General features: G+C 29.4%; 2 protein-coding genes and 2 long non-coding RNA genes across 22 annotated transcripts in view; 3 read left to right on the top strand and 1 right to left on the bottom strand.

The window, feature by feature from the left end:
* The first annotated feature begins 862 nt into the window (after nucleotides 1-862).
* On the top strand, nucleotides 863-47,012 carry LOC147816766 (uncharacterized). Of its 13 annotated transcripts, none has more exons than XM_087151029.1 (14): nucleotides 863-1,150; nucleotides 2,474-2,589; nucleotides 4,429-4,528; nucleotides 6,965-7,130; nucleotides 9,740-9,796; nucleotides 14,060-14,185; nucleotides 18,624-18,715; nucleotides 23,036-23,131; nucleotides 25,842-25,897; nucleotides 32,295-32,407; nucleotides 36,256-36,313; nucleotides 38,740-38,798; nucleotides 41,352-41,446; nucleotides 42,569-44,894. In XM_087151029.1, exons 10-14 carry the CDS (start codon nucleotides 32,303-32,305, stop codon nucleotides 42,603-42,605), a joined length of 354 nt encoding a protein of 117 aa, XP_087007155.1. In that variant the 5' UTR covers nucleotides 863-1,150; nucleotides 2,474-2,589; nucleotides 4,429-4,528; nucleotides 6,965-7,130; nucleotides 9,740-9,796; nucleotides 14,060-14,185; nucleotides 18,624-18,715; nucleotides 23,036-23,131; nucleotides 25,842-25,897; nucleotides 32,295-32,302; the 3' UTR covers nucleotides 42,606-44,894. The 13 variants fall into 13 exon arrangements, with proteins under 13 accessions (XP_087007155.1, XP_087007141.1, XP_087007110.1 ...); XM_087151015.1 differs by having other exon boundaries at nucleotides 866-1,150; nucleotides 32,295-32,398; nucleotides 36,184-36,313; XM_087150984.1 differs by having other exon boundaries at nucleotides 869-1,150; nucleotides 7,003-7,130; nucleotides 36,184-36,313.
* A 24,392-nt stretch (nucleotides 47,013-71,404) lies between these two features.
* LOC147816764 (transformation/transcription domain-associated protein-like) lies at nucleotides 71,405-111,348 on the bottom strand. 7 transcript variants are annotated; one of them, XM_087150947.1, is made up of 9 exons: nucleotides 110,919-111,343; nucleotides 107,917-108,081; nucleotides 105,591-105,640; nucleotides 101,024-101,120; nucleotides 98,746-98,882; nucleotides 96,190-96,394; nucleotides 92,994-93,129; nucleotides 86,809-86,933; nucleotides 71,405-71,569 (listed from the first exon to the last, which is right to left on the bottom strand). In XM_087150947.1, exons 2-4 carry the CDS (start codon nucleotides 108,020-108,022, stop codon nucleotides 101,085-101,087), a joined length of 192 nt encoding a protein of 63 aa, XP_087007073.1. In that variant the 5' UTR covers nucleotides 108,023-108,081; nucleotides 110,919-111,343; the 3' UTR covers nucleotides 71,405-71,569; nucleotides 86,809-86,933; nucleotides 92,994-93,129; nucleotides 96,190-96,394; nucleotides 98,746-98,882; nucleotides 101,024-101,084. The 7 variants fall into 7 exon arrangements, with proteins under 7 accessions (XP_087007073.1, XP_087007079.1, XP_087007086.1 ...); XM_087150953.1 differs by lacking the exon at nucleotides 98,746-98,882 and having other exon boundaries at nucleotides 110,919-111,348; XM_087150956.1 differs by lacking the exons at nucleotides 71,405-71,569; nucleotides 86,809-86,933; nucleotides 92,994-93,129 and adding an exon at nucleotides 94,815-95,648.
* On the top strand, nucleotides 102,192-104,792 carry LOC147816765 (uncharacterized). The gene is made up of 3 exons (XR_015429050.1): nucleotides 102,192-102,599; nucleotides 103,760-103,963; nucleotides 104,658-104,792. It is a non-coding gene; the product is annotated as an uncharacterized LOC147816765 (long non-coding RNA).
* A 5,701-nt stretch (nucleotides 111,349-117,049) lies between the features above and the next one.
* LOC147816763 (uncharacterized) overlaps nucleotides 117,050-122,474 on the top strand; it is a 10,948-nt gene continuing 5,523 nt past the window's right edge. The window contains exons 1-2 of the long non-coding RNA XR_015428576.1: nucleotides 117,050-117,296; nucleotides 120,169-120,291. This is a non-coding gene — a long non-coding RNA (uncharacterized LOC147816763). The remainder of the gene's footprint in view (nucleotides 117,297-120,168; nucleotides 120,292-122,474) is intronic.

Genomic DNA, 122,474 nt, shown 5'->3' with positions numbered 1-122,474 from the left:
GATTGGTTAACAAATTCAAGGCTTAGGCGAAGCGCTGTTATTGGAATCTGTCTTTATTTCCAGGCAGATATATTAATTTTATTTTTGTAAATACAGTAGAATATCACATCCGTTATTTTAAATAAAGTGTTTTTATTTACAATTTTATGTATTTACAATTAGTATTTCTCAGTTACTGCTGCCATAATGAAACAATGCATGAAATCTTAAATTAAAAAGCACTCTTTTTATTGCTTAATCATTATAGTATTGACCATTTTATTTCAGTAACAAATTGACTTTTTGTTATTGGATGAAGTTAGTTCTTTAGCTTAACTTTTCAAATCTACTATTTGAAATGCGTGTTGTTTCTTGTGTTTTATTTATTTTCCTATATACTACTATGATCAGCGGTGGTCTAAATTGAGTTTTAAAACTGTTTACATTTTCAAATATAATAAAATGTATTAATGTTTTAATTTTCCGGTGATTTTACAACACTCAAATTAAAAGAATACTTTTTTTATAGTTTAGCTACATAGAATTAACTAATCTTTAAAAAGATAGTTTAACATTTCACACCAATATCTACTATTACAACAACAAAAGCTTTAAAAATTCAAAAATTCTAAGATTATAATAGGTATCAAAACAGGGGCAATTAATTAAATAATATGCCGACAACCTGTAATGTTTCTCGAAAGTGCAAGAGGAAATAGTAAACATTATTCATTGTTAATAAATCTACAATATTTAATTTAAAGAGTAACTATTTTACTTTATTCAATGCAGACTAACTAATTTACAAGCTTTGAGAGATAATTTATTTTATTAAAACTGTAATGTTTTGCTTATTTCTGCCCATTTTGTGAATGAGTTAAAATTTTTTTAATGTCAAAATAACGTGAGTTAGATTAAAGCGAATAATTGTCTTCTACCATTTTCACTTATAAACAACTTGGGTTTTGGTGGAGGGTCTCTTGTTTTAAAATATTGTGGTATATAATAAATACACAATTCGTGATACTTTCATAACAAATAAATAACTAAACTGATCTGTTTTGTGTAATTATTATACATGTTAGTTTTGACGAGTTTGAAATGATAATGTTTAATCAATTAAGGACGTATGCTGTTCATGAACAAATACTTGCTGGCGGAAAGAATAAACGTATGCTTTCCAAGATGATTGATAATAAAAAAAAAAGTTGATACTCTTTTCTAATTCTTTTTATGCAAGTTTCGAACTCTCGAGCTTTCCCCACCCCCTTTTTATTTATAGAATATTTATATTTGCATCAAATTAGCTTTTACTTTTGTTAACTACAATATATATATCTATTTTTAAACAAAATTTTTACAATTAATAATGTTGTTTTATGTCTTGATTTTTTACAATATGAAAAACAATAATGTAATCGCTCATATTTAGTCATGTTAGCTGAAAATATCAGGGGTCTGTCTAGGTTTTTCTGAGAGGTACCTATTTTGTGAAAATTTAGACATAATTTGTGAAAAATTTAAAATTATATTAAAAAATCAGCACAAAAATATGAATTTATCGTTTCTTACGGGATACAAAAATAAAATTTTAAGAAAAAGTATTTTGTGAAACTTTTTTGATATTTTCTGGAACAGTGCTGATTTAACGACTGCCAGAGCATTCAGCATCATAAGTGTTCATGTATAAATGCAATGTATTACTCAATAATAGTTGATTTCCCAGGTGAAGAGTCTCTATAACACTTACCAAGTCACTGTTTTGCTTCAACAGCAATTTTCTACATCAAAGCAATGCTTAATCTGTACATGAAATTCTTTTTTAGCCATTGTTTCAAAAATTACAAAACTAGTGTCACTAAAATTAATTGCAATCTCTAAACTAATTATCAGAATGTCATTTTTTTATCCGTGATTATTGAAGATTAAATTAATAGTATTTGCTAATGTTACTTGGCTGTTGAATTTATTTTGAATAACTCTGAGCAATGCAAAAAGAAAGAAAAAAGATATTTTGGGTTCTAAGCTGCAACCTATTCTGCTTATATATAAATCCAACCTTGTGTGTTATTCATTTTTTTTTTTTTTGGGAGGGGGGTTTAGTTCAGATCAAATTTTGAAGGGGATTTTTCAAAGGGTGTAAAGACAAACAAGTAATTAAAATCATCAACTATTTTTGAGATAAAACTTAAGGCAGTTGGTAACACATTCCAATCTAAATGAAAAAATAAGCTGTTTTTATAATTTCAATCTCTCCTTTGCTCTTTCTGATATCAGCTATGTAGTGGGTGAGAGTTCGAAACTGTTTTTTTTTTCCTCCCTTGAAAATTAATTTGTGACTTTTTATGAGATGTTATTACTATTTCTTTTTTTTTTCAAATGCGAATGATTTCTCAATTATGTGCCAATGATTCCTTAATTATGTATTAAAAGTGATTTTAACACCTTCTATGTATGTTTCCAAAATGGTAATATCAATGCATTTATTTTTCAGGTTAAAGTATCTCCGTGTTATCAAACATTGAATGTACACTGGTAGTTACCATCTACTAGTTATGAGAAACACAAAGAAATAGCTATTGCCCTGAATTCTATATCTCCACGACTGAGGTATCACATATTGTCATGCAGAAAAATATTTGTTGAATCTTTTGGACTGAGCTTTGTAACGAATTTTTGTTGACGTTGTCTACCGCGTTCTTAAAGTTAATTATAGTTCGGCCTTTTAAATTGTGACTTTGTTCATTTTTCTTGGCAAAAGAATTCGAAAAACACTATTAGCTACCAGCTGATGATAGTCAAAATTTTGTATATAACCCTTTCAAGGGCCCGTGAGTGAAAGACTTATTTACACAATATTGATACTAAAGCTGCTTAGTGTTGGTGTAGTTTTAATAATCGGAAAATATGTCAATATAATACTCGATACCTATATTAGTATATTTGGGATTTATTACATAACCTTTTAACATTTGAGTTGTGTGCGAAATACATTTATCAATAGCAGCAAACTAAACCCGGAATTTTAAAAACAAATAAAATTCTTATGAGACCTTGATAAGGACTTTGGAGCATGACTATTTCTCTATCTGATCTTTGATTTACTGTTTAAAATATTTATAAGTAGTGATGAAAAAAAGATTTCCTTCAATTCCAATTTATTAAAATATTAATATACTATTTAGCTGATAAATTATTTTTTTATTTCATCTAATACATATTATTAACAGTGAATAAGCATCATTGTTGTCAATAATAGTACGGCAATTTTTTATAGTTTATCGAAGCAAATCAATACCTTTACTTCATTAATTTTGTCTTTCAGTACATGGTTTATTTCTTTTATTTCACTATGCATATATTACCTAAAGTAATTAACAATCATTGGCGTCAATAATAGCATGTCAATTTTTCATGTTTCTCCTAAACGAATTAACGAATTGCCTTTAAATACTTATATTTTTTTCATATATTTTTTAAAATACTTATATTTTTTTATTTATATTCTTATCTAAGTATTTTTTTTTCATTTCAATTAGTGTTGATTTTAAATTATTTACTTTTACAGAAACACGTTTTGAAAGAATTGGTATAAACAAAATAAGCACACGATCAGAGATAACTTTAGGAATACTAATATGGTGACGTTGTCTATTCATGCTCTCACGTTAATGCTGAAGGTATCTGATAGAACAAATAAAAATAATTAAATGTTAAAGTAGTATAATAAATTTCCTTTTCTTATTAATCAAATAATGTTATAAGCTAATAAATATCGCTGATGTTATCTTTAAAATATTCGGTTAATTAAATTGTCTAAAGTTAATTATAAAATAGTGGATAACGCCTGACCAATTGGAAAATTTCCTTTCGTTTTTCACTCATTGATGTTGACATTTTCGCTCAATGGGCTTTCTTTGTGCTTCAAATTTTTTGCATGCCATATTGCTGTTTGGATGATTTGGCAGTACACACATAACGGATTAAATATTAATAAAATATAGTTTTCTGATTATATTTTTTGTTTCTCTTGTAACTCCTGTCATCTTTTATTTTCAAAGTTTCAATTTTCTAATTTACATAAATTTGTATTTTAATTTATGGGGAAAATATGTAAAAATTTACCATATTTTTGTGTTCTTTTTTTAATATAATTCTTATTTTCACAAATTATGTCTAAATTTTCACGAAGTAAGTACTTCTCATACAAACCTAGACAGACCCCTGATATTTTAGTTCACCTACAAGGAAACACTTTATGCTATTTGGCGAAACAATTTACTGTCCAGGGAAATTTTGATAAGAATTCTCCTGTTACTGCCCGAAAACTGATTTGTTTGAAAAGATAAATATCTTAAATACCATTTAGATTGTTTTATTGTTAATGTATTATTTTTTAAATAACAAGAAGAAAAAACAGCTATATTTAATAGAAATATTTTTTTATAGATGCCACGTCTTACTACTTGCTCGTGATTTATCTCCCCACCTTGAAGACTCTGTAACTATGAGCAGTCGACTTGATCCAACTAATTCAACTTGGATGAAGGTTTATTTTAAATATTCTTTTTAATCACAATTTGTTATATGTTGCTTTATTTTATAACCGTCGTTGAACAGCCGACCCAATTTCTTGGGTTTACTACTACTCATGTTCAACTCCGTAGCCTTGAAATTTTGAACCCAGAAAACCTCCTGGATCAAGTATTGGGAGAAACTTTGCCATTGTGGAGGACTTTTTACGGAACTAACCCACATTTGCGTTACATTTAGAGGAAAATCCCGAAAACCTCCCACGCTTAGCTTGATAACAAGGGGATACCACTGAGAATATTTTACATCAGCACTGTGGTTACTGAGAGGCGAATACAGAATTTGTATTGATCAGCCATTGCTGGAATTCTAATCTACTTCACCTCATTGGCAGGCAAACGCTCTATTTCCGGAGTCACCCTGGCTCAATTTCTTATACGGTGATAAATTCTTTTTTTCTTCTACTTATAATTTTTTGAAGGTCAATACGAATTCCGCATCCGGCTTACACTGACCACAGTGCTGACTTGAAATATCCTCAGTGGTAGACGGATCATGCATTAAGAGTCTCCTTGCTATCAGGCTAACTGTGGGAGGTTTTAGTAGTTTTCTTCTCCATGTAACGCAAATACTGGTTAGTTCCATCAAAATGTCCTCCACAGAGGCAAATGTCTCCCAATACTTGATCCAGGAGTTCACTTCTCTTCTGCATTGGGTTCAAAATTACAAGGCTATGAAATTGAACATTAGTGGTACTGAACCCAAAATTTGGGTCAGCTGTTCAATGACAGTTATAAAATAAAAAGTAGTAATATGCACTCTCAACCAACATCTTTACTTTTGTCCAACGGGAAACTATTTTCCCACTCATGATTTTACTGCAATCCGCTGATAACTTCAGAATAAACCAAAAAGGAGAAATCAATTAAAGGCTCTATTTGCATAAATATGTCTAACTGTAAGTGTGTTATGCATCCTTCATTTGGTCATTTTTTGTCTAATTTATTTGTAATTATAAACATTAAATTTATATATTTAATTGTTTTTAAGTATAGAATCAGTAGTTTATGTATTTCTTTTGCAGTAAGTAAAATTTAAAATATATAACCCACCTACTCACTAAAAAAAAGTACAACGATCTTAATACACAGATCTCTCGGCTTCTCACAAAACAGCAATGAATTCGTTCATCGAATTCTATCACTGATATAATTCTGGCGAGGGAGTACTGTAGTGCGTCTACTACTACAAAAATACAATTCCAATTTACTAGTATATACGACAAATTAACTTGATTCTATGTTGGGGTACCTTTTCATAGATGAAAGTTGACATGGTCGATAATTTCTTTCTCCACAGTCTTTTTAATTATCAATAAGATATTAATTCTCTATTTCTGTTCAGTTTTATGAATTAACATAATAAAAAACATTTCAAATTCAAGCAGTAGTGATTATATTCCAGGTTTTTCGTATTATCTATCCAGGTCTAAAACCTAAGAGCAGGGCATGTGATTTTTTCGCGGAATTCTGCATATATCAAGACCATTGATTCATGGACTTCCGCAAATAAAATTTTTAATCTGCCGAAATTTCCACCGCAATCCAAAATTTAAATTTTTAAACCTTCGCAAAATCACGTTAACATAACATTTTCAGATGCATAATTTTCTTGCAATTTAAATGTTTTTTTATTTGTTAGTCGGATTTTTATTGTTTTTAATACTTGAAACTGTACTGGATTCCACTAATACGGTGATTCATATTAACGCAATTTTAATATCAGACATCGATTTTCATATTTTTCTAATTTAAAAGTTACTTACTGTTCATCATATTTACTAGATTTAAAAATCATATATCGCAATTCATATTCATGTAATTTAAAAATCCAATATCTCGATTCGTATTCGCATGAGTTTATTATCCATTGTCTTAATTCATATTCAAAGAATCTAAAAATTATGCATCATGATTCGTATTGACGTGGTTTTTAAACTCAATATCGCGATTTGTATTTTCGCATTCTTAAAATCCAATATCGTGATTCTTATGTGATATTCTTTATTGGTAGGTAATTTAATTATAAATTTTGTTCAAAAAATTATTTTAAATATGAATATTATATAAATTAATATCTTGTTATGGAGTTTTTGTACACAAAATTTTCAGGTTTTTTCATTTAGTGTCACAATCTCTTCTGTTAATTTAATGTCAGTCGTAAAAGGAAAGTATTACAGACCATTTATAGTTATTACTGTAATAAGGTTTTTGTATTTTGATGACAGTAAAAATCTCTGAAATTCTCTATATGTAAAATATTTAGTATATTTTGCAACAGTTATCATGAAATTTATATTATTTCATGAGGTCTACTGGATTTTTTCCTGTCCATGTATTTTGTTAAAGGTATCTGATGTATATGAAGTTATTGCATATTATGTATATTTCAGGAAAGGCTCTTCTTTCCAGTGCTTTTCTTTTGCCCCAGTGGGAAGGCTTCATGACCCTTCTTTGCCTGAGAATTCATCTTTATCCTACACTCTGCACATTGATATGTCAAGCCTCATGAATGTCTTTCTGAGCCAGTTTTGTCTCTTAGTAGGCTTGCTGAATGTTGTAAGTCTAGTTCATTTTGTTTATTATTTTTTAAAAGTCTGAATAGGTATTAACAATTTTTAAAAAAACCTAATCTTAAGAAAGTTACCAATCTAAGGAAAGCAGACAGTTTCAAGAGAGGGTGTGCCAAAAAAATTTGAAATTGCCTAAAAAAAGTTGCATAAATCTGAAATGCATAGCTACCAACTCAATTGGATTTTGCCAGTTTCTACTGGTATAGTAAAATTTTTCTAGTTTTTGTACATTTTAGAAAATTACCTGAAATTAGGTAAGTTTTCTAAAAAAATCCCTAATAAAATAGACTTTTTGCACACATTATTGCTTGCTGGAATATTTAAATACATAATAAAGCGAGCCATTTATAAAAATCAGTTTAAATTTTTTTTTTGTTTATAAAATTTTGAGTTTATTATTATTCAGAACCCCCTTTCCAAATTAATTTAAAAATCTTACTTTCCAAATTAATTTATTTGTATTTTTACAAAACAAAATAAAAAAAATTAACATTCCTTTAAGAAGATTGAGAAATTTAAATTCATGAAGGAAGTCAGAAATTCAAAATTCCATAGTCTAAAGGGGAACGTTTCCATAATATCAAATTAAAATAATTTTAATTTTTCATCAAATGTCAAACAACTGGGGAAAGACTCTCCTATTTTCATTAATTCCTTCCTTCACTGTGAGTTAACAAGAATTGCATATTTCGAGTCACATATAACTAATATTTATGCTAGCCATTATGAATAATAGATAATTTATCACTATGGTCACACTTTCATGTGCGAATGTACACTCATAAATCAGTGATGGTATTTCAAAGGACGGAAACATATTTTTGATGTACTTAATTTCTTAGAGGAAATAAAAGAGCATTAAACACTTAACAAAGTCACAAGTATTTAACAGTTTCATATTTCTTAAATTAAATATTCATTGTCGAGAAAGGCATAAAAAATTGAAAATCAAATGAACAAATTCAAAAAAAAAAAAAATAATAATAATAAATGTTTTAGAATAACAAACTGGCTCATGTAAATATGAATAAATATTTCTAAATAGTTCTTCATGTTAAATATTAGCCAATTTTTTTATTCTTAACCATTTTGTACATAATGTTTAAATTCATTTCTCCAGCAAAGTGCAGCTCCTTAGAGTAAGGAAGTAACTCCGTGACGACTCAGCGACATTGTCACAGAATGATACCGAGTTCTTGCAGATAGATTTTTTCTTTGGGAAGTAATAATTTGAATAGTAACCCACCCTATTTGTGTAGGGTTTACGTCAAGCAGAAAATGTACAATAAATAGAAATAAAAGTTACAGAAGTACCCAAAGGGGCAAACAGACAGTCAAGAGACCATAGTAATAAAATCAAACACAATAAAATCACAATGTAATAAAGTCGAACACAAAAAAGTTAAAATTACTGAGAAGTTAAACACCATCGTAATGGGAAAATGCAGGTAAAACCGATATAAAAAAATTGTAAGCAGTTGACAGTGATAAAAAAAACCCATGAAAGCATGAAATCAAGCCCCAGTAGAAAAGATGAATGACAAATAATGAGTAACATAAAATCATTAAAGAAAAAACATTAAAAATGGAATAAAGTAAAGCATTAAGTTAAAAGCCGATGAACTGCCTGAGACACCCAAGAAGTAGGGAGCGCAGGTTCCGGGTCTTATTACCTGTCTCCGAGTACATCTTCAAGTGTTTGTTTAATAATAGAGATGATAATTTTTCTGCAGGCCAAATTGGCAAAACATTGGTGTTGATTAAAATTGGTAAAGTTATTGTCACGAAGTGTCTGGAAATGGGAACAACTAAAATTTAAATGATCGATTCTCTGTTGTTCCGCACAGTAATTGCATTGAATGTTTTTATTAAAAAGTCTATTTTGATGTTCTCGGAACACTCCATGGCCCGTTAAAAATTGATTAAAATAAAAATTTGCCTGCCGTCTGTTTAGTTTTGGATCCTTGAAGAATTTAAAAGTTTGCCTGCCCTTCCCAGAACTCTGCCACTCCCACTTTCAGCGACTCATATTGTGTGATTTGACCACGGTTTTAATTTGGGCATTGGAACTGGGGACTTCAATTGAGATGTTGCAGTCACTCGTGGCTTCTTTTGCTGCCCGATCCGCCTCCTGGTTGCCTTGAATTCCCACATTGGCTTTGACCCAATTGCAATCAATGCTGTCATGCCAAATAAGTTTTATCTCTTCCACAAGTTTTGAAATAGGCTTTGGATTGTTTAGTGCTTGCAACGAGGACAGCGAATCGGAGTCGATGGTTTCCCTGGGATAATCCATGTCAGAAAGTCATGAAATTGCCTTTTTAATTGCCACGAGCTCTGCAACATAAACGCTAGAGTTATTGGTAAGTCTGATGAAGGCCACCTCAATAGTCTCACCATCCAGTTTCGCAATCATGTGAGAGCCAGTTCTATATTCCTTATGGTTAGTATTGGGGTTGGCGACCTCCATAAAAAAGAATATTACGGAAAAAGGAATATAAGGAATATTACGATAAAGGATAAAAAGGAATATTACGATAAAGGCATGTATATGTTTATATATATTTATAAATAGAAAACATTTTCTCTTTTCAGGGTGATCTTAAGAATGAATCCTTTTTATAACTGACTGGACCAATTATTCCTGAATGGGTAAGATTATACAATCCTGTGATTCTTCTAATTCGCAGGATTCTGTGAATCTGGAAACCGTTGATTCATGGATTTTAAGGAATGAATAATTTATATTCCAGCAAAACTTTCTCAGAGTTCTCCTTATCTAGAATTTAAATTTTGTCACATATGCAAAGTCTCGTTAATGAGATATTTATTCCCCCCTTACCAGTACCTTCTTTTTTTTCTATAATTCATGCACAATGACTTTTACGCAGCTTTGTAAAATAATTTAGTTTTCTTCCTGTATAATGATATTCTGTACAAAGATGCTTAAATGCCTGATATTTAGAGAGTTATTTATGGTTTTAAATCTACTGCCAAACAAAATTAGATAAACTATTTAATGGTCTGTCCGGGGTAAACTTACTACCGATCAGCTGTACCTTCACAAATTCATGCAAAGCCCATTCTCTTTGCAATCTATGGAAAAGAGGAGCTTTTTTGTTAGCTGCCTTCTACGAAAAGTAGCATATGTTTGATCAGATAGTGCAATGTAGTAACCCTAACAGGTCATTTACGCCATATCAAAATGAGCTTTTTTAGCGGAGTTGTTTATAATGAAGCAATGAGGCTCTCCCTATAAACTTTACAGGAAATCGAAATTCAAACATTATTTTAAATACTATTGTAAATTTATTCTAACAGACCTTTATTTTTCATGAATATTTTTTTTAATTCTTTTTTCTGTATGACCCAGTTGAACATGTTCTCATAATTAAAATAACTTTTAGTACTAGTTCTGTTAAATGCATGTTTTAATAAAATCAAGTTGAAATTTAACTATGGACAACAATTTTTATGGATTTTGAAATTCGGATACAATTTTTTGCTCAAAATTTTACAATAGCAAAATTATTTTTGAATATATGGGGGAATATATATAGAAATTTACCAGTCATAAATGAGTTTTATTTGTAGTGACAATTTTTGAAACTATTTTCTTATGTTACCATATTTTTGTGTTGATTTGTTAATATAATTTTTAATTTTCACAAATTATGTCTAAATTTCCACAAAATAGGTACTTCTTAAAAAAATCTAGACAGACCCCTGCTATTGTGCCAAAAAATGTATTAGAAACTGTTTGCAAAGAAGTAATTAAATTTGTTGTTGTGCTGATGTTGACTGAATTGTTTTTCTCTAACAATCTATTATTTTTGTGAAAAAAATTTTTATTCTTGTATTGTATAATCTTTTTTCGGGTATTATGTGACTAAAATTCAATTACAGTCAGACCTCTATTTAACGAAGTCGCTAAATCCTGAAAAAAAGTTCGTTATATGGAAAATTCGTTAAATAGAAAATCATCTTTTGGAATACTTACACAATGTAGAATAGATTTTAAATTCATGGATACTAGAAATAATTAAAATTGCAATTGATACACCTTTATCTTGTAAATTATGATCTATTATTTAATTTATAAATCTTACCCATGAAAGAAATCTGCAATGAAAGTAAGAATAGAACAAAACATTATCCAGTGTTATACTATCATGCTACATATATTTTCCCCTGAATAAAAATGATAAATTTTTATATATTAAAATTATTGCTGCATTTATTATAAATGTAATTTTAAACATTTTCACATGCATTCTTAATTTTAATTGCTATTGACAAAGTCTGTTAATTTTGTCTGAGTTTTTTGTTTGATAAAGTGTTTTTTCTCATAATAGGTCTCGCATTTTTGTAATGCACCAAAAATTCCTTCAGGCGTATTCTCCTCAAACTGCAATCCACGTCGAATTGTTTCAAATAATTTTAACATTTCATCATATGAAGGTTTGCTAATTCCTTCATCATTTCCATCTTCTTTGTCTTCCTCTCAATTTATAGCTGTATTGTTTTTATTTTTCACACAGTCCAAAATATCTGATTCAGTTAATGTTTCGGTGGTTTCAACTTCAGAATCAATAGAAAGAAAATCATTTATCCGTACATCATCATTAATTTCGTGGTTCTCTCTTAGCTGTACCGAAATTTTTTTAAGTTCCTCTGAAGGAATATCATCCTCGTCCTCACTTTCCAAATTCTCATCGTTGACAAAGAATCCAGCTTTAGCAAAACTGTTACGAATTGTACGATCTGTAACATCATAGTTCCATGCTTTGGCAATTTCTGTTATGCTTTCTCGCAATTTAATCTTTGGCATTGATTGCTTATTTTCAAGTGCTTTTCGTACAATTCTTTTGTGGTTGTGCAGTTTAAAGTTTTGAATCACCCCTTAATCCATTGGTTGTAGCTTCTGGAGGCAAGTAAAAAACTGTAATGTTTTTCAGTTTTTTGTTGATTTCCTTCGGATGGGCAGGGCAATTGTCGAAAATTAGAGCAATCATAAGTTTGTCCAACTTTTGAATCCATTTTTCACAAATGTCGGCCGTCATCCGTGATTTTTTGTTGAATTCATAATCAACCTCCAAAGATTTTGTGCCCTTAAAACATCTTGGAGTTTTGCTCTTTCCTATAATTAAGGGTTTTAATTTTTGATTGCCTGTCATATTTACCCCTAGCATGATAGTTATTCTTGTTTTGCTGTGTTTTCCTCCAAAGCATTTTTTATTTTTAAATGTTAGGGTCTTTTGAGGCAAACATTGAAGAAATAAAGCCGTCTCATCAGCATTAAAAATGTTTTCTGGCTTATAATCTTTTAAAATTTTATTAAGAGTCTCTGCAATCCAACTTTCACAGTCCTTATCATTGACATCATTACTTTCACCAGACATAACTTTTCCTACAATTCCTTGTTTTCGTTTAAACTTGTCAAGCCATCCACTACTTTCTCGAAATTCATCGTGTCCCAATGCCTTTGCAAATTGCGTTGCTTTCTCGGTTATCAATGGTCCAGAGATCGGCACGTTTTTATCTCGCATTGCGTGTATCCACTTCAAAACTGCCTCATTCACATCTTCATAGAAACATGTTGTCAAACGATTTGAACAAGGATTTGGTAAATCATAGTTTTCAATCTTATCACGATTTCTTATTATCGTTGATAAACTGCTTGAACGAATACCAAATTTTGATGCAATATCTTTTTTTTTTCCACACCCCTATCCACTTCTTGAAGAATTAAATTTTTTTCTTTAATGGTCAGGCACTTCTGCTTCGACATTTTGCAGTCGCAAGTAAAGCAACAAGCAGCACTCTGATCAGCAATCTCAAAACAGGAGGCAATTTCGAGAACGGAGCTCTACTGAGTGAACAACGAGAATGTTGAAAGTTTTTCTAGAAAGAAAGTGAACAGTGGGGGTGGGGATAATAGGACATGTCAATAAGGTACCAGGGACCACACACTTTGATGACCCATTCCCTTTATCTTCTCTGCTCATTTCCTATTCAAGAAATTTGACCCTTTCCCCCTTTTTCTAGAGGCGTTGCATTTCCTGTATGAAATGCAAACAAAAAGGAAAAGGATTTTTACTGCTTTCTCTAAAAGTTATGGGGATGCGAAAATCAGTTCAAGGTCATTTCCCCCATAAAATGCGTTAACAAGTTAATAATTTTCTCAAATATTTTGGGAAATGGGGCAAGTAGATCTCAAAACAAATTTCGTTAAATAGAAAATTCACTTCATTATTTAGAAGTTATTTAACGAAGAAATTTCCGAAATGTTCTTGGTTCCACAGAGAAATTCGTAAAATGAAAGTTCGTTAAATAGAAGTCCGACTGTCGTTGTATGAGTCCTTTAAGAGGGCACCACACAGCGGGGGGGAAATTTTATCGCACATTTACTTTCTCATTCATTACTAATTTAAAAAAGAAAAATTTAATTCATGCAAATCTTAAGTAAGTTATGAAGTTTCAGCTGCCGAAAGAAATACTTCAAAATATTAAAATGCGAACAAATTATTATAAGAGAACTTAACTAATTGCTTAATCCTAAGTTATCTTCTCACAATTTGTTTACATTTGTATCTTTTAAAATTTTCCTTTCAGTATTTAGAACTTCATGGCTTACTCAAGGTTTGTCTGAACTCACTTTTTTTACACTTTAAATTTTAAATTAGTAATGAGTGAGAAAGAAAATTTCTCCTTCATTACTAAACAGCATCCTCTTAACTAAAATAAAAAAAATGGGCCTTTAAAATAATAACATATTATTTTTAATAGGAATTTACAGTATTAAATTATTGATTTCGAAGGTGCTTTTATGAATAAATCTTGTACTTAATTGTAGTATTGTTTTGTTTTAAAAAAATAAATGTGTTTGCATATTAATAATAATTTCTTTTTAAGGAGGATTTTTTGTTGTGCAAAAATGTTCAAGAACAGATATCTACATCAATGTCCTCACTTTCATCCTTAAGTCATTTGTTACAAAAAATAAGAAATATTGTCATTCATGATGATATTGGTCAAAAGGTGAGAGGAACATTAGATATTCCTATGTAAAGAGTTTTTATTAATTATAAAAGATTCTTAAATATCCAAAAAGAGGTATACCTTGTGCTTGCCAGAAAACAACATGAATGAAGCAGAAATAAAGTAAAGAAATGAACATACTATAGTTTTGGCTCTCTTAACAAGAACCGCATGTATATTATTTTATCCTTGGTGACTTTATGTTTGAATTTAGATCACTGTGGATAAAATAATAGACATACTATAGTTTCGTTTCCTGGTAAGAGAACCAAGACTATAATATGTCCATTTCTATACTTTATTTGTGCTTTATTAACGTTGTTTTTTGGTTTATATTTAATTTGGCCGAATAAAGAAAATATTTCTTTTATCTGCACTGTTTAACTTTAACTACCTGTGGGCATACGTTCATGGGTTGGAGATGACTGTAACGTCGGTCACAGATCTCGTCGCCATGGTCGTGGAAGCGGCAGCACTTTATTTTCTCACACTGTCCCATTTTCATTGGAAATATGATCAATTAACGCATCAAATCAGACCAATCTATGCTTTTAGTTAATCTCCAGTTTTCCAGTAGTTGAGCCTGTTATTTTTCAACTTCTTGTTTAATAAATACTGCAAAATGTTCAAAAGTTTGTTATTGGCCTATGTCGCAGAATTTTGATGTTTAATGGCTGAGACTTGAGAGATTTTGCGAGGTGTGCTCGAAGGTGTAGATGAAAACAATAACTGGAGATTTAACATTGAACTGTGCAAGATTTATAAACAACCTGATATTATTAAATGCATAAAAATGAATGTGATTCGAATGAGCAGTGACAATACATTTAAAAAGATATTGCATTTTAGACCCACTAGAGCAAGAAAGCAGCGAAGGCCGCTGGGCTGATTCGGTGGAGTCAGTTCTTGCAATTAATGAAAAGAGTTGGAGATCAAAGATAAATTGGAAGTCGCTATGGAGAAATCTTTAGAGGAAAGCATTCGCCCACAATGAGCTGTCTTTCCAACTGTGATTATGTTTTTTCTAAAGTTACTCTAATGTAAGATTCTTCTAGAAGTAAAGACATGTGTTGTTGGCTCAGACACGTGTCTCAGTTATGTATAGCTAATAGTATGTTCTGTTAACTTTATCATCTAAATCAGTTGTTCATATTCATCAAATAAATATTTATTTCTGCAAAAACATTTTGTTTCCTTATTTCAACTACTACTTCACTTACTATGCAATTTTGTTGACTGATGAAAAAAAGTCGTATCCAACAAAACTTTTGAATGGCTCCGTGAATCCAAACGTAAACGTTTTGAAGTTAGCATATATTAAAGGAATTTTCAACATATTCTGTAATTTAACCAATTTCTTTAAGCCGTGATGGCCCAGGAGATAGAGCGTTTGCCTTCCTATGAGGTGAACCGGGTTCGAATTCCACATCTGGCCTGCAGCGGCCACAGTGCTGACGTGAAATATCCTCAGTGGTAGATGGATCATGGATTACAGTCCCATCGCCATCAGTCTAACCGTGGAAGTTTTTCGTGTTTTTCCTCTCCATGTAACACAAATGCGGGTTAGTTCCATCAAAAAAGTCCTTTTATGAAAGCAAAAATACTCCCAATACTTGATCCAGGAGTTCTCTTCTCTTCTGGATTGGGTTCAAATTTGCAAAGCTACGTAGTTGAACATTAGAAGTTGTAAGCCCAAAAATTTGTTCAGCGACAGTTATATTATAAAATAAAAGTGATGTTATAATCTCCACAACTGCCAACTTTCACTCGTTCCAGAAATGGATTATCCAAGTGGTAGTAAAACAATTACTGGAAAACAAACTTACTCAAAAATATTTTTTTATTTTTACCAGAATGAAATTTGCTATTGTAAAGATCATTATGCTTTGATATATTTGTTGTAATTATTTATATGCAGTGGTGGTAAAACTCATTTATAATTACAGTAGAGAACCAATTATCCTGGATGCTCGGGACCATCGCTATCCCGGATGTCTGAATTTCCCGGTTTTCTGGATCGACCAAAAAGTGTCGTTAATCGATGTTTTATCGAACGAAAATTACAAGGAAAAAGTGTAATGCATAAAATAAGAGAAAAAAAAAAGGTACTCCTAACTTTAAAAAGAAAAAAAAAATGGTAGAAAAATAACATTTAAAAGAATAAAAAAATTTGCAAGTTTAGACAAGAAAAACAAGATTAAAAAATACAAAATTCTCGTATTTATTTTTTAAAAATAATTACAATTCCTAAATTAACTAATATAAGCAAAACAAATGGTTAAATAACGCAATATATTTCATACCTAATTATGCGGGGGAAACGATAAAATAAAAGGAAAACTTATTAATCTAAATAAAAACACTTTAAAATTATCGAACCGAAACGATAGTTAAAAAAGGCACTAGCATAAACATTGAAACCCGGAACAGGGCAAAATCAACGGAATTTTAAAAAAAACAACCTAATGATAAAATTTATGAATAAAAAGGATTAATTTATTGAGTGCGAAATTTATCGTGAAAAGAAGAAAAAAAATCAAGCGTAGTGGAATCAGAAAAACAAAACTGCAATCTACTTCATAAAATAATCCTATGTTTAAATTAATAAACAATTCTCCTTTTATTTATTTATTTTTTGTTGATAAAAACACGATATTTAATTACAGCAGATGTGATTCCACACCAATAAAAACTTGCAAATGATACTGCACTTGAATTTATTCAGAAGAAAAAGATTTTATTTTTATTAATCGATGTCAAATAGATAAATATATTTTTCTCTTTCATCTTCTGTTCACTGATATGCATTTTCCCCATCCCCCTCGTAAATTAAACAGAAAACGAAATCAGCATGCCACACCCTTGAGCTTGATTGGCGGCCTAAAAGAGAAAATAAAACATTCCTGCCTTCAAGGTCACGGAGGAAATGACGTTTCTCTGGGTAAACGGGGAAAAAAATTCTCCCCTTCCTTACATTTTCCTCTACTCAACTTCAAGGATGAGTTCATTTTCGCTTTTTTTCATAATCATTCTAGTTTAAAATGGCGGGAAAACCGATCAAAATTTTTCCCGGTTATCTGGATACCGGATAAATGGTTCTCTACTGTATTATTTTAAATCAAAAAGTTTAATGGAATAACATGCATTTCGCTGCCTCTTTAAATATGAAAATAAAATCTCCCGGGAAAATCGGAAAGAGTTGACAGCTATGTATCTCTTTCAAAGTCATTCCTTTTTCCTACTCTATGCTTATCGCTAGTGATCGCAGCTTGAATTTTCAGGCACAAGTTCCTGTGTTAAACACGCTCATCATGATATGACAAATCAGCTCGTTAAGTTTGACATTAACCTTTTACCCTGTGGCAGAATTTTTTCGTTCTTTCTGCGACAAACTTCCCTAGCACTATTATTTTGCTTTCAGATACTTTTATCTATAACAATTACTAATTTAAAGTAACAGAAACATTGTGTTTGCAGAAGAAAGTATAGAATAAAAATGTATAAAAAATTTTTATTGTAAAAGTAATATTTTTCAATTTTAATACTATATGGGATATTCTCGCATTTTGTCGGAGGAAAAATGCACTAATTATTTCCTCTTTCAAATTTTGTCAATATTCAGGGGTCTGTCAAGGCCAAATTTACTACCATTTAGTGGTACTTTCACAAATTCAACTTTACGGAAAATGGTATTTTTACAAAATACTTTTTCTTAAGATTTTATTTTTGAATCCCGTAAGAAGCAATAAATCCATATTTTTGTGTTGATTTTTTAATTTTTTACAAATTATATCTACATTTTCACGAAATAGGTACTTCTCTGAAAAACCTATGCAGACACCTGATATTACACAAGTTAAAATTCATAAAATCCGTGCATTATCTCCCAAAAGTAAAGATCACAAGTCACGCTAATAGGACTCTTAAAAAAAAGACAAACTCAATTAAGTGTATGTAAAATATGGAGTTCTTTAAAGAAAAAAAAATGAAAGAAAGAACATCATTTCTTGCCCAAACTATCTTATAAACTTTCGCAATTTCTGAATTTCTTATTTTATATTATGAATTTGAAATTCTAGCTGAAGCCAGTAATTACTGATTTTTTTTAATATCTCAAATGAGAATAGAAAAATCATGATTATTTCTTTCCTCTCTGATGCGCAAAAGGAAATTTTTGAAAAAAATTCTATAGAAAAAAAATTTGAGAAAGGAAAACCGAAATTTTTCCTTTCCCAAATTAAAAATTTTTCTGCAAAAACTCAGAAACGTTCTGTGACAATGTTGCCGCAATTCTGCCATGGGGACCTTTTGAAATACTCTGTTTCAAAAAATCTGGAATCTATATATGCAAAACATCATAACATTTGCTTTAAATAAAAATATGTTTCTTTATATAAAGAACGATAATTCTACTAATGCAATTTTTATTCTGTTTTAGGTACAGTTTGCCCTCTCATCTACCAAAGAAAGTCTTTCATAGTTACTTAAAAGAAGGTTACAAAGCAGCTCAAGTTGCTTTTGTTGATTCAGGTATTCAGTTTAAATTTGAATGCGCAGAAAAAAGATCTTCAGTTAAACATTGTTTTTGTTGTGGCATTAGAAAAGGAATTGGTATCTTGCTTCCTTTCATTTAAGAGTGTTTTTCAAGGTGTTGTCCAAAGGGAGAAAAAACCCTTAGCTTAAGAGCCTTGAACTTAAAGCAATGTTATATAATTTCAAACTGAATCATTTTGTCTTGAAAAATGAACAAATCACTTAAATATTTAAAAGAAAAATATTAAACTTTTTCAAAATTTGCTAAATTGACGAGATTTTACCTCTTAGATCAATAAATAAATCAATTAATAATTCTCAATTTTCCAAAGTATTTATAACCGCAGACAATCAAAGAAGAGGGATTTTGATCAATCTGTAAAAATCAATGATTTGACAGGGAATTTAATTAAATACCCCAGGAATCACAGTAAATGTATTAACTTAAAATACCTAAAGGTCAATTTTTTTAAATATTTTCTGCATCTTAATTTGGTCCAATTTTTCTCATTAAATAGGTACCTAATATTTTTTATTTTATTTGTAATTTTTTTTTCTTTTTTGCTTTATTGAGACATTTATGTATAAATTTATGTAAGAAATTTTTTAGTGCTTTAAAAGACTATTTTTTAGAAAAATATTGTTTGTTTATTAGAAAATATTTCAATATCTGAATCAAAACTTTTGTCTTTGGTACTAAAAAATCCATTTTTCATTGTAGAACCATCTTAGATCCATTTTTCATTCCCACAGCGATTAAAAGTTACCCTTATTGCTACCTTTGTTAGAAATAGTGGTTGCATAGAATAAAATATACACAGCTCTATTTAATGAAGTCTCTAAATCCTGATAATAAGCTCGTTATATGGAAATTTGTTAAATAGAAAATCACCTTTTGAAATACTTCAACACAAAACAGGTTTTAAATTTATAGGCATTAGACATAATTAAAATAGAAATTGATGCACCTTTATCTTGTAAAGTAGTATCTACTTTTTATTTTATGAATCTTAACTATAAAAGAAATCAACAAGGAAAGCAAGAATAGAGCAAGACATTATCCTGCGTTACACTATCATGCTACATACATTTTCAACTAAAATAAGCTAAATTTCTGCATAAAATTATAGCTGCATTTAATATGAAAGTAATTTTAAACATGCTTTACCACATGCATTCTTAAGCTTAATTGCTACTGATAAAATCTGTTAATTTTTTCTGAGTTTTCCGTTTGAAATGCAAACAAAAAGGGATAGGGATTTTACTGCTTTCTCTAAGAGTTAAGTGGCTTCAAATTATCAATATCCCTCATAAAATGGGTTAACAGGTTTGAAATGCTCTGAAACATTTTGAGAAATAGGGAAAGTGGATCTCAAAGAAAATTTCGTTAAATAAAAAATTCCCTTCCCTATTTGGAAGTTATTTTATGAAGAAATTTCCAAAATGTTCTTAGTCCCTCGAAAAAAATTCGCAAAATGGAAGTTTGTTAAATAGAAGTCCTACTGTATATTGTCTTTTATATCTCTGTTCTGCTACCTACCTGAATCTTTTCACTTAATATAGGTGCTTTATTTATATATTCTCAATATAAGTTTTTTAAAAAGAAATTTTGTTTTTCTCAACTTTTGTAGCAAATCAAAATGTTTTGCAATATTATATTTTCTGTATGTAATTAAAACAGTGCTGAAAAATCAGTAAAATTTATGTCATCCATTACGAAAATCAGGGAAATCGGATAAAATCTGTCTGGGAAGTTTCTTCTGAGTCTTTTTTACTTCATTAATTCGAATAACTTTTCAAATATTAAGAAATTAGATCATAAGCGCCTTTTAATTTTATAAAATTGTGGCTTTTCTTCATACATTTTGTGCCTCTTTTCATGTTAGATGTTAATAAATCTTAACAGTCATGAATAACAGTTGCACCCTCAAGACAGTTTTTAATAAAAATGTCATTTAATTTGCAGAGAAACTTTATTTCATGTGATGTCAGGGCTTTCAATAAATAGCCTTGAAGTTAACTTTTATTAAATTTGTTGGCGTCAGGGTTTCTTATAAATCCACTATGAGGGAACATGATGTTGTTGCTATTGGTTTTATGTTTTTATAATATGGTTGAATGTGCTTTTAATGAGCACAAAGAGGCTACAATAATTGCTCATTAAAAGTTCTCGTGAAAAAAGTGTTCGTGACAAAATCATAAGAATTCATTTGAACTTTTCTAAATTACAAATACAGTCGGATCTCTATTTAACGAGTCGCTAAATCCTGATAAAAAAGTCCTTTTTTCTTGATATAACAAAATTAGGATATAATTGTGAAGAATAAAGATGTTTCTATTCTAGTTAAAGTAAAATTAAATTTGCAGAATTAAATCAGAAATTTATCTAAACCAATATGGAAGGAAAGAAGTGTGACAACATGCCTTAAAACTTGAGAAAGCATTCCTTTCGGACTATCTCTTTCTCAAAATAGAATTGTCATTGCTTGGTGTTTTTTGCATTTGAAACCAAGCAGTTTATGTCAAGTCCTGAACTATGAGAATTTGAAGACTGCTAATTTACTAAAAAACTATAAAATAAAAAGTATAAAATAAAATGTTTTGAAAAGTATAGGATTCATCCAAAAATTATAAGTTCATCAGTGTAAGGGACTTCATCAGTTATTTTCAATTAAGCTTTATTTATATTTTCTTTTTAAAAACATTTTATATATTCATTATTATAAGTGAATAATGAATATATAAAATGTTGACACCCCCCACCCTTACTTGATGAACTATTCTGATGGCTTATTCTCTCTACACTTTTCATAACGCATGTTTTTCTGAATTGAGTGTAATGGTCAATGAAAAAAGTGACCACACATTTAAGACAACCTAAAACTTCTTTTCCCAGTATTGAGAGAGTTTTGCCACGCCATATTTCATTTCTAAAAACTTGTCTCTTTTCTTTGATTGATTTTTCCATGCTTTGAATATAAAATTTGCAATCTTCTTAACAGTTAAAAACAAAACCTTTTAAAAGTATTAATTTTGTATTGTGGAAATAGAAGTCTAAATGGTAATTTAAAGCTTTTTAAAAGGGAACTTTTTTAACAGGTTTCAATTCGTGCGTATATATAGGGTTCAAAATGAGTGGTGACCGTTATAAAATAAACAGTCAGTGTTTTTAAACTAGCAATCAATGTTAAGGGATGTTTCGCTGTTATGGTATTATTTCAGTTGTTGCTTATCCTCATAGATCTGACATTAGTCAGGTCAACTCCAAAAAGTAGTTTACAGCCAGAAAGTCGATGACAAAAAGGGGATCGTAAATTAAGTCCACCCTGGACTGTCCGACACAATCAAGTATATGTTTTGGTGATGCTGGTTGGATAGAGCATTTTTTACAAGTCTGATACATTTTTGAGCCGCGTTCGAATGTTGGACATTTTAGGTGACCAGTTGAGAATCTGGCCAAGGCAGCCTGGGTGCTTCGATTGCTTATTTATTGATTATTTCAGTTCTTTTAGTTATTAGTCCATTGGATCAGTGACTAAATCTTCTTAATTTCTACTTCTATATACATTTATACAATAATGTCCTAATATTAACATGAATTTGTTGTTCACTTTTTTGATTCAATCAAGAAAATATTTTCTATATGTATTTTTGTGATTAATCAAGGACGTCAATATTTTCACTAAATATCACAGATTTTGTTATTTTGCAAATAATATGCTTTTTAACTTCTTTTTTCTCTTTCTCATTTCTTCAGATAAACATAGATTTCTTGAATACAAGTAAATTTAATTTTTTTCTTTGTTTTCTTAAATTTTTTTCTTCTTTGTCAGATATCATTTACAATATTGAGTCAGCACTTATTTTCAGTTTGTTATGTCATTTACCTTTGGTACAGTAAAGCCAATTTAGGTTCCCTTGTTGGCAAACTCTACAGTCAATTAAATGTTCCTTTTTTTTCACATTTTTAAAAAATTTTTGAATGTATTTTTTAAAATTTAAAATATTACAGTATTTTTTTTTAAAAAAATCAACTAACTGCTGACAGCCCCTTTACTTTCATGCACGGAATGAAGTTTTTCTTATTTGTTACTTAATGGACATAATCTGCCAATGAGTTAAAGGATTAGTAGTATAGTAGCTTATCAGTTTAAGAATGAAATCATATTTAACATCTTGTTTAATATGAAACTGCTTAGTGTCATTTGCATATGTATGATTCAGTAGTTTATTCTAGCAAGAAGAAATTTATTATAGTTTTTCGTTATATAATTGTTATGAATGTATTTAATAATATATTTTATTATTACATCATAGAATCAGAGATGGATCACCTGGAAAGAAGCTGGAGATACATTTAGCTGAATTATGTGCAACAGAACTATGCTGTGGTTAGTGAAATAATACCAAACAGCAAGTATATTTTATTAACTTTTTATTTTTCTCCCTTTTTTAGGTTTTGTAGAATTTCTAATGCATTTTATATTATGAATGAGAATACATTGTTTGACTTTACTCAATTATTTCCTTGTTTGATGGTTTTTTTATTTTATTTCGATTGTGTATTTATTTCAGTTATTCTTTATTTTGGGAATTATTTATGGTCTCATTTAAATATGAAAGTTATAATTTTTTTTTTAATAAAACAGTCTTTAATAACACAGTAAAACAGTTTTACCTTTTATTCCCTTTATAGTGGGAGAAATATGGCTCATACAAATTCATTCGTAGTCTTGGAATTGAATTGTTGGTAGTATGAGATACAACATTTTGTGTTGTATTGTACTTTTAATATTAATTAAGGACTATCTTACGTGTTAGTAGGCATGCACAGTATCCTAGTAAATGTACAGTGCGCGAAATAAAAAACGGACCACCCTGAATAATTTTTATCTAATGACCAGATTTTCATGTTGTGGGACTCATTCTTAATCGTTCGAGGAGGTGAATTCATAAGTGCAAACGATATATTAAGTTACGAAATCATATGCGAAAAAGTACTTTCTCTAAATAAAAAATATATTATTTTGTTTAACTGATTCGGATTTCTGGCTCCCCTAAATATAGGGGGTAGCCACAATCTGGGAAATATGGTCCCAATAGTTATATCAAAAAAGTGGTAAAGTTTGAACCCTGTGTTAATTTTACTTTCTACGTATTTTGCTATATATTGAACTTTTTAAGCTAATTGAAAATTTTTTGCATACAATTATAAAATTCATTTATCCAAAGATAATTCCATGCAAAAGATAACTTTTAATAAAGATTTATTAATTCATTTAATAATGGTCGAAAAAATCTTGAATTGTAAGATTTACAATTTTTTGAATCATTTTAAAGACTGTACATTTATATGGTAGATTACAAAATTTGATCAAAATTGATTTAATAGCTCATGAGAAAGTGAATTAAAAAAAAGCCAGATGTTTAAAATTCTGTTTTCGTGAACTATTCTACCAATTTTGCTGAAATTTTGTAATGTAAAATTACATTCTATAAGTTGATGTAAATAATATCTTACAATATCTTATGCATATCTTACAATTCAAAATTTTTTCAACTAATATTAAATAAAATAAGAATTTTTTTTGAAATATTGATTAAAAGTTATTTTCTGCATGGAATTATCTTTGGATAAACACTATAATTGTGTGCAAAGTTTTTTTCAATTTGCTTTGGAATTTCTCAAGATAGGTGAAATAAACAAAAAGTAAAATTCAAATTTAGGGGTCCAAATTTTGGACCACTCTCTTCACCAAACTATGGGGATCGTGTTTTCTAGATTGCAGCTATTCCCTGTATTTTAAGGATCAGAAATCAAAAAGATATGTTTATTTAGAGAAAGTACATTTCTGTGTCTGATTTCATAACTTAAGATATGGTCTGTACTAATTAGTTAGCATATTTGATGTCACTTCCTCGAACCATTAAGATTGTGTCCTAGAATGCTAGAAACCAGTTTCAGTGGTTCCCAACTTATTAATTTCCTTTTTTTCCAGATAAATCTCATAGATGTTTGATAAAATCTTGCTTTTGTAAAGTGTTACTGTATAGAATCACTTGTAAACAAAACAAAGAACAAAAAAAAAACTGATTACATTAGAAGATGCTAATTTCTTTAGCATTTTTAACAACATTTATCTGTATAAATTATTGTTGAAATGCGATTTTACGCTTAAACATTATTACAGAATAATCACAAAGAGCAATTCTTGAATAAGCATAAAGCTATACTTGTATAAAAGCACTACAAATTTTATGACAATGGCATAAAATTAGATCCTGAAAATGGCAATTAGATTTAACTACATTTCAATTGGAATCAGGTGTAATACTTTTTCTAGTATACAAAATATAAAATAAAATATCTCTAGTGGTATATGCAGAGCATGTCCTGAAGTAGGTTAACCATTCTCACAATGATTAACATTAAGTTTTAATTTCAAATTTTTTTCAACAGATGGTGCTATGGAGAGCCAATGTCAAATGCTTGAAAATGCCGAGTTTAAAAATTTTAAATCTTTAAAAGAACCATAATTGTTTGATTAATATTAAACTTTTTCTTCTCATAAGTTTTTTAACTTTAAAACTTTTTTTGAATACCATCAGTCAAATACACATAGTGCATATAATATGTGTCTTACTGTGTTAACAGTACACTTGTTTTGCCATTTTTTCTAAAAGGTTTTCAATGATGGTGAGTTTGTCCTAATATTTGACTTGGCATTTCTTTTGTGTACTAGCTTCGATTATACCTAATAATTTTTTATAGTAAAACATTAAGGGCCACACACACTTTGTAGATTTGATTATCTTTTTCAGTAGTGACAAAATAAATTGATAATGAATTCTATTCTGAACTTGTTGAACTAAAAAAAAATGCTTTTTTTGGAGAAATATGAATCACATGCTGTTAATCTAGTAGAAATGTGTTGTTAATCTGGTAGAATCTAGTCATATAAATTTTGAGAACCTAGGATCTAATTCTCCATTTAAAAGTTCGGTGGTTTTATTTTTAATTTTTTTTTTCATGAAAAACGAATTTATTTTAATCAAATCAATTTATAATGTATAATTTATAATAAAATGAATATGTTTTGTCAAATTAATTTTTTACTTTAAGGTATAAGAAGAGTAAAAGCAATGAAAGAAACTTCACTTAAAGGAAGGAAAGAAGAGGCAAGTAACACATTTGTTTCCAGGGTGGCCACCCACCCGGAAAACCTGGATTTATCAGGGAATTTTTTTATACGGGAAAAAACCTGAAAAAGTCAGGAAAATTAGGATAAAAATCTAGAAAAATCAGGGAAATTTTAAAGAATAGCTTGAATTTTTTTTAAATTTAAATTATTTTACCATTCTCTATGTCCACTTTATTTAGACGGAAATTTATTGCAAAGGAGTTGAAATATCATCATCTTAGGAATGCTTTTACGCCCGGTGGCTGAGCGGTAGCGCTTCGCGCTGTCGTGCCACAGGTCCCTGGTTCGATCCTCGGGCCGGGCAAGGTTGACTCAGCCTTTCATCCCTTCAGTGGGTCGATAAATGAGTACCAAGCATGCTTGGGAACTAAACACTGGGGGTTCCGCGTTCGGCTGACCACCTAACTGGAACATCTGCTCCTGCACCCCAGAGCCCAAGGTCAGGAAAACTGAGATGGGCACAGTAGGCCTTGGCCCTCTATGGGCTGTCGCGCCACTGAGTTTAGTTTAGTTTAGGAATGCTTTTGCTTGCATTAAAATTTTCTCCATTATTACACTGCTAAACTAGAATACCATATGAAACTCTCCCATGGTTGCTAAATGAATGGAGAAACCCGTGACCTCATTGGAGATTATGGATCTAAGCAGTTTTTTTTTAAATTATTATTAGTCTACATAAAAATAATGAAACTTTTTGGCAAGTTTTCCCATATTTTTTTTATTTTTTATAAAGAAATAATTTAGGGACAGTTATTTTTTATTCCTGGATTTTTTAAAATTATTAAATTTAAGTAAATATTGCTCAAATATGAGTTCTATTTACATTGTTGTTAACATATGTTGCAGTGTTAAAATGAGTGATTTTTCAACTAACTTTTACAAAATGGAAAATTTTATAAAACACATTGATCCATCCATTCCAGCAGGTGATAGAAGATTATTTTTAATTGAAACTATTGAATTGATACTATTTAACTGAAACATAATGTTTATAGTATTAAGATTAAAATTATTTTAGTCATTATAATGGTTGTCATTAACTTTAATTTATATCCAACTAAAAATTTGCATGACACTGACATAGAAAAAAAAGTTATGTATCATATTTCACAAAATAAGAACTGCATAGAATTTTTTATTCAAATGTCAGCTTCAAAATTCATTCAAGTTTACATCTAAATTACAAACAAATTCACAGAGTTAAGATAATTTGTAAATGAGTAATCATTTTTTGCTTTCGTGTGATTTACATCTGACACCAACAATTTAATTAATTTAATTTGAACTTATTATACTCAGTTTTTAAAATAACAAATTGTTTTTTGATAGGATATGATGTACTAAATATTTGATTTAAAAATTTGATGATTACAGACTTAACTCATGTTTTATAACATAATTTTCCTAAGAAATTTATGTTTATTTTTAACTCCGGACACCATGGAATTGCCCAGTTGTAAAAACAAAAAAGAATTAAGTAATCAAAACTAAGAAACCATGTAGTTAGATTGGAATACTTTAAATATTCTAATTTCAAGTAAAGAAAAAATAATAATAAAGCTTAAAAAAAATTGTCTAGTTTTTTGCTGAGAAATTTGACAATTTTGCATTTGCGAATACCTTAAAATAATAGTGCTAATTCAAAACAAACTATATTATTTAAACATTTTACCTTGGATATTAATTTAAAGAAAATTATATCAATGAATTTTATAAAGGGCACTGTTTGGATAAAATACAGTATTAAACAGCCTTATATTGTAATGTAAATAAATATAAAAATTTATTGATGCATAATCACTTGGAATTATTTTCTTTTGCTTAGTGAAAAACAGTTCTTATTCAAGAGTTTTTTGGGTCACTTTGTATTTGCTATTTGGTACACTTGTGCAAAAACTATATAATGCTTTAAAACATTTTTTATTCATTGAAAGCAATGTATTCTACAAGCTAAACATATTATTTTCTTCACCTCTATTCAAGATGGTAGATTAAAAAAAATAATATTTTAAATAAAATGCTAAAAATTGTGCAAAAACTATATAATGCTTTAAAACATTTTTTATTCATTGAAAGCAATGTATTCTACAAGCTAAACATATTATTTTCTCCACCTCTATTCAAGATGGTAGATTAAAAAAATAATATTTTAAATAAAATGCTTCATAATATTGACACTTTTCTTGTACCAACCTACACTTTCTGAGGGGAGGAAACATACACACACACACGCTGATCTGGAAATGTTAAGATTTGCTGGAATACCTGAGTTGCCACCCTGAAACGTGAAAAATCCTAAACTTCTGACAAACTTTTTTCATATTGCCTGGATTTTATTGAAATATTAAAATAAAATTTGTTAAATAAATTGTTACAGTTTTAAAAAATTGTTCTTAAATTTTGTGGTTATAACTTTTTGTTAGAAGATTCTATTATTTTTGTAGTTTCTCATCTCATAAACTAATTTAAACTTAAGTTATAATTTTTAATATTAAGTTAAGTAAAGACTATACTTAATATATTAAAATTATTTTAGAGTTTAAAAAAATTATATAAGCTTTTTAATAGACCTTCTATTGATTTGAAGCTAGTTTTTATCATTTTCTTATATGAAGCACATTTTAAAACATATAAAGTTTTTAAATTATGGCCCAACTTCTTTTTATAATACTTGGATTCTAGTGGCCCACATGTAGAAAAAAAAAAAGACTCAGTGAAAATTCTTGGAACCCCTTAAAACTACTATTTTACTATTGTGTTGGCTGGAAAATAATTTCGGTGTTTTAGAGTTAAATAAACTCTTTCTATATAAAAAGTAAAATTAGAATAAAATCTTTCATACTTTTTGATTTTCACCATCTTGTTATATTTAATATTTTCATGGTCCAGAGCTCATATAACTTCAGGTCCTTATCAGCAAAACTTCTTTTTTTTTTAACTAGAAATGTCATTACTACACAGAATGGTAATTTTATCAGAATTTTATGTGATTTAAAGTAATTTTTATTACTCAATTTTTAAAAAATTTTGATCTAGATATGATAAATGATATTAATATTAAATCACCTTATATCATCAGAATATCATTTATTTTGAAAAATTCAATAATAACAATGACCTCAAACGACACTTTGTTGTGTTTTTTTTTTATGATGAGGACCAGAAGTTCTGTGAGCTTTGGGATCAGGAAATTTCTACAAAGATGGTAAAAGGTCAAACAGAATCGAAGATATTTGACTAATTAAAGACTACTACTATTTGACTATTTTTTCTATAGAAAAAAATCATTAAGCCTGTAATTTATTATAATTTTTAATTGATCATATTTGTTATAATTTTTAATTTATTGTATTTAATATTATACTTTTTAATTTATTGTATTTAATGTTATGATTTTTAATTTATTGTATTTATTATTTATTCTAAAAATATATTGATATTTTTAATTGATTTGAGGAGTGCATGTTTTTTTTTTCATTCTTTTAAGTGTATTAATTGCAGAAATTTTTTATTCGAAATTTTAAATTTTTGTCATTTTTTGCTCTGAAACAAGTAACATAACATTTTTTGTATAAATTTTATGTTGGTTAATTTTAATGGTACTATAGTTCTTAACAAAACAAATATTAAAATTTTCTATTTTAAAATTTTATACCACTTTTACAAGTGTTCTCTTATTGTCATTAGAAATTACTGAATTTAGCTGTTTTCAGTAGAGAAAAATTTCCATTCAAATTTTTTCTTAATTTTTAAAAGAATGTTTTAATAAGACTTCAGCAAAAGTTGGGAACCGTTCTTGAATTATGTAATGCATTTCTCTCCACTCACACTGCTTTACTCCGCACTTTTTTTACATCATTAGAAACATTTTAGCATCTGTATAAAGACATATATTAAAATATTTTTATTGTATAAGCTTAATGTAGTGTAATGTAATGTAGTGTAATATCCATGAAATTTGGAAAAAAATTAAAACAAATTCATAAACAATTCAATCAAACAATTTGGTGTTCTTAAAGTGGTGACAGTTATTTGACCATGATTTGTTTACTTAAATTTTAATATCTGTCACATTTTTTTTTTCAAAAAAGTTTTAAAAAAGTCTTCAGCAAGTTTCTGAAATAGATATGTGCAATACTGATTTTTTCTTATGAACTTAAAAGTACATTTGGAATAGCTTTTAGTATTTCTAAATATAAAGTATAAACCTTTATAAATATTATTTTCTTGTTTAAATATATAGTATATAAAGTTTTACTGTTTTGATAGTTTTACTGTTTGCTACATTTTGAAGAATTGTTTTTTGTGATGTTTTTTTTTCTTTTGTAATCTTTTATTACAAATATCTCGTTTTAAAAAATTAATGTTTTTTTAAACTGGTTTTAATATTTCTCTGGTTACATTTATGGTTATAATTCATTTTTAAAGTTTTTCTCTTCTTCTACAAATCTTAATTCTTCAAAGAGGAATATGAATAATAATAATTTTACAGGTTTGTCTACATTAGATTTTCTTTTCTTTTTTTTCTTTTTCAAGAAAGTTTTAGATTTTGTAGAAAATATGAAACTTCCGGTTTTTTTATTTGGCATCTTAGAAGATGTTTTTTCTCAATATTATGGAAAATGTTTCCTGACTTACTCTCTCTTAAGTTAGTTTAAACTGTCTTCTATCAGATTTGAAAAGAAAATGTGTGAATGTTTTTGAAACTATTTGTACTAAAACAGCTTCTAAATTGCTAAAAAGTGCTTGCTTTAAATTTTATCTTACCCTGTACCAAATTCAGTGCACTTTGAAAATTGTTAATAGAAGCAAGGTGAGAAATTGTGCAAATAGTATAGAGTCAATAAAAGTTGTTTACAGTTAAAAATGAAACAAATTGAATGTTTGCTGGAAAATCTTATTGGCCTGTTGCAGAATTTTCAGAAATTTTTTTTCCGAAAATTTCAGAATTTTCAGAAAATTTTTTTGTTTAGAAATTCTTTTCTCCATATTTGCAGACTTCTTGTGGTATAAAATGTTTCTATTTCGTTTAATTTTTTTATCAATCAAGAAGTTGACAAGATGCACAATAAATAGTATTTGTTTCAATAACAGGTTGATATTTTTTCTCTTAAAATTTTATAATATAATCAAAAACACTTTAAAGATTCAGAAAAAGAAATGCAGAATGATTATAATCCAGTATTTTCACTATCTGAAACCAAAACATGCCATACTTTTTTCTTCACAATTTAATTTGGTGAGCAGTTAATGATTGACTGCCAAAAAATTAAATTCAACTTTCGGAAATTAATGTAACGTTTCAAAATTAAATTGTGCAATGTATAACAGTTTTATATTTGATTAACTTTATTTATTTATAATGCTTTAATATAAATTTAATTGATATATTATAATAAATTTATAATGCACTTCGCTTATAGAACCTTATAAAAAGCTTGAACTTGCTTTGCTTTAATGTTTCTGATAAGAATTTGAATCAGTTTAATTATTGATGCAATGTTAGGGATCCAATTTTAAGTAAGTTGACTCAATGAATGCACATAAAATTAATAAAAAGTGCATTTAAAAAGTTTCGTGAATGGAAGGGTAAATTAAAACATTTTTGATAACGCTGAAGACAAAATCAGTTTGTCGCAAAACTCTTTGCACAAACTGAGACGGTGAAGGCTCTTTTTGCAATGAATTGATGTTACTGTCCTTAAATGAGTACTCAAAAACCTTTTTTACATGAAATCAAAAGACGATGTAACTTGTCTGCAGGGAGTCCTCAAAGGCCTTTTCTATGTTAAATGTTATTTGTCTTCAACAAGTGCGGGATAAAATGAGAAAGTATTATTCATTTGCTGAAACCTCTGCGATTGATCTACTAGCTCTGTCCCTTATTGTTACTTAATTCTAGAATCTTTCAATGTTTATAAGTGATCAACAGCATATGTCACATACCTGGAATCATCCCATCTCTTTATGGTCTCCCCTAATATGAGTTGTCATCAGTATGGTTTCCTTTCCTTCTCTGAAATGTTTAAAGGTTAAACGAATTGAATATGGATTCTAGGTCTACATGTAATGCATTTCTTAGACATTCACTTAGAGTAGTAGATATGTTTCTCTGCTCGAACAAAACTTCTTCTTACTCTCCTTTCTATCAACCATCTCAATGTGTATGCATAGAACTGTATTTTTTACTCCTGTTACTTTTGAAATATTCATAAATGTCGTTCACAAAATTTTTAGATTGATCTTGTTATTTAGTGAAAAAACTTTTTTCAGTATAATTTTTGATGGTAGAAATATTCATTAGGTATGATTAGGATAGCTGTTAAAATTGCTTGCATCAGCAAAAGAAAATAAATGTTAAATAAATTTTACAGGCTTTTGCATGGTTAAACACGCGAAGATCTTCTGGTCATTGTTAGCTGTTGATATGGGCACACTTTTAGTTGAACAGCCTGCAGATACATGGGATTGTTTTCCGGTAAAGATGGTAATGAATTATATTTTTAACCATGTTTTTATTTATACACCACAAGTTGAAATTCAATAGTTCTTAAAATTGAAAGAATGCCTCTGTTCAACATCGAAATTTGTTATTGGAGAATATTTAAAATAATAACAAGATTTAATGCAATATTTACACTAATCACAAAGAAAAAACTTACTACAAAATAAAAGTAATATTATTTACAATTATTATAAAGTGGAAAAAAATCTAAAAAATGGCTTAAAGCATGAATAACCCACCCACCCACTGCTTGTATCTTCAACATCCTAATCTTGCTTATTAGTATATTATGTGCATTTTTCACTTAAGCACTGCTTTTCTTCAGAAAACTTATGCGGAGGGAGGTTCCATCAACAACTTACATTTGCTCCCCCAGTTGTCCGTTATGTGGATCTAATGAAATAATGATGTGAAAAACAGGGTGGCCACCCACCTGGAATTATCAGGGAATTTTTTTATACTGGAAAAATCAGGGAAATTTGGATAAAAACTTGGAAAAATCAGGGAATTTTAAAGAAAGGCTGGAATTTTTTTTAATTTCACTAATTTAAATTATTTACTAATTTTCTTAATTTAAATTATTTCATCCATTATACCCACTTTTTTTAGACTGAAATGTATCTCCAAACAGTGAAAATATCATCAACTTAGCAATACTTTGCTTGCATCAACATTTGCTCCATTACAGCTCTGTTAAACTAGAATGCCGCATAAAATTCTCCCACAGTTGCTAAACGAATGTGAAAACCTTTGACCGCTATGGACTGTGCAATTTAGGAAAAATGTGGTGGAGGTGGAAGAAGGGATTAGGATATTAACTTCTGTTTTTAAATTCTGTCCTTGGGCTGAATCCATTTATGGCTTAAGTTTGTTCCAATGCTTTCATGGTAATTTTTTTCCATTTTGACAAAATGTTTTTGTATTTTTAACTTTATAAAATTCTCCGAAAATTGGTTGGTTATAATTTAATACTAATAATAGATTTTATATTGCGCTCTTTTTCTGAAAGCTTTTATATTCCCATTAAAAGAAATCTGTGAATTATTTTTTCTCAGTAAACCAACCAATCACACATTTTTTTTTACAATCTCTAACAGCAATGTTTATTGACAAATTGTTGCATTAATGCTAATTTTTTCTATTTCATTTTAACCTTTTATAACATATTTTAATTTTAAAAAAAGGTTTTTTTTTTAAGAACTAACTACATACTAATATTTAATTTTACTCTTTTGTTGGTCAATATATGATTTTTGATTCAAAATTTGTACCAAAACATTAAAAAATGAATAAAAAATCTTTCCAAATTATCAAAATAAATTATTTTTTTCAAGATATGTTAAAAAAATAACATTTTGAATAAAATATTTTATAATATAGACACTTTTCTTGTACCCACATCCTACAATTTATAAGAATAAAGAAACTAAAACCTGGAAATTTTAAGATTTTTATCTGGAAAAATCAGGGAAATTTGAAATCTGATTTGAGTGGCCACCCTGGGAGGTATCGGTATAGTTGATACATTGCATATACTTTGTCTTACTCTGATTAATTGAGAGGTGCATTTTTTTGGCCTCTCTTTCAAGGTCCAGGAATGCCTGCTTTAGGTCTTTAGGGGTTCTTGCTATGATATCAATATCATCAGCATGGGCCATAATTTGAACAGATTTTGAGAAAGTAGTTCCTCTAGTGTTAATTCCTGAATCTCTTACTACTTTCTCAGGAGCAAGATTGAAAAGAAGGCATGCTAATGCGTTGCCCTGTCTTATGCCATTTTTTATTTCAACAGGTTCAGATAAGTTTTCCTGTATTTTGACTCTCAATTTGGTGTCATTTAATGTAAGGGATATTAGTTTCATAAGTTTTTCAGGAATGTTAAACTGTCTCAGAGCGTCGATAAGCAGTTCTCTATTAATGCTATCATACGCTGTTTTGAAATTATTTTTATCTTGTTTACTGTGAAAAAATAAATTAACAAAATGTTAAAAAAAAAAATCAAATTATTGATTTAATGTTTGTGCCATTATTATGGAAAGATGCATTTTGGAGTCAGTGAGCTATGAATTCATGAAAATTCTGGTAAACAACGCTAGATTGTGTTAATTGGTCAAAAAAATAAGTTTAGTCTTGAAATTTCTTTAGAGTGGTTCCCATGATTATACTGGAACACTAACGTCTTTTATGTATAAAAATTATATTGAATTATTCAGTAATATTTATAAATATATATTGCAGTTTAAAAATATTATTATGATAGAAATTAAGTGTTATTGGTTGTTGCAATTGAAGTAGATTTTGTTGATTTTAAAATGAAACAAAATTAAAAGTAATGATACTTAGTCTTCATAATTCAGGATTTTATAAGTGAATGATGCTTCTAATTACAATTATCAATGAAATATGTTGAAAATAGAATATTATTGCAAGTGTAGGATATTAATCAGAATAAAAAATTAATGTTTCATAAAATGTTAATGTAAAGCTCAAATTGCCAAATTAAAGAATATTTTATCTATGTAATATTTTAAGTTAAATAATAAATTTTAGAAATGGTTCTGAGTGTGTGGCTGTAAGGGCTAAGCTCCACAGGACATCTCTGACCATTGAAAGATCCAAAATGCATACCTGCCAAGTCTCCTGAATTTTACGACTATATATTCTCAAATTCTTGTATTTTATGACCATATATTTTCAAATTTCTCCGTATTTGTTGAAGAAATTTAAAAAAAACAATTGGCAATAAAATATCGGATGATGGCAAAAATACTCTTATTCCTTAACAGATACTTTAACAGATGGTGCTATTGCCAGTAATGCAGTACGTTGAGTGTTGATAGTTTAATTATAAATAATGGTTTCAAAAAAGTCTTCTTTAGATTAAGATTTATATACATATTTTTTACTTCGCCAAATTTAGGTGCTTATATTATTTCTAATTTTGAATTTCTCTTTTTAACTTACATGATTATGTATGATGTATCAAAACTTCACTCGTAGGCTAAAAAATGTTGCTAGTAAAATCTCCGTTATTTTATTTCTCCAATGTTGGCAGGTATGAATGCAAGTAGGTATGAGAATTTTCACCAAGAAATGATAAAGAATTCATGCATTGGTTATTAATTGTTTTAAATTATTGACAAGGCTCATTTCTTAGCCTTACACATTCAAGTATGTTATCAGAAAAGAAAGTGGGAATAATAAGACAAAACATTTCAGCAACCATGTAATGGTTTTGAATTCTATGTCAACGTGTTTAGCAAGTGTTTTTAAAATTGTATTGATTCTGCAAGGTTGTGGAATAAAAAGATGATTAATTTATATTAATGATTTTTATTTATTGAGAAAAGAAATAAATAATTTAGTTTTTTAGCGATTGATGATATATTATGCATATTTTTTTTTGCATGACAGTTATTTATTTATATATATTTATTTAATAAACATTGATAAACAAACAAAAGCAGTAAATTTTAAAAGCATTGTGTTGTTATATTATACCATTAATGATGTTGGTGATTTAAATCGTGCAACCGTAAATATTTCTATGCAATTCGCTTTAACCAGTACATATTAATGTATTTTTGTAATTTATAAGTTTAGAACTGTAAAGAAGTATGGAAGAATGATAAATATTATCAAAAATTTTTGTTTCTTTCATTATTATTACTTCCTTATGAATTCAATATTTATATGTAAATATATTGTAAAAATATACATATATTTGATGATTAAAACGGAAAAAAAAAAATTTGTAGCTAAGAACGCACATTCTAGTGCCTACTCTTTGTCATGCTTTGTTAACTTATCAGGAAAACATTGCTTTAAAGAAAAGACTCAGCCAATGGGAAAGCAAACAGAAACTTGAATCAGTATCTAAATCTAAAGGTTAGTTGCTGCTATTTTTTTATTCTTTTGTTTTTAGAACTTCTATTATTCATTACAATTTTTTTAAAAATTATTATATGTTTTTGTTTTTCTTTCAGAAACTATTTGCCATAAAAAACTTTCTTTATAGAAAATTTTAAATGCGTACATACGTTGAAAACCTATCTTTCAAAATATTTTTGTCATTTTGAAAATAAACCTGAAATGGACATTTCTCCTGTTGTTTTATAGAACAGTGTTTCTCCACTCAATTAACTCAAATGACCAGTTAAATATTTGAGTGTTTTATGGCAGATCGGTTAGGACTATTGGCATAATTTTTACGTTAACAAAATTGTGGCACTCAAAAATTCTTTGATCAGTTTGTTTCTGATCATTCTCTACAATGAAAAAGATTTCAAGCCTAAACTTATATAAATATAAATTAGATTTTGTATAGTATAAACAAGAGATCCAAATATTTGTCAGTAGACTGAGCTAAATTGTTATTTTATGCTAAAACATACATTTGTTGACAAATATTTTATTGACCATGCACAACAATGATCATAATCATTCAAAATCAATATAAATAATCACACAATTCTTATTTGTATAATTATTTTTAAATAATATCTATTTGGATTTTGTTTCTATATAAAGCATACAGGTTTTACGAAGAAAAAAAAAATCCCAAGTCTTTTTTTCTTTTTCTTCCAAAGACACTGATTCTAACCATTATGTTTAAGGCAGTGACTCAGTATTTCACAATCATTCAAACTCAATATAAATAATTACTCAATTCTTATTTGTGTAATTATTTTTAAATAGCATCTATTTGGATTTTCTTTTTTTACTGTTTTTTTATTACATTTAAACACAACAAAATGAGTGTTCACAAAAATGAATTAAAATTATAAGAGAAAGTAAAAAAAAGTTGAATTTACTTGCACCCAGCTAACCAAAAAGTACAGATAAAGGAATTAATATATTTACTAAAAAAGCAAAATTAATGGATTATTGGTACTAATTCATTTAGAAGGAAAGTAAAAAATTGCCTTATAATTTTTGCTTCCAATAATGGTCACTTAATTTTGGTAATACTTACTAATTAAAATTTTTAAAAAATAAACTGAGTACTCTATAAACCAAAATTAATGAAAAATGGTACTAATTTGTTAAGGAGAAACATATTGAGGCTAATGTTGCTTAATTAATTTTTGTAATAGGTACCACTCCTGTTGTATTCATTGGCGTAGTTTGAATAGGTACCAAAGATACTAATATAGATACAATGTACAGGGTGGTTAAAATTAAACGCACAGTACTCAGAGGCTCATAGCTCCGGTTCTACTGGACAGATCCAAATGAAATTTAAAATATACGTTATGTAGAACATGCGCTCGAGGTTTTTGCAATAAAAAAAAGTTTACATTTCCGACAAAAGTTTCAAAGTTCGACAAAATTTTCAGCAAAAATTTCAACTTTTTTTTATTGCAAAAACCTCGAGTGCTACATAACATATATTTTAAATTTCATTAGGATCCGGTCAGTAGAACCGGAGCTATGAGCCTCTGAGTACTGTGTGTTTAATTTTAACCACCCTGTATTATATTAGTGCTTTTGGTGCCTATTAAAACTGCATCAATTCAGGGTGGGTTAAATCTAGGTAGCGTGGAAAGTTTTTTACGGTCCCGCAAAATAAATAAGTTCCATAGAATATTGGTTTATTGTGGTAAATTTTAACTTTCATGAGTTGACTTCAAGCAACAGCATCATGCCAAGTGATGAATAGAGTTAATCTTTAATTTGATGGGATGAACTATTAGGAATTAGTTTTGCTTAATCTAATAACATAAAGCCACCTGAAATGGCAAAATATAATAATTAATCAAAAATATTGGAATTAATTTAGGTACATTAATTGTGTTGGTATATATATTTTAGTTTTGTGCATGATTTTGTAGTGTTGTTCAGTACTAATTTATTGGTTATTATTCTTTTTTTCACCACATATGAAAGACAAACATTCGGCTAGTATTAAATAAATAAAACATAAAAATAAAATGAAATTATTTATACAAAAATTATTCTTACAATAATTTTTAGTGGATAATAATGGATTATTTCTCCAAATTACTACAAAATTATAATTGTACCAACTATTTCAAAACTAAAATTGCTGTTTCAAGTAAATCCAAATTCAATTAAAATTAGCTGTTACAAATTACTCCAAAATACCAAATCATGTAGTTATTTGTTTTCTTATCTCACAATAATAAATGATTAATTATTTTTACAAAGATTTTAAAAAAAGTGTTTTTTTTTTTCTATTATCTAACTTATTATTTTTCTATTTATTTTAAAATTTATATCTTGAAAGCATGTATTTAAAAGAACACAAATAAATTCATTCATAGATGTAACATATTTTCCTTATTTTCCAGATATTTTACTGGATTATAAAATGAACTTAAATGCCTTTAATCTAATGAATAATACAAATGTTAGTAAGTATATGATTTTATGCCTGCAAACTGTACTTGTCTATTTTTTTTAAATATTTTTAAATTTTTCCATTTAGTGTTTTTACTCTTTTTAGAATTATCTAGTTATATATAGTTCACTTTGTTTTTAATAATTTCACATTTATTTTGAGTATTCCATCTTTTAATTTTTGATGAAGTTTTATAAAAGCGGTATGTTTAGATATTGGTCCTGTAAAGTACCCTTTTTCATTTTGGTTCCTTTTCTATCCTTTGTTTTTAACATTTGGTCCCTGAAGACCCTGTTTTTTTTTAATAAATTTGTATCAAATGACTAGCTGATGCTGGTGCTCATTTTCTATTTCGTTTCTCTTCTTTCTTTTTTTTTTTGTCAAACATAGAATGAGGGATTTGTTCAACTTTTTTTCCATTGACATTGGCGTTGATTGAGGGAATTTTCGCTAAACTAGTTTCTAGTGCAATTTGGTATTAATCTAATACAAAATTGTACAAAAATACATTCTAACTTTTTCTCTTTGGTGGTAAAATTTTGCATGATTAAATCATAGTAGCATTATCAAATTCTAACTCACCCTATAAAAATATGTTTACAATGAGTTGCGGTGGCCCAAATGTTAATTCATTATAGTTTTATAAAGATGACCAGTCTTCTAGCTGTATGAAAGATGTTGTTGATTGACATTGGTTTGTACAGTTCACAAAAAGTTTATAGTAATAAAACTAAATTTTAATTAGTAATATAACTTAATTTTTATGTGCCTTTTTATGTTTATTTTTGCAAAAAATTTGAATCGTTTTAATACAAAAGCATGATTTTCAGCCTTAATTATCAATTTTTTGAAGATCTTAATTAGTTGCAAGTCTGTGTTCATTCATTACTTTTATTATCTGATATCACTGATGGTGTGTAGCATTTTTAAAAAGTGCTTAAAGGTGTTTATTTTCGATTTTCATTTTTTAATACCTCTTGAGAGTTCTTTTTTCTTTGGGTGTTTTTAAAAAGTGCCTAATTTTCCCTTTTCGAAAATGAGATTTTTTTTCTTTACCATGTCGATTTTCAGCACAAATTATGCAAAAGCGTGCTTTTCACATTGTTCTATGCAACGTTTTCACAATTCATTCAATCAAATCTATTTCGGCTCACCGTCGGTCCCTAGCTTATGAAAGGGCCAATCATTTTACATGTTTGATGAAATACTTGCGAGTCTGCATGTGTGTCTACTGAACTGGGTTCGGTGAGATTGCACTCTCATATACTACTGAGCTGCATTTTGCAAGATATTCTCAATTCCAGGCTTCATTTTCCATCCTCTGATATCGGTCCGAAAAATCTCTTGATCATTTTATAATGGCTAATATAAGTTCTTTGTCAGAAACTAGTTATTTTATCATGATCATGCAAAGTCTTTGAAAATTATTTTGCATTTTGTTAGTGTATATAGTACTTAAAAATATATTTTAAGTGCTTGAAAGTACTTAAAAGGTGCTTATTTTTTGCTGATAGATTTGGCTACGCACCCTGTCACTATATACATAACTGCCGATTTTTATGCAGTTTCTATGAAATTTTAAATGCATTTAAATTTGTAGGAAAGTTTATGCTTTTTATTACTTTCTTGGATTTTTAAATTTTATTTAAAATGATTTGGACCACCACTACATATTAAAGGATTAATATTTATAAAAGTGGATGAAAATTAATGCAAGGTTATTTTTGAACTCTGAGCCAAATAAAACAGATATTTCTGCTTTTAGTACTAATAAAATTTTTATTTTACTACAACTGGAGAAAATCATCCTCAAGTTGGCAGGGACTATGTACATACTTTTCTTATAAAAAAAGCAGCTTTTAAATAAACTTGTCATTTCTTTTCTAAAAAAGTTCCTCTTATTTAAAAAAAAAATAAATTGAGCCGTGATGGCTCAGAGGATAGAGCTTTCGCTTTCCAATGAAGTGAACCGGGTTCAAATCCCAGCAATGGCTCGTCAATACAAATACCGCACCCGGCTTGCACAGTGCTGATGTAAAATATCCTCAGTGGTAGATGGATCATGGGTGAGAGTTTCCTTGCCGTCAGACTAACCGTGAAAGGGTTTTGCGGTTTGCCACTCCATATAACGCAAATACGAGTTAGTTCCATAAAAAAAGTCCTTCACAAAGGCAAAATTTCTCCCAATACTTGATTCAGAGTTTCCTTGTCTTCAGGATCAGGTCCGAAATTGCAAGGCTACGGAGTGAATCATTAGTAGTTGTAAACCGAAAAATTTGGGTCCGCTGTTCACCGACAGTTATATATATATACAAAGAAAAAATATTTTTGGTTCCTAAGTCACTTTTTTAAAGTTCCAAGCTACTAAAAACTCTGTAAAAGCTACCATTTAAAAAAGAAACAACTTTTTTATTACCTATTAACTAAATTAACATTTTAATTTTACCTTTCAAAATTGTTACTGCTTGCAAGTATATATCTATTGAGCTGTATATGTATTGTGTCTCCTTTATTACTTTTTAAACTTAATAAATAAACTAATTTTTAGTTAATCTGTTTCAGGTTTCTGATGCTGATATTGTTGATTCATTTTTGAATGTTCAAAGAGACATGCAAGACTGTTCCGTCAAAAGAAAAAACGTTAATGGAACTTCAGAGTAAGTTATTATTATTATTGTTTTAGCTGAATGTAATTTAAAATAATAAATAATCTAATAAAAAAATAATATCTGTTTATAACATTTAAATATAAAGGAATTGAGGAAGTTTAAAAAAAAATGTGTTTGATCATATTCAAACAGACTTTTATAATTTTTTTATTTTGTAACCTTCTCTTCCAATTTTAATCTTGACGTTTGAAGACAGATTTGGACTATCAGTCTCTCTCTCTCTCTCTCTTTTTCATTTTTGAACAAAATTTGGTTTTTGACATCAATAACTGGTTTTTGATATGACACATCAAAAACCTGTTTAAAGTGTCAAAAACAGTCCAAAATTGTTGTAATATGACAAAAGTCTGGGACAAATTTATTTTTTGCCATTTGGAACATTTTATTTGCACAATCATACACAATACTTGCATTATATACAAAAAGGGTAGTCACCCACCTGGAATTTATTAGGAATGAGTTTATTAGGAAAGCAAAAAGTTTAGTTTTATGTTCTGCATTGTACACGTACAAATTTCTAGTTCGGCAATTGCACTGTAAGGTCTATCAGATAACCAAAATTTTAAACTTGATAATTTTAAACAAACAAGGTATCATGTTCAAAGTAAAAAATTGAAGATTTGGAAGTAATGACTATTAACTTTTATATATCAGTTTCAATAAATTATAAGCTGTTAAATGAAAGGCTATATCATTTAAAATTTTTAACCTCTATTAATGAATCTCTCACAAGTGCAGTTTTTTTTTAAAAAATCACACTAATAACAGAAAATACAATCAATAATTATTATAGTAAACTGTAACAAGACAGGTTATTTTGCACAAACGTGTTGAAACATATTGCATTTTGATTTACAAAAAAAAAATTAAAAATCTCAATACATTTTAGATTTTTTACATCTGACAAAAAAAGGAATAATTAAATTATTTTTTTCTGTTTAAAGCAAGATTCTAAGTCTCATTTGTATAATCTGCTTTGCTTTGGAAGATAATAATTGTTCTTATTGTAAATTAATAATTAATTATTTTTTGTGTTACATTTGTTTGTTTTTTTATTAATTTTCTTTTATTTTGCTTTTTCTTCTCTGAAACTCTGCTGCATTTTGCAAGATATTCTCAATTTCGGGCATCATTTTCCTCCCTCTGATATCAAACGGAAAAACCTCTTCATCGTTTTATAATGGCTAATATAATCAAGAAAATAGTTCTTTGTCAGAAACTGGTTATTTTATCATGATCATGTAAAATCTTTGAAAATTATTTTGCACTTTGTTAATGTGTAGCGCTTAAAAATATTTTTGAGTGCTTAAAAAGTGCTTATTTTTTGTTGAAAAACTTGGTTATGCACCCTGGATGTGTATAAAGGTACTTTCAAAGTACCTTTATACACATCCAGTTATTTTAAATTTTTTGATGTATTTTTAAATGTTTTACAGAATGACCAAAAGACATATTATATAAGATACAAAATACTGTGTATTTTCTATGGGTTTTAGTTTCAATTACAAAATTATGCAATATAAAGAAGAACTGTAAAAAGCACCAAATTTTCATGTTTTTAAAATGTGCTTTTAGTAACTGTTTTATATTTTTATTATTTTCTTCATTAATTGTTTTATTTGTTTTGTAATAAAACTTAAAACATTATTTTAAATTTTTTATGCTTGGTTGATCTTCTTACAGTTAAGTATATTGAAGTGTATTCTATTGTTTGAAGAAAAAAACTGTTGTTTATGGTATTGTACCATTTAAAATTTCGAATTAACTATTACTGCTGAAGTTATTGCACAAATCTATCCCCATATCTTAGAAAAAGCATCTTGAATAAAAATAATCGCTACATTATGATGAGGGTGACTACGCTATGATGAATTATTTTATAGAAATTAGGCAATTAAGATTTTAGCTAAGTTTTTTTTTTTAATAATTGTCATTGAACAGCCGACCAGATTTTTTGGTTTACGACTACTAATGTTCCACGCCATAGCCTTATAATTTTGAACCTAATCTGGAAGACAAGGGAACTCCTGTATCAAATAGTGTGATAAATTTGCCTTTGTGGAGCAATTTTTGATGGAACTAACCCACATTTGGGTTACATGGCGAGCAAAATCTCCCAAGGTTAGCCTGATGGCAAGAGGACTCTAACCTCTGATCCGTCTACCATTGAGGATATTTTACGTCAGTACTGTGGTCGGTGCAAGGGGAATGCGGAATTCGTATCGACCAGTTGGGATTCAAACCTGGTTCAGCTCATGAGACTGCGAATGCTCCATCACCTGAGCCATCTCGGCTCTTAGGTTAATATTGTAGTGGATTTATGTCTTTTGCTTATTTTAATATTACAGAAAAATCTTATAAAACTTCATTTGCTTAAAAAAACTATGCTGATGGTAATAAAAATCTAAGTGTTTTGAGTGCTTAAAAACAGGTGCTCATTCTCAAGACTCCATGTCGTGAGTGAGGAATATATTCATGCCTCATTCACATCTGGCGAGTCTTGAGAATGGGCGCATATTTTGAAGCTTCAAAACATGTTGACTCAGAATAATTTTTTTTTTTTTGCAAATGAAATTTTATATCATCAATATGTCAAATGGAAATCTTGCCATTTTAAAGTTTTAAGATATTTTTTGCATAATCATCTATAATTTACTCAGTTAAATCATCTTGATAATCCATCCTGCTTTATCCATATTTTAAATATCTCCAATACGTGATTTAAAATCATCGCTTGGTTTTTAAAATCTTTGTAATTGTATTCATTTATAATAAAAATAGCATTGGTATTTATTCATCGTTTTGATTTATAATTCAAATAGTATTGGTATTCATTCATCGCTCTCCTAGATCAAATTGCCCCCATAGATAGCACCCAGGGGTGGTGGTCGGTAAAACTACATTTTCTTTGTAGTTAACTTCAGTAGCTAACTCTGTAGTTCTACTTTATTACAATTGTTGTTAACGATAACTACTTTTTTTTAAAAATGTAGCAACTACAAACTACTTTAGAAATGCGTTCACTACTCTGCTACTTTTAGAAGACAAACTTAACTGGAGAACTTAATTTTCACCGATAGTCGAAATAGTGTTGAATAAAAAATTGGCTAGGTTAAATATAAGGAGATATTAAAAAGTTTTAATTCATGTTTACATGAAATAGTTTTTTTAATTTTAAAACACTTTTTATGAATTTGTTCTTTTAACTTTCAAAATCTATGCTTTTCTGGTCAGTGATTTAGGAAATAATCAAATATTTGTGATTTAAGTGATCAATGCTTTTTTACATCTTCAAAGAAATAAAGTGCAAACTTGCTGGGGGAAAAAAACAAAAAACACTGTTAAAGTACGAAAAACAAAAAAGCTAACCACGACGAATGACTTTTGATCTAATGATCGGATCTTCACGTTCTAGGACTTAATCTTAATGATTTGAGGGGGTGACCGAAAATAGGCTAATTAATTAATGCAGACGATATTTTAATTTATGAAATCAGATCCAAAAGCGTACTTTATAGTTCCTGTGAAATCGAATTCTAAGAAAGTCAGATATTTGGGGTTTGATTTCTGAGGAACGATTCGACCGATTTTGCCTAGTATCAGTTCCTGGCCAAATTATTTAATGCACTAAAAATTCTATATAAATTATCAACTTACTTTAACGACTGAAACCAGTTTGCACTTGTTTACGTCCATGTATTAATTGGTTAACATTGTAATGCAATACTTTAAAAATAATTACAAATAGGAAGTATATAAAAAATCTCTAGAATAGCACTCATTACATGTATGTTTAAATATAAAAGTATCGCATATACACTCGTGCAAAACACTAGTTATTAAAAAACTACAGTGTCTCGAATGATTTGGTCGAATTAATAATAATGTACTAATATAATACCTGATATAATAAATATTTATATAATCTATCGTCAAATTTACATTATATATCGTTTAATTTAAACGTAAACAAGTGCAAACCGCGTAAAAGCAATAAAGCTGTATAGTATCACCTAATAATTAAGATTTTACATAGAAACTTATAGTGCGTGTAATAATTTGGCCAGGGGCCGTAGATCTTATTAATGCTCAGCCACAGAGGTATTCTCATTGCGTACGTTTACCCGAAATATAGTAAAGGATAGTTTAGATGAATGCAGTAAACAATTTTTATTCCGTGAACATTTAACGAAAACATTTTACAACACTTTTATTCATAGCTTTCTTTTATTTACGTCGCACTAGAGCTGCACAATGGGCTATTGGCGACGGTCCGAGAAACATCCCCGAGGATGATCCGAAGACATGCCATCACAATTTTGATCCTCTACAGAGGGGATGGCTCTTCCTTTTTGGTAGCCCGACGACCTGTGCGCGAAGTCGAGCACATTACTTTAGAACAGTTTAACGAGGACCGATGATCAAAGTGGTCACCCACCCGCTTACTGACCGCAGCCAGTGATGCTTGACTTCGGTGCTCTACTGGGAACTGTGTCCTAATGATCGGGATCATTAATTAAATAAAAATGACCTATCAGTATTGATTATTGACTCATTAGGTTGGAGGAAAAAGTGGCTGCTAAGTTATTAGTCTACCAGCCAAGGCCGTAGCCGGGATTTTTTTTCATGGTAAGAAGCAAGGACGGTTTCAGACCTACAAAGTAGGGGGAAAACATTGTAACAAATATTGTTTATTCTGTTGTTTGCAAAAGTTAAACTAGTAATTAAAAAATATTACATAATAATTATTTTTCAATTAATATTACATAATAATTATAATCAATTTGTAAACAAAGTTTACAAAGACATGCAACGGAGATTTGAAGAAAATTTTTCGATTACTTTTTTAGGACAAACCGGAATATCCCGAAATATGCTTAATAAAGTTAGTTAATAAAAGGTTTGATTCGACAGTTTTTGTTTTTCTTTTTACTGAGAGGCTCAAAGAAGGACTAAAAAGTTTGAATCCCAGAATTTTGGGGGGGGGGGATTTGTCCCGACGGTCCCCCTCTGGCTACGGGCTTGCTACCAGCCACTGGCTACTAATTTAAATTTTCAAGTCTATTTTGAAGTCAACAATCATTGTCAGATTAACTTTGGATAACTCAGTCTTTGCCTTCAACTAAATTTACTCAATGGTTTTGATACATTAGACAAGTAAATGGTCTAAAAAATATCTAAAATCAAATTTCTATGCAGTTATTGGGTAACATTCTTGTCACCTATAGCCTTTGGAAGTTGTAATAGTTTTCTCTCCTACACTAAATGTTGCAATTTTTTTTCAGAAAAATTTTATTTAAAGGATTTTTAACTACCAAAAACTTTACCTAAGTGTATTTTTATTATTATATGTAAATCGTGAAATACAGTTTCTTTTTCATTTCAGGCTTGCAATCAAGCTTCATCTTCCATGAATCTTAAGAAAACGAAAAATAAGAAGAGATTTGAATTTTGAAATAAAATGTTTTGCTTCAACATTTGTAATTAAAATATTTATTTATCACTTTTACTTTGATGATGATTCCTATTAAATATTTATTTTGTTTATTGTGAATTTCTGGTTTTCATTGTATATTCTTTAAAAGTTACCATTCCCTTGTCGACGTTGCCATTCTTTCCAAGTAATAGCTAGGAGGCGGAACCCTTGTGAAATCCTAGAAACAAGGAGTGATTGATGTCTTGTTTGTATAAAAAGAACAATTCCTTTTTATTATTCAATAATATTAGATACCTTTTTATAGATTTTTTGTTTCTTGTGCTTATGACTGTGCCCTTGCTTGGTATTTGAGTTAACAGTTACTTGTTGTCAAGGCAAAAAAGAAATTTTATTATTTTTTTTAAATAATATATATGCACATTAGTGTTCAATAGATTGGTGATAATAAATGAGGAACTGTTGTTTATATTTTAATTCTATATGTATGAACATTTATTTCATGATTTTGTAGATTGAATATAAAGATTTCTGAAAAACACTTTATATTTTAACTGTCTAAAAAACAGATGTCGAAGTATATTTTGGGGGTATCCTTTTAATATCTAAATTTAATTTATTATAAGCACTAATTTTTAAATATTTTTTTAATAACTATTATATTCTGAAGTGGCTGATTTTTTTTTAATGTAATTTATATACCAAGCAATATGAAGTATTATAAAAAAATACAGTGAATGAAATAAAATAATTTTTAATAATATTTGTAAACAGTAGAGTTCATTAAAAAAAAATATGTCCATTTCTTTAAAAAAAAATAATAGAAAAAAAGGGAAAATATTTAAAGAAAAAAAAGGAAATAATAGGTCTCAAACGTGAATCAATATTCGATTGTCTACTCATTAAGTGTGTTTTAATACAAGTGAAGTTTATGCCTGCATTAAAAATATATTTCGCTTAAATTAACCCTTTGACGGTCAGAGAAATGAGCAATTTTCGTTTCATTAATTCGCGCCGTATTACGTGCAAACAGTAGTCGAAAGTGGCATCTGTTTTCCACCTCCATTCTTCCGAAAATGTCACCCTTCTGTAGCGATGCCAACTGCTCCGTCTTCTGGAATTGTAATAATAAAGTGGTAGCAAATTATGTAGTAAGTTTCGTTGGAGAAGGACAGTTACGCCTACTTTTTAATAGTAGAGCGTTGTTTTGACGTTGCATTTTATATGTTACTTATAGTTTTTGATATTTAGTGGTGAGAAAATTACTTAAAAGGAAAAATACTAAAGTGAAAGTAACTTGACTTTCGCTATCACTAGGAAATACTATTTTACAAAGCGGAACAAGTTGGCATCTCTGGATGCGGTAGATAGCTCGTCTCACGCGTTTTAAAAATTTCTTAAAGTATTCGTAGCACATAAATAACAGTTTTTGCGTACTTTTCGTTTTTAACATAGTCAATGCAGAATAATAATGGCGAACGAGCTCAGCTCGTCAGCGCGCATTGGGGAAAAATTTCACTACGCGAGTAGTGCTCGTTACTAACCATTACGGTCAAAATCTTGCTCCCGAGCGGAACTCGTCTGCGCGCATTATGAGGCACGATTCGATTGCGAGCTGAACTCGTTCATAACCGTCAAAGGGTTAAAGAGCATGGTTGAAAACCTTGGAGAGGTTAAACATTTGCAAATACTGCTGCTCCCGGAGTAAAATATGTTTGCTTTAAATTATTTTGAGTTATTTTCTTAAAATTTAAGTATGAAAATTAAAGCAAAATTTCATTATAATTCTCGTGAAAACAAATAATGTGTATTACCATCAAAGTTCATATTTTAAATGGCGTAATCTTCTTGTTCAGTGGTAAATATCTCTTTTCAATTTATCCTTATTAATCTTTTTTTTTTCAACAAGAATTATAATGTAATCTTGTTTATATTATTAAGATTAAACTTTATAAAAACTTTAAATATTGGTTACAAAATAAAAGAAATTCAGTAAAACACATTAAAAATTAAATTTCTAAGTTACAAATAAGTTTTCTCAAGTAATTCAAAAACAAAAAAACAGGCAATTGTTTTTTGTTTTTAATATTTGAATTTTGTAAAAGAAAATTACATTAAAAAATAATAAATATATATTGAATAAAGCAAACAAAATAGTTATCCACCTTTTTTGATCAGAAACCTAGAAATATAAGTAAAATTTAGCAGGCGATCATTGTGTCGTGACTTAAAAAGAGTAAAGTTTTATTATTTTACAAGTAAATTAATTAAACTTTATATGGCAGCTAATTTTAACCCTATTCGAGGTTTTCAACCATTATCTTTACTTTAAGCTTAATTTCGTTTAAATGCACATTTTACAGCTGTGTAATGGACAAAAACACTCCGTAATCTAATGACCGGTTTTTCGTGTCATACGATTTATGGTTCAAGGGGGTCACTTCCAAGGATGGACTGAACTACTGGGACCTGCAATGTATTTGGAAACCTTCACGCGCTGAGATCCTTTCGGCTGATTTTAGTTATAAAGAGGGAGAACAAGGATATTCTGTTGGAAATATGATCGATAATCGTCTCAAATCAGCCGAATTTATGCTCGTTGTTTATCTTTGGCTAAGTCACGGGATAAGTTCCAAAAAGCTCGATGTCGGGCGTTTATAGGCAGTGGTAACAAACCACCCTCATGAGAATACCCTTACGAAAATTTAAGGTTAATTTGAGGTATTTTTGAGGTATTAAGGTTGATTTGAGGTATATTTAAGGTTGCACAGAAAACAGCAATAAAAATTATACCTCGTAAAGGTTGTAATTAAGGTGTACGAGGCTGTTTTATGTATACTTCAGCTTATTTTGAGGTTGTTTAAAATCAACTAGGCCGATGAGGTGATTTTCAAGGTATACCAGGTTGATTTTCTGACACTTGTAACAAAAGAGGTATTTTTGAGGTATATGAAGTCATTTTATTTATACCTAAGCTTATTTTGAGGTTGTTTTAAATTCACTTCATATCAACCAGACTGATGAGGTAGTTTTTAAGGTATACCAGGCTGTTTTTTTTTTACACTTGTAGAAAAAGAGGTACTTATAAGGTATAAAAAAATTTACCTTATTTCAACCAGCGAGAGTGAGGTATTAACGTCGCCAATAGCCCATTGTGCAGCTCTAGTGCGACGTAAATGAACAACAGGAAATATTATATTCAACTTATTTTAAAAGTTATTTTTAATCCTTCTCTCTTAGACATTTTCTTCACATAAAAATTACTCACAATTTTAAAATAAATGCTTCTTATCAGCTTGTAATTTGTTCTATTCGATTGAGTGTAAAAAAAGAATAAAAATTGGTACATAGCATTAAATTTTTAATTTTAAATTGTTGATTCTTGATTAAATTGATTACAAAATATTAAAATAACTATTTTTTAAGAAACTTTGATGTGATTGACAATAACGTCCTTTTCAGAATCAGCGTCAAAAATTTAAAAAAAGCTATTAGTTTCATGAAGTCTGACAAAAAGTTTAAAAATATAGACTTGGTTTATAGAGTTTAAAGATTTGTAAAAAAACAAAGAAAGAAAATCTAATTATCAAACTTACAAGTTAATATTACCAGATGTATAGAAAAATAAAAAGTGTTAAAATTGCAAAATAAGATTGCAATTATGTATTTGAATTTCTGTAAATGTTGTTAATGGTAGTACTGTCTTCAGTGTATTTTATTTTGTGGCTGTGATACCTGTCATGCTTTTTAGCTACGAGGATTGTATTGAAATGGCAGAAGAGTAATACTATTTATCTGAAAAAGAAAATTAATTTCATCCAGTTAATTTAAATCATTAAAAAAAACTATTTCGAATATTTCAATATTTCAAAACCTGCCACTATTATTGTATATATATCTTTCTTACTGATTCGTATTTTTTTTTTCTTTTAGGTTCCAATAATTACAAGTTTCAACATGTAGACGGAAACAGTATTTAAAATAATTTTGTTGGTTTGTAAAAAAAATGAAATTTTAGTTTTAAATAAAAGTAATTTGAATTTCAGCTGACTAGTTATTTAAATTTGTAGTTTTATGGCTTTATAAATTCAAGCACCTTAGACTACTATCTTCTAAAAATACGAGTATGAGTTCCCATAAATAATTTTTACTAACTGTAGAATTTGGACAAGTGTTATTTTAAGATGATTTAATTCAAACTATTAAAATTATAGAAGAATTAGGATTTTGAAACCTTCTTTTATAGCTTAACAAACGAATCAATTACTGCCGAAGGTTTAATATTAAAAAGTTCAGGTTGATAAATGATTTCTACTAGTAAAAAAATTTAATGATATACATTATTCTTCATATAATATATATAATATCTTTATATATATAATATATTTATATATATTATATTTTTTATACAGTGAGTCTAAAAATTAATAAACTAGGTGGTCCGTATAACACCTCACCGTCGTAAGTGCTAAAAAAAATTTAGGTTGAGCTATATAAGCCTGAAGTGCAAAATGTCGCATCTTTGATTGATAAATTAATACTTCTAAAAATACAAAAATATAAACTTGAGGTTACGAAATAATAGCTTAAGGTAGAACATGGAGCACATGACGTTAATAAAAAATAACCTTTCCAAGTCTTGAAAATACACTTCAGGTTGATTTATAACAACCTGAAGTGTAAGATGGCACACCTTAGGTTGAAAAATATATACCTCTACAAGCATAAAATTATATACCTAAGGTTGAAAAATAATTACCTGAGGTAGAACAAAATACACCTGAGGTTGATTTATAACAACCAGAAGTGTAAAACGACACATCACACGTTGATAAATATATATCTCTACAAGCATAAAATTATATACCTGAGGTGGAAAAATAATTACCTGAGGTAGAACAAAATACATTTGAGGTTGATTTATAATAACCTGAAGTGCAAAATGATACACTAGATTTTGAAAAATATATGCCTCTACAAGCATAAAATTAGATACCTGAGGTTGAAAAATAATTTGAAGTCGAACAAAATACACCTGAGGTTGATTTATAATAACCTGAAGTGTAAAATGACGCACCTTAGGTTGTTGAATAAATACTTCCACAAGTGTAAAAAATATACTTCAGGCTGATAAGTAATAGCCTATGGTTGAAAATGAAGCACTTTAAAGTAGTAAATATCGACCTCTCCACAGATGAAAAATTAAACACCTCAGGTTGAAACATATATACCTCTGGAGGTATATTTAAGGTATATTTGAGGTTGATTTCGAGGTATTCATTTGCACCCTTTTCAACCTTAACGACGTATTTAAATAACAACCTCCTTTATACCTTTAAAATATACCTCGTTTATACCTCATTTATACCTCGATTTTTTCATAAGGGTATGTTTTCCTTACGGGAGACCAGGCCTCGAAAAACCACCTGTCCGCCCGTCCTCGGCGGTCAAAATTTCCCAGTGGACAACAAATATCTCGAATCCGACGTCCGCGCGGACGGCGATTTTCCCGTTAATATTCGTGATACATTTTCAATTTTTGTTATCTTACAAGAGTCTAGCGCCTCACTTCTAAAATGACCCTCTAATCTAGAAATACAGCAACATGCTGCGCTTGGTGGAATTGATGTTTTCTCTGTCTGGGAGCACTGCAGTGGTTGAAAGAGGCTTTTCAGCAATGAGCTTACAAAAAAAACACAAGATGTTAAAATATAACATAAAATAAAATAAATAAATAAGTAAAAATTATTCGAAATTTTTCCGTTTATTAGCTATTATTCGCTATTTCCCAACAAAAAAAAAAAACATTTTTAAATACAGAACACTTTATTCACGTTAAAATATCGAAAAATATATTAAAACAAAAATTAAAAAAGATTGAAAGTCGACCCCCACTGGGTTTTGAACCCAGGGTATCCGGGACTACAAATCTACTTTGCCACACAGCTTTACCAACTACGCCACGATTCACGTGCCTGGCCAGCGAATATTTAGCTTAAGACCCCTCCTCCCGGTTAGTCAACAAAACTTATTTTGGCCCATTGTATTCCCACTAATAGATCTATAAGGAATTCCTTTATGTACAATTGTACGTTACATTAAAGTCTAATTTCGAGTCGAATTTAGAATTTACACGTTAATATTATAGGGAGTTACGGGGTGTAATGTGTGCGTGCCTCCTGATACGATTTTTGTCAAATCTTCAAAAAATTTTCTTTCTTTCTTTATTTTTTTTTTATTTTAAATTATATTATTTTTTTATGTGTTTTCGATATTCTGGAGGTTCCTGCAAGAAGGAAAAAAAAATTTATTGGGAAAATGGGAAAAAAACTGGAAAAATCCAGGAAAATCAGTTTATTTGCTCTTTTTCGACTTCTATTGTAACATTTTGGATATTCTAGCAAGCATGGGGTGTTTTCTGTGTGTGAAGTCCAGTAAAGAAAGCGTAATGGAATAATAATAAAAAAGAAGAAGAAAAAAATAAAATGGCTCGAGAAAGGTTCAAATTTCAAGACCCCCTAGCTCCCTTTATCAAGGTATAATTTTCAAACTCGAACCCTAAGTAGGGATCTATGGTCCAAACAAGGCTGCTGAAGATAATTTTTATAGGCCAATTAGGGGGGTCATAGTGGGCCCCTAAAGGTATATTGCGAAGATAAGAGGAGAGAGCTTTTGAAGCGAAACTGTGGTAGGCTTCACGTATCACCGTGAACTGGAAGACAGGCTACCAGACAAGCAAGTTCGCAGCAGGAGGAGGGGTCCTGGTTTCGAATCTCAGGGACGGTCAAATTTTCAAGAAATTTTCTTTTCTTTTTTTTGTTTATTTTAAATTATATTATTTTTTTATGTGTTTTTCGATATTCTAGAGATTCCTGCATGTAGGGAAAAAAATTTTATTGGGAAAAAGGGAAAAAACTGGAAAAATACAGCAAAATCATTTTATTTGCTCTTTTTCGACTTTATTGTAACATTTTGGATATTCTAGCATGCATTGGGTGTTTTTTGCGTGTGAAGTCCAGCAAAGAAAGCGTAATGGAATAATAATAAAAAAAAAAAAGGAATGAAAAAATAAAATGGCTCGAGAAAGTTTCAAGTGCCCCTAGCTCCTTTTAATATCAAGGTATAATTTTCAAACTCGAACCCTAAGTAGGGGTCTATGGTCTAAACAAGGCTGCTGAAGATAATTTTTATAGGCCAATTAGGGGGGTCTCAAGGGGCCCCTAAAGGTATTTAACGAAGATGGGAGGAGAGAGCTTTTGAAGCGAAACTGTGGTAGGCTTCACGTATCACCGTGGACAGGAAGGTAGGCCACCAGGCAAGCAAGTTTGCTGCACGAGGGAGGGGTACTGGGTTCGAATCCCAGGGACGGAAAAATTTTCAAAAAATTTCCTTTTTTTTTGTTTATTTTAAACTATATTATTTTTTTCTTATGTTTCTCGATATTCTGGAGGTTCCTGCATGCAGGAAAAAAAAATTTTTCTTGGGAAAAATGGGAAAAAACTGGAAAAATCCTGGAAAATCAGTTTATTTTCTCTTTTTCGACTTCTATTGTAATATTTTGCATATTCTACCATGCATGGGGTGTTTCCTGTGTGTGAAGTCCAGCAAAGAAAGCGTAATGGAATAATAAAAAAAAAAAAGTAAGAAATAAAATGGCTTGAGAAAGGTTCAAGTTTCAAGTGCCCCTAGCTCCTTTTAATATCAAGGTATAATTTTCAAACTCGAACCCTAAGTAGGGATCTAGGGTTCAAACAAGGCTGCTGAAGATAATTTTTATAGGCTAATTTGGGGGGTCACAAGGGGCCCCAAAGCGAATATTACGAAGATGAGAGGAGAGAGCTTTTGAAGCAAAACTGTGGTAGGCTTCACGTATCACCGTGGACTGGAAGGTAGGCCACCAGACAAGCAAGTTTGCTGCACGAGGGAGGGGTCCTGGGTTCAAATCCCAAGGATGGTAAAATTTTCAAAAAATTTTCCTTTCTTTTTTTTTGTTGTTTATTTTAATTTATATTGTTTTTTATGTGTTCTTCGATATTCTGGAGGTTCCTGCATGTAGGAAAAAAAATTTTTTATGGGGAAAATGGGAAAAAACTGGAAAAATCCAGGAAAATCAGTTTATTTGCTCTTTTTCAACTTCTATTGTAACATTTTGGATATTCTAGCATGCATGGGGTGTTTTCTATGTGCGAAGTCCAGCAAAGAAAGCGTAATGGAATAATAAAAAAAAGGAATAAAAAAATAAAATGGCTCGAGAAAGGTTCAAATTTCAAGACCCCCTAGCTCACTTTAATATCAAGGTATAATTTTCAAACTCGAACCCTAAGTAGGGGTCTATGGTCCAAACAAGGCTGCTGAAGATAATTTTTATAGGCCAATTAGGGGGGTCTCAAGGGGCCCCTAAAGGTATCTTACGAAGATGAGAGGAGAGAGCTTTTGAAGCGAAACTGTGGTAGGCTTCATGTATCACCGTGGACTGGAAGGCAGGTCACCAAACAAGCAAGTTTTCAGGAGGAGGGAGAGGTCCTGGGTTTGAATCCCAGGGACTTTCAAATTATCAAAAAAATTTCTTTTTTTATTTTTTTTGTTTATTTCGAATCACATTATTTTTTTTATGTGTTTTTCGACATTCTGGAGGTTCCTGCATGCTTGAGAAAAAAAATTTTTTATTGGGAGAAAGGGAAAAAACTGCAAAAATACAGCAAAATCATTTTATTTGCTCTTTTTCGACTTTATTGTAACATTTTGGATATTCTAGCATGCATGGGGTGTTTTCTGCGTGTGAAGTCCAGCAAAGAAAGCGTAATGGAATAATAATAAAAAAAAAAGAATGAAAAAATAAAATATCTCGAGAAAGTTTCAAGTGCCCCTAGCTCCTTTTAATATCAAGGTATAATTTTCAAACTCGAACCCTAAGTAGGGGTCTATGGTCCAAACAAGGCTGCTGAAGATAATTTTTATAGGCCAATTAGGGGGGTCTCAAGAGGCCCCAAAAGGTATTTTACGAAGATGGGAGGAGAGAGCTTTGAAGCGAAACTGTGGTAGGCTTCACGTATCACCGTGGACTGGAAGGTAGGCCACCAGGCAAGCAAGTTTGCTGCACGAGGGAGGGGTACTGGGTTCGAATCCCAGGGACGGAAAAATTTTCAAAAAATTTCCTTTTTTTTTGTTTATTTTAAATTATATTATTTTTTTCTTATGTTTTTCGATATTCTAGAGGTTCCTGCACGCAGGAAAAAAAATTTTTCTTGGGAAAATTGGGAAAAAACTAGAAAAATCCTGGAAAATCAGTTTATTTTCTCTTTTTCGACTTCTATTGTAATATTTTGCATATTCTAGCATGCATGGGGTGTTTTCTGTGTATGAAGTCCAGCAAAGAAAGCGTAAAGGAATAATAAGAAAAAAAGAATAAAAAAATAAAATGGCTCGAGAAAGGTTCAAATTTCAAGACCCCCTAGCTCCCCTTAATATCAAGGTATAATTTTCAAACTCGAACCCTAAGTAGGGGTCTATGGCCCAAACAAGGCAGCTGAAGATAATTTTTATAGGCCATTTAGGGGGGTCACAGTGGGCCTCTAAAGGTATATTGCGAAGATGAGAGAAGAGAGCTTTTGAAGCGAAACTGTGGTAGGCTTCACGTATCACCGTGGAATGGAAGGGAGGCCACCAGACTGGCAAGTTCGCTGCAGGAGGGAGTTTTTCAGGTTCGAGTCCCAGGGACGGTCAAATTTTTAAAAAATTTCCTTTTTTTTGTTGTTCATTTTAAATTATATTATTTTTTTTATGTGTTTTTCGATATTCTGGTGGTTCCTTTATGTAGGAGAAAAAAAAATTTTATTGGGAAAATGGAAAAAAACTGGAAAAATCCAGGAAAATCAGTTTATTTGCTTTTTTTCAACTTCTATTGTAACATTTTGGATATTCTAGCATGCATGGGGTGTTTTCTATGTGCGAAGTCCAGCAAAGAAAGCGTAATGGAATAATAAAAAAAAAGAATAAAAAAATAAAATGGCTCGAGAAAGGTTCAAATTTCAAGACCCCCTAGCTCACTTTAATATCAAGGTATAATTTTCCAACTCGAACCCTAAGTAGGGGTCTATGGTCCAAACAAGACTGCTAAAGATAATATTTATAGGCCAATTTGGGGGGTCACAGTGGGCCCCTAAATGTATATTGCGAAGATGAGAGGAGAGAGCTTTTGAAGCGAAACTGTGGTAGGCTTCACGTATCACCGTGGACAGAAAGGTAGGCCACCAGACAAGCAAGTTCGCTGCAAGAGGAGGGGTCCTGGGTTCGATCCCCAGGGACGGCAAAAGTTTCAAAAAGTTTTCTTTTTTTTTGTTGTTTATTTTGAATTATATTGTTTTTTATGTGTTTTTCGATATTCTGGAGGTTCCTGCATGTAGGAAAAAAAAATGTTTTATGTGGAAAATGGGAAAAAACTGGAAAAATCCAGGAAAATCAGTTTATTTGCTCTTTTTCGACTTCTATTGTAACATATTGGATATTCTAGCATGCATGGGGTGTTTTCTGTGTGTGAAATTCATCAAAGAAAGCGTAATGGAATAATAAAAAAAAAAAGAATAAAAAAATAAAATGGCTTGAGAAAGGTTCAAATTTCAAGACCCCCAAGCTCCCTTTAACATCAAGGTATAATTTTCAATCTCGAACCCTAACTACGGGTCTATGGTCCAAACAAGGCTGTTGAAGATAATTTTTATAGGCCAGTTAGGGGGGTCACAGTGGGCCCCTAAAGGTATATTGCGAAGATGAGAGGAGAGAGCTTTTGAAGCGAAACTGTGGTAGGCTTCACGTATCACCGTGGACAGGAAGGTAAGCCACCAGGCAGGTAAGTTTGCTTCAAGAGGGAGGGTTCCTGGGTTGGGATCCCAGGGACGGTAAAATTTTCAAAATTATTATTATTTTTCTTTTTTTGTTTATTTGAAATTATATTGTTTTTTTTTATGTGTTTTCGATATTCTGGAGGTTTCTGCATGTAGGAAAAAAAATTTTTTATGTGGAAAATGGGAAAAAACTGGAAAAATCCAGGAAAATCAGTTTATTTGCACTTTTTCGACTTCTATTGTAACATTTTAGATATTCTAACATGCATGGGGTGTTTTCTGTGTGTGAAGTCCAGAAAAGAAAGCGTAATGGAATAATAAAAAAAAAAAGAATAAAAAAATAAAATGGCTCGAGAAAGGTTCAAATTTCAAGACCCCCTAGCTCCCTTTAATATCAAGTTATAATTTTCAAACTCGAACCCTAAGTAGGGGTCTATGGTCCAATCAAGGCTGCTGAAGATAATTTTTATAGACAAATTAGGGGGGTTGCAGTGGGCCCCTAAAGTTATAATGTGAAGATGAGAGCAGAGAGCTTTTGAAACGAAACTGTGGTAGGCTTCACGTATCACCGTGGACTGGAAGGTAGGCAACCAGACAAGCAAGTTCGCTGCTGGAGGGAGGGGTCCTGGGTTCGAATCCCAGGGACGGTCAAGTTTTCAAAAAAGTTTCTTTTTTGTTTTGTTTTTAGCTTATTTTAAATTATAATATTTTTTTAATGTGTTTTTCGATATTCAGGAGGTTTCTGCATGTCGGAGAAAAAATTTTTTTTATTGGGAAAATGGAAAAAACTGGAAAAATCCAGGAAAATCAGTTTATTTGCTCTTTTTCGAGTTCTATTGTAACATTTTGGATATTCTAGCATGTATGGGCAGTTTTCTATGAGTGAAGTCCAGCGAAGAAAGCGTAATGGAATAATAAAAAAAAAAGAATAAAAAAATAAAATGGCTCGAGAAAGGTTCAAATTTCAAGAACCCCTAGCTCCCTTTAATATCAAGTTATAATTTTCAAACTCGTACCCTAAGTAGGGGTCTAGGGTCCAAACAAGGCTGCTGAAGATAATTTTTATAGGCCATTTAGGGGGGTCGCAGTGGGCCCCTAAAGGTATATTGCGAAAATGAGAGAAGAGAGCTTTTGAAGCGAAACTGTGGTAGGCTTCTCGTATCACCGTGGAATGGAAGGTAGGCCACCAGACAAGCAAGTTCGCTGCAGGAGGGAGGGGTACAGGTTCGAATCCCGGGGACGGTCAAATTTTCAAAAAATTTCCTTTTTTTTTGTTTATTTTAAATTATATTTTTTTTTCTTATGTTTTTCGATATTCTGGAGGTTCCTGCATGTAGGAAAAAAAAATTTTTATTGGGAAAAAACTGGAAAAATCCAGGAAAATCAGTTTATTTATTCTTTTTCAACTTCTATTGTAACATTTTGGATATTCTAGCATGCATGGGGTGTTTTCTATGTGCGAAGTCCAGCAAAGAAAGCGTAATGGAATAATAAAAAAAAAGAATAAAAAAATAAAATGGCTCGAGAAAGGTTCAAATTTCAAGACCCCCTAGCTCACTTTAATATCAAGGTATAATTTTCAAACTCGAACCCTAAGTAGGGGTCTATGGTCCAAACAAGACTGCTAAAGATAATATTTATAGGCCAATTTGGAGGGTCACAGTGGGCCCCTAAATGTATATTGCGAAGATGAGAGGAGAGAGCTTTTGAAGCGAAACTGTGGTAGGCTTCACGTATCACCGTGGACAGAAAGGTAGGCCACCAGACAAGCAAGTTTGCTGCAAGAGGGAGGGGTCCTGGGTTCGAATCCCAGAGACGGCAAGAGTTTCAAAAAATTTTCTTTTTTTTTGTTGTTTATTTTGAATTATATTGTTTTTTATGTGTTTTTCGTTATTCTGGAGGTTCCTGCATGTAGGAAAAAAAATGTTTTATGTGGAAAATGGGAAAAAACTGGAAAAATCCAGGAAAATCAGTTTATTTGCTCTTTTTCGACTTCTATTGTAACATATTGGATATTCTAGCATGCATGGGGTGTTTTCCGTGTGTGAAATCCATCAAAGAAAGCGTAATGGAATAATAAAAAAAAAAGAATAAAAAAATAAAATGGCTTGAGAAAGGTTCAAATTTCAAGACCCCCTAGCTCCCTTTAACATCAAGGTATAATTTTCAATCTCGAACCCTAACTAGGGGTCTATGGTCCAAACAAGGCTGTTGAAGATAATTTTTATAGGCCATTTAGGGGGGTCACAGTGGGCCCCTAAAGGTATATTGCGAAGATGAGAGGAGAGAACTTTTGAAGCGAAACTGTGGTAGGCTTTACGTTTCACCGTGGACAGGAAGGTAAGCCACCAGGCAAGTAAGTTTGCTTCAAGAGGGAGGGGTCCTGGGTTCGAATCCCAGGGACGGTAAAATTTTCAAAATTATTATTATTTTTTTTGTTTATTTGAAATTATATTGTATTTTTTTATGTGTTTTCGATATTCTGGAGGTTTCTGCATGTAGGAAAAAAAATTTTTTATGTGGAAAATGGGAAAAAACTGGAAAAATCCAGGAAAATCAGTTTATTTGCTCTTTTTCGACTTCTATTGTAACATTTTAGATATTCTAACATGCATGGGGTGTTTTCTGTGTGTGAAGTCCAGCAAAGAAAGCGTAATGGAATAATAAAAAAAAAGAATAAAAAAATAAAATGGCTCGAGAAAGGTTCAAATTTCAAGACCCCCTAGCTCCCTTTAATATCAAGTTATAATTTTCAAACTCGAACCCTAAGTAAGGGTCTATGGTCCAATCAAGGCTGCTGAAGATAATTTTTATAGACAAATTAGGGGGGTTACAGTGGGCCCCTAAAGTTATAATGCGAAGATGAGAGCAGAGAGCTTTTGAAGCGAAACTGTGGTAGGCTTCACGTATCACCGTGGACTGGAAGGTAGGCAACCAGACAAGCAAGTTCGCTGCTGGAGGGAGGGGTCCTGGGTTCGAATCCCAGGGACGGTCAAGTTTTCAAAAAAGTTTCTTTTTTGTTTTGTTTTTAGCTTATTTTAAATTATAATATTTTTTTAATGTGTTTTTCGATATTCTGGAGGTTTCTGCATGTCGGAGAAAAATTTTTTTTTATTGGGAAAATGGAAAAAACTGGAAAAATCTAGGAAAATCAGTTTATTTGCTCTTTTTCGACTTCTATTGAAACATTTTGGATATTCTAGCATGTATGGGCAGTTTTCTATGAGTGAAGTCCAGCGAAGAAAGCGTAATGGAATAATAAAAAAAAAAGAATAAAAAAATAAAATGGCTCGAGAAAGGTTCAAATTTCAAGACCCCCTAGCTCCCTTTAATATCAAGGTATAATTTTCAAACTCGAACCCTAAGTAGGGGTCTAGGGTCCAAACAAGGCTGCTGAAGATAATTTTTATAGGCCATTTAGGGGGGTCGCAGTGGGCCCCTAAAGGTATATTGCGAAAATGAGAGAAGAGAGCTTTTGAAGCGAAACTGTGGTAGGCTTCTCGTATCACCGTGGAATGGAAGGTAGGCCACCAGACAAGCAAGTTCGCTGCAGGAGGGAGGGGTACAGGTTCGAATCCCGGGGACGGTCAAATTTTCAAAAAATTTCCTTTTTTTTGTTTATTTTAAATTATATTATTTTTTTTCTTATGTTTTTCGATATTCTGGAGGTTCCTGCATGTAGGAAAATTTTTTTTTCTTGGGGAAAAGTGGGAAAAAACTAGAAAAATCCAGGAAAATCAGTTTATTTGCTCTTTTTCGACTTCTATTGTAACATATTGGATATTCTAGCATGCATGGGGTGTTTTCTGTGTGTGAAATCCTGCAAAGAGAGCGTAATGGGATGATAAAAAAAAAGAATAAAAAAATAAAATGGCTCGAGAAAGGTTCAAATTTCAAGACCCCCTAGCTCCCTTTAATATCAAGTTATAATTTTCAAACTCGAACCCTAAGTAGGGGTCTATGGTCCAATCAAGGCTGCTGAAGATAATTTTTATAGGCCAATTAGGGGGTCACAAGGGGCCCCTAAAGGTATATTACGAAGATGAGAGAAGAGAGCTTTTGAAGCGAAACTGTGGTAGGCTTCACGTATCACCGTGGAATGGAAGGTAGGTCACCAGACAAGCAAGTTTGCTGCAGGAGGGAGGGGTACAGGTTCGAATCCAAGGGACGTTTAAATTTTCAAAAATTTCCTTTTTTTTGTTTATTTTAAATTACATTATTTTTTTCTGATGTTTTTCGATATTCTGGAGGTTCCTGCGTGTAGGAAAAAAATTTTTTCGTGGGGAAAAGTGGGAAAAAACTGGAAAAATCCAGGAAAATCAGTTTATTTTTTCTTTTTCGACTTTTATTGTAACATTTTGGATATTCTAGCATGCATGGGGTGTTTTCTGTGTGTGAAATCCAGCAAAGAAGGCATAATGGACTAATAAAAAAAAAGAATAAAAAAATAAAATAGCTCGAGAAAGGTTCAAATTTCAAGACCCCCTAGCTCCCTTTAATATCAAGGTATAATTTTCAAACTCGAACCCTAAGTTGGGGTCTATGGTCCAAGCAAGGCAGCTGAAGATAATTTTTATAGGTCATTTAGGGAGGTCACAGTTGGCCTCTAAAGGTATATTGCGAAGATGAGAGAAGAGAGCTTTTGAAGCGAAACTGTGGTAGGCTTCACGTATCACCGTGGAATGGAAGGTAGGTCACCAGACAAGCAAGTTTGCTGCAGGAGGGAGGGGTACAGGTTCGAATCCAAGGGACGTTTAAATTTTCAAAAATTTCCTTTTTTTTGTTTATTTTAAATTATATTATTTTTTTCTGATGTTTTTCGATATTCTGGAGGTTCCTGCGTGTAGGAAAAAAATTTTTTCGTGGGGAAAAGTGGGAAAAAACTGGAAAAATCCAGGAAAATCAGTTTATTTTTTCTTTTTCGACTTTTATTGTAACATTTTGGATATTCTAGCATGCATGGGGTGTTTTCTGTGTGTGAAATCCAGCAAAGAAGGCATAATGGACTAATAAAAAAAAAGAATAAAAAAATAAAATAGCTCGAGAAAGGTTCAAATTTCAAGACCCCCTAGCTCCCTTTAATATCAAGGTATAATTTTCAAACTCGAACCCTAAGTTGGGGTCTATGGTCCAAGCAAGGCAGCTGAAGATAATTTTTATAGGTCATTTAGGGAGGTCACAGTTGGCCTCTAAAGGTATATTGCGAAGATGAGAGAAGAGAGCTTTTGAAGCGAAACTGTGGTAGGCTTCACGTATCACCGTGGAATGGAAGGTAGGTCACCAGACAAGCAAGTTTGCTGCAGGAGGGAGGGGTACAGGTTCGAATCCAAGGGACGTATAAATTTTCAAAAATTTCCTTTTTTTTGTTTATTTTAAATTATATTATTTTTTTCTGATGTTTTTCGATATTCTGGAGGTTCCTGCGTGTAGGAAAAAAATTTTTTCGTGGGGAAAAGTGGGAAAAAACTGGAAAAATCCAGGAAAATCAGTTTATTTTTTCTTTTTCGACTTTTATTGTAACATTTTGGATATTCTAGCATGCATGGGGTGTTTTCTGTGTGTGAAATCCAGCAAAGAAGGCATAATGGACTAATAAAAAAAAAGAATAAAAAAATAAAATAGCTCGAGAAAGGTTCAAATTTCAAGACCCCCTAGCTCCCTTTAATATCAAGGTATAATTTTCAAACTCGAACCCTAAGTTGGGGTCTATGGTCCAAGCAAGGCAGCTGAAGATAATTTTTATAGGTCATTTAGGGAGGTCACAGTTGGCCTCTAAAGGTATATTGCGAAGATGAGAGAAGAGAGCTTTTGAAGCGAAACTGTGGTAGGCTTCACGTATCACCGTGGAATGGAAGGTAGGTCACCAGACAAGCAAGTTTGCTGCAGGAGGGAGGGGTACAGGTTCGAATCCAAGGGACGTTTAAATTTTCAAAAATTTCCTTTTTTTTGTTTATTTTAAATTATATTATTTTTTTCTGATGTTTTTCGATATTCTGGAGGTTCCTGCGTGTAGGAAAAAAATTTTTTCGTGGGGAAAAGTGGGAAAAAACTGGAAAAATCCAGGAAAATCAGTTTATTTTTTCTTTTTCGACTTTTATTGTAACATTTTGGATATTCTAGCATGCATGGGGTGTTTTCTGTGTGTGAAATCCAGCAAAGAAGGCATAATGGACTAATAAAAAAAAAGAATAAAAAAATAAAATAGCTCGAGAAAGGTTCAAATTTCAAGACCCCCTAGCTCCCTTTAATATCAAGGTATAATTTTCAAACTCGAACCCTAAGTTGGGGTCTATGGTCCAAGCAAGGCAGCTGAAGATAATTTTTATAGGTCATTTAGGGAGGTCACAGTTGGCCTCTAAAGGTATATTGCGAAGATGAGAGAAGAGAGCTTTTGAAGCGAAACTGTGGTAGGCTTCACGTATCACCGTGGAATGGAAGGTAGGTCACCAGACAAGCAAGTTTGCTGCAGGAGGGAGGGGTACAGGTTCGAATCCAAGGGACGTTTAAATTTTCAAAAATTTCCTTTTTTTTGTTTATTTTAAATTATATTATTTTTTTCTGATGTTTTTCGATATTCTGGAGGTTCCTGCGTGTAGGAAAAAAATTTTTTCGTGGGGAAAAGTGGGAAAAAACTGGAAAAATCCAGGAAAATCAGTTTATTTTTTCTTTTTCGACTTTTATTGTAACATTTTGGATATTCTAGCATGCATGGGGTGTTTTCTGTGTGTGAAATCCAGCAAAGAAGGCATAATGGACTAATAAAAAAAAAGAATAAAAAAATAAAATAGCTCGAGAAAGGTTCAAATTTCAAGACCCCCTAGCTCCCTTTAATATCAAGGTATAATTTTCAAACTCGAACCCTAAGTTGGGGTCTATGGTCCAAGCAAGGCAGCTGAAGATAATTTTTATAGGTCATTTAGGGAGGTCACAGTTGGCCTCTAAAGGTATATTGCGAAGATGAGAGAAGAGAGCTTTTGAAGCGAAACTGTGGTAGGCTTCACGTATCACCGTGGAATGGAAGGTAGGTCACCAGACAAGCAAGTTTGCTGCAGGAGGGAGGGGTACAGGTTCGAATCCAAGGGACGTTTAAATTTTCAAAAATTTCCTTTTTTTTGTTTATTTTAAATTATATTATTTTTTTCTGATGTTTTTCGATATTCTGGAGGTTCCTGCGTGTAGGAAAAAAATTTTTTCGTGGGGAAAAGTGGGAAAAAACTGGAAAAATCCAGGAAAATCAGTTTATTTTTTCTTTTTCGACTTTTATTGTAACATTTTGGATATTCTAGCATGCATGGGGTGTTTTCTGTGTGTGAAATCCAGCAAAGAAGGCATAATGGACTAATAAAAGAAAAGAATAAAAAAATAAAATAGCTCGAGAAAGGTTCAAATTTCAAGACCCCCTAGCTCCCTTTAATATCAAGGTATAATTTTCAAACTCGAACCCTAAGTTGGGGTCTATGGTCCAAGCAAGGCAGCTGAAGATAATTTTTATAGGTCATTTAGGGAGGTCACAGTTGGCCTCTAAAGGTATATTGCGAAGATGAGAGAAGAGAGCTTTTGAAGCGAAACTGTGGTAGGCTTCACGTATCACCGTGGAATGGAAGGTAGGTCACCAGACAAGCAAGTTTGCTGCAGGAGGGAGGGGTACAGGTTCGAATCCAAGGGACGTTTAAATTTTCAAAAATTTCCTTTTTTTTGTTTATTTTAAATTATATTATTTTTTTCTGATGTTTTTCGATATTCTGGAGGTTCCTGCGTGTAGGAAAAAAATTTTTTCGTGGGGAAAAGTGGGAAAAAACTGGAAAAATCCAGGAAAATCAGTTTATTTTTTCTTTTTCGACTTTTATTGTAACATTTTGGATATTCTAGCATGCATGGGGTGTTTTCTGTGTGTGAAATCCAGCAAAGAAGGCATAATGGACTAATAAAAAAAAAGAATAAAAAAATAAAATAGCTCGAGAAAGGTTCAAATTTCAAGACCCCCTAGCTCCCTTTAATATCAAGGTATAATTTTCAAACTCGAACCCTAAGTTGGGGTCTATGGTCCAAGCAAGGCAGCTGAAGATAATTTTTATAGGTCATTTAGGGAGGTCACAGTTGGCCTCTAAAGGTATATTGCGAAGATGAGAGAAGAGAGCTTTTGAAGCGAAACTGTGGTAGGCTTCACGTATCACCGTGGAATGGAAGGTAGGTCACCAGACAAGCAAGTTTGCTGCAGGAGGGAGGGGTACAGGTTCGAATCCAAGGGACGTTTAAATTTTCAAAAATTTCCTTTTTTTTGTTTATTTTAAATTATATTATTTTTTTCTGATGTTTTTCGATATTCTGGAGGTTCCTGCGTGTAGGAAAAAAATTTTTTCGTGGGGAAAAGTGGGAAAAAACTGGAAAAATCCAGGAAAATCAGTTTATTTTTTCTTTTTCGACTTTTATTGTAACATTTTGGATATTCTAGCATGCATGGGGTGTTTTCTGTGTGTGAAATCCAGCAAAGAAGGCATAATGGACTAATAAAAAAAAAGAATAAAAAAATAAAATGGCTCGAGAAAGGTTCAAATTTCAAGACCCCCTAGCTCCCTTTAATATCAAGTTATAATTTTCAAACTCGAACCCTAAGTAGGGGTCTATGGTCCAAACAAGGCTGCTGAAGATAATTTTTATAGGCCATTTAGGGGGTCACAAGGGGCCCCTAAAGGTATATTACGAAGATGAGAGAAGAGAGCTTTTGAAGCGAAACTGTGGTAGGCTTCACGTATCACCGTGGACTGGAAGGTAGGCCACCAGACAAGCAAGTTTGCTGCAAGAGAGAGGGGTCCTGGGTTCGAATCCGAGGGACTGTCAAATTTTCAGAAAATTTTATTTTTTTTTGTTTATTTTAAATTATATATTTTTTTTATGTGTTTTTCGATATTTGGAGGTTCTTGCATGTAGGTAAAAAATTTTTTTCTTGGGAAAAATGGGAAAAAACTGGAAAAATCCAGGAAAATCAGTTTATTTGCTCTTTTTCGACTTCTATTGTAACATTTTGGATATTCTAGCATGTATGGGCAGTATTCTATGTGTAAAGTCCAGCAAAGAAAGCATAATGGACTAATAAAAAAATAAAATGGCTCGAGAAAGGTTCAAATTTCAAGACCCCCTAGCTCCCTTTAATATCAAGGTATAATTTTCAAACTCGAACCCTAAGTAGGGGTCTGTGGTCCAAACAAGGCTGCTGAAGATAATTTTTATAGGCCATTTAGGGGGGTCACAGTGGGCCCCTAAAGGTATATTGCGAAGATGAGAGGAGAGAGCTTTTGAAGCGAAACTGTGGTCGGCTTCACGTATCACCGTGGACTGGAAGGTAGGCCACCCGACAAGCAAGTTTTCTGCAAGAGGGAGGGGTCCTGGGTTCGAATCCCAGGGACGGTAAAAGTTTCAAAAAATTTTCTTTTTTTTTATTTTAAATTATATTGTTTTTTTATGTGTTTTTCGATATTCTGGAGGTTTCTGCATGTAGGAAGAAAAAAATTTTTATGTGGAAAATGGGTAAAAACTGGAAAAATCCAGGAATATCAGTTTATTTGCTCTTTTTCGACTTCTATTGTAACATTTTGGATATTCTAGCATGCACGGGGGGTTTTCTGTGTGTGAAGTCCAGCAAAGAAAGCATAATGGACTAATAAAAAAAAAGAATAAAAAAATAAAATAGCTCGAGAAAGGTTCAAATTTCAAGACCCCCTAGCTCCCTTTAATATCAAGGTATAATTTTCAAACTCGAACCCTAAGTTGGGGTCTATGGTCCAAGCAAGGCAGCTGAAGATAATTTTTATAGGTCATTTAGGGAGGTCACAGTTGGCCTCTAAAGGTATATTGCGAAGATGAGAGAAGAGAGCTTTTGAAGCGAAACTGTGGTAGGCTTCACGTATCACCGTGGAATGGAAGGTAGGTCACCAGACAAGCAAGTTTGCTGCAGGAGGGAGGGGTACAGGTTCGAATCCAAGGGACGTTTAAATTTTCAAAAATTTCCTTTTTTTTGTTTATTTTAAATTATATTATTTTTTTCTGATGTTTTTCGATATTCTGGAGGTTCCTGCGTGTAGGAAAAAAATTTTTTCGTGGGGAAAAGTGGGAAAAAACTGGAAAAATCCAGGAAAATCAGTTTATTTTTTCTTTTTCGACTTTTATTGTAACATTTTAGATATTCTAGCATGCATGGGGTGTTTTCTGTGTGTGAAATCCAGCAAAGAAGGCATAATGGACTAATAAAAAAAAAGAATAAAAAAATAAAATGGCTCGAGAAAGGTTCAAATTTCAAGACCCCCTAGCTCCCTTTAATATCAAGTTATAATTTTCAAACTCGAACCCTAAGTAGGGGTCTATGGTCCAAACAAGGCTGCTGAAGATAATTTTTATAGGCCATTTAGGGGGTCACAAGGGGCCCCTAAAGGTATATTACGAAGATGAGAGAAGAGAGCTTTTGAAGCGAAACTGTGGTAGGCTTCACGTATCACTGTGGACTGGAAGGTAGGCCACCAGACAAGCAAGTTTGCTGCAAGAGAGAGGGGTCCTGGGTTCGAATCCGAGGGACTGTCAAATTTTCAGAAAATTTTATTTTTTTTTGTTTATTTTAAATTATATATTTTTTTTATGTGTTTTTCGATATTTGGAGGTTCTTGCATGTAGGTAAAAAGTTTTTTTTTTGGGAAAATGGGAAAAAACTGGAAAAATCCAGGAAAATCAGTTTATTTGCTCTTTTTCGACTTCTATTGTAACATTTTTTATATTCTAGCATGTATGGGCAGTATTCTATGTGTAAAGTCCAGCAAAGAAAGCATAATGGACTAATAAAAAAATAAAATGGCTCGAGAAAGGTTCAAATTTCAAGACCCCCTAGCTCCCTTTAATATCAAGGTATAATTTTCAAACTCGAACCCTAAGTAGGGGTCTATGGTCCAATCAAGGCTGCTGAATATAATTTTTATAGACCAATTAGGGGGGTCACAGTGGGCCCCTAAAGGTATATTGCGTAGATGTGAGGAGAGAGCTTTTGAAGCGAAACTGTGGTAGGCTTCACGTATCACCGTGGACTGGAAGGTAGGCAACCAGACAAGCAAGTTCGCTGCTGGAGGGAGGGGTCCTGGGTTCAAATCCCAGGGACGGTCAAGTTTTCAAAAGAGTTTCTTTTTGTTATGTTTTTTGTTTATTTTAAATTATATTATTTTTTATGTGTTTTTCGATATTCTGGAGGTTTCTGCATGTAGGAGAAAAAATTTTTTTATTGGGAAAATGGGAAAAATCCAGGAAAATCAGTTTATTTGCTCTTTTTCGACTTCTATTGTAACATTTTGGATATTCTAGCATGCATGGGGAGTTTTCTGTGTGTGAAGTCCAGCAAAGAAAGCGTAATGGAATAATTAAAAAAAAGAATAAAAATATAAAATGGCTCGAGAAAGGTTCAAATTTCAAGACCCCCTAGCTCCCCTTAATATCAAGGTATAATTTTCAAACTCGAACCCTAGGTAGGGGTCTATGGTCCAAACAAGGCTGCTGAAGATAATTTTTATAGGCCAATTAGGAGGGTCACAGTGGGCCCCTAAAGGTTTATTGCGAAGATGAGAGGAGAGAGCTTTTGAAGCGAAACTGTGGTAGGCTTCTCGTATCACCGTGGACGTGAAGGCAGGCCACCAGACACGCAAATTCGCTGCTGGAGGGAGGGGTCCTGGGTTCGAATCCCTGGGACGGTCAAATTTTCTTTTTTGTTTATAATAAATTATATTCCTTTTTTTATGCGTTTTTCGATATTCTGGAGGGTCCTGCATGTAGGAAATATTTTTTTTTATCGGGAAAAAACTGGAAAAATCCAGGAGAATCAGTTTATTTGCTCTTTTTCGACTCCTTTTGCAACATTTTGGATATTCTAGCTTGTGTGGGATGCTCTGTGTGTGAAGTTCAGCAAAGAAAGCGTAATGGAGTAATAAAAAAAAAAAGAATAAAATGGCGCGAGTAATGTTCAAATTTCGAAACCCCCTAACTCCCTTTAGTATCAAGGTATAACTTTCAAAGTTGGACCCTAAGTAGTACACTATTACCCGGTAATATAATACGTGTTCCAATTAAAATATTATGGGTCAATATTAAGGTTTGATATTGGGCCTTGTGCTAATATTGAAAAATGACTTCGAATCGCCCCGTTTTAAAGGTTTCTAGAAGACAAATTTCCTCATTTTAAAGCGATTGAACGCACTATTTACCCGGTAATATAATACGTGGTCCAATTAAAATATTATGGGTTAATATTGACGTCTGGTATCGGGCCTTGCGTTAGTTAATAGTGAAAAATGACTTCGAATTTTTAAAGCTCTTTAGAAGATGAATTTCCTCATTTTAAAGCTTTTCAGAAGACTATTTTTAATATACATACATAGCAAACTACAGGGCCACATTGTGTACCTGATACAAAGTCTATTATTATTTCCTCTGGTAGGGTACACAATTACCCGGTAATATAATATGTGGTTCAATTTGAATATAATAGGTTAATATTAGAGGGAGGTATAGGACCATATTTTTATACAGGTTAAATGCAGGCAACACATATTTTTTTTTACCTCGTCTCATATTATAAATGCAACATTATTTTAGAGACACCTGTTTCAACTACCTATTATTATATGGACAAAATAAAAATGTTCAATAATTTTTTAACATATGTATCTGTTTTTGAAAATTTTGGCACCAGTCCTTTGACTTGGGATTTATATCAAAGAAGTTCCCTTGTGAACCAAAAATTTATTAAAAATCATTAATGTATCTATTATTTGATCCCCTCAAATGCAGCAATTAATAAAAATTAGAAACAAAAGAGAACAATGCCAGTAACCGAAATAGACTCAAGTAGACACTAAATGAAGGGTACAGATTTTTTTTAAAACCCGCGTCATATCTTACTTGCATCATCATTGATTTTAGCAATACCAGTATCTAGGGTGAAATGGACAAAATAAAAAAATGTTTAATAAATATTTTTTATGCTTTTGAAAATTTTGACATATATCCTTGGATTTGGTATTGATATCAATCTCTTTTGATCCAAAAATTATAAAGAAATTAGTGTTCGACCCCTCAAACGCAGCTATTAATAATAATTAGTTGTAGTTGTCGCACTAGAGCTTATCGTTAAGACATGGTTCCCAGTAGATCATCGAAGTTAAGCATCACTGGCTTCAGTGTGCGGGAGGGTAACCATCTTGGCTCAGTCTGCGAAGGTTGTGAGACAATAATAATTCGAAAATAAAGGAGTGTAATGCTTATAATTGAAATAATTTAGATATAAATAGTTTGTAGTTTAAATATGAATCCACATTCGATATCTTAAGGACAAACCCGACCTTCGATCCACACATTCATGAGGGTGTCGAGCTTGATTAAAAGCAACCATGTATAACAACTTTATTCAGTGATTAGTTTGTATTAATTGCATATTAATTTTAACCACTTTAAGTTAGAAACAGTAGCTCTTTGGTTACATTGTTATTAATTAATTATTATTAAGTAAATAATATAACTTTTATCTGATCTCTGAGCTTTGATTTAATAAATGTGAAAGAAATAAAACTAGATTTAAAAAATAAGTTTTTTTTTCTTCAAATAATTTCTGACAACCTTGTTTTCGGAAGTAAAGGAGAACACGCATTGAATTATATTTTTATTACATACAGAGCCATTAAAATATTTAGAAAATAAGTACAATATATTCTGCAATAGGTGAAAAAAATAACATTAATATAATTATTTCTTGTATCTTTTCTCAGAAGACGTTTCAGACTTAGCTTCTTTACAGGACTCTCGATACATATACTGCAATAAAAAGTAAATTGTTATTACCTTTTTATAACATAGATTTACAATTATAGAATGATAATGAAGTTTTACAGCCATAAAAGAAACTTTTATATACAGGGTATCTGCTACATTTCAGATTTTGAAATACATGACTTACCATGAATAATTTCAAGAAATTTTTATGAAGAAATTTTCACTTACTGAAGTTACATTTTTTTTGCAAATTTCTTTTTAAAAGTGTAAAATAAAAATAATAAAAAAATAAAAAAAACTTGAAATCACTGAAGTTTAAAAGATAATTCCCTCTAGAAATGATGTTCTTTCTTTCATTTTTTGAAAGAACATCATAATTTAATAAAGAACAGGGAAAAAAAAACATTTTATATTTTAATGAAATATGACTGTGAGTGGGAATTTTGTTACTAATTCAAATATTCTGAATTTTCAGTTTTAAAAAATAAGATTTTTTTTGGCGACCTAAATCTATGACTTTCTATGATTTAAAAAAAAAAAAAACTAAAATCATGACATTTCATGACAAATTTTGTTCAACACTGAAATCCGTGACTTTCCATGATTTTCAGGTGCTCAGATATCTCTTTTATAAATTGACATAGAACAAGTCTAGAATGACAGAACACAAGATATCAGGGCAGTACTATGAAAACTTTTAACTGAGTACAAATGCTTTAGGATCTCAAGTTGTCCGTAACCAAAATTGTTCACAGTTAACCATTTGAAATAAATAAATGAATAAAATGAAAAAACGAGTATTTTCTTGTACACCGATGGCTATTATGAATTAAGGTGAGATATTATAACTTTGTTTCGATTCACGATGTAAGTTATTTTAATTAATTAATATTATTTTATAACATAATTATGGCTCATTCTTAATGATACAATTCATGGATTCAGTTGGCTGGATTTCAATGAAAATATCTTGAAATACATTAAAAATAGTTTGCGAATTTAACTATATATACGTGGATCACACTCTAGAACAATGGTACCCAAATGACATTCCGTGGAACTCTAGGGCTCTGTGGAAGAGTTAAAATAGCTCCAACAGTTGAAACTTTTTAAAACGCTTTTTTTTTAAAAAAACATTTTTTGAAATCTGTAATTATATTTAAAGTAATATGTCAAAAAATGAGAAATGAAATTTTTTAAAAAAATATATAATTTTTCTAACAACAATTTAAAAAAAGTATGAAAAAAATATGCATTTATAAGAATCTGCAATAGTATTTTACATCGTGCTTTTCAAATCAAAATAAAATAACTGAATTTTTTAATAAATAAAATTTTTCCCTAATAATTATTTTCAATATTTAAAACAGTTTCTAATAGCAATATAAAAACAAATTTTCAACTAGACTAGATTCATCTCTAAGACAGTGTATTCAACTGTTGAACATAAAACCTAAATTAAAATTATTAAATATAAAAAAAAGGAAAATTTTCTATTTCTCTTTTTAAATATTAAAAGTTTAAAATAAAAATAAAATATTTTATTTTAATTACAGAGCTACATACTACCTTCCTTTAATCAGGATAAATATAAATACTAAAAGGTCTTTCATGCTCTATCCAATCTTTAAATAAAAATTAAAATGGATCATGAAAAAAAAACTATGATTACCACATATATTAAAAATTTAAAACTAAGTTGTTTCTTTATGTTTCACTGCACTTTAAAAATATTTTTGCACTAAGTTTGACTTCCCAGCATTTTACATCCTTACCATTCAACAGTTTCATGGCCACTAGTACAGTAATTTCCGGTAAATAGGCCGCACCGCCGTACTGGCCGCACCCGCAAAAAACATCGCTAAAAATTTCAATTTTCATCTTATAGGCCGCACCGTCGTAAAGGCCGCACTTTCGTTTTTTCGATCGATCATCGATTTTTATCAAATATCACACGTGTGAAAATACTCATAAAAAATAATAATCTTTAAAACATAAACTCTATACTTAGAAAAAAGTTATTGATAAATATTTTTTTTTATGTATACTCATTACATTATCATCATCATTTTTATGTATACATATCATAAAAAAAAAAATGAATTGAGAATGATCCTAAGTCAAGGATGCGTATGTGATAAAAAATAAACTAATCACAAAATAAATCAGCATTTATTTATTTATACTTTTCAAATATTTTTGAGCATATATCTATTCAAAACCATCGAAATCTGATTCTTCACTGCCCGATATTCAGCACTTAATCTGATCGCTTTTTCTTTTTTTTTTTCTTAGAAGAAATTTTTATTAACAAGAGAAAAAAAAAATCAGTATAATTCTCTTTTTATTTGAATTTTATTCTGATGAAGTAACTTTATTTTATTATTGATGAAGTAACTTTATTTAAAAAAAACAAAAAAACATGAAAACAAATCTGAGTCAAAGGAAACATCTGTTTCTAAAAGCAGTTTAAAATAAAGGGAAAAGTAAAAACATCTGCATTTCCAATGAACAAAATAAAGAAATGCAAGTTGGAAGAAACTGATAAATCAATCTTGACAGCTGTGGAAATGCTCTACTCATTTGTCCCCATTTTTTCCCCCTCCAGTTTGACCATAAATTAGCCACACCCTTTTGAAATTGAAACTACCAAGTGGGATACAAAATGAATTCTATCCCTTTTGAGGCTTCTTTTTATTCGATGTAAATCAATCTCTTTTGTTTTTTATTAGATATTAATTGCTATTTTTTTTATTATTTGAAAGCTAGTTTTTATTTTTAAATTGTATTTAGTTGTTAGCTTGTTTTTTAATCATTAGTTGTTAGCTTATTAAAAATATATATTGTTATTTCTATAATATAGATAATTATTTTAATTAATGAAATTTCTTAAGATGGGACATTTTTAAAGTCACCCCATCATAATCTACGATCAAAACTGAACTAAATTTATTGTAATTAATTAATTTTCGGAAATTAACAGTATAATTGAATTATCGTAATATATGGGCGCCATATTGGAATTTCCGAAAGCGATCCGAAATTCGGCAAATTCGTTTAAAAAAATAAGAAAGAAAAACGTTACCAGAGTAAACATTACGAATTAGGTTCGTTATTTTGGAAAATTTTTGCTAAACATCTGATTTTGAATAAATCCACCATGATCAAAAAATTCTCACTTGTGGGATGGGATAAAAAAATTCTACATATAGGCCGCATCGGCGTACAGGCCGCGCATCGTGACAGCCCAACTTTTAAACACGTATAGGCCGCGGCCTATTTACCGGAAATTACTGTAACTCAAATAACATTTATTCTTAGTAGCAGCTGATTTAGAATGAAAAAAGAATATTTGTATGGAAATATTTAGCAATCTTGCTTAGGTATATTGAATAATAAAGTAAGTTGAACCATTTTTATTGCTGTCATTAACATCCTTACCCTTTATGAGTTGATTTTAATATTATTGAAAATTTTTGTTTTTTATTAGTACTAGATAAGTCTTTGTACAAAATATATAAAAGTTTTTACAAAAGTAACAATATTTGGTTTCCGGCAGAATATACTAAATATTTTACATATAGGGAATTTTCGGGATTTTTATTGTTACCAAAATACGAAACCTTTATTACACTAATATACATAAATGGTCTGCAATATTTTTCATTTGTGATTGACATTATATGAATTCGAAACTTTCAGTTTCATGTTAACTCATAATCTTAAATAGCAGTAGAGAAGTAAATAATCATTGATAATTAAAAGATTTTATAATTTAAAAAGGGTGTTCTGAATAAAAAGAAACTGAAATTTTTAGAACAAAGAAAAAGAAAGATAGGAAAGCTTTAAACTGATTACTTTAAGTGAGACCCACTTCATTATGTATTCATAATACTTATCTAAATATTCAAGCGAGACATAAAATGTATAAAAATTCTATTCTAATAGGGATTTTTTTTTTACTAGAAAACTCCCTCAATTATAGAGAATTTTCAAAAATGTACAAAAACGAGGAAAATTTTTTATTACATGCAGAAAAAAATGGCAAAATCCAGTAGAGTTGGTAGCTATGGTGTAGGACAAATTCCATACATCTTAAAATTTGTATAAGAATGGTAATGACACCTTGAGAATTTTAATAACAGAAATCAAATCAGAATAATACAATATAATTTTTATTTATTTTAGAATCTTAATTTAAATTTAGTACATTGAATTGTATACATAATTTTACATGCTAAAATTTTGGCCATTTTTTGTATAATAATTTTGAATTTTAATATTTTACTTAATGTTAAATGGAAACTCATTAAAAATGTCTCTAAGTATTTTTAATACTTTTGCATTTTGTTTGATTTTATTTTTTATGATTTAAAATCGCTACAATAATTTGTAACCATCAGGGATACACTATTTTTTTTATTCATCTCAAAGAGTCATTGACCATAGGATTAAGTTATAGGATATTTTTTAAAGACTCGGTCATCAAATGAAATAAAGCTCCTTTTTTGTGTGAATAATAAGCTATTTTTATACCTGCTGTGAGTTTGCAACAACTGTTGGGTCATCCTAGATGCCACTCAATTTAAGAAAAAATTCCCTGATTTTTCCAGGTATATCAGATAAATTTCAATGGAAATTCATATCATATTTTATTAATACCAATATCATGCAATTTTTTATCAGAAAACTTTGATTTGTTTTATTCGTTATGTCAAAAATTAGATTTTGTGAGCAAAACCATATAATTGAATGAGAATGGATACATAGAAAAATTTCACTTAAAAGTAGAATTTTATAAAATAATAACTGATTACTGTTATTGAAAATTCTGAGAATGGTTATTTTCTAGGTATGATGTAGGAATTTTCCAGGTATTTTATAAAAAAACTGTTTTCCCTGTCCTCTATAACACATGAAAGCCCCGCTCATGTTTGACCTTTCTTTAGCCAATATTATTATCCATGCTAATTCTAAAAACGAAGTAAAGCATCAATATGAAGAAAAGTCACTTTTGGGAAACTGGTTTTACATTTTAATACTTGAACAATTATTCCAATGCTACATTATCTGGGATAAGAATTAAGTCTTCGATTTAAATAATTTTCATTAAGAAAAATTTCTCTAAGTTGACAGTTTTAAAAAAGCTGAATAACTTTTAAAATATTTAAATTTTTTGCCCATTCTATAGTCAGGATAATTCACTAGGGCAAGATAGTGTTGTGATGCCACAATGGACATTATATATTTTCTAGCTTTTAAAATTTCCTTAATTTCTTAAACTTGCTTTTTTACTCATTCTTAATCAAATTATAATTAAATTAAATCAATTAGTTAATTTTTATAAATAGCGAATATAAAATATTTTATTCTTTTCTCATTGATCAATGTAGCGACTAACTTTTTATTTCAATACTAAAGCAGACTCATTCATTCACTGTTGCGCTTAATAGAATTTTTTTTAATTATTTATAACTCTTTATTCTTAAAATTCTTACCACAAATATGTTTCAGTTACACAGTTATAGTAATTCTCACAGTCTTGCTGGCGATTTGTGACTGCCAAGGTATTTCTCAAACCTAATATTGATTATGGGGGACTGGCTTTATTTTCGGCTATGTTATTTTTCGATAAATCACCAACCTCAGATCTCTTCTCATGATTCTAACTGTCTGTGGGGAGCAATTCAATTACTTTTTAATTTAGCTTTTCATTAAGTGGGTCATGGGAGATTTAACTCCTATGGCCTGTCCTTATTAATATTATTGTGCAAAATTTATTTAGCTTTCAAGTCTTATTGATAAAATATGATTTTTGTATCTTGAGCTCCACAAATACTACTAAATAAAAGTTTTATTATAATTTATGATTTAATTTTCATCTTCAACTTCATTTTTCATTATCCTGTTTTTCATCACTATCTTCAATTAGTCAATTATACGATACAACTTCCAACCACACCTGAATTTCGACTTCACAAATGCATATAATTGTAAATTCTCTTAGAGTGTAAGGCTGTGGTCAACTTTATAATCTTTTTCGTGAAAGAGCTTTAAAAAACACTCTTAATGTAACAAAATTAAATTCCTTGCCTTGGACTTACAAAAAAAAAGTATGTCAAGAGGCATTTTAACTGTTACACATGCTTCTATTTTATAAAGCATTACTTGATCAAATTCAAAATGAAAGAAAATAAAACAATTAAAATTTTCATTCATAAAATTTGCAAATGAAAAAAAAATTACAGATTAATAAAGTTAACAAGAGCAATGACTTTTAGATCCAAGAAGAATGCTTCAGTGCCAAATTACTAAAGAGAGTTATTTTATCATATACTTCCATGAAAAAAAAAATTATATATATATATATTTTTGTAAGAAAGATCATAAAAAATTTACATTGACCCACGAAAAAAAAAATTATAAAATGCAAAGTAAGGGGGGGGGACCTAGCAGGAATACCTAGCAGATTGGGTAAAAACTTCACTGAGGAAATTAATTTTTAATGGTTCGCTCTGTGCATCTTGGTCAACAACAACAATACCGAGCAAATACTTTAAAATTTTTTAAGCAAAATGTATCAGTAAAAGATGAATGTGTAAAAAACATGCACATTTCAACATTAAACTTACACATTCTGGCATTTTTTGTCCTTTATTCCTTGGTATATTTAAGATGTTAGATTTCAAACATGAATCCATCATTACAGTTTTTCCTCAATAATTATTATCCATGATACTAAATTGTTTGTTTTCAAACTATTTATGATTGATTTTTTTTTTATTTTAAGTTTCTTAAATGCCAAACTTGAGCAGTATTTTATGAAATAAACATTATTTAGGCATTAAGACTTTCAAACACTAAGTAAAAATAAAATAATATGTATTCATATCTGAAAAGTGACATAAATTCAGACTTTGTTTACATTTTTAGGAAAAAAACTTACAACATTTCATTTTTTCTAGATACTTTTAGAGATTTTAAAATAACTCACAAAAACTGAATTTTTCGAATTTATTCATGATTTATGACAAAGAATGATAAGAACAGTTTTTGACAAATTTATAAAATTAGGTTTTCTTAGCTTTAAAATAAATGTTATCTTTTAAGAACATTTGTAGTTTCCCAAATATATATATCTTGCCTTTATAAGAAATGAAAAACTGTTCCTGCAGTAAAAATTTAGGAATGAAAAATCACACATTAGAATATGTATGCTAGCTGAATAACCACTTTCATACAAGGTGAATGAAAAGAAAATATTCAATGAATTAATACTGAATAAATTCGATATTTTTTGGAAATAAAAAAACTTTTTTTATTCTTTATTGTTTTATGACACAGTTTCAATTAATTTTTACATTAAAGATTTTAACAAAGTTGCCTTATAGTGGACAAAATAAAAAAGAAACACCCTGAATGACTTTTGATTTAATGTGATCGGATTTTCACCTTCTAGGAATCAATCTTAATGGCTCGAGGGGGTGACCTCAAATATGCTGATTAATTAATCAGGGTGGCCACTCAAATCAGATTTCAAATTTCCCTGATATTTCCAGGTTTTCCAGGTAAAAATTTTAAAATTTCCAGGTCCATGTTTTTTTGCTTATAAAGTATAGGACATGTGCAAGAAAAATGTCGTTATTATAAAATATTTAATTCAAAAAGTCATTTTTTTTAACGTATCTTGAAAAAAAAAATTTTTTTTTGACAAGATTTTGTTTTTTAATGTTTTGGTACAACATTAATTTTTAAAAAATTAAGACACGTGGAGAAAATAATGTGCTTAGCTTGTAGGATATATTGCTTTTATTGAATAAATTTTTTTAATGTTTTACTTTAAGTAGTATTTGCTCAAAGTGTACCTACAAAATGGCAAAAACAGAATGACCAATAAAACCTCGTTTAAGTATTGTTTAATATATTTTCATTAAGTAAAGGAAAACCGTTTCAGGTGATTATATATCTATTAATTTTTATAATCACTGTGGCTCCCAAAAGTGTTCCCTCATTTATAACTTTTATTGAAAAAGGAAATAAAAATTCATTTATTAAAATGAATATTTAACAATGGGTATTTGATAATAAAAAGTGTAATCTATTATTAGCAAAACTGCATGGAATATTTTAAAAACAAAGCAAAAGTTAATTTTTAAGACATCAATAATCAAATAGCAACAAACATTTTAACCGACGAAAACCATCGATCAGTTAAATGTTATCGGATTTCAGAATTAAAATTATCTTCAATTACTTTAATTTTTTTATTTAATTATTATTCATTTAATTTTTCATTTATTTTTTTGCAATTTAGTATAAAATTTACGATAGCAAAATTATATTTTAATTTTTGCTTACTAACTTCGTAATATTTTATTATTTAAAGACGGCTCGTGGTCCTAATAAAACAATGGACCAAATTTGATTATTTGTCATCATAAGAGGTATGCACTGTGCAATATATGATAAAATGCATAAAAGGAGGACTTCATATCAGAGATTAAAATTATAAAATTTGTGGAAAAATTCATAAATTCGCAATAGAGTGATGCAAAAATTTCTGCAAAATTTTTAAAAAAATATTCTGAACAAATTTCTCCCGACAAAAAAAAAAACTAGTTTATATTTACAAACTTATAAAAGCTATAGTAGATGCGAAAGGAAACTACTAAATGTTAATTTAATAAAAAATTAGAATATTTACAAAAACAGAATTTTTTTTTGAAAGTGTACAATGGCTTTTGTGGGATAAAGTTTGATGATTGATTTTTAGTTTGATGATGATGAGGATAAAGTTTGATGATGACTTTTTGATGATTGATTTCTTCAAAATAAACTTTTCCTTTGTTTTTAAAATATTCCATACAGTTTTGTTAAGATTAGAATACATTTTTTATTATTAAATATCCATTCTGAAATATTCATTTTAATTAATGGATAGTCTTATTTCATTGAAAGTCATAAGTGTACAAACACTTTTGTTTGTGAGTCACTGTAATTACATTTCAATATAAAGCTGTACTGTATACTACATTATACTGTATTTTATCTTACCAGTATTTTAAAAAAATTCATTGATAACATTTTCTTTAAACCAATATCTCAAGACAAATTTTTAAATAATGTTGTTCGGAATTAGCATTTTTATTTCCAGAGATTCAAAATACAAAAATAAATGCCACAAATGTAAAATTGTCTAATTTTTTATTCTATACTCTAAAGAAAAAAATAGATAAAATTCCTTAAATTTTACACTTTGATTATTTTTTTCCTCACTTGAAATTAAAACATTTAAAGAATTCCAATCTAAACACACAGTTTTTTAGTTTAGTATGGTTAATTGTTTTTGTTTTAATAACAAGAATCTTGTACAGCACAAAACTAAAAACATAAGTTTCGTTTTCCTTCTTCCGACTAAACACATATGAATAAAAAAAATTATATTTTATGTTTATACATCATTTTTTATGATTCCTATACATTCCTTAGTCTTTGCCAGCTTTTTACTTATAACTACACAATTCGAATTTTGAATTAAAAATCAAATATTTATCGACAAGCAGTAAAATTGAATATTAATATATAGTTAGTTCTAAAAAAATCTTTCTTTTTTAAATTAAAATATGTCATAAAGGTAAAAATGAAATAGAAAAAATTAGCATTAATGCAACAATTTGTAGACAAACATTGATGTTAGCAATTGTAAAAAAACTGATTTGTTGGTTTGGTGAAAAAAAATAATTGACAGATTTCTTTGAATGGGAGTACAAAAGCTTTCAGAGAAAGAGTGCAATATAAAATTTATTATTAATTATGCTTAACTAATTTTTGGATATTTTTATACAGTTAAAAATGCAAAAACATTTTGACTCATTTTGTCAAAATAGAAAAACATTACCACTAAAGCATCGAAACAAACTTGAGCCATAAATGGCTCAAGTTTGCCCACGGACAGAATTTAAAAATAGAAGCAAATATCCTAACCCAGTGTTTCCCAACGTGGGGCCCACGCCCCACTGGGGGGCAATTTGATTGCTAAGGGGGGCAATTCGAAAATGGACTCGACAATAGCTTAACCCTTTTGCTCCGGGCCATTTAAATGCAATGCTAGATTTCGGTACCAAAATTGAAAGAAAAAAGTAAATTCTTAAATAATTGGGGCCAATAAATATTATGTGACTTAGCGATTTTTTAAACGACAAACCTGAAATGAAGTATCTGTTAACAGTCAATGGTAAAATATTTGTGAGTTATTTAGCCGATATCTTTGAAAAACTAAATATATTAAATAAGTAACTTCAAGGAGTAAATGAAACTCTTGTTGATACAAAAGCGAAGATATTTGGTTTCATTACCCTTATTGAGTTATGTCAGAAGTATATTAACAACAAAAACTTTGAACAGTTTCATTGGCTCCAAAAATGTGAAGTAAATGACACAGCTTTACTTGTTATTGTCGATCATCTGAAAATTCTATCGGCTGATTTACAAGAAAGATTTTCTGATTTAAAACAAATTGATTTTCCAACACGGATGATGCAGTCAATGTTAGTGGATTTGTCTGATATATCAAAGATGCAGTATCAAGAAGAACTCGCAGAAATGCAAAATTATGAGTCGGTTAAAACTGTATTTAATATAAAAGGAGTGATGGCATGGCTTTGTGAGGAAACAGAAATCAAATACCCAAATTCAACCAAATGTGTATGAAAACTATTGTTACAGTTTCCATCTTCATATCTAGCTGAATGTGGATTTAGTGCTGTAAATGATTTACTGGTAAAAAAAAAATAGTCTGGATGTAATACAACGGGGAGACTTGAGACTGAATCTAACTAAATTGGAACCTAACATAAAATCTCTGTACATCAAGCATGAAGAGCAAGGATCTCAATTAATTAAAATATTAAATTATTGTAGAAAAATCTTTATTAAATGAATTTTAGTTTTTCATTATACGTTTTGAAAATTTACTTACTGTGTTTTGTTAACAATTTCTTAGTGATTTATTCCTAAAACCTATTATTTAAGTTTCTTAAGTGAACAATTCAATTTTTTAATATTAAAAATTATGTATATGTTACATGGGGGGGGGGGGCATAAGAATCTTAGAAAGGCTTAGGAGGGGCATGGCACAAAAAAGGTTGGGAAACACTGTCCTAACCCCTTCTTCCACGGCCACCACAATCTTTGCGTTTCCTAAATTGCCAGTCGCATAGTCTTCATAGATATCAAAGATTTCTAAATTTGTTTAGCAACTATGGGAGAATTTTATGTGGCATTCTAGTTTAACAGGGTTATAAAAGAGTGAATTTTGATGCAAGCAAAGTATAGCTGAGTTGATAACATTTTAACTGTTTGGAGACACATTTCCGTCTAAAAAATGTGGGTATAATGGATGAAATAATTTAAATTAAGAAAATTAGTAAATAATTTAGATAAGTGAAATTAAAAAAAATATCTAAGAAAAAAAATTCCAGCTTTTCTTTAAAATTCCCTGATTTTTCCAGGTTTTTATCCAAATTTCCCTGATTGTTCCAGGTTTTTTCCAGTATAAAAAAATTCCCTGATAATTTCAGGTTTTCAAGGTTTTCCAGGTGGGTGGCCACTCTGTTAATGTAGACAATATTTTAAATCACATACATAAACATACTTTCTCTGAATAACTATCATGAGTATATCTCTGAATAACTACTTTTTGACTATCATGAGTCATTTCCCGCACAAAAATTTTAAAAAGAACATACTTGAAACATTTTTGCTTAATAAAAATGAGTGATTTGAGTAAAATCAGCAGCTTATGACATAGATGGTATATACCAGATGGAGACAAATAGATAAAAAATTATAAAATTATTTTTTACTTAAGTAATAGTAACAATATCATTAAAAATCTTATTCATTTAGAATTGAGGGTGCTGAACCCAGCTCATTTTTAAAAAAATTGCAAAGTCTAAAATTTTATAAAAGCAAATTTTGGTCTTAGTTTATTCATAATTGAAAGAGGTTATTGCTCTGCATCACCTTGAAAGTAAAATTCACTCCTTCATGATTAGCATTTTTTCACTTTTGTAAAAAAGCCGAACATTGAAACAGCGACTTTTAAATTTGTAAGAATTTATTTATTTATTTTTTAAAATTAAATAATTATAAATTACTGCTACTGACTGAACTTTATGCATAAATAAAGCTCTTTATCACAATGTTCAAAGGTTTCATGTTCATTGAAACAAGAAATTTTAAATTTATTAAATAAGTCTCATAATGTTCATTTTGAACGAAAAGTAATAAAGACAATTTTAATAAATTTACTGGCATTTTGTATAATCAGGTAATCAAATCAAATAAACAACGAATGAAAATGCTTTTTTAAGAGTTTAAAAAATAAAAATAATTAATCAATGAGGTGAATTTTACATTTATTTATAGGTCTTCGAAGTTCCTTTTTAATTCTGAGAAAATATAAACTATCAGTCAAGTTTTTTGGTTATACAAATTAAAAAAATTATTAGTTAAGACTTTTCTGTATTAGTAAGTTTTAGTAAACAGATAATTAACTTACTTATACAGCAAAAAAATAAATAAATAAATAAAACAAAAAATAATTAAAAAAACCTATAACTAAATGTTTCGGGTTTTAGTAGTCCAGGGCGAAGCATTTTATCAATATTAAAATCATGTTTTGTTTAAAAAAAATACAGATTTAACATTGGAATGTTTTTATTTCAATCAGATTTTTTTAAAACTCCCTTCACATTTTAAGATCAAAATTTTAAACCTATAACTAAATGTTTCGGGTTTTAGTAGTCCAGGGCGAAGCATTTTATCAATATTAAAATCATGTTTTGTTTAAAAAAATACAGATTTAACATTTGAATTTTTTTATTTCAATCAGATTTTTTTTTTAAAACTCTCTTCACATTTCAAGATCAAAATTTTAATAAAATATTTGAATATTTACTATCATTTAAGAATAAAACTGCAACCAAAATTCTTAATACTAGTAATAATAAAAAAGTTAATATTATTTATCGAATTTATTGAATGCAGAGCCTAAATGAATCTGACTATTTTACTATTATATATAATCGCTAAGATTGATTTTAACTTTAAAAAAAAAGAACTTCAATTTTAAATTAACAAAAATATTAGTTAAGGTCATTCTGTCAAAGTAGTTTTAGCAAACAAACAATTTACTAGCATTGCAAAAAACTATACCAGGTAATTTCGTGTTTAGGGTTGTGGTGGCCCGAGCGAAACATCAGAGAATTTTAGCAGGGTTCATCAAAATCATATTTGTTAAAAAGATATATATTAAATATTAAAAACTTTCTTTCAATCAGATTTTTTTTAAAAAGTTCTTTTCACATTAAAAGACCTAAACTCTAAAACATATAAATAATATATAACATTTCTTAACAATACTACAATTAAAATTCTTAATACCACTAAGAAAATGTAAGATGATTTATTTACTACAAACTAATTATTAAACAAATTAAATCAACTATTTTTTGTTATCAAACTAAAAATCTAGATGAATTATAAAGAGGAAGTACCACTTTTATCAAATGAAGAGCAAATAACTTGGATCAGAAATCATTTTGAAAAACATGTTATGATTAATTATAAATTTAAAAAAAAAGAAGTTTATCCCCTGACAACATTCACAACACAGAAACATACATCAAGCTTGCAGGTTTTCAGGGACAGACAGATTTTTTACAAAACTATTTTTAAAAAAATGCATATGATAAAAAAAATTATTGTTCCAATTGTTTAGTCAGGAAAGCCTCCAAAAGTTGCAGAGGCTCATGTTTTATAACTCTTTTTACATATTTTGCAAAAACTCAAGAATTTTTTTTAAAATAAAGTTTCAGAGAATGTTCAGCTCCTTCACTTTATTTTAATTAACGCAAATATGCTGAATATGTATGTAAAATAATAAATGGACTACCTTGAATAACTTTTGATCTAATGATCAGATCTTCATGTTCTAAGACTCAATCTTAATGGTTCGTGCGGGTGACATAAAATATGTTAAGTAATTAAGGCAGACAATATTTTAAGTTACGAAATTACAAACTTTCTCTGAATAAACATACCTTTGATTCGACGGATTCGGATTTCTGACACCTAAAATATAAGAGTAGCAGAAGTCTGAGAAATATGGTCTAAATAGTTTGGACCCTTTAATCTTAATTTTACTTTTAACATACTTTACCATATCACAAGAAATTTTAAGCAGATTGAAGAATTTTACACACAATACACCCAATTGTTAACATAATTTAGCGAAAGATAATTCCATGCAAAAATTACTTTTAGTGAGAATTTATTGTTTATTATTTTAATTAATAATAGTAAAAAAAATTGAATTGTAAAGGATATAATTTTGATACCATTCTAAAAACTATACTTTTGAGTGGAAAAATAAAAAATTCGAGCATACTCGGTCGAATAGTTCCTAAGAAATCGAATTTTAAAAATATGTCAAAATTCGATTTCTCAGAAACTATCCGACCCATTTCGCTCTAATTTTGTATTTTAAAAATTTAAAGCTTAATTCTTTCAAATTATCTAAAAAATTATATACCTTAGAATCCAATACTTTTTTTGACTATTTTTAAATAAAATAATAAAAAATAATAGATATATACTAAAAGTTCTAGTTTCCATGTCTATCTTTAGATAAAAAATTCTATAATTATATGCAAAAATTCAATTTGCTTAAAAAGTCCTACTTATGGTTAAATGAGTAAAAAAACATTGGACCGCTCTCTTGACCAGACTACTGGGACCATATTTTCCAGAATACGGCTATACCCTATATTCTGGGGTTAAGAAATTCGAGTACATCGAAATAAAGGTATGTTTATTAAGAGAAAGTATGTTTATGTATTTGACTTAAAATATTGTCTACATTAATTAATCAACAGATTTGAGGTTAACCATCAAGATTGAGTCCTAGAATGTGAAGATCCGATCACATTAAATCAAAAGGTATTCAGGGTGCTTCTTTTTTATTTTGTCCACTATACATAAGGCAACTTTGTTAAAATCTTTAATGTAAAAATTAACTGAAAATGTGTCATAAAACAATAACAAGAGTGCAAAAAGTTGTTACTTCAAAAAGAAAGTGTTTGCTTTTCTTCGCTAATAAAATTAATGATTAATATCTTATAGAATGCATGAATTAATCAAGTACAAACAATTTTTTTAAAAATTAGGATGCGAAAAGGCCTTTAGAATAAAATAAAACAGACAAATAAATAACTTACTTCTGACTCTGGCTGAAGGTGTGGATACAGAGGAAGAAGTTGACTTACAGGATGAACTGGTAGAAGACAGAAGAGAAGATGAAGGGCTGGTATTCAAATCCTGGAAGCGAATCAGTGCCACTATCCTGCCGAGAAACATTAAGATAATGAATGACAAATACATAAAAATACAAATTTAATCAAAAATATAACCTTCAGAAGTTACAAAACTTTTTAATAAAATATATTTCTCGAGAATCCCACTACCTTATGTTTTTTTAGTTTTATTACCAGCTAGTCAAACATTTATAACAGCAGTTCTTAAGACTTAACTAAAATCAAGAAACAAGAATAAAATTGGAGTAGTTATCAAGTTGTAAAATAAAAAATAAATAAAATGCTACCAATAATGTTCATTGAATTTATCTGACATAGCAATTAAAACAATAGTTAAATATTAATGTACTAGCAATAAACTTTCCTTTTCTTTTTTTTTTTTAAACAATTAGACCTATAAGTTAAAAAATATCACTACTGATGCCATATTTAAAATATAGGAAATTTTTTTATTAAATTTAAAACAATGGGTAATGTTTAACCAATCAGAAAATTCTATTTCATTTTTTTTGCTCATTCTGCTTGAACAGTTTGCCATAGATTGTTTGAATAATGACAGTGACCTTCTACACGCTCCAAATTATTGATATGGCAAATGTCATAGCTTTCAGATGTCTGATTTATGAATCTTTAAAAGACACATAGACATTCATTTATATATAGAGAGAATTTCTTTTCCTAATGATATTAACTATAAGGATCAGACCATAGCTAATGAAATGTAAAATAACTTTTATGTTTGGTAAAATGAGTACTTACATAATATTACCTCGTTTAATCACAAAACTAGGGATCTAGGAACATTCTTTCAAAATAGAAGAACATGAAAATATTTAGAAGAAACCAGTTCATTGTTACAAAAGTCGTATTTTAAAGCAAAATGCAGATATTGTAAGTTAGTTTTGCCACTATCTTAAGTTTTCAGAAGTCAGAGTAGTGCAAAACTTAAATCTAGACAAAGTAGTTATTGTTTCTGATGAATTCGTTCATGTTAAATCGAAAAAAAAGAAATCAAATCCCAATCGATAGAACTAAAAGTTTAGAAGTTAATGTGGTTTATCGAAAAAAAACAATGCAAATTTAGACTTTTAAATATTTAAGCATCTGACATTGCTGCCTGAGCAAGTGAGGTATTATCTGGTATGCTACATTTATTCTAAATAGAACATGATCAAAACAAAATAAATAATTAAAAAAGTTGTTCTAAATCCAAACCAAGTTGCTAGAGTTAGACCAAAATTTGAAGATATTCAAAAAGTCAGTGATGAAATAAAAAAATTCTCAAAAGAAATCCAAACAGTCCAAAATGCGTTCAGCAGAAGACAAGAGTTTTAACGGCTTTATGTTTCGATTTACACTTTTTAATGCATAGCGGTCTAGGGAAGTGGTTTTGAAAAGCAAAAAATATAATACCCAAAATATAGATTTTATAATTTAGAATGAAAAACATAATTTTACCAATTTATGAGTTCAAAATTGCAATTTAAACACGTGAGATATTATATTCTGCATATTGTTTTATTCTGAATGTGATTTTTTAAATAAAAGAGCCAAGAATACAAAACTAGAAGCTTTACCTGTAAAAACTCTTAAATTACTATTTAAATAAAAAAATTAATTAATATACATCACACATTGCTATCAAATATGCTGTTAAATTCTGAATGCTTCATAGTTTGGAAGTTAAAAGGGTTTTTATGTGCAAATAAGTTTAAATCATTATTTAAACCTTTTATGCATGATAACCTTTATAAATACTAAATTGTTTATCCTATTCATTTAGGTTTTGATTTAATTTGATTTGGCATAAAAAAAAAGTCATGCTTAATTTGCTAGATAATGTTTAAGTTCCCTCCACACCTTCCAGTTTACATATTATGCAACTTTTTATGACTTATTAAGATAATATTTCTTTATAATACAATTTTTTTTTTTTGATGTTTGGTTTTTACTAAATTTTTTTCAGCAATCTTTACAGTACTATGGTCATTTTAAGTACTCAAGGAGTTTTTCTTTTGTGTTCTTTCAAATGCACAAATTTTTCAAAATTATTATTATCATCACCATTACTTTTTCCCATATCTCGTACCACTGTCAAGATAGGAACACAAATCTCCAGTTGGCATTTTAAGTAATATAATCATGTAGTACATAGCTATTTTACAATACATAGACAATCTAATAGCTGCAGAAACCTTTACCTGCAGCTGCTTGAAAACCAAAGTTAAAAGAGTGCACAGGCACTTGAACTTTACTGAGCACCATGTATTTATACTGTATTAAGTCATTGCTTTATACAGAAACTCCCCTGATTTTGATACACTTCAATAAAAAAAATAAACATATTTAAGATACATGAATAAATAAAAATAACCTATCATTTAAATGGTTTTATAATATCTGGCATAAATCAATGCAATGTAATAAAAACCATCTACTTAAGTTAGTGCTTGAATATGGATATTTAAGTTTAGAAGTCTAACAAAAAGTCTTTCTAATAAAAATGAAGGGTTAGTCAATGCTCAAAAAAACTTTAAGAGAGAAAAAAAAGAAGAAGAAAACTCTGCTCACAAACTCCCATTATTGCACCACATTCTTTTCTTTTAAAGGTTGATCTTTTCGCAAAATAAGCTTATTTTACGAGTAAAATACACAGTTATTATAATTTTATATTGGAACATTTTCTTAATATTTTATTTATAATGATATGAACGATTATCCTGATTTGAAAATAATACTCTACACTTGAGAAAAATAAATTTAAACAAAGGAAAACAGAATATTTGATACAATAGAGGCTTTGTAGTGGGTCAAGGACAAATTAAAGAAAAAATAAGGAGATTTTCTGGGACAGCAGACATATGCCAGACTAATTTTAAAAGAGACATACAGTAAATTAAAAAAACATATTATGTGCTCTACCAGGGTGACCACTCAAATCAGATTTCAAATTTCCTTGATTTTTCCAGATAAAAATCATAAAATTTCCAGGTTTTAGTTTCTTTATTCTAATAAAGTGTAGACAAAAAAAGTGTCTATACTATAAAATATTTTATTCAAAATGTTATTTTTTTAACATGTCTTGAAAAAAATAATTTTTTTTACAGTTTGGCAAGATTTTTGATTCATTTTTTAATGTTTTGGTACAAAATTTTGAATAAAAAATCATATATTGACCAACAAAAGAGTAAAATTAAATATTAGTATATAGTTAGTTCTTAAAAAAAACCTTTCTTTAAAATTAAAATATGTTATAAAAGGTTAAAATGAAATAGAAAAAATTAGTATTAATGCAAGAATTTTAACAATTTGTCGATAAACATTGCTGTTAGCGATTGTAAAAAAAGATGTGTGATTGGTTGGTTTGCTACGAAAGAATAATTCACAGATTTCTTTTAATGGGAATACAAAAGCTTTCAGAAAAATATCGCAATATAAAATCTATTATTATTATTAAATTATAACCAACTAATTTTTGGAGAATTTTATAAAGTTAAAAATACAAAAACATTTTGTAAAAATGGAAAAAAATTACCACGAAATCATTGGAACAAACTTAAGCGATAAATGAAATCAGCCAAAGGACAGAATTTAAAAACAGAAGCTAATATCCTAATCCCTTCTTCCACCTCCACCACAATCTTTCCTAAATTGCACAGTCCATAGTGGTCAAAGGTTTCCACATTCATTTAGCAACAGTGGGAGAATTTTATGTGGCATTCTAGTTTAACAGAGCTGTAATGGAGCAAATTTTAATGCAAGCAAAGTATTGCTAAGTTGATGATATTTCAACTGCTTGGTTTAGTGCAAGAAAAAAAATTGTCATTATTTATGTAATTTTTTGGCTTATATTTTTAAGGATTTATTAAAGGGTCTATTAAATATCAGAGAGAATAAATGTCATATGGGTTTAAAGTATCAGCTCTGCTCTTGATCGCGTATAGTGGCTAGGATGTGAAAGAGCAACTGTCCCGGGCATACAGCCAAAACAAGCATTCAACATATCAATGGAACACACTAAAGCTTTATATCAATTAGCAATTAGTTTTAGATAATTACAATTGTAGAATAATTATCTTATTATAGAATGAAATGTTTTAAAAGACAAATATCTTTTAATGTTTAACATTTAATCAACGAAAAAACACGAACCAATATTGAAATCTAACGAATTTATTATTTTTTATTACTGATAAAGTTTGTGACAGAAAAAAAAATTAAAGCCTGATAGATTTCAGAATTTTTGAAGCACCTTCTAGTTATACTATTCAATCAAATAGGTTCGATGTCTTTCATCCCGGTCTCATTAGTGATTCAGCATATTTCAATATCATTTTTGTTTCGTTCTTAATATTAATTTGTTTGCGACAGTTAATTTGTATACCTCTTTTACCACATTTTCGAGGAGTTTAAAAATATGATACTGATGATTTTTAACTGAAATGAAATTTGCTTTTTTTGTATGCCTCTTTTATTACGTCATCATCACACCCACACGCAACTGTCTACTCTAAATAATGCTATATAGAATGATATAGCAAAACAAACGCGTGTAGTTATTTAAATTCTTCTTCAAAAGTATTAGTTAATTTTTTTTCTTTTTTTTTTTGAACTCACAATTTTTGTCCTTTCTTAGATATTTTAAAGTGCTATTTAAAACTGCTGCATATCACATGAAAGCATTAAATATATCATTTGTACAATTTGAAAGTAAAATAAAAGGGAATTCTGATCCTTAAAAATAGACATTAAATAGTCTGATGATCGAATGATGGGGCAAAAAACTTTTTTACCTTTTAAACTAAAAAATTGTTTATTTATAAATAATTTATTAATACTCAAATTGCTGGAAAGATGATATGTTCCCTACTAATGACAGTGAAGTTTTTTTTTGTTTTATTCAGTCATTTATTTATATTTATTATGAGCGACAGTGTAAAAAAGAAAAAAAAAAGCATTTCGGTCTTCTGAGGATCCCAGCTCCGAATAAAACTTTAAAAAAAGAGGGGGGAAAGTAGGATCTGGGGGCCCTTGTTATCTCGGGGCCACAAGCTACAGCTTATTTAGCTTATACGTAAATCCGGCTTTGGATAGTAGTGGTAGCTATGCTACAATACTCCTCACCAGAATTTTATCTGTGATAGAATTCAATGAACGGATACCACTAGTTGATTTCTTGCTATTTTGCCAGAGGCCAGGAGAGTTGTATTAAAATCACGGTTGTTAGAGAGGTTGCTCTTGTCTTGCAGTTAGCAGTCGAGTGTGTATGGGCTGCTGTTGTGTTTGATCAAGGCTGTGTAGCAACAGCGCGAGGAAAACAATGTCGCAGTCGCAAATATCAAGTCAACTGTTTTCAGTGTTCCATCCATCAAAGAAGGCATGTTCATATCAAAGTGGGCATTTCTGTTGAGGTACGTGTGTTCAGATCAAGTCAAAAATTCACCAACGTAGAGCTAGGCTACTGACAGTGTCAACTGTTATCTATCCAAAGGTACCTCCAGATAGAATCAAGTTAACATGTCTTATATATAAGTAAATTGGAATTGAATAATTCTAGCGGTAGCTAAACTACACCAGATAATAAAACTTGCAAGAAAAGAAATAATTAAAATATTTATGAAAAAAATCTAGGTACTTTGAATAAATATTTTTTCGTGACTATGGTTAATGTTTTTAAACCACAATACATACCTTTCAACTACTATAAAATCTCTATAGTTTTAGAATACATTTCTCCTAGTAGTGTCAAAGGTAATGAGTTTAATAAATTAGAATTCCAAGAATTTTTCACCATTTCATATAAATAATTTAAATAGATATATTAAAGCTCATATAAAGAAAAGGTTGTGCTCTAAAGTTATGGTAAAAGTTTCATAAAATTTTTATTTGCTTTAATTTTTTTTATTTAGTTCACTACCATTGATAAATATATTTCGTACAATATTTAAATGTTAGAGGATATGTCATTATAACAGAAAAATCAAATAATATAAATACTTTGCAAGTGAAAAAAATCACATTTTTAAACACTTAATTTAGGTTATAGATATGTCTATAGTCATATTAAAACAAAATTTTCTAAAGTTTACCGCCAGAAAACTTGCAAGCCGTAATTTCCCAAGTAACTGTTTTCGCTGAATATACTAAAGTTTTGACTAAGTTTCTACATTCTGCAATGCTATAATTAGCTGCCTGAGAAGCAGGAAAACCAAATTTTGCCTGAAACTAAAGAAAACTATTAGAAAATATATTCATTTAAAGCAATGAAACATTTCATTAATATTAAAAAAATTACTAACAAAATGACAATTTTCTTAATAGTTAATAAATAATGATTTAATGAAATATACAGAAGCATTCATGTGTTTGTGTGACTACAGTACTTTTAACACCTTAATGATAGACTTTTTTTTTGCATACCTGTTTCCTAATTTAGAATGAATAAAAATATAAGTTTCTAAATGCATTCTTTAAATCTATGGCAACATTTTTCAAAAAACTATTAAGAAATTACTCTTATAGCAGATATACTTTGACTTTCATTTTATTTAAACTTATACTTATTAACCTGAAACTTATGAGTCAAGACATATATGGATGGGTACACGTACAATTAATGTCAAGGAACAAAAATTAATAAAATATTCTTAAAGTAGATTGTAAAATTATTATATGTCAAAAATTAAGAAGAAAAAGAAATTAAAAATATTTGAGCCTGCTTTTTTAAATACTGTTGTTTCAAAATTCTAGCGTATAAACTTTTGCTTGAATGCAGAGTGAAAAATTATTGATTCTGCCGTTAATGAAAAAAATATTACGAATACACAGAAATGGAGATTTTATACATCAATTATATTCAAAGTTCCAAGTCATTTATAGGATTAAAACACAGGTTTTCACTGATTTTCAATAAAATTTCAAGATTATAAATCGATTAGAAATCATTAAATTTCAAGATTATATTTCTTTAGAAACATATATATATATATTTATTCAAACTAATTTTTTAATAGGATATATGCCTAATATTAATTTTTGTAAAATGTATTTTATTTCCCTAGAAGGGTTTTACACAAATATAAATATAAATTATAGACAAAAGCAATATTTTGCATAAAAACTAGAAACTGAAAAACTCAATGAAACATGATTTATTAATAGAGTCATATCAATCATATAGTCTGCTATCAAACTTCCTATTAATGATTAAAAACCAACATTTATTTATACAGAAAACTTAATTTTTAAGAAATTTTATTATCGATCTGGATTTATAGTTATATTTAAGAAAAATTTTTAATCCGTAAACTGTCAAACAAAGTATTTTTTACAAACTAACATTCTAATTTCAAATGTTCTAAAAAGATTCAACTATGCTACAGTAAAATTTTAACAAAAAAAAAAAAATTATAAATAAAAATAATAGATATTGAACTTATTTATTTTGAAATCCATTGGCTACATATTGTTACTGTTAATTTTAAAATTGATTATTACATTCAAGGTTTGTTACAAAATTTTTCTAGGTTTTGGCCATACATTGCATTTCCCGACTCTTTTCTCCCCAAATAAAATTCCCAGACATTTCTAGGTCATTCTTATCCAGTGAAAACCCTGATATTTAAAAGAACAAAAACACAAAAGCACATGCAAGCATTTCTAATTATTTAATTATTAGAAAATGCTGTTGCAGTTTTAGTTAATTTACGTTGTACTAGAGCTGCACAATGAGCTATTGGCGACGGTCTGGGAAGCATGATCCTGATCCAAATGGTCACCCACCTGCACACTGACCGCAGTCAGTGATGCTTGACTTCGGTGATCAACTGGGAACCGAGTCTCACAGTTCACTGCGGGACTATTAGAAAATGCAGATCTGATTTTGCCTCATTTATTTTTTTGCTACAGAAACAATTATAAAAAGATAACACAAATTAGTACTTTAATTTCGATAAATTCAAAAATTCAACAATGTTATTACAGAATTTTAACAACAAAAAAATAAAAAAAATTTTGAACTTATTTACTTTGAACCTTATTGGCTATTTAGTGCTATAGTCTAATTCGAAATAGGTTGTTTAGTTTCTAGGTTTGCTGAAAGATTTTTCCAGGTTCTAACCTAACATTGTATCCCCTAACATTGTATGTAACATTCCATCTCTTATTTTTCTTTAAATAAAATTCCAAGACAATTAAAAGGTTTTTCTTAGTCTATAAGATTTTTGATATTTTAAAGAATAAAAACATAAAAGGATATGGAAGTACAATTAAACCCCTGAATAGCAAAATGTCTAAGAACCCAGCAAAGAGTCTTCTTTTAAACAGAAGTTCACTATATCGAAATTCTTTGAAAAATTATTTTTTAGCATATGACATTTATAAATATGTGTGTGACAAGAATGATTTCGAAAATGCATTTGCAGTTATCAGCACTTAACAGATACAAATTCTTTAAGACAACATTTAGTTTTCATATATATTTTTCAAGTTTTTTTTCCTACTCTAAATGACTAATACTAATCAATAGATGTAGAAAACAGTGGATAGAATTTTTTCCCCTTCTTTTTTTCAAGGAGATTCCATATTTTCAAGTTTTGTTTTGAATACAAGCACATTAAGCAACTATATAAATTTAACAGAAAGTAAATGTAGGCTTATGCTTTTTTCTGCAGGACAGACAGTTTCAGCTTTGCAATAATTTTAAACCCAAGAACTTCAAGCCTCCTCATTAACAACTCACGGCCCTAAATAAAGCATAATTTTTTTTCAAAATATAATAAACATCATAGATGACTTTTTACTGCTTCATACATATTATATCAGAGCTAATGTTGCTACAAATATTATTCTCATAGAAATTACTAATTTTCAAAAAAAAATTCTTGAAAATTTCTACAATAGTTAATAGTTAGCAAAGCACAATTTTCATTACCAGAACAACAAAACTAGTTATAAGATCAGGAATTATAAACTAGTAATAATACCATGAAATAATCTGAACTGAAATACACTTTAAGAATATTTAAGGTTTAAAAATAGTTGAAATTCAAAGCTAGAAGCTAATGTGAAAATAAATGGCTGAAAGTATAAGGCTTTGATATCCTGCCAGATTGTCATGGTTATTGACATTATATTTTTATAGACATAAGAAGTGTAACAAAATAAATTTAACTGCACAAGCAACTCTCATGATTTTAGTAAAATGCAACTATTATTCATAAAATAAAAATTCTTCACAATTTAAAAGCATCATTGCCTTGAATTACAATAAATTTAAGAACTTACATTGACATTTTCTTGATCAGATCTTATTCTAATGCATTTAATTAAATTCAGAATAAGCATACAAGACATTGTTTGAATTGTAGTTACTAAAGATTCATCATGAACATTTTTTGAGAACACATTTACAGCCTTAGCCAGAACCTTCAACTATAAATGTTGTCCTACATGATGCACAAGATCAGCTAAAGTACTATAAGCAAGAGGCCTAAAAATATACAAGATTCATACATTAAAATAAGTAATACTACAGTCAGAAAAGGCAATTAAAGAGCTGTGAAACATAATACATTTAACAAAAATTATAATTTAGAATATATTTTCCAAGCCTCATAATAAATCAAAGAAAAAATCAGAAAAATTTTCAAGAAAAAAAAATCAAGATATACTTTGGAACAGTACACATTGTTAAACTAATTTTTTAAAAAAAAGCAAATGACAAAGTAAAAAAGTATATTTTGTTCTACTAAAACAAAGTTCATTAAATGTTACAAAATGTTGGCTGTTAAAAATTTAAATAAAGTTAGAGTAGAATCAATTAATGCATAGGCAAAATTACTATGATACTGAGATACGAAATACACTATTTTGCAAAAAGGAGAGAAGAAAAAACTTATATTACAATACAAAAATTGTCATTCTATAAACCTTTTCTTTTTCCAAGTAGTTTATTATTATTTTAAACAAAATGAGATAATTCAAAGAGCAACTAAAATCTAAGTGCTTCTATTAGCCCACAGACCACACAATAAAAGATCTCTAATATATGTAGTTGGTAGACGGTCCCTAAGTTGGAACAGCTAAATTTTGAAATTTTTACTAGCATCATCAATCTATATTAAAATAATAAATAAAAAAAAAATTTGAAAACCAAAATCTCTTTATTCTACAAATCAAATCTTTTAAAGTTCATGCTTGTAGAAAATGGGATGATCAGAAAATACACGAAAATCAGGAATATTAGATCAAAAAGTTAAAAACAAGATCAAATTTTTTTTTTTTTATCACGTCAATCTGAAATATTAGGATAACTGTGAACTCTAAGGTTTTTCAGGACAAGAAACATTGATGATGTTTTTGTGTCTCACTGAATCATCTCTTTCAGTTTAAAACAATTTGATAAGAAAATAAAAAAAATTTGTACAAATAAATTTATTGCAGATAACTTGAAATACAAAATTTAAAGCAGAGGCTTAGAAGATTATAAAACTAGATGCCAAGTAAGAATAACAGAACACTTAATTAGGAATAATATATTTGACAAATTAGCATTTAGAGGATACTTTGAGATTTGCAATAAAACACAATTCATTAAATATTGGTATGTTAAGTAAAGCAAAAACAGAGTTTAAAAAGTCACAAAATCTCTTTAATTAAACTTTTATGTAATTTTTTCAAGCTGTTATATTGTAGATATTTTTAGCATCTCTGCATATTATGATTTATTCATTTCAAACAGCAGTAAATAGATAAAATAAACTGATTATATCTTAATTTAATCTAAATTTTTAACAAAACACAAATATGTTAGAATTAGAAACTTAAGAACCTATATTAAAATTAATTATCTCCCTCTTGCAATTGAATTTCTAACTATATAGAAAACTGTAACTTCTCTTGAAAGAAGGGTTAAAATAAATTAAAAATAAATTTTCTTCGCAATTCCCCCCCCCCCTCTATTAAAATATAGATACTGTACTGGATATGACAGAAACAAACCTATTAATTGATATATGAAAAAGTGCTTGATAAAATAACTAGAGGAAATGAGTTTAGAGTTTTTGGAAAAAGCATACAACCCTTTTTTTGCCTTTCAAAAAACTTATGAACATTTCTAGTTTGAATTCAAGTTTTTCTCAAAATAAACAGAAGTTTTATATAGATTTTTATTACAATAAACCAAACATTAAAAAAAAATTCCAGATAACATATGGGAATTCGTTAAATTAAGGTTAGCAATCTTATTCAAAAACTCTAAGAAGTAACTGCAACAACTGTATATTTTCAACAGTAAAACAGGATGATAGACAAGACTCAATATTCTAAAATAAATATCATTTGTCATCATAAACTCTTTTAGAGAATGATTTTCTTTAAAACAATAGTAATTTCGGTTGAAATTATGTTTAAAGTGAAACTTAAGAAATGGAGAAATCTGTGAGTTTGGTAAGCTCAGCTCCAAGGAAATGAGATGCTCTAAATAGCAACTAGCAGTTCACGAAGACCCCTAATTTTCAAGTAAAATACATAAATTAAAAAAAAAATATTGAATAGCTCTTCTGGAATTGTTTGTTTTTAAACACTAGTGATCTCCAAAGCACTTTGAGCATTAGTCTGTTTTTGAATCATAAGCTGAAAATAATAAAATCATTTCCCCCCTTGTTATTTAATAGAAAAGTGGGTAGTAAGGAAATTTTGGAATATTTATCTCAGAAGCTCAACCCTTGGAGGGCTAATAACATTCCTGAAACTAAAAACCAATTAAATAATTAAAACTATTATAAATTAATGCTAATAATACATACAGCCCCCCTTTTTGTAATAAAAATAAGAATTTACTATCTCAGCTCTGTGGCTAAAATATGACGGGCTGCTACGAGCAATTCTTTGCACAAGTGGGCAACTTCTTGAGGACATAGATACAACAATCCTATCATTCCCTTAGCAAACCATGAGGAATGTTCATTCACAACATACTACAAAAAAATAATCAAATTAAAATCACCGCTGAATTAAATTATTATCATAATTTGAATTAAAATTAAATTTGCAACTAATTTAGGTTAATATTACTCAGATAAACATAAATACAGTGCATGCTGCCTATTAAAATCACATCCATTTTGAGAACACTTGATTGTAAAAAGCAGCAAATTTTAAAAACCAAAATGCAGGAAAAAGTAATTTCGAAGTTGAATTTTAAACTAAATTAAATTGATTAAAAACTAAATTGATTACTACATTTATGTTTTATTTTTACAAAACCTACATTTGACATTAACATTAGCTACATTTTTCAACTTAGAGGAGGGTTATAAAATATTATATTTGATAAGCAAAATTTCAAATTAAAAATTCACCATAGTTTGAAAGCATATAAGAGTTTCTAAAACATTAAATATCCTTTTCTTTTCTGTAAAGTTCATTTTAAGAAATCAAGAGCTCTTTTGAAATCCATTGAAGTTAGATTTACCTCATTGAATGATTGATGATCCTTGATATTGAATGATAGGCATTATAAAATTTTTCTTAGTACATAAATAGTTTTCTTTTGGATTCCTTTAGACTCTCTTTTTCCTAATTTTTTTAACTTTTGCCCTTCAATTTCAACACAAAATGCAATCAACACCAGAAACTTTGTTCATAGAGAACAGACAAAAAAATTATTATTTATATGTATTCAAAACTTGAGAATATAGAAAATTCTAATCATTCAAACAAAAAACAGCAAAGTTTTTTATTGTTATAAACAAAAGCCTTACAAAATGTTGTCTTTACATAATGGTAATAATAATTTTATTAGAAGATGGTTTTCACATAGTTTGATATTAAAATGATTCCGTTCTTGCAGATTTAATAGTAAAAAGCAGCTAATTTTACAATTCAGTGATTTTATAATTGGAGGTTTCAGTATTAATGATACAGTTAAATCACAGTAGTAAAAAATAAAATAAAATGGGCAGAAATTTTTTTTATGTTCACAACATAATAAAATGAATTTAATAATCAGAAAATATTCCAGTAGTCAGAATAGTTCAAAAAAAAATAAATTTCCTCCTTTATTTTGAACCAATAAACAAGTAAGCAAGGAAATATGGGGGATGGGGGGAATTAATCGAATATATCATATCAAGTTCACTTTATTTTTATTAGCATGACTTTTCAATTTATTTTCCCTTTTAATGAGTTCTAGATAATATATTTTGTAATATACTTTGCACATTACCTCTATTTAATGTTTAAAGAGCAAATAGTTCAGCATCAGGGCTATTTAATTTATAAAGTCAAAAATTTGATTCCTAATGCATTGTGCAGAATTTTTTTTATCATATTCTATGTTTCATTATACAATTACTAAAAAAATTAACTAGCGATTAATATGTTAAATGCAAAATGTATTGAAAAAATGAGCCTGGAAAATTAATTTTTCAACTAACATTATTAAGTACTCAATGTAAAGATAGCTCATTAATTTGCTTAACAGTAATCCCCCTGTTGACAACAAATCATTCATTCTGAAATCATTAAAGTGTAGTAAATCATTCTCACAACAGCCTGTTGTAGGTCAGGAGGGTCATAAAAGCTAAAATTCTACAATTCCTAACCAATGGCATGATTTTGTTAAGCAGAAGTTGCTTTTACTTCTTAACTCACACTTATGGATCTAAAGCTTCATGCCACGATTGAGTATCTATCCCCACTTCAGCACGTGGATAGCTTGGTGTCTTTGACCTCTGAGTCGATTTTGAAATCATATCTGTGAGTATTAAAGTGTCTTTTAACATGTTGAGGTCCACATCAGCCATCAGTGACAGACACTGAACCTTTTGTTTTGGCCGTGTCAGTCACCAGTGAATGACAATGTTTGATATAAAACCAAAAAAATTAACATTGTTTTAAGTAATTACAGAAAACTTCTTCAAAATTTGCTTAACTTTTATTTATTACAGATCACATTATTATTTATTTAAAATTTCTTAGTAATGTGCTCAACATTGTTATACCACATTAGAGTATTTCTAAGCAGCAAAGGGATTTCCTTAAAAATATGGGATAAAAAATATTTATTCAAAAAATAATGAATAATTCTTGATTTATTAGTCATTAACCTACTCACTTGATATATTCTAACTAGGTAAGCTAGAAAGGATAATGTTTTTATCTATGCAGCCATAAAGTTAACATAAACTTCTTTGTTGAACGATGGATTGCTCCTAAAATAAAACAAAACAAAAAATAAAATTTCTGCAAACATTCTGCATTTTGTCTGCTTTTTCTCCCCAAGAACAAATTAAATGCACAAAATTTAATGTTTAACTTTGTCCCACCTAGTCATAAACATAAAATTCTTTCACAGAATACAATTGAATGAGTAAAAAACAATAATGTAGAGTTTTACTGTATAAAACCACTCTGACTTGATCATTTGGTATAAAATATAAAATAAGTAAAAAAGAAAGACATTAAGGTATATTCTGCATGCAAATAGTTAATTTAAAAGTTTTTCTCTATATTTTCTACAATATCTTGGCTGTAAACATTATAAAAATGAAATTAAAATGACAAGCGAGTCAAGGATAAAAACAACAATCAAGATAAAAATCAATAAAATAGATTTTACAGCGAAAATCACGCAAGTTGACCATTTGTAATGTACCAATTTGATGGCCTAGTTTGAGAAGTGGTCAGTATATTAAGAGGTGATGCAAGAGTGGTGTTTATTATAGTCTTGGTATCCCTAGTGGGCCGATCACTTAATAGGTTACATTAAACTCCATAGTAAAATGTTTGTTTCAATTAAGAAAGTTTTATTTTTAATAAGTGTAACAATGTAATAAAATACATTATACACGATATCGTCAATATTCTTTAGACTATTTTTTGAGTTAAATATATGACATTGTTTTCGTATATTTTAATGTACGTATTTTTAAATATATCCTGTATTATTTATTTGTAATTGATAATTGTGTTTTTGATATTTATCATTGTTGAAAATTATAATATACTCAATATGTATTCAAATTTACTCAATATAAATCAAATATTGTTATCACTATAGTTAAGAATTAATGTTTTGTTGCTCAACTCTAGTAACTAATATGATTCTTGTGAAGTTTATTTGATAAAAATTTTGAATAGCGGAAAATATTTTTTGAAAACCAAAAATTTTCTTCGCTACAATTTTCAAATTTCCTTCTCTACATTTTATAATAATGAATAAAAGATAAACGTTTGTATTTCCTTCATATTGAGGGAAAAGAGTAGCACTTTTTGTCACAGAATTTACAGTGAAAATAAAATTTGACTTACTGTGCTTCATCTCAAAACTGAATTTTTTATTTTAAATACTTGATGAATTTTTAAATTTTTATTTTTTAGAAATTACCTTACTACATTAGATTGATGTTTACATCTGAAAAGATTAGCTAATAAAATGTTGCTATTTATAAACTTAGAATTTTGTTGCTTTCATAAAAACTTAAAGAAACTATGCAGATATTTTTCTCAACTTATATTTCCCCTGTATGTTTAATGTTGGAATTTTATGACTTCTCCTATACTGATTTTATTGATATTTTATTTTTATTCAAATCTTTATATTTTAGGTGGAAAATGAGGAAAACATATTGGTAGTTTTAAGAATAATCATAGAATTTCATAAGACCTTCAGGCCACCATGCAGCTTTGAAGTAAGAATGTGTTATTTATATGATTTATCTTTTTCAATGAATTTGCTTTTGTATTAATATATTTCACAAATGTACAGATTCATGGAAAACTATTTTATTAATCAACTTTTGTGAATTTTTGCATTACATTGATTGGAATGTGTTTCTGTAGGTTTATTAACTTACATTTGCACGGGGGAAAATATATTGACTTGAGTGGATCTTATTTAATAGGATACATAATATTACTAGTTATTTATCATTTTACATTACTCTGACTACTGTTTTTTTAATTATATATCTTATAAGAGATTTTTTTTTTTTTAGATTTTTCACTTGTTTGTTTGTTTAATTAGTTATTTTGCACTTAAAAGTTTAAATATAGTCTTCCATTACAATGATAAATGCTTCTATGAATAATTATTCATAAAATGAAGGAAGGAAACAATAGAGGAAAGAGAGGACGATAATAGTTGTGCTTTGAATCAATTTATAAATAAAGTTTATATGCCTGTATTTTGCGATATAAATGTCAATGATCACACAAAGTTAACTCATTTTAAATTCTTTGTACAGAAATTTCTTGACAAATTGTTCCTAAAATGTTCTTGTTTAAATTTCTCAAAGTTTTTAATAGAAGTTTTTTTTTATAAAAGAACTATATTCTTTTTAGTTTCTTGTTCAAATTTTGTGAAACATTTATGTGTTTTTTTTCTTTTAAATTTTTAATTAAAAATAATTGACTACAGATGCTTTCTTTTGTAGTGTCTGTTGCTTATTTAATCAGAATTGGTTTATGACAAACTCTCTATTGAAAAAGAAAAAATATTGTGTATAAATATTTAATACTCTGCATTGTTCAATATAAATACAGTTTTGTGATATATAAGCATGCTCCACCTTTATCGTGATAACATATGTAATTATAATAATTATATGAAGTATTTACCATATCGTATAATTATCATATATAACATCATGATATTAATTATGATTATATTAAAAAAGGCAAAATATTTGAAAGAGCATTAATGTAATGTATGATTATTAATAGTATGATTCTTAATAGCATCGTGAAATCGGTTGGTTACACTATCATGCTACATACCGATAGAAAGAAAAAAATATATTCTAAATTGTAACAAATAATTAAGCTTTTTTGATTTTCCAATTATTTTTAGATACAGATGTTTCTGCTTTATGTAAAGAATATTTACAAAGAACTGCCTAATCACTTGCATCTTATATTTGAACTACGGCCTACTCCAAATGTAAAAGATTTATCGGCAACTACGTTGGAACTTTAATTGAAAGAAACATTTACCATAACACAGATTCAAATTGAGAAAAGTGGAAAAAGAATCCCGAATTCAACTACCCAGATGGTGAGTAAAAATAATTTTAACGTCTGTGAATCAGTTTTATTAGTTATTAAAATAATCATTAGTTCATATAATATGAAAATTTCAAGTCTTGTGTTTAAAACCTTTTTAAATACATGTAGATTACATTATTCAATTTTTTTTTCGCTTTCATTTCCTGAGTAAGCAATAAAAATAGTTATTTGGCTAAACCATTATAAAATTTAAACTATTTGTCGTAGCCTTGGTAATATTTAAAAATTAGCTTATTCACTAGTATGAAAGGGTTTCCATTCCTAAAAAAGCCTTGAATTTAAATATGGTTTTAGGAGCCCATAAAAAGGTCTGTTTTTCTTTCTAAATCTTCTTAAAGCTCATTTTAATTTTGAAGACTTCAATTGCATTTTATAATTGTTTTCATTATTATTCTTAATGCTATTAAATTTCAAAAGTGATATTCAAGTAAAATTAAAAAGTTATGAAGTAACTTCATTTAAAAATTTAGTGTGAGGAGCATTTTTTTTTCCAATTAAATTCTAAAGCATGCTTAAAATCTTTTTTCTTGCTTAATTAATTTGAACTTCAGGTCAATTTTTAGTAGTATTTACTTTAACATCTCAAAAGCATGCATACATGATCTAAAAAAAATCATGTATGCATGCTTTCAATCTGTATAAGCCTTCAAAGTTAAGGGAAAATGTTACTATTATTATAATAGGGGTGCACTACCTTTTGAAATGAAGGGCCACATGCACAGCAGATTGACCTATGAAGGGTTGCATGCCCAAGAATTTAGACAGGCATGTTAACAGCAATTATAGGTAGTAATTGTTTTATAAACATCATTGTTCTAGGCACTAAATCCTTTTTATCAGTTAACCTTGCAATATATTTGTTTAAAATTAAATGCTTTTAAATGTTTAAAATTAAAAACTGATTACCCAAGGAAACAAAACACAATCAGAAAACCAGAATCAATTTATGAGAAGAAGAAGAAAACAGATAAATAGAAATAAATAAAAATAGGAAAATACATGTTTTTTTTTGTTTTTTTACCACATTACATAATGCAGAAGTCCATTTAAACATACATTTTAATATTAAAAATTTTTAACGTTCATAGAATTAAATTTGAAAAAGAAAAAAAAGTATTCTAGTTAATGAAATAAATGCAAGTTAAATTCTTTTGTTTATAGAAAGTTTGTAGGGTTAAAAATGATTAAAATTAAAACAAAATCCTTTCAGCGCGAAATAAGATTCAAGTAGGACATATCAATCTTCATACAGTTGGTGCTAAAACATTAATTTCTAAATAAATAAATTTATCAATATATGGGAAACTAAACAGCCAATTGCATTTAATGTAAAAGAAAAAAAATTGGTAAAAAAGTGAAAAATGAAACCAAAAAATAGGAGGCAAATTTAAATATCTAGAAAATGGGGAGGGGTTTAAAAAGGTTCCTAAAATTCGGTAGTCAAAATTGAATTGAATGCTGGGCTTAACGGCACAATGACTTTAACTGTGGCATATATAATCGGCAAAATTATGAAAAATGAACTGTCATTTCTGAAACTGAAAAAATAAATTTCGAATTCCCCATACAATGACATTCTGAATATAGCATTTTACTATATTAAATTTAAACCTTACTTTAAGCTCTCCACTCAATTCTGGCAAAGCTTTCAACTTACTTTCATCCTCTATAAAAGAAAAGAAAAGAGAAAATTTAAGTTATGCAATATAAAAATCAATAGAAAAAGTGAATCAATGACAGATAATTAAATAAAAAATAAAATAAGCTATAATTACAGGTTACTACAATAAATGCATAAAATATATTTGATCAAGGTTTTGCTTTAAAAAGAAATGTGGATTTGATTAAATTAAAAATGAGAAGTAAGAATATTTAAGTATGATTTTTGATCAGGTGCAGATAAATACTATGATTTATTTATAAGTATATAGTTATCTTTAAGTAAGTAAGATTTAAATAGATAAGTAAGATTTACTGATAAGAATATTACTTTGGTTATTTTATTTTTTGTGAATATCAATGTATGAGAATTGTAAACATTACCAACAAAGTAACATGAGCCATAAGTATATAGTTGTTCATTAGGTACATCCTTAGTACTAAATATAATATCTATGTAATCTCAAATAGTAAATTGCTATGAGAAATTTTCAAGTGAAAATAAATTCTGAATTTTCAATTCCCAATGACTATTGACTAATTATTAAACTTTCTTGCAACAGGATCTTTGAGCATTGATACATATGAGCGGTAAGTATTCATAACAGCAACAGGATCATTAATGGGTGCTGATACACTCATTACTGGTATCCTTGCCATGCTCAAGGACTCCAGAAAAAGCTATTTAATGATAAAACTCACCTCCAATTTTAACAATTCTATAAAAAAAAATGTAATATTTTTAAGAATTTGCATAAATTGTAAGGACTGCAATTATTTATAGGCAAAATTAGTAAACATGTATTAGAAATTTTAAAAAAACAGATATTATTCTGTTTTATAAGAACAAGAAATGTTATTTTAGAGTTTTCACTTAATGCCACTTAAAGCTTCAGTCTCTAGCTGAGTTATATTCTATAAAATAATATAAATACTGTTGACGCTCAATATAATGACCCCTCTGGTTCAAACAAAAGCAAATTTATAAGTAGTGCACATATTTACTTAGATTTTATACTAGATACATTATTCAGAAGTTAAAATCGAATTGAATGCTGGTCTTAACGGTACAATGACTTTAATAGTGCATGGGTAATTGTGAGCCCAAGTCAAAATTCTGGAAAATTTCTTGAGTTAAAAAACATTTAAACAAGGTTTTTTTCCTTTTTCTCAATAATTCTTAGATTACTTAAAATATATTAAAAAATTTTACATATACCTATATCATTTACACGTACCTATGATGACCCGGAGAAGTAATTAAAATTTATAAATATGTCTTTCTTTCTTGAGTTTATGATTATAATAACTATCTACTGATAAAAATGAATATTAATCATGAATATAAACTTATAAAGTATCTGGCGCTCCCTTACAAACAAATAAAATAAACTGTGTTTTTAAGTTCCACCTTTGAAAATTCAATTTCTGGAAACTTCTGTGATCAATGATTTTTTTAAACAACTGGACCTTCAATCTCCAGAAACTTCCGGATCACTGTTAGCGAAAAATCCGGAATTTTTCCGGAGCACAATCAGTCCAGATAGTGGCATATATAATCTACGAAATTATGAAAAATGAACTGTCATCCCTGAAACTGAAAAAATAAATTTTGAATTCCCCATAAAATGACATTCTGAATACAGCATTTTACTATAGAATTTACTATTAAATTAAAATCTTATTTCAAGCTCTCCACTTAATTCTTGTAAAGCTTTTAATTTACTTTCATCCTCTATAAAAGAAAATAAAGAGAGAAAATTGAAGTTTTGCAATATAAAAATCAGTAAGAAAAGTGAATTAATGACAGATAAATAAATAAAAAATAAAATAAGCTATAATTACAGGTTACTACAATAAATGCATAAAATATATTTGATCAAAGTTTAGCTTTAAAAAGAAATGTGGATATGATTTAATTAAAAGTGAGAAGTAAGAATAATTAAGTATGATTTTTTATCAGGTTCAGATAAATACAATGATTTGTTTATAGGTATATAGTTATCTTAAAAAAGAGACAGAAATGTTAAAGAATGATTTTGTATTTGATGTAGACAAGTAAGATTTATTTATAAGTATATTACTTTGGTTATTTTATTTTTCATGAATATCAATGTATGAGGATTGTAAACTTTACCAAAATAAAAAACATCAGCCACAAGTATTATTCATTAAGTACATCTTTAGTTAAATGTAATCTCAAATACTAAATTGCAATGAGAAATTTTTAAGTGAAAATAAATTCTGATTTTTCAATTCGCAATGGCTAATTATTAAACTTACTTGCAACAGGATCTTTGAGCATTGATACATAAGAGCGATAAGTATTCATAACAGCAACAGGATCATTAATGGATGCTGATACACTCATTACCGGTATCCTTGCCATGTTTAAGGACTCCGGAAAAAGCTATTCAATGATAAAACTCACCTCCAGTTTTAACAATTCTATAAAAAAAATTTAAATAATTTTAAGAATTTGCATAAATTGTAAGGACTGTAATTATTCACAGGCAAAATTAGTAAACATGCATTAGAAATTTTAAAAAAAAACAGAGATTATTCTGTTTTATAAGAACAAGAAATGTTATATTAGCTTTCACTTAATGCCACTTGAAGCTTCAGTTTCTAGCTGAGTTATATTCTATAAAATAATATAAATACAGTTGAAGCTCAGTATAATGACTCAGCTGGTCCAAACAAAAGAGAAAGAGATAACATGTGTTTGCTATATCGTGTTTATACCTATGTAGTGCACATATTTACTAATATTTTACACTAGATACCTTTTTAAAAAAGTAGAGTTTCAGTTATTTTGAGATTTCGAATCCAAAATCAAAACAATATATGACTACAAACTCATATTGCTTTAGGAACTGTAGATTTAATTTTTGCCTTTTACATGCTTACACTTTCAGATCTGGTCATTTTAAGATAATTTGATAAGAATAGGTAATCGTGGTAAGTTTGTTTTTATAATGTTTAGTACAACACATGCTGAAACTTTAGACAAAACAAATACTTTAATTAGTTCAATGGCACTTTTAATGGATAACAAAAAAAATTTGCAACTTTATTATCATTGTGTTACAAATTAAAACATTCTGATGCAAGCCAGTGAATTAAATTTGTAAGTTTTGTTATTCGCCAAAACGAAACGAACTTTAATTGTTTTAAATTTATTTTAAGTTAGAAGAATGGAGAGATCTCAAACAGTAAATAATGAATTTGAAGGCAAAAAGAAGACTTTAAAAAATAATTAGCTTAATGGCACCGTTGGAGAGATAACCAAGTAAATAAATTTCTACAATAAAAAATTAAAATAAGTCTTTACAATACAAGTCTTTACATGGTCAAATCATCAAATTCGTTTTGGAAATTAAAATAGACTTTCGATTCATTCAATTTCATTAAACTTTCTTAAGCTTAGACAAAATATTTTTTTAAGCTAAAATTTTTTATTTTATAATATTTAGACACAGTATTTATTGTTTAGGCCTTTATTGTGAGTACACAAACATATAATTTTATTATGTTATTATGTTTATAATCTATGTATAAACATATATTGTGTAAATAATTTATGTATGCAGCTAACCACTGAAGGTGCATAATCCTTTACCCTTAAAAATTTTTTGATTATTTATATACATTTTTATTTAAAGCATAAAACACTAATGAAAATAATTGAGAAACGAAATTACAAAATAATGAATAACGAAAGAAACAGTTATTTTTTTTAAAAAGAAGAAGAAAATAAGCAACACCTATATGGAAATAAGATATCAGAAGATTGTTAAGATGTTCGCAGACCCCTCTTCCATGCAGTGATATTGCAATTCAGTGGAGCTGTGACTGAGTTCGTGCAGAGGTACCACATTTGCTGCCTGAAGCAAGTAGCGTAAAGATGTTTCAAAACATAAAGCTTAGCTCAATCCTTGTTGTTTTTCAACTCATTATTAGTATAGCCAGTTGTCATTGTCTAGATGATGCCACAAGATGTTCCATAGTTGGAAGACTCAAGGCAGGCCAATCAAAGGCTACTTGTTGTAGGGAACTCAAGAGTTACGAGAATTGTGCATTCCTTCGACTGTGATTCACAAAAAAAGACTACCTCACATGGTGCTGAGAACATAATTAGGGGGTAGGTTCTCATTAGTGACAAGTCTAGATTTAGTCAACAACTTAGAAAAGCACATGTATAAATTAGTGACTTTTCACTTGCACCCAGTAAAGCGAAAAGTACTGTTAGTTATACTTCAACAGCCATCAATTTGGTTAAACTTAATTTGTTTACCCTCATATAAGGTTTATCAATTATGTAATATTTTCACACAGATTAACTAAGAAAACAGAATTTTATTTATAATTATTAGTTAAGTTTCTATATAGTAATAATGAAGGGAATATTTCCATGTCGTGATCTGTCATGACGGCTATAATCACCAAGGTAGCAAATTTATTTTAAACTAAAAGAAATAAACAAGTAGAAGCTTGTCTGAGAATGGCTATGAGTAATATCCTTTTAGTAGGCCCCCTTTTATAAAATTTTTTAGTTTCGTGAGGGCCATTGCCTGAAAGCTGCCAAAGCTTGGAATTTGTTTGGCTATAGATCACGATACAGAAATCTTCCTACAATGAGCTTCTTGATACAGCAAGGTATAATAAACTAACTGCAATAAGTGATTAAGGTAATAAAAGTTTAATAGGGTTGAAAAAAAATAGCAGGGGTCTGTCTAGGTTTTTCTGAGAGGTACCTATTTTGTGAAGATTTAGATATAAATTGTGAAAATTAAAAATTATATTAAAAAATCAACACAAAAATATGGATTTATCGCTTCTTACGGGATACAAAAATAAAATTTTAAGAAAAAGTATGCCTAAAGTTGAATTTGTGAAGGTACCTCTAAACGGTACCTAGTAAATTTGGCCTGGACAGACCCCTGACTAAGGTTAACCAATTTTAAAAAGGAAGGGGAAAAAAGGAATTAAAAAGATTATAGAAAAACAGTCATTGCAGCAACTTAGACTCATTGAAATTGTATAATTATAAAGATAAAGCAACTGCATTTATACCAGCACAGGGTTTGATAAACTTCCACGGCCCAAATGTAAAAAAATGCTACACAAAATTAATTTCTTCGAAAAATATCATTAGCATTTAAAAGTAAAATGCAAAATTGCTGAGCTTTTAAATAAATAATTCTAAACATGATTATGTTGAAAAATTAAAAAAACGTTATTGCGCTTATTATTATGAGAAATAAAAATAAAAAAGAACTCACACCATTCTTTAATTAACATTGACTAATGCTGATGCACATACAGGAATATTTCAAACTATTTCATTAAATAATTAAGGGTATGCTAACGCGAAATGTTCAACAAAGTCTGTTGTTTGTTTACGAACAGATTTCATGATTATGTAAAGGATCCGGTTGCCCATTTCTGCAAATGTTATTGACCAGTTCAAATGGAAATACTAAATTTGTTGTTGTTGCTCATTTGCGTCGCACTAGAGCTGCATAATGGGCTATTGGCGACGGTCAGGGAAACATCCCTGAGAATGATCCGAAGACATGCCATCACAATTTTGATCCTCTGCAGAGGGGATGGCTCCCCCGCTTCGGTAGCCCGACGACCTGCCGCGAAGTCGAGCACTTTACGGTAGAACAGTTTAACGAGGACCAAATCCTCACACCCTCGGTCCCTACGCAGGCTGATCCAAGTGCACACTGACCGTAGCCAGTGATGCTTGACTTCGGTGATCTGCTGGGAACCGTGTCTTAACGATCAGTCCACTGCGGGACATAAATTTGTAACAAGCCATTGTCACTACACGCAAAAATGAATCTCAAAGGCGAATTTTTCACTAATGAATGAATATTCGCTCATAATTTTCACCAATATCATGCGAAAGAAAATCTGATTCGCACACAGTGTTGCGGCGGCGAACAACTGAATCACCTACACGAATTCCGAGCTTCGTGGTTCCACATTGTTCTTCACTCTTTATCTGCACGGACTTATTGCTTCTTGGCTCCTTGTTGGTTCGGGTTGCTTTCGGCAGCATTGCTGTAAAATATTATTCACACTGAATACGAAAAATTCGAAAATGTGAATGGCTCAAATTTTAAAGTCATCTGCGGTGACCAGCTTTGCATCGTGGTTCAACGCTTCCTCTGATTTCTCAGCATTAGAATTTTATTGTTGTTGTTGTAGTTCATTTACGTCGCACTAGAGCTGCACAATGGGCTATTTATTTATTTATATTTATAACAGTCGTTGAAAAGCCGACCCAATTCTTTTGGGTTTACGACTACTAATGCTCAATTCCGTAACCTTGTAATTTTAAACCAATCCAGAAGACAAGGAAACTCCTGGATTAGTACTCCCAGAGGTACGATTTGTCGTGGGAACATGGAGGACTTTGAGACTCGACAGATTTAACGTGCAGCAGTCACCATTTACTACACCGGGAGTCTTCGGCCGGTGAGGATCGAACCTACGACGTCTTGGACATGGCTCCAGTGCCCTACCAAACAGGCTATCCCGGCCTGCGAAATGGGCTATTGGCGACGGTCTGGGAAACATCCGTGAAGATGATCCGAAGACATGCCATCACAATTTTGATCATGGATATTGCTCGAAAAATTCATTCAGCGTCGTTTAAAAAATTATTAATAGCATTTCAAAGTAATTTGAAACATTAGGTAATTAATTTTTAATGAGATTTATCAATATAAAATATTAAGTTTCCCGAGAGTTAGTTTTTGAGAAAAAGTGAAAATGACTTCTCCCATAGACTATCATAGATGTAGATTATTGCTTACAAAAATGCAAACAGTCTTAAATCTACTAATAGAGACAGCCTCATTGAAATGTATAGTTTGTCTGTGGTAAGAACTTCCCCCACCACATATTCTGAGGCTGTCTGCTGCTATGGAAACAAGAATAGAGCATTTCAGGGAGAGTACGAACGCACACAGTTCTAACACTGTAGAACGAAGAAAAAGATTCTTTTCTTTCTCAAATCCGAGCTAAAACCTGTCTTATATAATGACCCCACATTCCTACTTGAAATAATTATACCTCGTTACCACAGTCACCGCCACGGGTCCAGACAAATGGCTTGGGGAGTAGGGGAGAGTGGGGTCAATTGTAAAATTTTTTACTTAACTATTTTCAACTAACAAGAATCCAATATATTATTAGTATTAATTGACAGACGAGTAAAGTAGTCTATCTCTACTAGAAAAAAAAACCTTATTTTAAATGTTATTACATTAGTTATTAACAATTTTTGACAGTCGTGCACTTGTTACAATTGTCCCCACTTACGGGGTCAATTGTAACAGTTCATAAATTCAACTAAAGCATAGTTAATTATACGTATTATCATAGTTGTAATATACTTTTTTATTGATCAAAATAGTAGTGATATTTTAGGACTAAAAATAATAATGAGCAGAGACCTAAAGGGTTAAACATTTAACTTTAAAGGGTTAAAAATTTTAATTTATGCTGTGAAAGGTGACAAATAAAATAATGCACACGCAACATAATATAAATGATATAGGAAACTATTGGTGGTTCTTAAAGAGTTAAGTAATGGTTTGTAAACATAAGATTATTTATTTTCAGGTGTTACAATGATCCCTTTACTTATTGTAACAATCGTCCTCAAGACATCATTTCAGCTTCATTTGTTATAAACAATGATAGTTAATTAACAAAACTAATATTTTATTTTATTTTTTTTGAAATGTAAATTAAGGTGTCCACTTACATATTCGGTTTATAATTTTTATTTGTTTATACAAAATTACTTTGTTACAATATAATATTCTAATACCAAAAAAAGTACTTACGTAGCATGAAAATATCTTTTCTGATGTAACTCTTTCAAAAGTACATAAAAATGGTTGCCAGGAAGGGATTTATTAAATACACCTTATTAAATACACATGTAGATTTATTAAATACACCTTGTGCGCCACCTAGGAACCAAATCTAGAACCCGACACTCGAAATATTTACTCTGTTACAATCGTACCCTGTTACAATTGACCCCACTCTCCCGTACTTACTTTAGACAAACTATAAAGAATTTGTTTTCCGGAAACTTTTGAAGTTTTTCGGAGGTTAAAGCCGTTCTTATATTTTATATATTTCAGTTAACGGGTCACAAAAAAAAGGCTTCACGGGCCTGATGCAGCCCACGGGCCGCCAGTTAACTACTGCTCTAAGACATTCTGAATGGCATTTTCTTTTCAGCTGTCATTTTTAAATGTGTTTTTCGATATTTTAAATACATAAATTCCTTTTTGGGAAATGGTGAATAGTGCGTAAAAAAGGAAAAATCCCGGAAAATTAATGTATTTATATTATTTTATATTTTTGCAATATATTCGATAGTTTAGCATGCGAAAGGTGTTTCTTATATAAAAACAAGTGTATTTCTTTGTTAAAGAACAATCTACAGTTCAGATATAAAAGGTTTTGGGCCCATTGTGGGTCTCCTAATTGCTCTATAAAAATTTCCATTGGTACGATTATTTGGCCAATGGTTCTTTATTTTCTGTTCGAGATTGAACTTTATAGCTTAATATTAAAGGCAATTACAGTTTTGAAGTTTGCGAGCATACCCGGTCCGTTTGGGTCCCTTTTTCGGCAATTATATGCATTATTCGCATCTTTAACAAAGAAAGATACTTGTTTTATATGTAGAACGCATTTTATTCAAGCTAAAATATCGAATATATTGAAAAAATAATATAAAATAAAATAAATAAATAATCTGCGGGTTTTCCTTTCTTTTACACATCATTAGCTATTTCCCGAATAATAAAAAAAATATTTTTTATGTAGAGAACCCTTTAAAATATCGAAAAATACATTAAAAAATAACATAATTTTTAAAAAAAAAATTAAAAATTCAGCGCTACACGAATTCGAACCCGTGACACTCCGCTCAACGAATTTTACTCCCTCACAGCCCTACTGACCATGACCCACCATACACGGTGTTCCCACGGATAATTAGCTTAAAGAACCCGGCCAGTTACATAAAAAGGTTTTGGGTTCATTGTGGATCCCCTAATTGCCCTATAAAAATTTCCATTAATACGATTATTCGGCCTATGGTTCTCTATTTTCGGTCCGAGATGGAACATTATAGCTTAATATTAAAGGAAGTTACATGGTTTTGAAGTTTGCGAGCAGACCGTTTGGGTCCCTTTTTTTATTTCGGCCATTATATACATTATTCGCATCTTCAACAAAGAGACAGCATCTAGATAATTTATTTATTTATTTTATTTTAACTTCTTTTTCAATATATTCTATATTTTAGCGTGAATAAAATGCGTTTTACATATAAAAACGGTTATCTTTCTTTGTTAAAGATGCAAGTATTGTATATAAAATCCGAAAAGGGGACCGAAGTGTACGGGATTGGTATGCACACGTCAAAACCACGTAATTCCCTTTAATATTAAGCTAAAATTTTTAAACTCTGCTCGAAAGTTTGGTACCATGGGCCGAACAATCGTACCAAAGGAAATTTTTTATATAGCAATTAGGGGCCCACAATGGGGCAAAAACCTTATTAGTTGACTAACCGGGAGAGTTCATCTTAAACTAAATGTTTGTTTCAACACAGCAGGTGATTTCTTTAAGCTTAATGTTAGTAGCAGCATCCTGTGAGGCATGGCGTGGTTTTGAGTGCAACGGGCTAGTAAGCAAAGAAATTTGTAGACGTAGGGGTCTGGGATTCGATACCGGTCAAGGTTTAATTTTTAATTTTTTTATTTATTTTATTCTATATTATTTTTTTTTACATCTTTTTGAATATTATAACTTGAGTAAAGTGTTCTATATATTAAAATTATTTTCTTTCATTGGGAAAGAGAAAATAATATCGAAACTGATTTTGACTCCCCAGAAGGTCAACATATATTGTTGACCTTTGATCTTAAATATCTTTAAACAAGAATTACGAAAGATTATATGTTTTTACTACAGCCCTGCACCAATTTTTTATCCTCTGAAAGGTTTTACAGATAGAATATAATATGATACAGCTAGGGTTGGGTTTTCGACGGTCAGAAACTGGTTTTACATAATGCGTCAAAAACCAGTCGAAAAGTGTTAAATTCGGTACCCTAAGCCACTGCGTCTCCTTATTGATGTATTTTATAATAAGAGAACATTTTTCATTTCAAACATTCAATAACGCCACACTTTATTGATGTAATTTATTTTTTATTTTATAACCGTTGTTGAATAGCCGAACAATAGTTTGACTCTATGACTACCAATGCTCAACTCCTTAGCCTTGTAATTTTCAATACACTCCAAAAGACAAGATGACTCCTGGAGAAATTTAATTTCATGAAAGACTTTTTGATGGATCTAACCCGCATTTGCGTTACAAGGAGTGAAAAAATTCCACAAGCCTCCCATGATTAGCCTCACGGCCAGGGGATTCTAGCGCATGATCCGTCTAACACTGAGGATTATTTCAGTCAGCACTGCGGTCGAGGCGAGTCGGGTGCGGTATTCGTATCGATCAGCCATCTCAAGGATTTAAATCCTCTTCGGGTGACAAGCGCTCTACAGCCACCACGGCTCTTTATTGACGTATTTTATTTTACAAGCGTCAATTAACACCCGGCCCATTTTAGAGTTTACGGCTACCAATTCCGTAGCCTTGTAATTTTGGACCCAACAGAAAACAAGTCAACTCCTGGATCCTGGCATTGGGAGAAATTTGCCTTGGTGGAGGACTTTTTGTTTGAACTAACCCGCATTTGCGTTACATGGGAAGAAAAATCACGAAAATATACCCTGGTCAGTCTGACGGTAAGGGGACTCTAACCCATGGTCCGTCTACCACTGAGGATATATTAGGTCAGCACTGTGAACGGTGCAAGCCAGATGCGGAATTCGTATCGACCAGTCATCGCTGGGATTCGAACCCGGTTCAACTCATATAGAAATCTGATTTGAATGGTTTTTCTTTTGTTCACACTCAAGTTTATCCGATCTTTAGATAACGTCTTGTAACACTGAAATATCAAAATGATTAAGAAGAAAACTTTATTAATGAGAAATAGTTTTTTGTAATAGTGATGAATCAGGTAGTAAATTAAAAAAAAAGCTATAACTAAAAGAAATATTTAAAAAAATAAATAAATTGTAAGTGTTATATTTTATTCAATAATTTTAAAAATTGAAAATAACACTATTTCGAAAATAGGGATATGTATAAAATCGTACCTTTTAATTGTATGCATTACGTTTTTAACTCTACGATTTCAATGCGTAGTAAAATATTTCGCTCTTGTGTTCTGATTTAAATTAGTATTTTCTTAAAATAGTAAAGTATTTCGCCACTTATTTTAATACACTTCAGGATACAAGATGTAAAAATTCTATGTGAGACTTATTTCAAACTTTTTAAATTGGCGAATTTTCATTTGGCGACTTTAGTTCGGCAAATTCCAGAAAACCAATTAGGAGAAACAATATAACAACCTTAGAAAATCAAAGCAGTATTCTCTTTCCTCTGGTGAGTAAATTTTAAGTTGATTGTGTAATTTGTTGTTGAAAGGCAAGGGTTTAAGTCTTATTTTTTATAAAGACTTGCGATCTATCAAGTAAGTTAACTTTTTTGTTGCTACATTTATTATAGATTTTTAAAAATACGTATTTCTATTCTTTTACTTCATTTCGATTGTTTTTATCAATCGTTTTATTTTTAAGGATTTCGATAGTTTTTTTATTTATATTAAATTGTTCGAAGTTAAGAGAAAGACCTTATACTTTATAAAGGACTGTTTGTTGAATGGTTATCAAGTATTGAAGTTTATTAAGTAAAATTTTTATAATACTATTTTAAGAAAGATAGTCAATCAAATCAAATGTCGCGATTCGCATTTACGAGACTTAGAATCCACTTATGGTGATTTCTATTTACAAGATTTAAAAGTAACGCATTGTAATTTTCGTCAAATATTCAGAAATTGCACAGCACGAATTGTTTCAAAATAACGCATCACAATTTATATTAATCTGATTTTAAGAAAAACTTTGATTCGAACTTGGGCTGTTTTAAAAATCAAACATTACCATTTGTAATTACGCGAATTCAATATCGAAAATTTCGTTTTTCATACCCGTAATTTAAAAATCGCATATCACGATTCATATTCACGCAATTTAACTTTAATAATTGAGTTTTCATGGATTAAAAAAACTTAAATTTTGGCATTTTGCCTACTTATAATTCAAAATATATTTATACCATTTTTGTTGATTATTCATGGATTCAGATAATTAAAAAAGATTTCAAGACATTTTTGGATCATTTTTCTGAAGCTATTATTAATTATTATTACTATTCAAGTATTCTCGGAATCTGTTGAACTTTGGAATATCATATATTATTATGAATTTGATAATATTGTAATAAAATTACAATATTATGAAATTTGCAATTACAATATTATTATTATTATTTTAATTACTTAAAATAAAATGGCTCAATTACTTTAATTGCTTAAAATATTTTCATGAATTTAATTCATTTATACTTTAATTCTTAAAATTTCCCAAAATAAGATTTAAAATATATCAATTCCTCATTTATAAAAATTATAATTATAATTTACAATTTTCCATTAGCAGAATTTGGAGATACTCAATGATTCTATATGTCTCCTGCGTAAATTTGTTTTCCCTTTAAAATTTCGGGTATCACCCCTCTTATATACTGATGGCGAATTTTTATATTCAAATTTTTCTATTTTTAAAAATAATTTGCGATAAAAACAATAAATAACAGTTGAGATAATATTAATTTATTTAAAAGATTAAAATATATTTTTATTTAATTTTTAACTCTTTTCCAAAATTGTTTTAGAAAAATTTTATTTTATATTTAGCTAATGTCAATCTTTGACTCGAAATTTATTTATTTTGATCCCTTAAAATTCTATTTCTACAGTCTTCCATTGAATATTGAATTGATTGAGATTGATAATTATTGAATTGATATATTTAATAATAAATGGTTAATTTTATCTACCAAATATAAAACGCTGTGTAACTGCGTAAATTATTCCAGAAACTGGAAATCACCGTTGAGATAAAGCTATAATTTTACGGAGACAAAGTGAGACAAAGAACTGTTTTACTGAGACAAAATGCCATTTCTGCTGAGACCTTTTCTTATTTGCTGTATCATCCCTGAATGGTGTATACTTTTCTGTATTCGCTTTTAACGAAGAGTCTAGAAAAAAATTAAGGGTGGTTCTCACAAAACACCCTGTATATGAAAGCTTTTTCTCTAAACCAATTTACTCGACATTAAGAGTGATTTAAGGTAAAAACTAACATATATTTTATTAGCCGTCTCGAAATAAATGTCTTATTATTGCATTTAGTAGAGTTAATAGAAGTCAGGTAAATTTCCAAAAACGAAGCCTGCAATTTCCAAAATGTACGCTGCCTATCCTGTCATACAATTAAAAAACAACGTAAGTGCTTCACAATAGGATTTCAATAATAGCGACTTTACAACTATATCCACTGCTAATGCTTACAAAACTGAAACAAAATTTCAGAAAACTGATAAAAATATTTTACAATTTATAAGTTTTATTTCTTTCATTTTATTCCTTTCTCTTGTTCTGAATTTTGTTTTTTTAAATCTTAAAACACATTTCTTACACAATAACGACAATTATGTATCTCGAATATTTAAATATTTGTTTGTTCCAAACTATGTATTTTTTACAATTTGGAGCTTAACATATTATGGAACTTAACTGTAAAAAATAATGTTAATCTACTGTAAAAAAATAATAAATTTTCTAAAATTTTCATCAAAGAAACTTCCTTTAAAAATCTTTTTTTTTTCATTTTTCATTTTTAACCATATATTATTGTAATTATTTATGAAAATTTTGGCATTTGTGTTAATGTTTTAGGGATGCTAACTTACTGTTTTATGGGTTGACGTTTCCCAGGGGTAGTAAAACTGTTTTCATTTATAATTCTTACTTTAGTAAATTGATTTAATGTTATTTTAATGTTACGATATAACTTAGTCTTTCTAAACGTTTTTTAATTTATTTTATTGCGAGATATTTTGTGTTTTCTTCATCTGCTTCTAGTTGACAGGAAAGAAGAAAATATCTAAATGTGTTTTTACACATCTTATTTGGTGTGACAGCCAAAGGTGGGCCAAAGCCTTCAGTTGAAGATTCCGTTGGACAATTTATTCTTTGACCTAGAGTATTTTTTCCCCAACCCTCTAAAATCTGATTCCACATATTTGGGCCATCACCGTTGTGGTCATTTTTTTATGTATTTACGTATATAATTTTGATTAAGGAAAAAGCTGTTCCCTTTAAATAAGTTACATTTTCCCTCATATATTTTGTGCTTGGCTTAAATACACAGTGAATAATCAACACTGAACTGATAATTATGTTTCACTTGTGAATAAGTATTGGTTTTTTTTAGGAATTCCTTTGGTGGAATTTGTTGTGTGGCCTGACGGAACTGAATATGGCGTGAAAGGGGCTCCGCGAAACCCTCAACGATGCCTTATCTACAGCTATTGGATTAGTTAACTGAGCACTCAGGGTAAGTACTCTTTGTTACTACTTGTTATATTCATTTTATGTTAAAAGAAATTAATTATAGTGCTATCAATTGTTTAACACCCAATCTTAATATTAATGTGAAAAAAATGTAGAACTTATTCATAAAAATTTACCAGAAGAGGAGGCGAGGGGGATAAAACTCTTTTTTAAATTCGTGAAATATTTAGAAATTAAACTTTTATTAGAGTATCAAATAGAGATCAATCATTTCTATTACTTTGGTTTTTGAGCCATGATATCTCAGACGATAGAGCGTTTTCGCCATCCCATGAGGCGAACTGGGTTCGAATCCCAGTCGATACGAATTCCGCATCTGACTTGCACCGACCACAGTGCTGACGTGTAATATCCTCAGTGGTAGAAGGATCATGGGTTTGAGTCCCTTTGCCGTTAGGCTTGTTCTTTCAATAATTGATACAATTTCAATAATATATAAACGTATGGATTGATTTGGAATAATATGTTTATCAATTTCTTCAATATATATTTAATAATTATAAATACGAATACTTTCTCAACATTTTTAAACATCTCTCAGCATCTTTTATATCGTCTTAATCTTAAAACAAATTTGTTAATTATCTGCTTGCACGTGTTTCGCAGAATTATTTTGCGAACTATTTAATTAAATTTTAATATTTCTCAAAATCTTATTTTTTACGCTACCACGCATATTATTTTCTCATTTATATGCTAATAAATTGTTTTGGGAATTTAGTTTGCTTTTCCTTTAAAGTAAAATTCCTTTTGAAATTATTGTCAAGTTTTAATTAAAAGAAAACTTAAAATTATTGCCAGCTAGCTGAGATCTTGTTAAGAAATTAAAAATATTCTGCTGATTAAAATTATACGAAGCAGAACAGCTGACTAATTACGAAGCATACTATTTTCTTGCTTCGATATGCCTTGTTTTGTTAAACAGCAAAAATTGAAAATTGTAAAAAGATTCCAAAACTGTGCTATTTTTAGAATCATCTCAAATTTTTTTTTTATTTTTTAACTTTATAATTTCCTTAATGCTAAAATAAGATATATTAGGAGATTTCTGAATAACAAATTATTTTATAGATACATCTAATATGTTTAGCAAATAGTTTTATTATGCAATTCTTAGAAGTTATAAATATAAATTGTTCTTTTATTTTGCCGTAAAAAAGCAAAAATGTTAATATTTCTTTTATGCTCAATTGAATCGTGACAATGATTTATTTTAACCCCAGAATTGAAATCTGTTTGGACGTAACATTTAATTGCTTGGAGCGGTTGGAAATATTTAAGCTTATTAAAATTGTTAGAAATTAAACATATTCTTTAATTTTGTTAAAAGCTGCAGAAAAATGAGGAAAAATAGTGAAAAGTCCCGTTTACCATCATATTTATAATTCATACATTTACTCGTATAACTTGAGTTATTTTATAAAAAATAAATAAAATGAAGGGTAAAATAAAAATTCTATTGAAATATGTCTTTAAAAGTATACACTAAATCATATTTAGAATAGATTTCGGATCGTTGGATAAAAAATATATTTCCCAAAAATTTTGAATTTGATGGAGAAGTTAACTTGTTTGAAATAATTCACTTCTAATTTTTTAACTTTGTCATCTAGTTGCAATTTGACTTTTGAAATTTCACTTGTAGATGGAATTGTTTAACAACCTAAACATTTTTTTTCATAGCAGCAGTCAAAAAATTTATAAATAAAAAAAAAAATTAAAGTAAAATAAATAAAAATAAAATAAAATAAAATCATTTAATAAAAAAATATTGCTTGAATTTTTTACGCAGTTTGATAAATTATATATTACTATGTTTTTTTTCAATCTAAGATTCATAACCATTATCCTACTTAAAACTAATTTTAATATCACACTAAATAATATAATTTAATGCACTTTGTCATTAAATGAATATTCCAATGAAACTAAACTGGGAACATAAAAATTTCATTATCTTCCAAAAATATGAAAATGTAAATAAAAGTCAAATGTTTAGTTGACATTACAACATTTGAATTAAATGTTTAGCTAGCTCAAGAGACTGAAGGACTCATTTAGACTAAAGGAACACGGTATAGAAATCCCTTTTCAAGAATACGATAAATCTATTGCTGCACATCTTGGGGATAAATTTAATCTCGATAATGCCAAAATTCTAACCAT

Source organism: Parasteatoda tepidariorum, chromosome 1, assembly GCF_982258835.1.
Source record: "Parasteatoda tepidariorum strain Cologne lab strain chromosome 1, Ptep-v5.0, whole genome shotgun sequence".
Classification (NCBI taxonomy): Eukaryota; Metazoa; Arthropoda; class Arachnida; order Araneae; family Theridiidae; genus Parasteatoda; species Parasteatoda tepidariorum.
The sequence above is the reverse complement of the archived record's forward strand: the minus strand, read 5'-3'. Positions and strand labels throughout refer to the sequence as shown.

Coding starts and splice junctions, on each gene's coding strand:
- LOC147816766 (XM_087151007.1), top strand. CDS start 32,303: ATGGTTAAACACGCGAAGATCTTCTGGTCATTGTTAGCTGTTGATATG. Junction 32,408..36,183: donor ATTGTTTTCCGGTAAAGATG/GTAATGAATTAT, acceptor AAAAATTTGTAG/CTAAGAACGCACATTCTAGT. Junction 36,314..38,739: donor ATCAGTATCTAAATCTAAAG/GTTAGTTGCTGC, acceptor CTTATTTTCCAG/ATATTTTACTGGATTATAAA.
- LOC147816764 (XM_087150939.1), bottom strand. CDS start 96,258: ATGTCTTGTATGCTTATTCTGAATTTAATTAAATGCATTAGAATAAGA. Junction 93,130..96,189: donor CTGATCAAGAAAATGTCAAT/GTAAGTTCTTAA, acceptor AGTTTTCTTTAG/TTTCAGGCAAAATTTGGTTT.